Source organism: Desmodus rotundus, chromosome 4 (genome assembly GCF_022682495.2).
Source record: "Desmodus rotundus isolate HL8 chromosome 4, HLdesRot8A.1, whole genome shotgun sequence".
Taxonomy (NCBI): domain Eukaryota; kingdom Metazoa; phylum Chordata; class Mammalia; order Chiroptera; family Phyllostomidae; genus Desmodus; species Desmodus rotundus.
In genome coordinates, this window is record NC_071390.1 from 38,897,162 (window position 1) to 39,041,340 (window position 144,179).

The 144,179-nt window shown below is 37.5% G+C and overlaps 2 protein-coding genes across 2 annotated transcripts in view; one reads left to right on the forward strand and one right to left on the reverse strand.

Annotated features, from left to right (window-relative positions):
• Positions 1 to 9,274: 9,274 nt before the first annotated feature.
• Positions 9,275 to 77,243, reverse strand: RTKN2 (rhotekin 2). The gene is made up of 12 exons (XM_024561433.3): positions 76,973 to 77,243; positions 70,790 to 70,986; positions 57,786 to 57,844; positions 52,693 to 52,746; positions 51,137 to 51,254; positions 48,491 to 48,685; positions 38,162 to 38,256; positions 30,310 to 30,416; positions 29,248 to 29,379; positions 18,695 to 18,857; positions 13,759 to 13,866; positions 9,275 to 12,282 (listed from the first exon to the last, which is right to left on the reverse strand). The coding sequence occupies exons 1-12, from the start codon at positions 77,030 to 77,032 to the stop codon at positions 11,753 to 11,755; spliced, it is 1,818 nt and encodes a 605-aa protein (XP_024417201.2). The 5' UTR covers positions 77,033 to 77,243; the 3' UTR covers positions 9,275 to 11,752.
• A 56,391-nt stretch (positions 77,244 to 133,634) lies between these two features.
• Positions 133,635 to 144,179, forward strand: part of ZNF365 (zinc finger protein 365) — a 24,361-nt gene continuing 13,816 nt past the window's right edge. Inside the window, exons 1-2 of the mRNA XM_024561243.4 lie at positions 133,635 to 134,044; positions 135,943 to 136,698. Of these exons, the coding sequence (XP_024417011.1) occupies positions 135,956 to 136,698 (743 nt within the window). The 5' untranslated portion in view covers positions 133,635 to 134,044; positions 135,943 to 135,955. The remainder of the gene's footprint in view (positions 134,045 to 135,942; positions 136,699 to 144,179) is intronic.

The window sequence follows — 144,179 nt, forward strand, 5'->3', positions numbered from 1 at the left end:
TAAGTATCCTGATTACCAGTGTTTTGAACTGTGCATCTGATAGGTTGGCTAGCTCTTCATCACTTAGTTCTATTTTGTGAGCTTTGGTCTGCTCTTTCATTTGGGCCATATTTGTCTCAGTGCACCTGTTATGTTGTAAGAGACGGAGCCTCAGGTATTCGCCAGGGCGGGACAACCCATGTCACTGTGTTGTGGCACTGTATGTGAGGGAGGGGCAAGGAGGGAACAATGCTGCTTGCTCAGCTCGCAGCTGGCTTTCAGTCACTTCCCTTGCTTCCTACAAGCAAATTGGGCCCTTCTGGTGCTGATTACCAGGTAGGTGGGTTTGTGTACATTCTAGGACCCTGTGGGTCTCTCCAACAAACTCTCCTGTGAGGCTGGAAACTTCTCCCACCGGCATAACCCCCACAGATTTTTAGCAACAGAGGTTTTGAGGCTTTATTTCCCAGCGCTAGAACCCTAGGTTGGACAGTCTGTCTTGCTCCCTAGTTGTTCCTCCCAGTTTATCTGCACACAAATGTGGGACTACCCGGTCTGCCAGTCACTGCCTCTCCCACCTGGTTTTCCAGCAGCTACCTTGCCCCGGGCCCTCTCCACCTGGCTGCCTGTTTCTTCTTTAACTCCTCAGTTATTGGTCTTCCATACAGTTCTACTTTCTGGCAGTCCTGGTTGTTTTTTGTTTTTAAATTTGTTGTTGTCTTTCTTTTGGTTGTGCGAGGAAGCAAATTATCTACCTATTCCTCTATCTTGGCCAGACATCAATGTAGTTTGTCTCTTATTGAAAAATCTAGTCTCTCTAGTTCAATTGCATGTGTGTTTATGTGTGTGTCGGTGTGTGTGTGTTGTTAGACTGAGCATTGCTTAGTTTTGTTTACTGTGTAATCCAATACTAAGCAGTCAAAATGTAAGTTTCTAGAATGCCAATTAATTGCAAAAAGGAAAGAAAGTTAGTCGCAAGCCCATCAGCTTCCACACTGCATATCTAGCGATATTTTACTAAGACTCAAGCAATGTATTAGACCAGCACATTCCAAACTGTTCTGGGAAACCCTGAGGTCCTGCAGAGAAGGTTCTGGGACCACTAGGGAGTGGGATTGTTGAGGAAGCAGGACAGGGAGGCCAAGTGCTCCTGACTGCCTCCCTACTCTGGATACATCCGCTTTGATCAGTTTTTCATATTAAAAGGCCTACATACGATTTTGTTTGGAAACAGGACTTTGCTGCTAAAATGAAATGAAAGCATAGTATTGTACAATTGTCATTTCAATGTTAGTTACTGATCAGAAACTGACACTGGAACTGAATCCCATGAACCACACAACAAATCTATAAGCTTTGTGAGGACAGAGAATGGACTTCATCCTCATCTTCGTGTGCCCAGGCGGCGAGCAGATTCCTACATACGATGGGAACTAAGCAAAGTGTTGGCTGAAGGCATGTTTTTTTTCCCCTCCAGATATCACATTAAGAGGACAAATTATCGACTGCTTCCCAGGAAGTTCATGGCAGAAAATTAAACAACAGATTATTTTCGCTGGTGTTGATAAGACGTATGGCACATTTAGTTCAACACCCAGTTCTCCACTCCAAGCATTTTATTTTAGTAATTGATTTGGGTTGAAATCAATCTAAAGTGGAATCATATCTCAAAATTTTTATTGAATTTAATTTCTTGGAATGCTTTGCTGTGTGATACAGCAAAAGTGTTGAAGTATACCAGGCATGCTATTCTAATTTCCCAGGGAAACTTTGAGTGACTGATTTGGGGAGGATGGCAGCTTTGCTTTCATAATTGACTGTTTAAGAAACACTTTTGGTGCTACAAGTTACAAAACAAACAAACAAAAAATATCTGAACAAAAGAAATACGCAGTTGAATTTCCCAAAGCGGATCAGGGATCATCAATGAACTCCATTCAAAGCCTTTGGTGTGGATGCAGGTAAATGAGGTTTGCTCTGGGCCCCTGAGTGTTTCCTGCCTGCTATCTCTGTCCAACCCTCTGTACCACTCAGCCTTCACAGCCCTTCAGGCCCTTCCTGCCCTCTTGCCTACTGAAAACAGAATTTGATAAACTCAGTCGTGCCAGGATGGCACAGGTGGGAGCAATTTAATGTGTCACCCTCTCCTTGCAAAAAGCCTGGCAGGTAAGAAAAATCAAGTCGGTGGTATCACATTAGTGACCTGAATGCACGTGAGAGGCTTTTCCTCTGCTGAAACACCTGAACAATAAAATAAAATAAAGCCAGGGAGGCTTGATCCTCTCAGCATCTTCTTATTGACAAGGCATGACTGAAAAATGGCCCCTGCCCTCCATGAAGTTACTGTGTAGTTGTGGCATTTAGAGGCTACTTTTTTCCTTGTTCTAGAGACAACGGAATGATAAGCATGCTCCCCAGTACTACTTATAACTACTTCTGCCCTTACTACCCTAACAGAGAATAAGTCGGACGTGGCCTGGATGTATTAAGCCCATGTTGCAGATTTATTCATCTCCCAAATAAAAGGCAAACATTTAGCCTGACACTCAAGGCCTTCCATGATCTGAGTCCACCTGCCTAGTCAATCTTTTTTTTCACTGATCCCCTACCAAATGCAACTAAACTATTTCAAGCCCTCGCCATACCCAATATTTCATGCTATTAAGAGTTATCTGTTGCTGTGGAAACAAATTATCTCAAAATTTACTGATTAAAAGAATAAACATTGTCTTCTTATTTGTTTCTCTGGGTCAAGAATTTAGAAGGCCCTTACGTAGGTGCTTCTGGCTTGGAATTTATGAGGAGGTTGCCAGGACTGGAGGAGCTGCTTCAGAGGCGTCTTCTGCGCCCCTTGTTGGTGGGAAGTCTTGGTTCCTCTCCAGGTGAGTCTCTTCCAGGGCTGTTTGAACGTAGTTGCTGGCTTCTCTCAAAGTAAATGATCCAAGAGAGAGTGCTGAGGTGTAAGCTGTCCCTTTTATGAACTAGCCTCACGAGTCACATAGCATCACTTCTACCACGTGGTAGAAGTGTATCATTCAGTCCATACTCCAGGGGAGGGGAATTAGGCTTCACTTTTGAAGAGAGGTGTAAAATAATTTGTGGACATATTTGAAACCACCATAATGCTCCTGCCCCACCGCTCATTCTGTTCCCTCCGCACAGAATGCATTTCCCGTATCTGCAGAGCCCAGTCCGACGTGACTTTATATTTAGCAGCTTCCCTGGTCTCTTCCTACCCGATTCGATCGAGTAGCACCCCGAACTCCCAGGGGTGATAATCAAAAACGTCTCCAGACATTGTCAAGCATTCCACAGTGCACACAAATCAGCCCTGCTTTAGAGCCACAGTTCTAGATATTTAGTTCTGTGATTCATTTTGTAACCGTAATTTGAAATAGTTTTAATATGTTGACATTAACTACTCTAAAAGACTAGTCTAACAAGCTAAGAGAATAAGACTTTTATTTTTTCAATCTCTATGTTGCCAAGGACCCCGACTTACCCTGTCCAATTTTTCCTGGGCTTCTTTTACTCCATTGGGTGATTCCAATAGCCTCTCAATAAATTCTTCTGTTGTTGTTGTTATTATTATTATTATTATTATTATTTTGCTTGTTAGCTTCTGTTGCTTTCTAGAGAAATGTAATTAACAAAAACCAACTCATACTTCAAGCTGTAGCTCAAATACCATTTCTTCCAGTCCTCCCAGACATTCTTGGATGAAATTTATCTTTTCCTCTCCCTCATTTCTATTTTAATGCTTTCCGCAGCCGAGTAGTGGAGTCAGATTTACATATACCCTAGCCTTCCCTTCCAAAAGCCCCCAAGGGCCAGGAATTATACCTAGAATAATATATCCTGGATTTAATTGTAAATGAAATGGATTTTCATTTGGGGGCTTAATACCAAGGGAAATACCAAATAACCACATCACTAGGGAAAAAGAGTTTGGAGGCTAGTGTGTTTTCCATGCTTTTTTGCTTTTTCACATTTGTTCGAGGCTATTTCAGTATGATGAGGAGGTTTAGCACTCACTTTGGATCACGATTCAGTTCAGATTCTGTCTCACTCACTGGGAGACCTTGGACAAGTTGCTTAATTTTTCTGTACCTCAAATCACTCATCTGTAAGATGGTGATTGATATCATACTATCTGATGAGGTTAAAACATAAAACAGGCAAGTCAGAGCTGTTAGGGAATCAAGTCAGGAGCCTGGGGCTCTCCACTTTAGTTTGAGACAAACACCAACAGCCATTCTAGTGGTTTTACTGGTAAGGAAGTTGAACAAGTGAATAAATAGCTTTCCCATGGCACCATGGATACTTAATGGTAAAAGGGACTACAACCCAATTCCCCCAACTCATAAGCTGGGTGCTCTTTCCACTAACTCTCCCAACTCTAGTCCTGATGTCAGCTCTTTCTACTTAGTTTATCTTGGCCTGTTTTCTAAACTTGGCATTCCAGGTCCTGTGTGTCATCCAACTCATCCCACCTCTCTGCCATTGCCACATTTACCTCAGCCATGCCCGCCTCACCGTTTTACCATCACGGTTGCTGATTCTCACCTTCACAGCAGGCTCACTGCCCTTCCAAAACTTTTTCCTTTTATGACTCGTTCTCACGTCACTCCAAGAGATTCATAGTACACAATTTTGCACTGTTTAACTCATTATTTTAGTAGTACAAAGATAGAAGGCCTTTGGCACTTGTTGAAAAATTGTTTTATGAAAGTTCTCATAGCCTTCACTAATCTCTCGCATAGCCTAAATTAAATGCTTGTGTTACACTTTTATATTGCCCACTGTTGTTTTACATATTACTTAAACTTTTCAAGTAATTTCTTATGTTCATTGATGGTAGGTAAGGATTGTTTTAAACGTCTGTATACAGATATATTTGCTATATATATGAGGGGCAAGGTCAAGCAGTAATTTATTTCAATATTTTTGAATATGGTCGACCCCATAAACTAGAATGTGAACTTCTCAAGAATAAATATTCTTTTCAATTTTATAAGCTCCAATAGTGACTAATGTAAGAAGTATTTGGACACATTTTTGGATCTCTTAAATTGTTCTGCATTCTAATCCCAATATTTTAATATCAAGCATAAATGAAAATGTGGCAAGGGCTATGAGTTCTTTTAAATAAATATATATGCATATGTGTATATATATGTGTGTATATATACATATACATCACTTATATCTTCTCATTCCTCTTGTTTTACATTTGTTATATGCTCTCTGCTATTCTGTAGGAGCCGTGTAAGAACTCATGTGTCAGGCCCTGGACTATTGTTACATGCATTATCTAATTTAGTAATCACTGAGGTAAGTGCTATTTTTATCTTAAAGATTAAAAGAAACCCCCAAACTTAGATGGGGTTAAAAAAAACCCAGCTCCAAATGACACTGCTAGGTCATGGCAGAGCTAGAATTGAATCCAGGTCTAATCCCAGAATTCCTACTCTTCCCTACCACAGGGTGCGGAAGGGTATGAATAAACATCTGTTTAGCGGAGTAAATGGGAGGGCTATGGTAAGGGTTAAGTGAGCTAGTTCATGTTCTTAGCACGACACCCTACACACAATCCCTCATATCAATACACTATGACAGGGTTAAAAGGTCAAATAAGACGTGCTCCCTATCCTTGAAACATTTGTCTAACTTTTGGCAGGCGGAATTATATAGCAGCACTCCAAGATTTCCTGCCACTGGTATCATGCCCATGGTTATCTTATATGTAAAAGGAGTTTACACAGATGTAATTAAGGTTACTAATCAGTGGACTCCAAACTAACCAAAAGGGAAGTTACTCTGGTGTGCTGTATCTAATCCCACGGGCCCTTAGAGAGCACTTTTCTCCAGCTAGTAGTGAATGAAAAAGTCAGACCAGTGTGAATCAGATTCCAGTCCTGCATGAGGAGGATAAGATGTGCCAGATTTAATTCGCTGTTTCGAGCTCTGAAGATGCAAGGACTGGAGAGTAGGCTTCAGGGGAGGAGGGAGACCCCTGGCCAATACACAAGCATGAGGAACCAAATTCCAGTGGCAACCTGATAAGCCTGAAAATGGATTTTCCCAAGTCTCCAGATTAGAGCTCAGCCTGGCTGACCTGTTGATATCAGCCTTGTGAGATCCTAAATCAGAGAACCCATCGGAACCCATCTGGACTTGTGATATAAAGAAATGTAAGATAATGAATTGATGGCAAGTTTATAGTAATTTGTTACAGAAGGGACAGATTTACAAAACTACTGCATGGGGTAATGTAAACGTATGAACAAGGGCTTAAGCCACCCATAGAGGTGGAGACAGAAAGCCCAAGGACGGACCATAATTCTACCTGGGTGGAGAAGCTAAGAAGGGTATGAAGTCTTGGCAAATTTAGAGGTGCTACCATTTTGAAGAATGAATAAAACTTGCTGACTGTCAGTTGAGGGAGCTTGCATGAAGGAGGAGGAAATATATTTTCGGCAGAGAGTTCAGTAGGAAAATGATGAACGAGCAGAAACTGTAAATATTGTTGAAGCAATGTCCCACGGATGAGCAGCGAGGGAAAAGATCCAGGTACGGTATGGCGGGTTGCAGCTGGGTTATGACACTTTGGTACACGGGCGGAAGGGGTCCGTGGTTTCATTCTACTAGCACTGGCAGCACATTAAAAAAAAAAATCTTTTAAAACTAGTTGAAAATATTTAAAGACAGAGTATATGTATGTGTCTATAGTTTTATATTTTATATATACAACAGATGTTTTAATATTTGAGGTAAGTAGATGAATAACTCTTTTTAATAGTATTTCACCCTCTTAATATAAAATTGCTATAACTAATTAAGTTAAAATGTTTATTCAGAAGGCTATAAAGAAAAGGAAATCTTACCTTTTGCACCACTATGGAAGGACCTGGAGAGTATTATGTTAAGTGAAATAAGCCAGTCACAGAAAGACAAATACCATATGATTTCAGTTATATGTGGAATCTCATGAACAAAATAAACTAACACACAAAGCAGAGACAGACTCATAGATACAGAGAACAGACGGACAGCTGTTGGAAGGGAGGGAGGTTGGGAGGCTGGGTGAGAAGGGTGAAGGGGTTAAGAGGAAAACTTAGACACAAACAGTATGTTGATTACCACAGGGAGAGGAGGAGGCCCGTAGAAGAGGTCAAAGGGGTGATAAATGGTGACGGAAGGAGACAGGACTTGGGATGGTGAACACACAATACAATATATGGATAATATATTAAAGAATTGTATGCTTGAAACCTATTTAATTTTATTAACCAATGTCACCTCAATATTCAATTAAAGTTTTCTAAAAAGAGATTACCATCTTTCCCAAAGCAAACTGATGCAATTTAAAACATGATTTTCAGCACGATTTGGAATAGTTTTGCCTAGCTTTCTAACGATCAAACATCCCAGATTGGTATTTTTCTTATATTAAGACAAATAGAAATGTTTGTTAATATTTCTGTAATAGTTTAATTTGTTAATTGAACCTGAAGGTACTTTGTTTATTTGAGCACACTGATTATCAGGCTTCTCTTCTTAGAGAAAGAGAAGTTTTTTCTAAAAAGAAATGTTAAATATTTTTGGTCACAATACAGATTTAGAAATAAAACGCTGAAGTAACATAATTGAGGGAGCCTCCTTATGGCTGAGAGCACCTGAGTATCCTAGGTCCCCAATTTTTTATCAGAGTGACTTACACGCTGGGGACATCCTCCATCACTAACTTAAAACTAAGGTTACATCAACGGATTTTTAAAAGAGCATACTATAAGAAGAATTATATGCAAACAGTTTAATAAATGTTAGTTATACCAAAGATATTAAATATTGGTCTTACAATAATTAGCGCCAGCTACTGGGTACATCTTTGTCTGATTAAACCGACTTCACAATACATTTCACTTCTGTGGGTCTAACCCAGAGAGGAAAAAAGCTAGAAAATGTCTTCATGGATCAGAAATGTGTGTAAGTGTTAATCACATGACCTTGGCTTCCTTACCAATTTTTGGTGCTTTTAAAATTATGTAATCTGTGATATAATACTTTTTAACTCAGAAGCTTGACCCACATTTAATTAAAATTTAAAAATACAAACAATGCCCATTATACAAGCATGTCACAAAATAACACACCATATTTTCAAAAGAAATATTGTCTTTTAAAAACTCAAAGGTAATATCTTTTCTAGTAACTAAGAATATACACGATCTGATATAAACTGTTCTCATACAACTATTGTTAGCAATGAAGCAGTAACACATAAACATGTAAACATTTAAAAATTGTACTATGTTTGGAATCTAAGTACAAGTCAGCTCTATCTGCATTATAGTTTCAGATAAACACTGAAAACAACGACTAGGATACAAATGGTCATCGGTTAAAGTTTAATTACTGTTCAATAATTCCCTCTTTAAAAAAGTAATGGGTTTTTTTTAATTTTTTTAACAATTTTTATTGTTATTCAATTACAGTAATGGGTTTTGATAAATTCTGACCCACAGGAACAGACATCCTCCCGGCCAAAGCCCTTTTCCTCTCGCTCAGGGTGCTGCGCTCCACCTTCATCTGGGAAGGTTTTCCTCATTCACGGTAACACAGGTGATTACATTCAAATGGCATTTAACAGAAATTGGACCAAACTGCTCTATAATTTCATTTTGCAGTGAATTAATTAACTTCGTAGTAGGTGGCTGAGATGCTGAACATAAGCCTAAAGAAATATTTCACTCTTTAACCTCTGGTGCAGGAATTGCCTCTAAACAAGGCGGCTTCCGTTTTTAGTAAACAGTACCAGGTTAAACACATTTTGTAGGGTGCTAAAGAGTAAAGATACGACATTCATAATGAGTAGATCTAGTTTTTGATAGACATGCACATCCATTTAAAAAGCTGGGGCACTGCGGACAGTTGAGGAGGGTTAATGAAACTCACCGAGAGTTGGCATGCCCGATACTTTGAAAGACTGTTTACCTTAGAAGGTGTGCGTTTATAACAAAATGGCTTCTTTGTCCTTTGTTTAAAAGTTCCCACTTTGTAGCAATTAAAAATATCTTAATGCTGTTGTAATTTATATCCCAGAGCTTGAATTGTAAATGTAATTTTCTAAGTTACTGTTTTTTCAGATCATTAGAATTATATTCTGAAATACATATTCTATTATGTTTCTCCAATTATATTACCAAGATATGGCAGCTAAGTCTTTGTTTCAAGTTTATACCTTTCGTACACCAAGAAAAAAGATAAGACGCCAAACAAGGAATGTGAAAAGCCATCTCATAAAAAGCCGAAATGTCTTTTATTACATGGCATATTTTTCTCTGTCATAAACTTCCGGTTTAGGAAATGAGAAAAGAAATACTTCTTTTGATGAACTCCTTAACAAAGTATTTAACTCAGTATTTTTAGTTTTTCGGATTTTTTTTAATTGTGAAAGGAAGGGAGGGAGGGAAGAACACAGGGAGGGAAGGAAAGAAAAAGGGCAAGAGGGAGGCAGGAGGCCCAACTTCAACTTCGCATTATACCTTTTGGGGAGAACTGCACTAACGTTTAAGGAGCACCATTTCAAAGGAAGCGCAGCTGAAGACTTCAGCCCAATTTCAAAAGCTTTGTAACATACAGTGAAATGGGCCCCTAGAAACAGCCTGAATAATTTTGGTGGGGGAGGTAGTCCTTGGTCAGGTTTCACCTAAACGGTTCTAGCAGGAAGGGCCTCAGCCTGTGTCCAAAGCGTCCCACTGAGGAAACAACTGCTAGGTAATCTCTCTATGAATAAATTCTCTTTCCTGTACAACTTAAGCCCTTCTTGATATAATATGCATAAGGAGAAATGACAAGAATATCATTTGGAAGTTTTAACACTGGCTTGTTATAAGGAAGGCTTCAGCTTAAAAAAGAAAGAATGCTTACACACCAGTTTCAGAAACAATTTTGCCTACAGCATCTTCTAGCTCAATAATTCTGTGGCAACCATGGTCACAAAGGCTGTCAAAAACGGCAGTGAGATTTAAAAAATAAAAATTCAAATAATTACATCCTGTAGGTTTTTAATATGCCATTTACTAAATGGGCAATCACAACAGAAACTTACAAGAGCCTTCTAGTTACAAAAAAAAATAATAATCCTACCTTCTTAGGTTTTTATGCATGTGACTGTCTCTAAAGTCTATCAGGCGAGCATCTAGGGTTTCCTTCTCATCAAATGCTCTGTCTGTCCTGATGTCGCCAGTCACAAGAGACCTTTTGTATCGCTGCTCCCTGGAGCCCTAATTCTAACTAGAGTCCTGAGCAAACACAAAAGTAACCTGGCAGCTACATCATTCTATATAAATGAAAAAGACTTTGCTATCTAAAAATAACGAAAGGCTCCATTTAAATTAATGTTATTTTTGTCAAGTGTTCATTTTACTTTGTAATAATGCAGTTCTGATCCAAATAGAGTTCTTACAGGCTCTAAAAAGATCTCTGGAGATTACATGCAGGGCAGTAATTTAATTCCTATTTCTTGCAATGATATTTAAGGTTCACTGTGGTTCGGGATTTTTAGTGCTGTTGCTGACACCTTATGGAAACTGTTTTATTTGGAAATTCTGATTAGATTCTGTTCAGCTCTTGTTTACAAAAAGTAATATTATAAAAAATGAATGTTTTTGTTCTTGTGAGGTATTCAATCTCTTGCTATTTATTCCTTATTTGATTTCATAATTCTGTTTTGGTCACTATGATTAGTTGCTATGGAAATTACCTCCTACGGAAATAATTCTGATGTCATTATTGTAAGAATATGATTTTTAATGAGTAATATCAATAGCAGACATCAACCCTTGCTAAAAAAAGAAAATCTAATTAAAATTTTTAAAAGGGGGATTAATTCCAAAAGTTATTATCATGGGCCACTTTTCTGATATTTTTTAATTGACCACCTGCTTTTAAAATAAGTATTAAATAAATTTTAAAGTGTTAATCAGCTACTCACTTCCCTAAATTCCAAGGTAACAATGGAAACCAGCACTGTGCCTAGAAAAATGAAAGAACATTTCATCTATCTTTTCTATAAACTAGTAAATGTATGCTCCACTTATGCGAGTTAATGTCTACAGGATTTCAGGGCTCATCAAAGAGACAACTGTGAATAGCACATTACAAATTCCCTTTAAAGATGAAGAATTTAATATCCCAAATTTATCCCAGGAATTTAAAAGGTCAGTGAGTTAACTAAGTGGGCTAAACAATAGATGAGAGCCAGTGAATCATTAGATGAGAATTCCAGAATGCTAAGAAGAAATTTTCTTGGGTGAATTCTATAATTTGTGGTTTGAATAAAACTTTTGAAAAATTCCATTAGTGTTAAAATTCTCACAATGAGAATATGGCTCATATTTAACACATTCTAAATTACTAGACATCTCTCCCCAAAGAAATTTTAATGCTTTCTTCTGCCTAGTTCTTGTTCACTGCCTGGTACTAATTTAGGAATAAATTAACCCTTCCAACAATTAGGGTATTGTCTAGAGAGTGCCTCTTGCACTCTGCTGGGGAAATCACTTATATTATGAAAATCAGAAGTAAATGAGAAATTCATTTCTTCATTATAAAACATGTTTATACCTTATAACTTATTAATTATTGATTTAAATCACTATCTTATTTACCTACATAATTCCATATTACTACATCTACAGTGCTTCTGAATCAAGCCTCATAGTTACAGATTTTGTTAACATTTTATACAGTCAAGGGTTTTCTGTATTTATGCCTGCAACCATGATCGAGGGTCCAAAATGTCTTTGATCGATTTCTGCCTTGGAGCGGGCACTGGCTTGGCTTCAGAACTGGTTTTAGTGTCTGAGTGTTCACCATCAGTTAAACCGTTTTTCCTGGCAGGAAGGAGTTTTCGAGGAGCAGCCACTGGTTTCTGTAAGTGATGCATTAGGGTTGATAATTTGGTATCCAAAGAAGAGGTCTGAGATAAATCTGTTTTTTCCCAGTTGTCCTTAACCGATTGATCTGTGTTGCTCTGTGTCTTTAAGCTGAATGGAGCTTTATCAGAAGGAGGAAGGGGAGCTCGTCTCTTTTTCCTTTTCCCATCAGGTAACTGCTTGCTTGCAGAAGATAATATCTTTTTCTGGACGACCACTTCATGGTTCCCATCAAAGATTGTGGCCCATGGAGGTGGTGAGTATTCTTCATGCTGACCAGTAAGGAACTGTCCATTTGTCTCTTCAATTTTTTGTTGTATTATGTCAGTTAAACTTTCAAGTTTTATAGGTGAATCAATGCCTGTAATCATTTTAAGAAAAAGATACATGGGGAAAAAAATCAAAACAGTATATACTTTACCTGAGTTACTATTTTCCAAACCAATATGCCATCTATAATAGTCATCACAAACACACTAGGATAGCAAGTGGTTTTTTAAAAGTATTTACTTGTGAAAATAACCATACCCATAGAACCAAAAGATCAGATCGCATACTATGCACTGCACACACACACACACACGTATATGCATAAATATGTGTATTCCTAAGTACATGAGTCACGTCCACCTTACAAAGGAATAGTGGCATCCGAATTTTTTCAATTACTTTCCTGGATTTAAAATCTATTCCGACTTCTAAGAGTGGATTCCATTTTTATAAAAGCCTAGTAAGTAAACTGCAATGAACACAATGGATTTTTTCTTATAGACCAGCCAGGTCTCTCTAATAGGGTAAAAATTCAAAACCAAAAACCCAGAGAAATAGAGTGAAATCCTGATAGCAATTTGGCGATAATTCTGGGTGAAATTTTCATTGGTAAAAATAAAAGAACAGAGATAAATGTCTATTAAATGAATCACTGGTATTGTCAAATGTGTAAACCCAAATGTATCCTTTTAAATCTAACAGTTTAAAGTACATGTGAGTGCAGGGACATTGGGGGCAAAACAGACTAGAATCTAGTCGACTTGTGCTTGTTCACAACACATTTCACGGAGGCAATCCTACAAAGACAAATAAATGCCCAACAAATGCCCTTCAAAGTGAAGAAAATGAAATATTAATGAGTCTAATTTTTTTTTAATTTTCTGAAGTATTACATGTTACCAATTTTTTGACCTGACAGGTGTGGCTCATTTGGTTGGGTGTTGTCCAGCAAAGCAAGAGGTCACTGGTTCGATTCCCAGTCAGGACACATGCCTGGGTTGTGGGCCTGGTCCCCAGTCCATACGCATGCAAGAGGCAACTGATAGATGTTTCTCTCTCACACAGATGTTTCCCTCTCTTTCTCCCTCCCTTCCCCACTCTCTAAAAATAAATAAATAAAATCTTAAGAAAAAACTTTACCATTTTTTTGGCCTGAGATAAAAGCTTCCATTTATTAATATTCATTTATCAACACTACTTTAAAACAAATTTAATAAAATACCAAAAATTACTGGACATGATAATATTTTACAATCTGCAACTTTACATTTTCAGAATTTTCATCAGCTATTTAGCTAATATTTATTTTAGTGCACCCTTATTCATTCTGAAACCTTAACATTTTTGTTAGATCTTAAGCATTCAAACTACAAAAATGTGTATTCATTAATTTTGCATTAATTCATCTATTAAACATGAGTTCCTTAGTCTATAATCACAGTCTTTTTTTATTCATTTTCACTGTGCCCCAAAATTTTAGCATTTTAATGTCAATGAATAAGCTGCTTGATTATGGACAATGTTGTTTTTGTTACCCTGCAGCTTAGGAAAGACAAACCCCACTTACTCATATCGTGGTAGACTGAGGTCGCATCTTTTGTCAAGAACAAAGGTGGTTTCCGTGGTGACATAATCTCAATTTTCATAAGTTCTTCACAACAATGCTTCCATTGGCCTAAGAAAGACAGGAAAAGGCAGGCTAGTTTAAAACATAAATGTGAAGTAGTATATTTCATTTTCAATAGATGTCAACACATTTTTGCTTTGAAAAATAAAAGTGAATTTATAAAGCATTACCTTAAGAAAGCCACAAAAATATAGTACTACCCATCATCATTTTATGTCCAGGTCCAGGCATAAAAATAATCTACTTTAAAAATAAAGTTCTATGCATAGATGTTAAGCTAAGATCTCTAGGCTATTAAATACTGTACTACTTCACTAAATGGGCAATGATTAAAATTTCTATTAATGACAAAATTTATACAAGTTTTCTTCTCCCATATATTAAACAAAAGTGTCCAGTATTTGAGACAGCTGAAAGGTAAAACATCAGATGAAATACAGTTTACCCAGGAGGGAAAAAAGGAGTAGTAGTTCTCAAAAATAATTTCAACACTGAAAATTCTAAGTAAAAACTAAAGATTGGTTATCTAACAATTACATCTTCAAGATGATTATCATGCTTTTAAAAAAAATCATGCAACTCTAGAAAAACAATACATTTTCATTTAAATAAAAGGTATATAAAAGCCTATTATTGTAATGACAGAGCCATCAATATTCTAACAGAATCTCATTTATTTGAGGAAGAACACTTCAGATAAAGCCATTAGGCATTCAGAATAAACAAATACTCTTGAATAAGTTGTTTCACTTATTAAGTTACACTATAGAAGTGTGGACAATATTAATTTTTCTTTTAATTATGTTTTACTATTCTCATCTTAAAATAAAATTCTCGGATTATTTCTTCTGAATGGATATAAAAAAACTGAAGCTTTCCATATTTACTGTGCACCTGCATGCTGGATCACAACTGTGGGAGAAACTATGTGTCTATACATTCATATTACAAAAGTCTAAGTTATTGAGGTTCACCATTATTAAATTGTTGTATCAGTAGAAAAGTAAATGTAATGCACATGTGTCTTTTTAGACTGATTTTGATCCATATTTCTTTTCCTTTTATTATATTCTCAGTCTCCATATTCAATATCCAACTTAGTTATTTTCCAGGGCTTAAAAATTAAAGACGTTTCATGTTTAGTCAAATTAGCTATTCATTTTTGTTGTTTTAAGTCTGTCATAGTAATATGGTAATATATGCTAAATTTTAAATCCATAACCTTAACTGGTTAAGCAACATAAAAACCTTTCAGTATGTTTTATTATAATGCTAAATACAGAATATCATAACAATTTCAAAATAACCTACATAGCAACTCAAAAAGGGAATAAAATCTTGAGTTTGAGGCTTCAAAGGTTGCCCTGCAGAATTTAAATCTAGTGGGATCTGAGATCTGATAACTTATTCCTCCCCTCCACTTCCTTTTTAGATAAATATATAAAAGCCAGCTCTTCCTTCTCGGGGGCAGAAAAAAAGACCATATTTAATGGAAAAATAATGAAACACTTTAAACCAGCAAACATTTCTCTGTCAAATCTTACACAAATTATAAAGTGCAGTATTTTCTCTATATTGATAGATGAAAGCTTTTGATGGTTAGACTGGTAGCAGAACACCAATCATGCTGAAAATTGGAATATAAAGCCACATTATTCCATGTGTTACTGAAGTCTGAGGGACAAAAAGGTGGTATGTTCACTGGCCAAGACTTTACAGCTGAAACATTTACCAGTGACTAAATCAGTACGCACAGTTACGTATGCTACCAGTACGCGAGCGTAAAAACAAAGACTCAGTCTACAATATTCAATGAATGTATTCATTCATATAAAATCTGTACATTGAAGATGTTTCCCACAATATTTGTTAAACTATTCCCAGTCAAAATAATGTGATGCCAAGCTGCTTATGTAACTCAATATTTATGTTATTAAATATCCGGAAAAAATTACTTTTGACCCACCATTCCTAGCTCTACTCTTTTGATCAACCAAGACAAGTGGCATTTCCTCTTCTGCATGTTTGTTAGCTCTCAATTATTAAAAATTAACTATTACATATAATAACTACGTACGGCACCAGGGGGCACTACAAATATCAGGGGAAGCACTTGTGAAGTGTACTGTCATCTAATCACGATGCTGTACACCTGAAACTAATCCAAAGTACTGACTGGAAACTGTAATTTTAAAAAAGATTAAAGTAATTCTATGGTAAAAAATTAAAAGTTAACTACTGTATCCCCTTTGCCTCGCAACTTCCACTCCTCAGGCTGTTCTTCAACAGGATAAACAGGACCTGGTGCCATTAACGTTTTCCCAGGATTTCCAGTTATCTCACTCTTCTGATTTTCAACTCTTCGGCAGAATCTAATCATTGAAATCTGCTCTAAATGTTAAGTGACTCTTATTGTGCCCTGGCCATCTATCCTCTACTTTGTTGTGTTGTCATATTTCACCTGTGATTACAGGAGTCTACACTTATCACCAGGAAGGCAGAAACTTTAAAGTGCCAGTCAATCTGTAGGACAGTATAAACACTTGCTTCTTTGCTTACATACACAATGCATTCTAAAGTACAAAAGCAACAGAACTTATACTTTAAAAACTAGACACATCAGCTGATTTTATCCCCCAAACATTAAGTACTAAAGAAACAGCCACACCTGAGAACCTTGTTGTCACCACTTTCTCATTACTTCGACGGTACAAAAATGCAATGAGATTCCTCCGGCTCCCCTTTCTAGCATGATAAACTATTTTACATAACCTGGACAATGAAAATATAAGATCATGCAGTAGAAGTTGATATCCAGACAATAATATTCTGGCATTTTAACTTCCTTTTATCCTTCCTTCCTGCTCTTATGTACATAAAAATTATAAAATACCAGAATCATTTCTAAAAATAATAGTCTTTTGTAGACAGACTCTCTAAATCAAAGCATTTACGGAAGCAGTTAAAATTTTAGCTGTGATTAACAAATGAAAGGAAGCTGTCTTTTAGACAACACACCTATCATCAGCTGAAATTTTAAGAGAAAGAAATATAGTCCATGCTTATCAGCATGGAACAACTATGTAAACACTGAGTGCTTAGGTATAGTACTTAAGAAAAACCACCTCCTGAAGAATCCATAAAGGCCAAGGAAGGAGTCCTCTCTCTGGTTCCCTGGAGCAAACTCGAAACCTCTTCAGGACTCAATTTGCTCATGGTTAAAGCAGAGGGAAATAATTTCTACACCACTGGGACGTTATGAGGAATAAATGAAGCCATATGGTATGCGGAAGGTAATCAGACATGGTTCCCTTTTCTGCCTGCTCCCAGTCATCACTGTAATACTTGACCAGGCCACGGATCAGAGCAAGCTTATAAAACTTAATCTGAGGGCTGCAGATATTAACTCTTTTTATAGGGTTTCCCAAAATTGCTTTTAAGGAGTCCTAAAAAGTTACTAGGATTATTTCTAGGAGTTGCAGAAGTAACTACTATTGTTTGAAAGTGGCTTTACTTTGTAATTCTATAGAAAAGTATTCTAAACAATTAAGCTATTGGTTGAATCTACCACTAGGCTTAATTTGACAGAAATATTTTCCCATTGATAAAATCCCTCTTTAAATTGAGACGATTAGAGCCCCATATATTTTATACTAGAACTCTATTACATTACCTTCACATTGTCTTATAATCCATGCCACTGGACTATATTATTGAAACTGAGAATGGTATGTATGTTTAAAAAAATCTCTTTGGATGATATCCAAGATGATATTACAACAAATCTAAGTTAACAGAAGGTTACAAGAAAATGAATTTCTTTTCAAGCATTTCAGTATTTTAGGATCATTACCATCTAGAGAAGTGTTTAATTCCTCAAGTGGTTTCTTATCAAACAACATGGATGATCTTGAGAATATCATGCTAAGTGAAATAAGTCAGATGGAAGATTTAAGAACCATGTGATCTCACTCACATGTGGGATATAAAATTGAAAGCAACAAATGAACAAATAAGAAAAACAAACAAAAACTCACGGACATAGGCCCTGGCCAGGTGGCTCAGTTGGTTAGAGCATCATCCCAAAACACCAAAGGTATGATCCAGGTCAGGGTACATACAATAAGCAACCAATGAATGCATTAAAAAGTGGAACAACAAACTGATGTTTCTCTCCCTCTCTCAAATCAGTACAAATTAAAAACAAAACTTCATAGACACAGACAACAGTATGGTGGTTACCAGAGGGAAGAGGGGTGGGAGGGTAGTAAAGGGTAAAAGGGGTGAAATATATGGTGACGAAAAAAGATTTGACTTTGGGTGGTGAGCACACAATGCAATATACAGATGATGTATCATAGACCTGTACACTTGAAATCTATATAATTTTATTCATCAGTGTTACTCCAGTAAACTTAATTTAAAAAGAAAATGTATTTGCACAGAAGTATATCAATGAAAAATCTAGTTCTTTCTAAAGTATGAGTAAATTATCTCAACGTAAATAAAAATGTCATAGACTGTCTTCAATGCCTACTGTGACTTCATTCTTGAAGAAACTGCTTAAAATCATAGCTTGCAGTCATCAGGTTGATTTTTGAATATTTTAACAATTACAATGTCATAGACTTCAAAAAATAGTAAGAAGGAGATACAAGGAATTCAAAGGTACACTATACTATAGTCAGCAGGCAAAGGGAAGGGTGAGAGGAAAAGCATCAGTGCGTTGGAGATACAATACTACTTTATTCAAGAGCATTCACATTTCTCGATACAAACTATAAGATTATAACATGTATAATTTTACTATTTAGATTGCTGTGTGTATCCTTTCAGGATACATAAATATACTACTAGAAAATGCCAACTAACTTACTAAGATCAAAGAAATGCTGCCAAAAGGCTTCCATCCATTTCTGAAGATCTTCTCTACTGTCAGCTGCAAAAATTTGAGTTACAGCCTCTCCAGCAACGGGATTGATGACAGAGAAACTGTGGGTTTTCTTCGCATTCTTATCCATTGCTCGAATTCTGGTCTCCTAAAAATTAAAACAAAATTGGTGTGTTACAGGAGAATATTTCTGTAATGATCAAATAAATGTTTTATTGCTTAACTACTATATTTACACCGCTTGCAATTATAATCTTATTGCTGATCACTTGGAATTTAAAATATGTAATTTTGAGAATGTTCAATATTCAAACTCAAATCTAGAGGGTTTTTAAAAAATGCTTTATATTAAAGATACTGAGTAATATTTCAAAGGATGCTACAGATAGCAGTTATGTTAAATTACGTGAGATTAAAATACAACCTGCTTCGATCTCTCAGCTTATGCAGGAGTTTGCTGTCTTTTATATGCACCTTAAAATTTGCAGTGAAACAAGTATAGCATGTAATAAATGTAATGTGAGTTATGTTAACTATATTTCCAGCAGTAATAAAATAGGAGAATCAGTAAAGTATGTTTCTTATTCTAATATTCATGCATAATATACAGTGTTATCAGTTAAAGCAGTAAAATCATAACTTAGTGTTTACTGCAGGAAAACAGGTTTTCTTCATTAACATTTATTTCATATGTAACAATCATTTACCAAGCTCATAGCCAAAGATCCATAAAATAATACTGTATAATCCTCATAATGGTAAATAATATTTTTTCAAATATTGAATGCAAGACTGTAGACCAAAAGCAATGATTTCATTCACGTGGATGGTCTGGACCATTTTTCTAGTGGCACTAAGTATGACACTGTGGTGATGCTCATGGTGTCAACACGTAGAAAAGTCGGCTCCCAAGTCACACACAGGCACTGCCATGCCACAGCACGAGCCAGCTAGGACTTGGAGTCTCCAAGGAAGCTTAGGGACAAGAGTCTGTAGTAGAATCATCTGTTATGCAAAGATAGGGATTGGCCGCCAGAATAATGATTGATATTACATTATTCAGGAGCAGTGATGCCATTAGAAATATAACGTGAGCCACATATGTAATTTAAGATTTTCTAGTAATCCCACTTAATAAGGTAAAATGAAACTGGTGAACATAATTATGTATAATAACTATTACATTATTTTTAAATAATGTACTTTATGTAACCCAACATATCCAGAATACTAACATATAATGGATACAAATTTTTTGAAATATTTTACACTTTTTCATACTAAGTCTGCAAAATCTAGTCTGACGTACAGAACGTCTCAATTCGAGCAAGCCACATTGTAAGAGCCTAGCAGCCACTGATGGCTGTACTGGGTAGAGCGGGCCTAGAGGGGTCTGGTCAGGACTACAGGAGGGTGCAGAAGAGCGTCTGGCTGGCAGTTACAAGCGGTGAAGAATGGGGGGAACTCTTTACTCCATCGCGGATAGGGTGGAGAGACTGCACGATCACACACTAAAACCAATACGCCCATATAACAATGTCTATGTGGACAGGACCAAAGTAACAAAGAGTTACCGGGAAAAAATCCATCCACTCCCTGAAAAATGGGTATATACATGCAGGCGAACCCCATATACTACACAAGAAGTTCTTTTCTGAAGGAATTCTTATTGAAAAATCACATGAGAAAAATGTATGCTATATAAAATAGCAACGTAACTTTGAACCTTTGGAGTATCACAGAATATAAGGATAGGTCACCCTCTTAGACATGATCTATGCTGTCATTTTAAAAATGTAGGAATGTGACTTGAGAATGACACCTCTAAGGAAGAATCTTCGATACGCTTCTCTAGCAGATTAACTGAAGGCAGACTCAATGAAGGGTAAGGAGAGAACTCTTTCTTGCTGTTAGTATTTTAAAAAACTCCAAACAATAAAATATGAAGTATTCTTGTTGCTTCCCTCCACCCAAATCCATTTTAATGCAAATTTCTGACTACCTTTGGAATACAGGATTAAAATAGACTCAAATTTCAATAAAAGTGATTTTTTAATAAATGAATATATACATTTTTAATACTATCAAGGTATCATTTCAAATGAAAATAGCTACACAGCAAATCCGGTAAACTGAATCACTGATATCCCCCCCAAAGAATGTAGTGCAAGAATACATAAATACCGTACACACCCATTAACTCTGGTAACTACCACACCACTAAATTTTTATAAAAACAAGAGGGATTTTTAAAGGGTGCGAAAGAAACACAGAATAGATCATTTGAATTAGCTTCTATATTTTACCACCCAAAATAATTAAACTCATGGGAAAATTTTAAACCCAAAAGTTGAATGTCAAAGAAATGATTAGACAAAGTCTCTGGAAATGTCAGAAAGTTCGTGCAAGCTGTTTTTCAGCGTGGGCAAAGTATGACAGTGTTCAGGACTCCACTTCCCAATCAAGGAATAGATTAGCAAAGAGAAGGTGAATTTCAGGCCTGTTACCATTCGGGCCCATACGATGTACAGATGCAGAAAATACTCCTCTCATGGTACAAAAGGAAAGAAGTTGAGTATTTTTGCCTCCACTATTTCTACCACCTAAACTATTGCTCGATACAATCTAAGTGACTGAAAAATATTTAATGAATAAAAGAATGAGAAAGAGAAAGGACTCAGATAATGATAAAAAGTTTACATTGATAGACTCAGAGCCCAGAGATAATCTCTAATTCAATTCTTTAATTTATAGATGAGGAAACTTATGTTCTGAGATAAGTGGACAGAAATCCAAGATCCAAGTTTCTGGTCTTGCTTTTGATAATCCCCAAACTGGTAGATATTTGGGAGACGTTAGAGTCACCTGTTACTGATTTGAGGATAGAATTGAGATTATTCACTGTGAAATTTTAATCCTTGCTGGCTCGACTTTTGTCACCCAGCACATACTGAACTGCAACCTTCCACAGCCAACTCAAGTCAATAAAAATACAACATGAGAAACCAATTTTGTAACAGAATGTAATTAACTCTTACATCAAAGGAAAATTTCCTTTAGTTCATTTTGTTCATTAGTTTGAATTAAAAATGCATTTCAATCTCTCCATTTCTGTGGTAATGAAAAATTACCAGATCAAGACAGATTTATGAATTGTATCTCACCTTACTTTTGTCTATAGGATTTTAAGGAAATTTACTATGCACACAGATTATTGTCTCCAAATACTCTTTCTTACTAAAAAGAATCAAAGCTCTTTAGAGAAATGACTGATTCCTAGCCTGGGTCAGGAAGTGTATGGGATGATTCTGGAATATCTTGTCCTAAAAAAATCAAAGATTACTAGGGTTTTATCAAATGGACTTTTATCAACTTGAAGAGGCTTCCAGTAGCCAAAGATAGGACAATCTGAATATCAATAACAATGGAAATGAATTGATACTTGAAATGTCTTTAAATCCATAAATTCATAATGATATTTAAAAACTAACTCATTAATCACCCTTGAAGGATGCTAGGAAACCACTTCATTGTTTTGGTAAGTAGGATATAAATGCAAAAAAATCAAGTCATTATCTTGCCTTTCCTATAAAAATGGTACCTCAATTACATAGCTGATAAAGTAGTGGCATATCCATTAATAAATGAAGAAAGAAATTTAAAATGTCACAAGTTGCGATTACCAATGAAATAAAGGATCTAAGCAATGCTCAGCAGTGGGTGTTAATATGCATGGAAGGTCCATACTATATGCTTCCTGATAAAAGTACATAATATTTCCTAAGACATGTTCTTATTAACCAGTCGAAATGTGATGCAGAAAAAAGACAATATGAAGATGTAATTATGCAAAATTCTGTAGGATCAATGACCCAATTTCTTCACAAAAACATTGGGTGTGAGAGTGTGTGTGTGTGTGTGTGTGTGTGTGTGTGTGAGTGTGAGACAGAGAGAGACAGAAAGTGAATGAAAGCTAATAAAGAGACCTGATCAATCAACTATCACTATAATGTATGGCCCATATTTGGATCTTGATTCAAAAAACCATTAAAAAATTATAATTTAGGAAATTTGAACACTGTCTGAATTTTTAAAAATTTTGTGTATTGATTTTAGAGAAAGGGGGAAGAAAGAAGAGGAAGAGGGAAAGAGGGAGGGAGAGAGGGAGGGAAACACTGCTTTGTTATTCCACTCACTTATGCATTCATTGGTTGGTTCTTGTACCTGCCCTGATCAGGACCAAACCCAAAACCTTGGTACATCAGGACAATGCTCTCACCGACTGAATACCCAGCCAGGGGACTATCTGGATCTTTTACCATATATATAAATTTTCAGAAGTATGACCATTGTAATATTTACAAATAAAATAATAAAGTTTTCTTTAGGATTTCCTTCAAAATAATTCTATGGTGGTGGTAATGTGTGAGGGTACAAACGAGTTCATTTATATTATCTTCTTTATAGATTATCTTGAAATTTAAAAACTAACAATTCGAAAATAACATACAAGTACTAAAAACTAAGCATCCGCTTTCTTATCTATAATGCAGAGATAATATTATTTTACTGCTAGCTTCCTCACAAACATATGCAAAAGATAAATGAGTTCAATGGAGGGTGATTGTTCTAAAGTCTTGTTGATCAGAGATGAAGAAAACATGTCTCTAGCCAAAAACAAGTTTTAGGCCTTATGTATACTCTAATAACAAACAAAGTATACTTTGACAACATATGACAAGGAGTGTTTGAAATATGTAAAGTATAACCATAAATTAAACCAAGCATTAGGTATAATTAGTACTAGTGGGATATAATTATTTTCAATTTATGTCAATGAAATCAGACATAAACTCATACTAAAAGAAAGACTGTTTTAAAAACCATTTTTGTCGTATTTAACAAAGGTCAACATGAATGGTTGGCAGAGTTCAGACATTAAGAGGACTTAACGCAATCAGAAGAAAACCCCATGTGCTTCATAATAATTTTGCTTGCTAGGGTTCATGATAAAAGTAATGGTGAAAAGCAATTTCAAGACAATTTAACAAAGGTCTATCACCCCAACTAGTGTTATTGACTTGTTTAGTGCAAATTTTATTAGTCATTAAAATGAAGTGATGCATAATATTTAAATCAAGAAAAGACTATTGATCTCAAAGACCCATACTTCTTTTCCACTCTACTCCCCACCCCACTGGCAATGGATAAAACTTCGGCTAATAAAATGCTTTCTACAATGTGTCGGAGATTCAGTGGCTCCAGTTAAGTACCCCTATTGAGAATGTCTTACTCAAAAACATTCACAGGGAAGTTTTTTGAAGTTGAAGCAATCACTTTGAAGTAAATCATCCTTTCAAATTTAGATTGAAAAGAAGAGGGGAATAGCTTTTAGGCTTTTCTTTCCTTAATGTGACTATTTCCACAGATGGCTCCCTATGAAAATTAATGAACTGACTTAGCCTTACAGGAAATGCCATTTAGAAGGACAAGAATTATAGTTAGAGAAGAGAGCCTGTGATCAAAATAACAGAACTATTATTAATATACCTTAGTAACTGCAAAACGCATGTTTTCACATAATTTTTGAAGTAGCAAGCAAAATGATTTTCTAATTCATGACAGAAGACCACCAAAACAAGGGAACTCTGATTCGTACTTAATAGTTAAGATTATTAAACATAAAAGATCTTAGGGACTCAGCACTGGAAATATACTAAAAACTGAAAAACATTATCCTTAAAAGTTTTATGTGGTGCTTACCTGCTCTACATATCAGAAAATAACAAGTTGACATTTATCAAAGCTCCTGTGTAAGAATGCATGAACAGTGTGTGTCCCATTCCACAGTAAGCAAACTGTTAAAACATTGATTTTATATTTAAAAACCAAATAATTTAAAATACCGACTAAGTAAAACGCTGTAAGTTTGTTGTGTAATATTTCGGGCAGACCCAGAAACACAGCATTCACTTGCTACTTCCGGAGGAGTAATACCGCTCCAATACATGTTGTGAGTATTAATGCAATACCAATATGCAGTACCAATTAATTACTCTGAAAACTGGCAATTTAAACTTTAAACATTTTATCCGGCCTTTTCAGGAGGAACTGTAATTCATTCCTCCTTGATGAGAAAAATTCTCAAAAAGAATACAAAAGAATGCCAGCAAATATATGTCCACGGAAGGGCAGTCTAAGAAAAACATACGCAAGCTGCACGGTAGTAACTGATTCCGGAGCGGCACTCACAAAGCACTGTGTCGCCGCTTACACTACTTGTAACTGTGAAGAGGAAAGCTTAACTACACACTGGAAAAAGCTAGTGGTCCCCATGTCAACCCAGCATTGTCAATAATAAGACAACCTGATATCATGTGCCTTTGAACAGGATGCTCTACAAAGTATTTACCATTATCCATGAATTATTCTTGTAAAGAATACTTTAAAATCATCAATCAAGCCTCTGGACCTAATGTATGGGTTAGAAGAACAAACGATGCACAATACTTAAATATTCCTAGACTAAAAGCAAAAGCTAAAAGAACACTTTGAGGACAATGGGAAAATTTGAGCATGAACTGGATATAAGATGACATAAAAATTATTGCTCATTTGCCTAGCTGTGATAATAATAGTTTGTGTGTGTGTGTATATACATTTTTTTCAAATGGATCAGCAAAACATAGATAAGAGGCTTTATAAACTTTCAGCTATGAGTAAGGTCTTAGGATCTAATATAAAACATGGTGACTACTGCTGATAACACTATTGAATAACTGACACTTGCTGAGTAGAACTTCTCACCAAAAAAAGATTAAAAATAAAACAAAACAAAAAAACTGTAATGCAATGATTGTAGTATTGATGACACAATTTGTATTTGTCAAAATTGTCAAACTATATTTTTAAAATTGGTGCATTTTATGTGAACTCTACCACCTAATTAAAATTTAGATTAATGTAAAGTATTTAGCTCCATTTATAAAAATTTTAAAAAGATATAAAGCAAAAACGAGAAAATGTTAACTGTTAAATCTACATAGTACACAAGTGACCATTATAGTATTTTTTCAACTCTTCTGTAAATTTGAATAATTTTATAAGTTGAGAGAAAAATAAGTAAAAATTATTTTAATAGGAGGTAGAATTACATGTCATATTTTCCTAAGTTAAATAAATTTCTTGACCACAATGATATTTGACATATTTAAATAAATAGACTAGTGGAATTTACTGTTAAGAGTGAAGTTTTCGGGTGGTTAAAAGAGTCCAAAGAAACCTGAGGTGAAAGTAGGAATTGCAAAGAGAAAAGTTTCTAGAGAAAGGGCAGGAAAAGCTTCTAGAGAGAGCGCTGGGGAAAACTGGGGTGACAATATTGCAAAGCTAGAGAAGAAGACTTTCCCATCTGTTTAATCTTTGTGATTAGCAACTAAACTATATTAACTTTCCCAACCTTAACTCTTACCTCATACTTTAACCTTAAATTCCCTTTTGTACTTTAGACAAAAGTCACGCACAACGGGAGAAATATCTGGCATCGGTCCTCAGAGTCAAATATAACCAAGTCGAAGGCTGAGTCTATACCAATGACTAGATTCGTCACTTTCCTGTGAATTTGTAGTGGTCAGTGTTGACCCACCACTGGGATTTCTAAGTATGCTAATTTCAGTTATCTTAGTAACAGGAGTTGATTGACTACAGAATCCTATTAGTTGCTAGGTCATCAGCCTTTATTACCATAAGGAAAAATGAGTCCATTGAAATCAGGTCAATTCAGTCAGGCCATGCAAACACTGTCAACCACTTTTCAGGAATTAGACCCTTGTCATCAGACAAAAAACAAGACAAAACAAAACAAAAACAGGTATATTGCCTATAATAAAGAGTTGTTCCTTTTTAACTGTCCTCTAAAATTTAAATGGTAAAGGTTCAACCCATGCCCAAGCCATTGCGCCCAGAGGCAGATTGCAGCTTCAGGCTCAGAGCCTCATTTCAGAGCTACTTTTTACTTTCAAAACTGATTCCGAGTGGGTATGGAGACAGGAAAAAGTCTAATTTTGCCTTCCAAATCTAGTCCAGCAGTATGTCTACGAGGAAATGGAGAGTCCACACATTTTTATCTACTTTTTTCTACCCATTATGGAAAGAATGAACTATATAATCTTCCTTACTGGACTGACAAGTTCTAGCTCATCTCTGAGTCCATTTCTTCTCTTGTAAAACAGGAGTAATATATCTGTACAGCAGGGCTGACTTCCATCTGCTCTGCCTACCTTAAAAAGCTGAGATAAAGTAAAATGAGTACCTTGAAGACTGTTTTCAAATAAAACAAATGACTTTAAAAATATTTGTTTAGACCTGGCTGGTGTGGCTCAGTGGTTGAGTGCCGGCCTACAAACCAAAGGGCTGCTGGTTCAATTCCTGATCAGGGCACATGCCTGGATTGCAGGCCAGGTCTCCAGTGGGGGCCCACAAGAGGCAACCACACATTGATGTTTCTCTCCCACCCTTTCTCCTTCTCTTCCCCTCTCTCTAAAAATACATAAATAAAATCTTTAAAAAATATATTTGTTTAAATTGCATTTTAATTTGTTTTATGGTTATCCATATTCCACTACACAACATGTAAGAAAAAAATCATAGGATTCAATTTTTACTACCTACCTACCTAGTGAACAGGTTAGAAATCATCTATGTAGAACAGATGCCAAAAATATTTAACCTAAATAATCAGGCAAACACAGATTTGGGGACTGCCTGGACTTCTCGGAAATATAATGGGAGATTAAAAAACAAAAGGCAGCGAGTGAAGGGCACAATTTAGATGAAAACAAAACAAACAAAAGACATTGGTGATCAGATGCAATTTGTGATCCTTGATGGGGCCTTGGATCAAATAATAAATAAAAATTTAAAGAACTGTTTGGGGACAATTGAGGCAATTTGCTCTGTATATTAGATATTATCTTATCAACAGTAAATTTCTTGAGTGTGCTAATAAGATCATAGTTACGAAGGAAAAATCCTTGTTTTCAGAAGCATGCTAAAATAGTCTAGGAAAGAAATGTCACGCCTTTTACTACTTACACTGAAATGGTTCAGAAAACAATTTAAACCATGTAGAGAGAAAGCACATGCGACAAAATGTTAACAATAGATAAAGAATTTAAATGAAGTGTACACAGATGTTCATTATTCTGTTCTTCCAATTTTTCCATGCACTTGAAATTTTCAAAAGACTAAGGTGGAGAAAAGTTCTGCTTAAACCAAACAAAACAAAGAGTTGGCAAATAATTTAAAAACGTTAACAATTTTCCAATAAAATTGCATTTTTTAATAAACCTAGTTTTATAAACCAAAATAAATTCGCTATGTTGTAATAGTGAGGTATTATTTAAGAGCAACACAAATCTTTCTAATCCACAAAACAGATAAATTAAGTGGACTTAATTATATAATAAAAGGTCTCACTGAAGGATTTCCTTTAAGTAAAAAGCAGTGTAATTTCTAAAAGCAGGATAGAAACAAACCATATGTTATTATTGGAAAAGTTCATAGAAATTAACTCACATCCTTATTTATTAGCAAACCAGTATCTACAGGTTTTTAAAGACACACCACTTTACATTTTTCTTCAAAAGGAAATTTAAAGACAAATGAAACATGTATAGTTAACAGATGGGATTGCTCGTATTTTACCATACACTTCAATTCAACCACTGCAAAGGCAAGCAAATTAGAACAACTAGAAACATTAGGTTTAGTCTTTAGGAAGAAAAACGGATATTCTGCTCTAGAACTGCCATTAAAGTATTCCACAGCAGGAATGCTAAAAAGCGGGTGGGGGGCTCTAGTAAACCTGAAACTAGATGAAGATAAATTTAAGATCCTGGAATAAAAGAAAGTCTGGCTTAACATGAAAAATTTTCCTAAAGATTTGTGGCTGAAAATTCTGTCACTAAATTTTAATCATTTCCTTTGTGTCAAACCCGTGTGTGTGTGCATTTAATAGGTACTCTAGGTGGTATGGTCCTACTTTTTAAATGCAGTGTAGGCACTCCAGTATTCTAAATGAACCGTCAGGCTTTCCTCTTCCGACAGAAGGTTGGACCATTGCCCATCAATCCCATAAGAAATCAGAAAGGATGCTCAGAAGTGTCTTTTCATGGATTCATTTAAATGTTAGCTAGAAAGAACATCACTGTAACATGAGCTAACAATTTATGCTTATGTAATCTCTTAATTTAAAAATTCATGGAAAATTTAAATATCCTCTTAATGGAGAGTTAAATTCTCTGCTTTAAAGCCTATTATAGATTTCCAATTACTATGTTTTCTTAGGAAATATACAGTCTCTCCCTTACAGAACAAACTGTATAAAGGAAAGAAAAATAGGATTAATTATCTTTGTGAACAAACCTATTTTTAGCAGTACTTCCCTCTTCTTTTTAAGATGGCAACAGTGTAAATTGTACAGAAATGGACAAACATCATTAAATGTTATATTTTTATTTCCAAAATAGCATTTTATTTACCTTGTTAATGGACACTACCAAGGCTGGTTCCACTTTAGCTTCGATTTCTTCTGGAGTGTAAAAACAATAGAGTTTCCCTCCTTTCAAAACACAATACAGCCGTCTCCAACTAAGCCGACCCTCTAACATTTGCTGGAAAAATAAATCAAGAAACTATCAACCTTAAATCATTATTTATCATCTTAACTCTAAATTCAACAAAGTACCTAAATTATCAAAGTTTAATTAGTTTTTTTGAAATTGTTAAATGTGTTTGTAACCCATCAATTTACTATATAAGTCAACAGCACAGCCCAAAACCAAAGAGTAAGTTACTATTAGACAGTAAAGGCCTGGAGTCTCAAAACCATTAAACAAGCAAAATGGAGGTAATGATCATCATATAACTTTACATACAGAAAGTCATAAATCAGTGCAGTTTTAGAAAAGCTAGTCTATTAAAAATGAATACTTAGAATTCCACAGCAATTCATCTAATGACTCAGGGAAATTATAAAAATAGCTCAATATTCAAAATATAACTTTCCCTTACTGTTCTTAGAACACTGGAAAATGTTGACTGCCCTGTAAGAATGCAAATTTTCTTTCCTCTTAATGTAATCTTTTAGAAAAAGCTATTGATTCATTGGAGCCCATAATTAATTATTTACTGAATATAAATAACTATGGTTATAAATAAATCAGTAGGTGGCACAGAGGCAGCTTCGGAAACCCAGAGGCCTAAAGTGTGCCAAAAGCTGTGTGCCAGGAAGGCCTTCACGTGAGAGGCGCTGAGCAGCGCTCATAGGTTCCCACAAGGAGTCCTCTGTTGCTGCTGATCCTGTTACTGCAATTGAGGAAGCAGAGGAACCTAGAGAGGTAGCTCCCCAGCCATCCAAACTGCATTAGACCCCTCCCCGTCCCTGCTTCTCATCCCCACGTCTCCCCCTCTACCTCCCAATCTATGTCCAACACTGATAAAACTGTTATTTAAACGAAGACTCTAAAAAAATACTTCTCAGTACCAGGATTAAGATCTACGTTGGAGCTATAATTATTGTAGGATATTTAAGGTCCTCTAACCTGCTGATTAAGAAATCCTGCAATTGCATCCTCAGCCATACAAGCTGGCTGGGCGACTAATCGACAGCACATGTTGCCATACAAGGGAAGCCAAAACGAAGACTCTTCTATTTAAATGAGAGGAAAAAAATCAAATTACAAATATATTTTAAGGTCATTGCACATTTTTTCCTTTTTACAATTACTTTGGGCTTATATAAGAACATACATAGGTAAAGGTTCATCCTACTCAAACACCAGTACCGTGGTTAATGACAATCATATGAGATGATATTAAACAGATAGTTTACAGCACGCTATCACCTGGAATAGATGTGAAACTTTTAGTCTCTTGATCTCTTGTTTGATCTTAAAGTAATTAACCAATAGAAGTAGTTCAGGGCATATAAGTAAACTCATTTAATATAGAAAATTTCAATTTAGTGATTTTTGTATATCAAATTCTAATTTTGCTGAGTTTCACTATAATAATTAGCAAAGTGTTCCTCTTAATAAAACATTTCAGAGTACAAATTTAAGAAAATAATTTAATAAACTTTTTGACTTCCCTTCTTCTTCCCCTACCTAACTGAAGAATTTAGTTGTAAGTCATTAAGTAGAGTCCACCAAGCTAGGCATCTCTGCTGGGGCTAGGGTGAAGCCGTGGTGTGCTCCAGCTGGGTGAGAGAGGAAGAGGAGGGTGAGTAAGAGAGCTGCGTGGCACAAGGTATCAGAGCCAGAACAGCTAATTACATGGGGCACAGCCTAGAGCCCAAAGGAGATCTTTGCTCAGGGAATGGCCTGGCAGTGGGAGTCAGGGCATGAGAAGAGTGAGGGGGGCTGCCCCACATGAGGTATCAGAGCCCAAGGAGAGTAAGAGCAGCACATTTTGGAGGGGGCCCAGCCATGAAAGTCAGAGTCAGAGGGCAGCAAAGAAGCCATCCACACGTTCAATGACCCAGAACAGTGTGTCAGAGCCCAGAAAGAAGGGCATCCAAGCAGAGAACAGCTGGACACGGGGTGTCAGAGCACAGGCAGGCTGAGGAGGGTGTCCACCGTGGATGAGGGTGAGGCTAACCAGACCTGGGGAGGTAAACCCGAAAAAGGGAAAGGAGTGCCCACATATACGCATGTATGTACCTCTGTCCACTGAGGAGAGTCTAGGAAAAGCAACGTAATAGTGACACTCTAATAGCAATGAATATACATAGAGCCCAGATCATGTCTTCTAAATATTATTTCCATTAAAAAGAACCAGCATTCCTTGGAGAAATGGCTGATTCCAGGGCTGGGGCAGGGAAAGTACATGATGAGCCTGAAATAACTTGTTATGCCATAAAGCAAGGAAGTACTTAAAAACGATGAAGACCTGTCAAAAAAACACGGAAGCTATCTCGAACATGCTCCTATTGGCCAAATTGGAGACAACTTCAACCTCAAATGAAACATGATGTTTACAGATTATAATGCACAGAACAAAACAGAAAAACATGAATCCATATTGATATAAATACATAAATTAATAAATTGAAAGTCCAACAAGAAATAGTATGCATAGTTTCAATGTACCCCCCACAAAATATGCATTTATTATAAAGGGAAATGAAAGAGTAACTTCAGAATGGAGAAGTCTGGTAGATACTACCGTAATCGAGCGATCAAGTGAACATCACGAGTAACAGGACGAATCAAAATTGTATGTCACCTAATAGATGTATCAAATATATCAGTCTTCTGACATTTCTCCTAAGATGTATATCCAGAATCTTAAACCCCAAGAGCTCAGCAGACAAACCCAGACTGAAGGACCTTCCACAAAAGAACTGACTATGACGTGTAAAAGTGCCAAAGTAAAAAAGCCAAGGAAAGACTGAAGAAGTGGTCCAGACTGAAAGTAACTAAGAAAGTATGATAACTAAAGGCAATTCATGATTCTGTACTGGATCCTTTTGTCAGAAACATCATTGGGACAATTAACACCACCTGAATGGAGTCTGAGAAGGAAATGGTTATAATGTATTATTACACATTTCCTAACTTGGATGATTGCAGTGATGTAGCCAGATGTCCTATTAGTAAGAAATACATATTAACATATTTGTGGGTAATAGAGGAGCATCATGTAAGCAACTTGCTTTCATATATATATATGTATATATTTTTTATTTTTATATATATATTTTTTTACAGGGGAAAAAGATTTTGATGTTCAGATTATAAATTTTCTATAAGTATGCATATGTTTAAAAAAGCTCTTTCAAAAAACATTAAGATATTCCTTTTATGTGTACAGATTGGTATATAGCTTTCAAATCAATATGGAAGGAGAGCATTGCATAATTTATTCTGTTTATCAGGGTATGAGTAAAAATACAGCATAAGGTTCTTTGCCAAACAAAAATGATTTTTAAAGTTTTCACTGACCCCTGTTGGTAGTACCTATAAAATGGCTAGCCATTGGCTTTTACTCTTATTGCCCAAATGTCTTAGTAACTCTGGAAAATAAAACATTTTTTGGTAAAAATACAATTGTTTCATATATAGATACAATGTAGCCAAGGTTTCATAGATATGTTAAATGAAAAAGACAAGCCTACAATGATAAGTACAAAGTAAAACAAAATTTTTTTTATTAACTTACCTGCTCAACATTCTATTTTACATTAGTGCACAGCTAATTGTCGGGATTATTCAAATCTTTTTTTATTGATACCTTGTTAGAGATTCTATCTTTCAGAAATAAACAGTTTAACCTGGGAGGAAAAAATGCATAAATACAATACAGGAAATGATCCCAAAATGAAGACATAAGTAGATAAATAGATAAATGAGAATCTCCTTTCCCAAAATAGAAAGGAAATGAAATAAAAATTCTATAAAAGCACAATTTGAGTAACACCTGAAATCAACTTTGTGATTTATGAATTTAAAGTTTGAAAGCAAATTTCTTTATACAGTAATCCAAGATTTATTAATAACTAATATTCTAAATATCTGTAAGCTAGTTATTTTTAAGTCAGGATGTACTTCCTTAAAAAATAGAATCATAAACGATGATTAGTTTTCCATACCAGTTCATAAAGTTTGTTCAACCAGTAATGTACTGGAACCTAAATACCACTTGTAACAATGTGCTTCTCTAGTTAAAAAAGTACAGATTTCATAGCCCACCAAGAAAAATAATTCCTTCCTGACTGCAGTCCTTGAAACTGCAGTTTGGATGCAGAATTCCTTGCCACATACCCTGCAATCATCTGTTACTTCTAATCTAGGTTTCTCCACAGTTCAGGAGCATTGTTAAATAAAAACATAGTCACAGCTTCTTTCCACCTCAGACGAGAAATATGGCATCTCAGCTAGTCATTTAATCTCTCTCAGTATCAATTTCTCATTTAAAAAAATACTACCTATCTTAAGTAGGAGGGTTGTGAAAATCAAATAAGATAATGTGCATATGACATCTATCACTGTGTCTGGCACATAATAGATGCTCCTCGTAACTTCACATCCAAGGTAGCCTCACTCCCCAAACCCATTCCTTTTCCATTTTTCAGTGCTGTCTCTCAGTCCTTACGCAACACATTTCATCAAAATACTTAATTCTTCTTTTCTAGGCAAGGGAGGTATTAGGACAAGATAAAATGAAACAGGAAGTGAGAGCAGTTTGACTTTTCATTACTAACAGATTTTATCTAATTCATCTGTAGTTTCACACGGGGAACAAAATGGTTCTAAAAGTGACAGCAACAACAAAAACAATACACAGCAAGACAAAGAACACAGATAACATCTCAGTGCCGGGTGAGTCAATCTTCACAATGTGGTTTCAGTGTTTTATAAAAAGTATAAAAGCTTCTTGATGACAAATATAAACCTTAAGACATCATTTTGGCTTTTCCCCTCAACTAGTAAGAATAAAGTTGATTTATAAATTTCAAAAATCTTGTATTTCCCTTTGATTTTACAGTTTTTGGTAGACGTTAACAACTTTTTTTAGGAAACCCCCATTACATTAACATACTTATATTAAGGAAAAAATTAGAAGGTGGCCTTTTTTCTATATAAAAGTTTTCATTTTAATTATCAAATTTAATTACAAGTTTTAAATTTACACGCAGTTCTAGGAACATATCTGTTACATAAAGAGTTGGGCACATAGATTATTTTTTCTTAAATTATTTTCAGTGGAATCTACAAGTTCTAAAGTCAACAGTTTTGGGTATTACTGTTTTAAGCACAGGTCTTAGAGTCTTTAATATATTAATCTGTGTTGTGTTTCTCTGAGAAAGAGCTATAACCACACAGTTCCCATGCTTATTTGCCCGTAAGCATTTTTTTAAAGGAGAATCTAATAATATCTTGTAGAACACTGAAGACAACTGAGGAATTACTGCTAAAAGTGATGCTTCCTTTGTGGATTTTATTCCTTTCCACAACTTTTCAGATGATTTGGTTGAAAGAATGGGGCCTTTCATCAAGTCCCTTCACACACTGATAGTATTTTGAGTCTCTGGTGGCTTCCACGGTCATCACGCCTGACCAGAAAGCACAGCAGAAGAGCACAGCTTGGCCTGGATTATTTAAAGTGCAGCTCTACCACTTGCTAGCTGTACGATCCAGTATGCTACGTTCTCTAACTGTGTTTGACTCATCTGTAAACTGTAAATCATGATAAAATGAGGAACTTGTGAAGGTCACAGAGCTAGCCAGTGGTAGAAACAGAATATGGATCCAAGGCCAATGGCCACACTGTAAACCACTTCACTGTAATGTTTCCTCGTAACTACACCTCACGGTGACTAAGAATAAAAACTGCTTTAAAGGTATTTGTTTGCTTATTTATTTATTTCTCCTTTCTTGGGGTAAGAACACATAACAGGAACTATACCCTCTTAGATTTTGAAGTGCACAAGGCAGTGTTGTTAACAGCAGGCCCTATGTTGCACAGCAGGTCTCTAGAACTTACTCATCTTGTGTAACTGAAACTTTATACCTGTTGACTAGCAAGTCTCCATTCCCCCCTCCTCCAGCCCCTAGTAACTGCCCTGCCACTACCCCCTGCTTCTGTGAGTTTGACTCTTTTAGATACTGGCTATTTCAGTTAGCATTACGTCCTCACGGTTCATTCACGTGGTCATATATTGTATAATTCCCTTTCCTTGAAGGCTGAGTAGTGTACCATACAGTGCCTGGCACATAACAGGCACAAAAATATGGTAGGAATATTGATAATTCTGCAGAACTGGCATAAATGAAACAAATTACAACAAATTTCATTTACTAAATTTTCTGTGAAATTGATGATATTAATACTATCACAGACTTCAAGTTTTATGTGATAAAAGGCTACACTGTTCAGATCAGTCTTCCTGAAAACTACTGAAAATGTTGAATTAACTATATTTTAAATTTTTTCCCAGAGCAACAAAGATAGTAGAAAGATTATACCTTTCAAAGTCAAAAAAATCTTTTAAAGATTTATTTATTTTTAGAGAGATGGGAAGGGAGGGAGAAGGAGATGGAGAGAAACACTGATGTGTGAGAGATACGTTGACCGGTTGTCTCACGCACACCCGCAGCCAGGGACCTGGCCCGCAACCCAGGCATGTGCGCTGACTAGGAATTGAACCAGTGACCCTTTGGTTCATAGGCCGACACTCAATCCACTGAGCCACACCAGCCAAGGCCAGAGTCAAAATTTTTTAAACTGCCAAAGTTATGTATTCTGTAAAAAATACTTTCAAGTATGAATCAAAATAAACCCATCACACAAAACCAAAGGTTCAAGAAGTATGACACCAGAGCCCTGGCTGGTGGGGCTCACTGGACTGAGTGCCAACCTGCACACCAGCAGCGGTGTGCCACCAGCGGGACACACGACAAGGAACGCTACATTGTACTTCAAGCAGAAGGAAAATGATCCTTGGTGTCTGGAATAAGATATAGGTAGTCCTCAGGAACAGGTAGGTTAAACTAAATAAATATTCAGTGCATAAAACACAGGCGGGGTAAATGGTAATGAAAAAATATAATAAAAAAGAAAAAATCTTGTGAGCTTTAAAAATCATATAGGATTATAATGCACAACAGTAGCACATAGGTCAGGCAAATGGAGTTTAACTGGCTGGTCCCTGCATTGTCTGAGGAGAAGGTAAAACTATCTTTTAATTTTATACTTCAATATTTCTAGAGATAATTTCTAAAAGATGAGAAAAAGAATTAAAACTTTAACTAGAACTTTAACTAGAAGGAAAAGCTGAAATGCTGCAACTACCAATCCTTTAAAGGGTACGACAAAATAGAAAAACCGCTATGGAAAAGACAAATACAAAACACAGGATACGATGGTAGATTTAAACCCAAATATTTAATATCATATAATATGGATTATAAACTATTTGGTATTAAATGGAAAATGACTAAATATGCTAGTAAAAAAACCCCACAACTATTGTCAAATTGGATAAAAATTAAAATCTAATGTATAACCCTGTTGGAAGAAGCATATCAACAATATAAAAATAGGTACAGTTTGAGGTAAAAGAGTGAAAAAAATACTCAATTAAAAAGTGTGTGAATCAAATAGCAAAGGCGCAATTTATATAAAGCAAAAAGAGACATAACTATGAAAACTAAAAAAGTCCACAGCGATCAGAATGTGCCACACCTCTCACAATAATAGAGTGTATGTAAACTACAATAATTATTTCTATATATTGCTATGTTTCTTTTGCATAAACTACAACTACCAATATACCATCAACACAGAAAAGGATTAAGATTAATTTAGCCCCATGTTTTCTTATATCCTCTGCTACCAATAGAAGGGTTGGCTTCTTCAACTTTAAATTTAAAAATAAGATAGGTCTTTGACTGGCAATGTGAGAAGATGGTGAAGTCATCAATTTCAAGTCGAAGACAAGGAATCAGAATATACAAAATAGTTCTGTTCTCACTAAGCTAGCCTCACAAACAAATATCTGGCAAAAGCATGGAGAGAGGAAAATAAACTTCACTTTTGGGGAAAGGGATGGATATATTTGAAAAACCCACAGAATGACTCATGCCTATGTTATTTAAGCTAATATCCACTTCAGGGGTTCATATTAAAATTAAAAGTTATTACTCTTAGCACATATATGAGGTCTGTCTGGAAAGAGTCCAGCCATTGTTACTGTAACAGGAGTTATATTCTTTGTGTGACATCAGTGTAACCTGGCAGCCAAGGAGGGTGGCCTAGAATGTGCACGCACAAGCAATGACAACTTCACTGTACTGAAGTGGGGCAGTGGACACTGTTGAGTGAGCATGTGTACTGTGTGGCTGTCTCATTCAAAATGACTGTGCGAGTAGAGCAACTAATCTGCAGCAACCTTTGCATTAAGCCTGAACGTTCCACCATAGAAACTCTTCGGATGACTCAGAAGCCCACAGCTATGGGCAACTGGTGATTGACAGCTTCAAAATGACACTGTACCTGCTCATACATCGCCAAAAACTCTGCATCTGAGGAGTTTTTTGGCAAAACATCAAATTACCCAGGTGACTCAGCCCCACTACAGCCCAGATTTGGTGCCCTGCGACTTCTGGCTTTTCCCAAAACTAAAATCACCTTTGAAAGGGAAGAGATTTCAGACCATCGATGGGATTCAGGAAAATATGACAGGGCTGCTGATGGCAATTGGGAGAACTGTGTGAGGTCCTAACGTGCCTGCTTTGAAGGCAACTGAGGCATCATTGTCCTGTGTACAATGTTCTTGTATCTTCTTCAATAAATGTCTCTATTTTTCATATTCCATGGCGGCATACTTTCTGGACAGACCTCGTATATCAACATAACACATGTAATAAGTAAAATATAGACTGTACTTACCATTTCCATTAATAGACAGATTATGGGTCTTGAAACTGTCCTCAGCACTTTCCAAGGTCAGTGTAGTGTGAGCTAGCAAATTATACTTTACACCACTAAAAGTGAGAAAGAAGACATGTTTTAAGTACTCTTGTATATTTTCTATTACATACAATATTAGATGTTTAAATACAATAAAATAAACCTGATTAAAAAATGGGCGAATGACTTGAATGGACAGGACATTCCTCCAAATGAGATAAACAAATGGCCAATAAAAACATGAAAAGATGCTCAAGATCACCAGTGATTAGGAAAATACAAAGCAAAACCACAGTGAGATACCACTTCACAGCCATTAAGATGGCTATTATAAAAATAAAAAAAACATTAACAGCAACATCAACAACAAAGAAAAATAGAAAATAGCAAATGTTGGCCAGGTGTGGACAAATTGCTGATGGGGATATAAAATGGTGTTACCATTATGGAAACAGTATCGTGGTTCCTCAAAAAATGAGAAATAGAATTGCCATATAACTCAGCGATTCTACTTCAGGGAATATTCCCAAAAGAACTGAAAGTAGGGGCTCAGATCTATGTAAGCCCACGATAACAGCAGCACGGTTTACAATAGCCAAATAGGGAAAGTAGCCCAAGTCAAGGCTGAAAGGATTTAAAAAAATGTATATACATACAATGGAATATTATTCACCCTTAAAAAGGAAGAAAATTCTGACTCATGCTACAACATGGATGAATTGCAAAGACATTATGTTAAGTGAAATAAGTCAGTCACAAAGGACAAATACTATATGATTGATTCCACTTTTATGAGAAACCTAGAAAAGTCAAATTTACAGAAACAGAAAGTAAACTGAACGGAGAGGCTGAACGGAGAGGGAAACAGGGTGTTAGTGTTTAGTGGGTACAGAGTTTCAGTTTGGGAAGGTAAAAAAGTTCTGGAGATGTACGGTAGTGAGGGTCGTACAACATTGTGTACACGCGGAATGCCACTGAATCATATACTTAGGCAAATTTTTTGTTATGTATATTTCACCAAAATTTAAAAATGAAAAAAGAACACATTTAGGTGTTATAAATGACAGTTTAAAGTTAACACAAATGATTAATCAACCCCTCATTTCTTTATGCTATTTCATCTTAAGAAAATCTGAAAATTACTTGGTTTAACTTACAAATGTTTCTTTTGAAGGATCTCCATTCATTCAAAACTATAAACTTAACACCTTATATGTGCCAAGTCTTATACAAGGTGATGGGCATGAATGGTAAACAAGACTCAGTATTATATTCTGATGCAGGAGACAGGGGGAAAAAAGTAGAGGAATAAATCAAATACTGGTATTTCAAAGTTATAATGCAGCTTTTTCTATGAAAGAAACAAAGGGTATAAGAATACTGAGGACCTATGTTAGGAAGGGGAATTGGGAAAGGACCCTCTGAAGAACTAACAGTTTTGAATAAAAGGATGGAGCCAAGCAAAGGATTCAGAAAAACATTTTAAGCAGAAAGAACAACACGTGCAGAGAGGCTGAAAGAAGACAAGTGTGGCTGAGGCATAGCGAGCAAGTGGGGAACACGGTACAACACAGCGCTGGAAATACAGGCGGGGATTGAATCACCTAAGACTGTGAGCCTTGGAAGAAGGGTGATTTACATCCAGGTGTAATGGGAAGTCATTGGAGAAGGTAAATTAGAAGGAGAGTGATGGAATCTGGTTCATATTTATTTCCGGTAGGTAGGAATAAATCTCCTTCTTCTGGTTTATCAACTTTAAAGATTTGTGATTTTTGTCTATAGTATGGGGAAATGGGAGGATTTCATTCCTACTCCCATTTTTTTTCATTAAGCTACCTAAGTTAAAATAGCACATTACCAAAGTATCTAAAAATTGTGATGATAAATTTCATATCCTGACTTTCTGTGGTGATAAAAGGTGAAAATTTTTGTTCAATAATTGTATGTCCTGTGCTAGTAATCTCAACTTTATTTCAAGACTTTTCTTGTTTTTTAAATTTTCCAAAATAATAAAATCTTAACGCTAAAAACATTAAAGAACATGTTTAAAAAAGGAGGAGACAGAGAGATGGACAGACAGAAGCACAGACAAACTTAGGAGAAAAAAGAAGAAGTCTGACGGGGATCTTTGTTAATTATGCCAGGTTATGTTTCATAAACCTTATCTCACTCAATCTTTAATAAAATCTGTATTACAAAGAAAAAATAGGCATACATGTACTAAGTATGCAGAGCACGCATTCGCTTCTTTAGTAAATAATACCACACCCTACAGAATATCGTCCCCTGGGAGAACACCTCTTGTTCTTTGCTTTCCAGTTACATTGAGAAATAATTGACATGCATCACTGTGTAAGTTTAAGGCGTACGGCAGGATGGTTTGATTTATCTTGGTTTTAACATGCAACTATCATAGACCAGACGTATCTTTCAATAATCCATGTTTTTTGCCAGTGTTTATATGGAAAAATTTACGTTTCTGTCTCCCAAACATTTTTTTAACAAAAAACAATGCATGAGTAAGTTTCAAGTTACATTCTGAATACAGCTAGTATAATTCAGACTCACAGGTAAAGTTTTGGAAAAATTCACTACGTATTAACAAGTCTCCACTGTTGCTAGAGCTACGAGGCACCAGCCTCATAGTCAGTGCAGTGATTCTCTGCTACTATTCACTTATCCTGAATCAGTGTCTCATTTTTCCCTGTGTCACACAATGAGTACCCCCACACACCAAAAAGAGTTGAGGAAGTATTACAAAACACCTGTGGAGAAAGAACCAGAGCAATTGAGAGCAGCAATTATAATGGGAGCGTAAACATTACCACACACGAACTGCCTGTTAACAATCACAAGCTGTTCTAATATTTTAAGTATTAGTTCAACATGATAATTTGTCATTGACATATAGTTTTATGGAACTACATTATCATTTTTCCCACTTAATGATAGGGAATAGACTCCCGTTAGCATGTTAACGCAGGGTGTTATTTTCGGGAAGAGGTTCTGGGCAGTGAGTGGACCACTGCCGCAGGAGAGTGACACTTGCTGTGGGTGACGGCGGGCGGGTGTGGCTGGAGGGGGTGCAGGAGAGGGAGGGGAGATGCTCGACGGTAAGGAGGGGCAGACACTGTACATCACTGTGCTGTGCAGGGCATGAGGAGGCACTGGATTTTATTCTGAGTGAAATGGGGAGCAAATGGTAGGTTTTGAGCTACGTGCTGCGATCTCACTTATATTTTTGATCCCTCTGGTTTCTGTACGGAGAACAGAGCTCAGAGGCCGAGTGAAAATGGAGACACCAAGCAGAAAGCTACTGCAATTGACCAGTCAAGAGCTGAGGCAGGCCTGGAATAGGCTGGTGGCTGGTGGGGTGGCGAGAAGAGGTAACATTCTTGATATAGTCTTAGACTTGATCCTGCAGACATTGGACAGGCGGACGTTCTAGAAATAATCAAAGACAACTCCCAGGCTTTTGGCCTGAACAACTAGAAAGATGGAATTGTTATTAACTACAATGAGTCTGACTAAGAGAAGAATAGATATGGGAAGTAAGAATTTAGTTTGGATAAGTTAAGTTTGAGATATTTTTAGGTATCTAGACGGTATCTTTACAGGCAGCCAGGTAGATGAATCTGGAGTTAGGAGAGGAAAATTGTTGAAGAATTAAATTTGCAAGCTACCAGTACCTGGATAAAATTTAATGAAAGTTAGAAAGTTAAACGAAGTTCAAGGACTGAATACTGGGGCACAGGCACTCTGTCACTGCAGACTAAGCTGAGGAGCCGTGAACAGAGGAGACGTGAGGAACAGTCACGAAGGCAGAAGAAAAATCCCGGATGTGGTATCCCAGAAGGCAAGTTAAAAAAACTGTTTCAAGGCGAGTGGTCAACTGTGTTAAGTAATGCCAAAAGGTCCGGGAAAAGGGGTACTGACAACTGACCCCAGGCTCTGGGAGCATGTAGACCACTGTTGGCCTTGACGGAGCAATTTCTGTAGGGTGGGATGGAGGCAACATGATGAAAGCTGACTGAAACTTTCTAAGAAAGAATGGGAGCAGAAAAAGTGGAGACAGGGAATATAAAAAACTCTTATCTATAAAGAATAGCTATGAAATAGGCAGTAGAAATGAGAGGTATTTCAGTATGTTTGTATTTGTGGAAAGATGCAGGAGAAAAATTCATGACGTCACGGAGATGGGAGGGGTACCTGTGCAGGAGCCTACTCGAGCAGTTGAGAAGATGCGATCTAGTGTACAAGTAGATGAGGCAAAGGCAGTTCACAGAGGAAAGCAGCACATACAGATCCAAATGCTGGTAGATTTTATAGAGGGAGGGTATGCAAGTTCTTTTCAGATTACTTCATCAGTGAAACAATCAGCAGCTTTGAGGAAGGAGTGGAGAGGATGGGGTGCTGGCGGTTTCAGGAGAGAGAATTACATGATGTAAATTTCTTACCGTAAAGAGAGGTAGCGTGGAAGCCTAAGACAACTCAGGATCGCTCAGTCATACTGAAAACTCACTTAAGGTCAGAGATCATGTGTCTAACGTGAACCAGTCAATAAGACTCTTTTTCTCCAGCTTCCTCATCTATTCCTCATGAGTACGAATGCAGAGGAGTCAAAAGTAAAATTTAACCAAGGTTCAAGTTTTTCGAAGGTTACTATGACAAAAGGAGAAAAATGCTTCTAGGAAAGAATTAAATGGCAAATCATGGAGTCTAAGCTAAGGCGGAGGCAGAGCACTGAAGGGAGCAAGCTGGGAACGTGGGAAACGGGAGACGGAGTGGAATGCCTACTATCAAGATTTTAGAGGGGGTGCAATTACTAGTAATGACAAGACCTAGAATACAATCATGGGGTGGCTGGCCGAAAAGGGTGAAGGACAAGATCACTGGAGGCAAGGGGGTCATGAAACTGAGAGGTCAAGGTATTAAATGGATAGTTCGCAAGTATTTTAAGTCCATCAAGGAAGTAAAGAACAAACTGACAGTGACCAGAGGGGAGGGGGAAGGGAATTACTGGGGAAAGAAAGGGAAGGGGCAAGCCAAGGAAGACCAATAGAAGACTCATGCAGAGGGGACTGACTGTGGGAGCAGGGGAGAATAGGGCAAGGGAGAGCGATGGGGAAAAAGGCAGGACCACTGTAACTGAACAACAACAAAAATTTTATAAAGAAAAATACAGGAAGCAGCTATGCTATATAGCCTGTTGCGCATTTGCACTGAGGGAACTGGACAGGTGGCATGTTGAGGAAGCAATCTCTGTGGGAGAATGGGCTACGATTATGTGATGGCAAAATAAATGTATATTTTTTCCCTCAAGCCTTAGGAAATGATTGTGACTAAAACATCTTTCCCTCAACTACTGTAAGGTAAACATGTAACACGTTTGCCTCTATTTCCAATGAATGACACATAATGAAAATAACAATACAAAAAAGTTACTAATAATCTCCTCTAAGAATGGTTAAAGAAACTATGATAGAACCAGCTGACAGATAATGTGGTCATCAAAATGATTTTGTGAAGACTGCAATAACGGTAAAAACAAAAAGCTGAAGGCACAGTAAAATTGTGAATACCTAAATCTCCCCTAAAGCTAGTTATTTAAAAACCTGGAAGAAAAATATTAGTTCAAAATTATAAAAAGTATTTGATTTAGAGTGGTTGAACCATGAATAACTTGTCTAGATTCTATTTCTCAAGTTTATATTACTTTTGCAATGAAGTAATAAATGTGGTGAAATGGTAGTAGGATGGAAACTTCCCCTAAAAATCAGAGACATGCAAAACATGATGATACTCCATCTACCAATGTGCAGCTGAAGGCACTTTGACAGGCAATATCTTCTTAAAGGCTTATAATAACTGCTTGAGGTAGGCAGGGCAGGGATTTGCAGATGGGGAAATTCAAGTTCACGGGATGTAATTAACTTGCTTGCAGCTAGCAAGTGGTATATGAAAAGAGAAGCCTACTATACTATACTTAGTACCTTTAGACTTTATTAAGAAATTGTTCAAAATTAATGTACTTCTTCTGTTAAAACAGATACATAGTGACCACATTTTACTACAAGAATTTAAATGCATGGAACATGACTTACTAACCTTGACTCCAATGGACTGCATGATATAACTACTGGATAATCATTCCTAAGATCTTTAAATAAATGAATAAATTATATTCAGTAGCTGAGTAATTCCTTACTTATGTTTGAACACTGCGTAATTTTTCATACTACCAAACCATTAACACCCTTATTCCTCAAAACATAAATAACCCATTTATCCTGGACAAGTGTTAGGTATATTAGTTTTATAACTTCAATCTAATTTAAAATGTAGTATAGTAGCTTTTTAAACTGAATACACCTTTTCATCAAGTAAATAATCATTGTCAATTTTACCAGTTTTCATAAGATGAGTGTTTAAAATGATGTATATTTATTTGCACAATGAAAAATAATGTACTAAATACTTCCTAAGGAGCATAAGGTAGTTAATTCAGCTATCAGAGGCACTGGGAAAATCTAGCTAAATTCCACAAATAAAATCACACGAGGGAGCATGCTAAAATTACCAAAAATGTTCACTGTCCTCTTTCAGATCAAACAATACTTTATGATGATATTTCATGTTCCTTCATTTTTAAACCATGACTAATTACAATGGCAAGGCTTCCAAAACCAACAGTGATCTCACTTTTAAAACATTCTTGTCAGGATAACATTTTCTTACTAAAACATTACACTCATTCCTTTTAGCCAACCCTAATATTGAGTTCTCAAAAGTTTAATCAGCTACATTTTTTAAATTAAAAAGGCCAATTGTTATAAGATTGGGTGGGGTATATCAAAAAATGTTGTGAAAAAAATAAATTACTACTTTAAATGGTGGTCTAAAAAAAGCACACACTTTTGTCAGGAAGAACAGCTATATTTGATCACATACCATATTACTAGGGAAGATATATACTGCCCAAATTTGATATTTAGTGCCCATTTTGGCTACAAATTTAAAATTGTATTAGGAACTTTGCACTGATCTTGAACTAGATCACTGTTAAATAAATAAAATTAATCCCCTAAACACTCTTTTTGCTAATGTTCAAACTCTTACCATGGTGCTGACGTGGTCAGTTAAGGAAGTACCAGGTAAGAGTAGTCCTGGCTGTGAGCTTGATCTCATATACTCTGGATTCACACCAGAAGTGCGATAGGATGCTGACATTAGGAGAACATGATCTGGTGAAATGTTGTGAAAGGTTTTATTCCATCTTTTGACCTACTTTAATGCTATAAACAAATGACATGCAAGTTTCATCGGAAATGTTCATAAGGAAAATTATTGTTTGGATTCACATATAAACCAAGTAGAATGACAAATCTAAATAGAAGAAACACTTCGAAACAAATAGGTCAACCCTTACTAAAAAAAAACCTTAATACCAAATAATTTTGTTTGCAAAAATTCCTCTAGGCTTCAAAGAGGAATTTAGGTTAAATACAAGTTCTAACATTATTTAGATTATGTTCTATGACATAATAAACAATCATTTTAAATTTTAAAATATGTCTACATTTTATAATCCTGTGTCAACTTTCTAAACTGCAATGCTTCAGCATGAGTTTGAAAAAAAAGTTCAGAAAAAGCACTGGTCTCAGAACAGTAAAAATAGGAACAATAATGGTAAGAACTACATTAATTTATTAAATGCTTACCACATATAAAGTTCAGGAATTATCTTTTGGAATCTCATAATGATACTACGGAGTTAGATATAATTACATTATCAGCATTGTTCCCATTTCACACAGGGAAAAACGAAAACACAGAGGGTGAACTGATCTGCCCTGGGTCACACAAATAAACGACAGGATAAAAAACGGAAACATTCGCTGCCGAACAGTGAAGTCGTCAACTGTCTGAGAGGTTCACTCATTGTCTTTATATGCATTAAAGGTGTATAAAACCCCACAAATGTCTCTGAGGAGCCTTCTAAGAAGACATGATTTTGTCTAACCACCCTTACTCTCCACGTGAGAAAGCAGAGGACCTGGGAATGCTGTAACTGGTCCAGATGCTGTAACTACTGGTCCTGTCGTTTTTAAATAAGAAACTTTGCTGCTTAAGTAAGTTTTAAAGCTACTGAATTTGGTGATTACCTCTAAGGTCTCTTTCAGTTCTAAAATCTATGTTTCGACCTAGAAATATAATTGCTCATTTAATCATCAAAAAGAAGTAGTTCCACGACCTTATGGTTCAATTAAAGCACCTTTCAGCAAAAACTTGACATAATCTTATAGAAAACTTAAAAAATGGCCTTAACTCTAAAGGATGAAAACCTAGGGGTTCTTTTCCTCCTTTGTAACGACATTTATGTTAAAAAAGACATTTTCTATGACAGTTTTTTAGTGGAAGGGACCAATTCATGGATCACAAAATCAATTTAATAATTTGTAAACAGCATTTTTAAAGACTGAGAATAACTAGAAATTTAAAATTCTGATAATTATATTATAAATTGCAAGCGCTAATTATTGCTTCATGAAATCTGTTTATGTAGCTGTGTACTCCGTCATAACATAGAGTTTATTTCTTACCACGGGTCTCAATCAAACAAACTGAACGCCACAGTGCTAGATAGGGTCCCAAGGCATTTTTCATATGAAGTATATCTGACATGAAAAGAATTATTTAATTACATTCTGATGATTAATATTTCCAGGATCTATACCTAAAATATTTTGTTTTTTGTAATTATAGTAAAATTATTGGCATGCTGACGAGCCAACTCTACTAAGACTTGCAAAGAAATTCTAGGAATGTAGCCCAACCAACAGTTTTCCCAAGAAACAGAAACATAAAACAATTTTTGAAGCAACAAACACAATGTTTAAAGAAAGAATCTGAAAGAAACCAGGGCTCCTCGAAGAAACGATAATTCCGAGCCTGGGCAGAAAAAGACAAGATGAAAGTGGAACATCTTGTGTCATAAAGCAAAGCAGCTATCAGAGATTAGGTTGTGTCCAAACGACACAGAAGTCAGCTTAAAAGCTTCCCATAGATCAAATAGGAGGCAATTTGGCTTCAGAAAGAGTAATACCTATAAAAGATTGAGACACAAATGTATAAAAATTCAGTAGTTCAAATAAAAGATAATGCTGATCACCTCCATGATTGCTAGGATATCAATTAATATTCTAAAATTGGGTAAATAAAATATTTTCCCTGCGTTTCCTCCATCAGTTATTTTTTGCATTTATAGTTCATGAAGGAAAGTTCTTCTTTGAGAGAATTCCAGGTTTAAAAAAAATGCAGGACAAATTTATAAAGTCCCAAAATTAAAATCCCTAATGAAACAATGAATGCTCAGTAATGGCTGCTAAAGCCATTAGGTAAAAGATTGATAGGCAATTTTACAATAGATGAATCAGGCTGGCAACATTTGAATCCACTGATCAATTTTAACATGACTAGAAGTGGGACAAGGCTTCCTAATGGGAGATAGTCAGAAGTATATGGAATCAATATGAAGTATTATTGCCCTAAAAGAAAACCCGAACCTAATCAGTTCTCTAGATCTACTCCCTACCAGTTGTAGGACATGTAGGGATAGAAAAAGATGTTAAAAAGAAAAGCCACGAATATGCAATTAGCTAAACTCAAAATATGGGAAATTCTGTAAAGATCTGGTTTCTTCCATAAATAACAGCAAGAAAAAAAGTAGACAGGAAATTGTTAAGGATTAAAAGAAACTTAAAAGACTCACTATAATGCAACATTGTAGACCTTGTTTGGATCCTGACTTACACAAACAAATCATAAAAGGACTTTTTCAGAATTGAGGCAATTTTAATACAGACTAGGTAGATAGATATCAGATGATACTAAGGACTTTTTATTTTGTTAGGTGTGATAATAGCAAAAATGTGGTTTTGTGATAAAGGTAAAATATTTGTTTAAATCTGTAAGAATAAAGGATGTCATATAGAAATTAAATATAGCGAGCTGATATGTAACAAATACTTTTACATATAGATAGTCCCTTTTCAAGAAAAACATTTCATCTTTCTGGTAGATACTGGAATTCCAAATCACTAAAAACACATTCTCACCCAAATTCCTATTTTCAGAGTAAGGTATTAAGGCTCCTTCAGCGGGGTAAATGTCAGACAGCCAAGTTTTGTTCCTGCTGCAGGATGTTTGTTCCATTTAAAATGTAAACATACACTCCACATACAGTACTTTAAAATGTCACAAACATATAATTACACTGTCACTATAAATATTGTATTAGAAACTTACGAAATAGCACAACTGAAGGACAAACACGTTTCATGATCTTCTTGAAGCACTGAATTTATTTTCTTCCCTGTAGCTTTACTTATAGATGTCTTCAGTTTCTTAGCTAATTTTTTTGGTGTATTGGTTATAGAAGAGTCTTCTGTACAGCAACTATATACTTCCACCTTTATCTGAAAGTCTGGCTTTGCTTCATTACTAAAAACAAGGGTATTCATGTTAGGAATTTAACTCAGTAGAAAATAAAATTATAACATCCTTTGATGTTTTCATACATTTAAAATCAGCATTTGAAATGGGTTTATGTTAATAGATGTTAATGAGACAGACTCTCCCAGTATTTATTTAGTATCTAAATGACCTGAGTCATTGCAGCTTCCAGAGCTACCAGCTTCTAAAAAGTAGGTCAATCCTAACTCAATTTAACCAATACATACAGGCACATTACTTAAAGAAAAAGAATAAAATGTTTTCATCATTTTGTTGCCAGTGCTATTTCTCCTTGTTATCCCTTTAACACAGCTATTTTTAAGGTATTTACATTATACATGTAATTTCCTGAAATGACTATTCTTCCAGAAGAAAAAAAAAGTTTGGCAAAAAAGAAAAGGAGAAACAAAAGTTTCTTCTGCTAAAACCTTTAGTTTTCATTTCTTTTTCATCGTCACTTACAGTCCACTCACCACTTGCTGCTAACCCATCCCATCAACCAGTTCTACCTTTCTGCCTAACAACTCTAAAACAACATTTCAATATTCAGTTACATAGGGGAAAGCAAACAAAGAAAGAAACAAACAAACAAAAATGATACAAAGAGATATGCTCAAGACATGAACTTCCTGAGGGCAAGTGCTGTCTTAATCTTTGTACTCTTCATCTAGCATAAAAGGTATTCAATGAATATTTATTAAACCAACATGCAGGAATTCTGCAATTTTAGCAAACACTAGGATTGGCTTTGTCCTTTGTCAGACACAAGGAACTGCCTCTCCCATAAAGGACTGTGGTGGTGTCACCAACAATAAAATACACTCAACGCTGCGGAGCAGTCCGTCAGGAGATGTTGCCTGTACAATCCATCCGCCTCAGAGATTTTAAAACCGCAGCACAGACTTTTTAAGATTTAAATGGCCAATCCAAAGTTTGCCTAAATCCCAGGAATAATTTCCAGATATTTTTATAGTTTATTATCTGGCAAATTTTAAACATACAGTATTCCTGGTAATGACTAACAAATGTCAATATTTAGAGGAAAACCAGAGGTTCATAAATATTGAACAGTTATTAAAAACAACCATAACAAAAAGCACATTTTTAAACAACATTTAGAACATTTGACTGCAGTTATTTTTAGAACAATTTAAAATATTTACAGAATTTTTTAAAAATTATAAATCATGTGTTGTTTTCCTAAGTAACTTGCATTGTTCTTTCCTTGAAAAAATTACGATTTTTGTCTTTGTGGTAAAACAAATAAGAGCAAAGTCATGTGAAGAAAAGAGCCCATTACCAGGTTGACCTTGACAGAAAAATAATGCACTAGCAATAGTGATAATGGAAATAAATGTATTGATGTAACTGAGAAAAATTATTTCTTAGTCTCAATTATGCAAGCATGTGGCAATATTTTGGGGATCCTAAATATATTTGGTTCAAAAGAGTTTGTAAGAAGGCCTGCACTCCTGCTAATAACCCAGAACAATGCATTTTATTTTTCCATGCTACACAATACTTAGGGGATACTAAACAGAAGCCACAAAACATGGTTTGCAAAAGTTTTTTTTTTTTAATGTTATGTTGAGTGGCAAAGAATATAACATTACTTTAAAATTGCAACTATATAGCTCCATAGCTGAAAATGGAAAAAACCATGCATACTGATTTTATTTTCATAGTTAAATAGCTATTAATATTTACATATTAAGATAGTATCTTTGAAACCCTGAAAGAAATACAATTCACACACTGATTTAGGCCAATAGAATCTTTTAAAGGGGCCAGGAAAAGCCTGTGTTAGTTAAAAATGCTTTCTATGGGTACCTAAGGAGTTCTTTCTGGTGCTGTATTATGACCACAATAAAATGAGCCTCTAAAAGAGCAGGAGCAATAAAAACGGCCCTGAGGATCACCCAATTTTTTATTGTTTTGGAGTACATGAAAGAAGTCCACCACAAGAAAAAGAATATCTAAAATTTTACTAAAGTGCTTTTCCTATTGTACATACTTCAGGACCATCTTATAAATAAAGTTGTAATACTATTTTAGTATTTCTGTAACTAAGCCTCCTATCTGAGACATAAGAACCTGTTTTACGCCCAAATTCTCTCCATATAAAGTATTGTTATAATGAGATTCCTTTGTACTCATAGCTTAGTTAATAAACTATAAAATTTTGTAAAACTTAATAAAAATCTATAATATCCAAGTAAAATATTTACTATTAATATAACATAATTTCCATTTTACTTTAAATTGGAAAATTTCAAATGCAGAAATGGGACTCTTTTGAATAAAGTAATTTTTAAAATAAATTTAAACATTTAAAGATCTAATGCTTCAAAAATAACCCAAAGACCCAATAATTATGCCTCCTTTCAAAAGACATAATTTTATATTATTTTCATTCTCTAAAGATAAAAAAGTACTTACAATATAGTTACATTTTCAAAACATATATCTGTGATTGTTTTATCAACAATTACCATGTCAGTATCAAAAACTTCAGCTCCCAATTTAAATAAACAAAAAATGGCATAATGCTGTGATCCTAGAGAAAAAAAAAAAACATTTTAAGCCATGATCCAGGTGACAAATGATGCCTAATTATATTAAAAATCTACTTGAAAATGAAAAATATTAGCTTAAATATTTGTTAATAGATTCTTATTTCTGTTTATTGTAATCCTTAACTTTTTATAGTGACTGTTCTGTCAGTATATATTAAGACTTTACCCAACTAAAACAATTAAACTAGGAAATATCAAAAATAAAGTTAAAAATATAGGCCTCTTAGCAGCCTAAAATAATCACCAAGCTCATAAATTTTATCCCTAAAAGACCCTTTAAGCTTTAATTAATAGCAAATTTATTATATCTATATATATTATTACCTGTGTCATTTTGGTTTCCAAGTCTATTTAAGAAAAAATGTTTTCTATTATAAGAGGTTAACAGCAGGCTCGTTAACAACAGCAAAACATTTTCCACCAAACTAAAAGCAAGGGAGGAAACCACAAAAACAATAAAAGTAGACATGCGAACACAAAGAAACATAGCTGCTGGGCCTTTCAATTTGGTGATGTTTTTTAAAAAGTATTAGGTGATTAAAGGGCTAAATCCTCATCATTGAGAAAATGTAGCTCTTCAGAAAAACCTGTTCTCTACAGTAATCAAAAAGATGTATTAATTCCCACATGTATTCTTTTGTAAAGTAAGTGATATTTCTTAATTGAATAACAGATATACTAACCTGATTTTGGATTCCTCACATTAAACTAATTATGCTCAATAAGATTCCGTTTTTAAAATATGAGTAACAAAGCTATCACAATAGACAAGAAAGATAAAGGATTATCTTATCTTTTCTGCTTTGCCTCTAACAGCTAGAAATCATTAGAGGTTAATTTCCATGACCTCAGCATTACATGGATTTGTGAAGACTATATAAAGCTGTAAAATGCTGAAGGAGAAAAAATCAGATCAAGCTGGAGTGGGGTGAAGGGATGGGGGAAAAGGCATACAACTGTAATTAAATAACAATAAATAAATTAAAAAAAAAAAAAAAAAAAAAAAAAAAGCTAAAAATCTTTCTCTCTTACGTCCTGTTAACTAATCTGAAGAAACAAAACAAGGCGGAAAAGATCTCCCAGATTCTGGGCACATGGAAGAAATGTCGCCTTTACCTTCACCCCTTAAACATTTTCTTTGTTTCACACTTCTCTTCCCTTGGAACTTGTTTCATACTGTCCTTGCATAGTTTCCTATCAACCACTAGAAGTATATTAGATATGCATTATCTTAATTAGTATCAAGCAATTACAGCACATTTATACTAAAAATCCAAAAAGAAAAACCACAGTTCAGCAAAATTTTGCTTTATTCTGTCAAATTCTACACTATTACAGCATGGAAGCAGCTCTTCCCCAATAACACAAATTTATTATACACTAGAATAAACTTCAATTACAAATTAAAATTATACATACGTTCTTTATTGCTGAAGTGATCAGAGTCTTTCCACATTAGTGGTATTCGAATATCTATAATGAGAGGAAAAAGAAATGACAGGTAATAATTTTGGTAAATCTCATTTCTTAGAGTGAAATGCACCTCTAAATTTCAGAATGGGTTCTGACCATTAAAGCCACTAAAATTTACTATTTAAATATTCTAACACAGGTAATATTTTCTTTAAGAATAGCTTAGACTAGAAATATAAAATCTGTTACATTTATTTACATAATTTACTTAAAAAACCCACAAACTGTAACTCAAGAAATTAACATATTAAGTGAGGTCTGTAATAAGCTTATGCCATAACATTCTCATTTGAGATTTATGTTTTTGAAGTAAGTGAATTATGGGAAACCTTAGTGTTGAATTTCCATTTGGGCTGAGTGGTAGCAGCAAAGGTGGTTAGATATGGTCAAACGATAGAGAATAGTAGAGGCAGAAAAAACTTGAGACTTTTATTCACTATGCAAAGTTGAAAGATGAAGAAAATTCAATAACTTGTCTAAGATCACTGGATTTTTTGGGAGAGATGTAGCTTTTGACTAACAGATCAAAACTATTTCCATTAAGAAGATTAACTTGTCTCCAAAAGAATTTGCAGATCTTTGTATATTCATGTTACAAACTGCAGCATTTCCCCTAAGAAATAAAGCTAAAAAGAGGAATGCATTACTTCTCTCAGTCCAAAAAAAGTTTTATGTTCTAAAAATGATCTAAACATACTTTCTCTCATTTGCAGATTCTTCAAACTGGAAAGTAATTGTATTAATGATCTTCATTCCAGAATTTAATCTAGAGCTATGATATAGTCAAAATTTTTCCCGCCTTGCTTCCTCCATCCTTTACTTTTAATACTAGATTAGCAGCAGTAACAATTTCTCTGACATTCCTAAGCTCTTTATGTATTTTCAAAGTTAGAGTATCAAGGTTCTACCACACAGACTAAGATGTGAGCACTACCGTGTTACAGAGCACAGCAGAGGTCTCAATGACATGGTTTTAGTTACTCAGAGAGTACCAAAACCATATAAATACCTCAAACCTTTGTGGAAAACTTAAGACACTTCCTTATTATATTTAGGAAGTTTATGTGCATATTTTTGATACCTATTAATCATGCTACTTTCAAATTAATTACAAATCTTAATGAAGTAAGCTGTTTGGCTACATTTAGGTTATGCTTCACTTGTAGATCCTAAGATCTTTTGTCTATATTTTTATTTGCATAGAATTCAATTTTTAAGGTTCTTAATGCCTATTTTTAATTTCCTTTCTATAAAAGCTTTATATTACTCCTTCATCCCTAACCTATGCACCCAGGTAGGTGTGCGCGAGTGCCCTACCCCTGCTGCCTCAGCAGTTCTCACAAAAATACTACCTGCTGAGCTCTCTCCGTGTGCCAAGCTCAACACTCTACGTACACGTCATCAAACAATGATTTTTAAATGTGTTTACCAATGCAATAGTCAAGTAACATGATTTAATTGTTTAGATTTGCATTTTCTTGCTTAACAAGAAAAATGTTATTAGCTTGTTGGCTTGCTCAGTGACTCTGTTTGTGTCCATGGCCCATTTCTCTCTCTATTTAACATTATTTACCATTTGTACTTTTAAAAGTTAATTATTTAATCTATGTGAGAATTTGAGTTTGTGAAGCAAAATATAAAAATAATTATTCTTATAAAAACAATTGTTACAGCTCCATTTATTTATACCTAATAGATATTCTTTGCTTTATTGGTTTAAAATATGCCATCTTTATCATATATGTCATTCTAAGTGTTGGTTCCTTGGCTGTATAGGCTAATACTTCATGGATCTAACTGAATCATTTATTAATGACTATCTACCCTAATATCAGTACCATACTGTTATAATCATTGAACTTTATAATATATTATTAGAATACATCCTTCCAGCAACATGTTACTCTTACTTGCTAATTTCTTTATGTGAATTTCAGAATATTTTGCCCAAATTCCTGCTCTAAAATGTTTTGTTATAATTCTGTTATCCAAATTCGGGAACTGATAATGTTATAATATTGTCTTTACACACAGTAGCACAATAAAGTTACCCTTACATTTTTATTAAGGTTATTCTTGGTGGTAGTTAATGTTTTTTGTTGTTATTGTTGTATTTATTGCAAAGGAGATCTTCTTTTGCCATCATATCTCATAATAGTTATTGCTGATTTTGAGAGCAGCTACCACTTTTTGTATATTTATCCTGAGTCTAGCCATTTTTACTGAATTCTTTATTAATTCAAATAGTTCAGTAAATTTCCTTAAATTTTCTAGTTCTGCAATCTATTATCTTCAAATAGTACTGAATTTCTCTGTTTCTTTTCAGTAGTTTCAGATTTCATTCTTACTATTTTAGCTAGGATTTCTAAAACTGTGTTAAATTATGGGGATACAATAGACATTATTTTGTTCTTGCTTTTAAAGGGTTGCCTTTATTGTTTTATAATTATGACTTGGCTGATGTCCTGTCAAAGAGCCTGCGTCTTAACTTGACCACAATTGCTGACTCACTCCATTTCACAATTGTTCTTGTTCACAGATGTTCTTGTTCTAGTAGGGTGGTATTAACTATTTACACTGTCTTAAGAGGAACATGGACCCTGACTTCCTTTGCTGGTTACCACAGGCTGTGGGTCCATCTTGCCCTCGCCCATGCCTAGTTATGTTAGATCCGCAAGAGAAGGTAGGCTCATCTGTTTCCCAGGTGGTCAAGTACTGTCAGATGACAAAAAATGTTCACCTATGATGAACCACAAACTATGTTTCTTAATACAGGTTCAAATAGTAGAAATTCCTTTCTGATCCTGGCAAATGGTTGACTCAGTTTTAGCTTACAGTGCTCTGACCTTTGTCTTTTTTTTATGTTTTCATTGACATTTTAATGGAAAACTGAAAGAGTCTATTAATAGGATGGCTAACTTGATGCTATCAGGCCCTACAAGTCTATCGACCATATTTTCAAAAATAAAAACTGAGGCACTTGTGAACTGATCTGGCTTTAGTCACTGAATTGGTAGTCAGTGAATAAGCTCAGGCAACTTTAACACAATGCAATTATTGGATGCTTACCAGATAATCACAATAAACCTCAATTATTCTTTTTACTTTTATAAAGATGTGCCCCCTGAATGGTGAAGCTAGAAATGAAAACCCGGCTATCTCCTGATAGTTGATGTAATCTCAGAAACATTATTTTTAAAAAAGATGAATTCATTTTCAATTTTTATATTTTACAAATATACAGATGAGATATAATTGTCTAAGCAAAGATTATATATGCATCCCATTTTCAGATACTTTCAGTTCCTTAATTTCATTTAAACTCGCCTTTTGGAAAAAAGGAACACATGAAGAAATAAGTTTAATTTCTATACTTGAGTATCTGTGGTCAAGAAAATAGTGTTTCCTCTTAATTTAAATGCTTTTACTTGAGCACTCTTCTAACTGTACGGTTAACACCAATTTCATGAATTGCTGCAGTCAGTAAACTATTATCAAATGACAACAGATGTTAACGCTGGTATGTCATTTGAGTGTTCAATAGCAATTTAACATATCTCAATTGTGTACTGAGTAGTACTACGCTGGAAGCAAGAAATAAAGGATTATGTTAAGTATTTTTAGAAAATTTTCTTTAAAGATCTATAATATTTTATCTATCACATTAAAATACTTTAAATATAGTGACCAACTAGTATGTAAAAGTACTATGTTTGTCATCAAAAGGATACAAGAGGCATAAAAATTTTATTCCAGTCTTATAATTGGAAAGATGAAAACATAAATATAAATAAATATAAAACAAGCAACAGATCTTTATATAGCTCAGTTCTTTTTCTGATGAATTTTTTGCTGAGGGCAATTCCTCTGATTCAGGACAATTATATCCTATGTAAAATTCAGGTCTATCCTTCCTCTATGAGAATCTGTGTTTATCCGTAAGGACGTTTCTAAAAAAAAACAATTCCTTGAGTGAGAGGACCTGAAATGCAGCTGCAGGGTCCCTGGAGCTAAGAAAACAAGGCTTTCGGCCAATGACACAACCCAGGTATTACTGAAGGACCCATGGAGGCCTGTTGTTTCCAGTATTTGTACAAGGTACATTATCTAACTAGCGTACACACAAGGCAGCCATGTATTCACTTCCATCTATGGCATCTGCAAGCCATTGTCTTTAGCTTTCTTAACACTTTGGAGAAACTGAGACAACACAGCATAAGTGCCATCTAGTGGTAAAGAGTCTCTTAACCGTATTAGGAATTCAGAGGAGAAACATCATTTCTAGCTGAAATAACAGGGAGGACTTTATAGATGAGCTAACAGATCCTGAAGACAACAGAGTTATTTCAAGAGCTAACAGGGTGTCAAGAAGCATGGGGTGTGCAGGCGGAACAGGGAGAGAAATGTCTTGCTAAAGCAGACAGCTTATGTGTAGAAATAGTAGAAAATATAGCTAGAAAAATAGTTGGATCAGACTAGAAAACTCTGGGGGGAAATGTTTGGTCTTTATCCTACAGGCATGAAGAAGTCATCCATCCAATCAATACTCACTGAGCAATTACTATGTGCAAGCACTGCGTTACTTCTGGGTATATAGTGGTGAACAAAACAAACATAGTTCCAACCCTCATGGAACTTCTAGCCTAGATAAACATTAAAAACATTGAAACTTTTGAGCAGACAAGGAGTGGAGAGTCAAAAGACTCTAGTCTGCAGCCCAACTCAAACACTTACAGGAAGTCATTTAACCTTTGAGTTTATAAAAAAAGAGAACTACCCTACATATTTCATAACAGCGCACTGAGAAGAAAACTGCATAATATATGTAATATATATGAAATGGGTTTCTCAAATTGTTAGTAAAATTCTATTGATATGTAGAGCATAATGATAAGTATTTTAAAACAAATATTTTGATAGAGGTATGCAAAATTAAATGAAGAGAATGGGCACAGACAATTTTAAAAACCATACCAACTCTAGAACATTACTTAATAGAATTTATTCAGCAACATAAAAAGGATCGATCTATAGCATACCTGATATGGCAATCTTTCCTTTACATGCTGTTCGTTCTTTACTTTCGAAATTCACATCACTGTCAAAAGGAAAAAACCTAATGAAAAAAAGATCTTTTGTAATAAGCAATTGTTTGAACAATCTTTCACAAAATGTCTAAATATTAAAAGCAAACACGTATCCATGAATAATAATGATTTCTAGTTAATATGAACTAGAAATTGACTCAAATTTTAAGATGTTTAGTCAACAGCTAACTGGTTTTAGAGGAAATATATAGAGCTATTCTCTTTGATTTTTCATAAAAGCTTTACCTTCCCTGGTAACTATATACTGGTTTACTCTACAGTGAAAGCCTTTTGTGATTCCTTATATTTATAAACAATATTTACAACATTTGTCCATGTCCCAGGAAGTGTAATACCTTGAATCACCCTTTCATAAAATATATCTCTAGCTTGCCCAGAAAAGTTAATGAATGTTCCAATCATAAATTTCTTGCCCAGGACTATCTTATCCTTACAAAACATAACAAATACCAAAATAACTCTGTTCTATATTTATATGCAGTAGGATAATAATTCATTTCCTTGAAATTGCAACAAACTAAAATTAACTAAGGTAGAAAAGGAGGGGATGGCTCTGTAAAGAAGACAATAAAATGTGGAGAGGAAAATATCATCGTGACAACAGAAAACAGTTTCAGAGGAAATTCTTGGGATATAAAACATATCCAGGTCTGACTTTAGAATTTACTATTATAAAAAATAAAATAAAATAAATATACTATTACCGTTTTTAAAATCTTTTAAAATAGTTATCTACTACTGAACTAAATCAATCCCACCCTTTCACATTCCTCCAATATCCTACTTCCTAATATCCTGCATTTAGAGATTAACATTCCATTTTTAGAGCAGTATTTCCAAGAGTATTCTTCTTAGCACTTTTGGGGGGGTCTTTATTTAAATTGGTTAGCTAATTAACACTTAGCTAATTGAGTAAGGTACTTCAAGTACAGTATAAGATATAAACTTTTCATTTGACTACTGTTTGATTTTCTTAGAGGCTTTTAGAGAAAGATTGGGTAGGAGTTTGAAGTGCATCTAACCAATTTGCAAAAGAGTATGACACCATCTCATTGCGTGTCATTCAGGAGGTTTATTAAAAATGTTGTATATATTCATTTTCATGTGTCCAAATTTGAAAATAAAATATATCAACCTACTATTTCTTTTTTTATTCTCTTACTGGGTTAAGCACATAAGTATTATTATAGGTGAAGTATATTTCAAATGGGCTAAAATACTGGGTTGGCCAACAATTTCATTTATTTTTTTCTATAACATGGCTCTACTAGCACTTGTTGTCTTCAACTTCATTTGAAACAATTTTGTTATTGTATTGTATTTGTCATATCAGCGTGCGTTAAGAAAAACTTACCAAAATTGGTGAATTTTTATATAGCCATTTTAATATTGAAGATGAAAGAAAATGCATAACATTTTTGGCATATTATGTTTTATTATTTCAAGAAAGGTAAAAGAGTAAATGAAATGTGAAAAAAGGTTTGTGCAGTGTATGGAGAAGGTGCTGTGACTGATTGAACAAATCAAAAGCCGTTGGGGAAGTTTCATGCTGGAGATTTCTCGCTGGAAGATGCTCCATGGTCAGGTAGACCAATCGTTGACAGCGATCAAATAGAGACATTAATTCAGAACATCAACGTTATACTACACATCACATATTCAAAATATCCAAATCAATGAAGTTATTGGTGAAAATGAAAAATGTGTCATATATTTTACAGAAAAAAAACCATATGGACCTTTTGGCCAACCCAATAATTTACTAATGTATTTAAAGTGGTAAGCTTACAGGGAACATTTACATGGTATTCACAGACTCGCATACTAGGTATAACTAGAGTAATGTAGTAGACTTAAAGACATACATTTGCAGAATCCTATCTAATTACTTTGTGAACACAGCAGTATTTATATTAAAATAAGGAATTCACTCAGTGAAATAAAGAAGTCCTGACTGATTATTCCACAATAATGTTTTATTGAATCAGAAATTTAAGACAGAGTCAAGTTCAACATTCTATAATTAAGTTTAGTTTGTCATGTTGAAGAACATTAACTTGTTTATTAGTTCATCACAGAGTGGAAAATTCAATTGAATAGTCTGCTATGCTTTGGTGAAAATAGTACACTGACAGGCCCCTAGAAATCAAACACAAATCTCAATTTTCTCAAATTGGAACAAGGAATACAGATAGAAATATAGTTGGTTGGCATTTGTAACTAATATTTCTGAAAACACCTTCTATATGAGCAACGCATAATGTAAATTCTTAAAATACTTATTTCAATGAAAAAGTATAAGGAAGCTCTAATATGGTAAGTAACTTGAGTGTTAGGGAATAGGTCATAGATTATGCTCAAGTTGAGATTCATTAGCTATTATTAAATTGGATCAAATTTGAGGCTTTGGCAGACAAGTAATACTCTGAAATACTAGAGCGACCAAAAGTAGACTTGTTGAATATTTTCCAAAAAAAATTTTCCCTTCCCAACTATTCAAACACCTGGCAAAGTACAGCTTTCTTCCCTATAATTATAAATTACTTGTATTGGCATTTCTAGGACCAATCAACAAAATTATTACATACAAACACTATCAAACTATAACATAAATCCAATTAACTATATAATCTTACAGAATAATTAAATCTGTTGTTAAAAAAATTAGAGAGGAACTGAAGTAATTTAGCCTCATTTTTCTGAAGCTTGAATTATTTTCAATTCAAATAACTCCTCAAATTGTTATTTAGGGTGCTAAAATGTGATATTTTCTAATTAATCCAAATTGACAATAAAATTGTTAAACATTATCTGTTTAATAATGTGCTACTGTAGATAATAGTTTCCTACAGTTAAGTACTTGTTTGAAAATCTGCAATGTTAATGCCAATTCTAAATGCTATAATTAGAGAGCCAGCCTGAGGAAAAAGCAAATAACCACAAAATTATTCAAATAAAAGCACAGCTAAATAATAGTGTACCTTATTCTTAGAAACCCAATTTAGAGTATTATTTTGCTGAGACTTGTAATGCTAATTTAAAAGGCAGAGAAAAATATAAAAGACAAACTTTCATCTTTGTTTTATTATATTACTGCATGTAGGTAAATAAAATGACCAACAGAGGGTGCCAATCAGCTACTTTGTTGCTCAAAAATCTGTACTAAAATTGACCTAGTAACTACAGATTACTCTATTTTATATTGTTCCACGTGGGAATGTAAAATAGCATTTCTTTGCCAAAATTAACAAGCTATAATGAGAAATAACACAATGATAAAAAGTATTTTATATTTTCTTAATGAAGTAGTAAAAGAATTCTAAATGGGATTCTATTATTTGAAAGCAGGTTATAAAATTCTTCACCTCCAATGCAAATGAGTGAAAAACTATAACACTCAGAAATGCTTACCATGGAATTTTAAACCATTCTAACACCATGTGGTATAAAATTAATACCTTCAAAGTATCTTAAATTGAGAGGATGAGTTTTCTATTCCAAACCTTGACATAAATGCTTTTCAAAAGACACTAAATAATGTAAAGTTTACAAAATAAAATCAATAATGTCTTTAATATATGCTGTGTTTTACTGTAGAAATACCAGCAGTGTGCAATTTTCTCTTGCAACCTACACTTTTTCTTTTTTTTTATTACAGTATATAAGCAACTACAGTTTAAGAAATTAGTTATTGTGGCATTATTAAAATCACAATACTGTTAAATGATACGTATATTTAGGTTCTATATGTGACTTTGACTAGTATTATTTTTACAAAGCCAAATAGAGCATTTCAAAAGTTAAAACAAAGTTAGATTGGAGAGTAGGGGCAAGGGGAGAATATCACTGCTGCAAGCTTTGTAAGAATGGGGCTTTCTGATCACCAACTTACGCCATACACAAAAATAAACTCAAGATGGATAAAAGACTTAAATATAAATCATAACACCATGAAAGTCCTAGAGGAAAACATTGGCAGGAAAATCTCAGACATTCCACGCAGCAACATCCTCACAGACATGTCCCCTAAAGCAAGGGACATAAAGGAAAGAATAAACAAATGGGACCTCATCAAAATAAAAAGCTTCTGCATGGCTAAAGAAAACAGCACCAAGTTACAAAGAGAACCAACAGTATGGGAAAACATATTGGCCAATGATACCATAGACAAGGGCCTGATCTCCAAAATATATAAAGAACTCACATGACTCCACTCCAGGAAGACAAAGAACCCAATTAAAAAATGGGCAAAGGACTTGAACAGACACTTCTCCAAGGAAGACATACAGAGGGCCCAGAGTCATATGAAAAGATGCTTAGCATCACTAGCCATCAGAGAGATGTAAATTAAAACCACAATGAGGTACCATCTCACACTAGTCAGAGTGGCCAACATAAACAAATCCACAAACAAATGTTGGAGAGGATGCGGAGAAAAGGGAACCCTAGTGCACTGTTGGTGGGAATGCAGACTGGTGCGGCCACTGTGGAAAACAGTATGGACTTTCCTCAGAAAACTAAAAATGGAACTGCCCTTTGACCCAGCAATTCCACTGCTGGGATTATACCCTAAGAACTCTGAAACACCAATCCAAAAGAACCTGTGCACCCCAATGTTCATAGCAGCACAATTTACAATAGCCAAGTACTGGAAGCAACCTAAGTGCCCATCAGCAAACGAGTGGATCCAAAAACTATGGTATATTTACACAAAGGAATTCTACGCAGCAGAGAGAAAGAAGGAGCTTATACCCTTTGCAACAGCATGGATGGAACTGGAGAGCATTATGCTAAGTGAAATAAGCCAGACGGTGAGGGACAAATACCATATGATCTCACCTTTAACTGGAACATAATAAATAGAAGAAAAAAGGGAACAAAATATAACCAGAGACATTGAAGTTAAGAACAATCTAACAATGGACAGGGGGGAGTGGGGAGGGGACAGTGAGGAGAGGGGATTACAGGAACTACTATAAAGGACACATGGACAAAATCAAGGGGGGGGGGGGTGGGAGTGGGGGAGGGAGGGGCATTCAGCTGGGGTGGGGTGGAGGGATGGGGAGAAAAGGCACACAACTGTAATTGAATAACAATAAAAAATTAAAAAAAAAAAAGAATGGGGCTTTCTTCTGGTCTGTTTTGTTCACTGCTGAATCACCAGTGCTTAATATATACAATACATTCTAAGACACTCCATAAGTGTTTAGAAAATACTGAATGAGGTGAAATAAGACACAATCATTTTGATGGAGCAGGCAGTAGATTTAGACAATAAAGTCTCAGGGTTGAATGTTACCCATCAGTAACTAGTTCTGTTAATGAGTTGCTGCTAACCTCTCAGCCTCAGCATCCTCATCCGTAAAATAGAGGAAACAATTACCTACCTCAAAGCTACTGAATGAAATAATATTTTATATGTATTCTATATCATTCTTGAAAATGTTACACAAATACAAAGATTACTTTGTATTTATATTTTTGGCTTCAGTATTTAACTCGGAGCTTAAGTGAAAGAGCTACTAAGACATTCGTTAGTGGTAAGAGTATGACTTCCCAGTTCCTGTAAGATAATGGTAGCCACTGAGACCACAATCTCTTCAGGCATCCTACAAAAGCTGTCAGACCCACAAGGAAAGCAAACAAAATCTCCTGTCGTCCACATCTATAGCATAACCAGAGAACATAGACTTCTAAGGGAAAATTAACAACTGAAACCATCAAACCCACCTCCTGGAGGCCTTACCCAAGTAAAGAGTCAGGTGCACATTGCAAAACGCAGTATCAACTTGTCATCTCCCCTAAAAGGAAAGAGAATGGACAGAAGACCTGGCACATACAACAGCACTGGTCCCAGAGAGTTGAAAGGAAGCTGCTCCAAAAGATTCTGGTTCAGAAGCCATGACAAAAAGTGGAGACATAGCAAATGAAGTTAAATACCCCAAGAAACAAAATACAGTCATATCCTGGGACTCGTTGCCTTCAGAACTCGTCAAACCCCATACCTGTCGCATTTTGACAAGAAAAAAAGTGTTTCAGCACTCAACGTTTGCTCGATACTCCTCAGTTTCCACCCTGGTCATGAGTTCTAGAACAGTTAATGGTGAGTACTGAGGTAACACTGTACCATCAAAGAATCAGAAACCCAACTTACCACCCAACCACCCCACTTCCCAAAGGGCACCATTTATTAAAGAAATTGCTCTTCACAGTTCCAAAAATAGATAATACTCTTGAACTAAGAAACCAAGTAAGCCCTTCTACACCGCTGCCCTCCCCACCCCAGTCATGTGACTCGGCCCTGGGAAACCCTGCATCCTACATATTTCACGAATATTAGGGACAAAAAAAGGTATCCAGACATCCATAGAAAGCTCCTATAAAATGAAAGTAGAAAGAAGCACAATGCTTCAGCTGACAGAAATATTCTACTACCCATTCCTCAAAAAAATAAGGAACAAAACTGTAACATGATATTCCAAAATAAATTAGTTACCATATTTTTCAGACTATAAGACGCACCAGACCATAACATGCACCTAGGTTTTAGAAGAGGAAAATAGGGAAAAAACCCCACTCCACCACCGCCAGCCCCCCAGACGAGCCAGGTAAGCTACATTCAGACTATAAGATGCACCCCCCCTTTCCTTCCAAATTTGGGGGTGGGGAGTGCATCTTATAGTCTGAAAAATACAGTAAATAAGCTACTCAACTATGAAAAAAAACCAGGAATCTCAAGTTTAAAATTAAGACTAATAAAGTAAATGTAATATAAAAAGAAGAAGAAAAAATGACGGGCCAAGAAAGAAGTGGAAAAAAATCATTTCTGAAATAAAAATACAAAATGCCTAAGGACATAGAGATAAAACTGAAAGTACACAAATGAGTGTACAAATGAAAGTACATGGTGAATGAGAAATTTTTAAAAAATGAAATAAAAAGTTCAAAACCATTAAAGAGAAAGTGATAGACATAAAAGACAAGCAAAGAAAATCCAAATTTTGTGCACTTGGAGTCCTTAAATAAGAAAAGCAAAATAATGAGATAAAATTGATGCTTTATTCTGGAGGTTTTAACTTGAGAAAAACTTTCTGAAAATAAAATAATTGAACTACACATTGAAACGATCCTAAGTAAACCAAAATGCTAAGCCTTAGACATTTTCCAGTAAAATTATCAGACTTTAGATAAAGAAATCTATTTTCAGCCTCTGGAAAGAAAGAAGGAAAGGAAGGAAGGAAGGCAGGCTGTCATTTATAAAGGAAGAAAATCAGTCATTTACAGAGGAAAAATAATTAGACATTTGTTGATAACAAGACAACGATGGAGCAAGGATTTCAAGAAACTCAAGGAAAGGTGTTTGCCAAGGATCTGCATCCAGCCACGCTGCCCTTTAAGTACCAAAACTAAAGAAAAGTAAACATGAAAGAAGGAAAAGAAAAATGTACACATGTGGAGGAATACACTAGCTGGCTCCTGAGCTTCCTCCAAACAAGAGACGATTTGGGGAAGCACAACAAAAAGATGGATAGCAAACGTTATACATGTTTAATTGTAGATCAAAGGCTAAAACGAAGGTGGAGATACAAGTAGAAAGTTAGTATATAAATATTATCCACTCCGCCAGAGGAGAAATAAGAAACAATCATTTTCTAAACAGAATCACCAAAGTATGGCACTAGGACATTTGACCAGTTACTGATATTCTCAGCTATGTAGTTCTAAAGAAAAAGAATAAATGGTACGACTATATAACTGATTTGTCAATGGGGGGTTCCTCATCTAAACTAAAGAATGACCATTTCCTCACTTTTCCCAAGAATGACACAAGATTAGCACCATTCTAGATACACAGAAATGAAGTCACTGAATGCAACACATGACTCGGGGCATTAAGGCTTACTTCCTGGAATCTTGATTTTAAAAGGCTGTAAAATGAAGTAAAAATATTTGCTTATTTTAATAAATCAAGAGAACTCTGAGAGAAGATTTATTAGAAAAACACAAAACTCACACACTAGTTTTGATCTCCTGAATTCTCTCATCAAAAGTTACTATTTGATCACTTCCATGTGTGCCTTATTCTCAAATACATTTCCTAAAAATTGGTTATTTCAATTATTTTGCTTCACCATCCTTTTCAATACTCTATTACAAGATAACCCTCCCAAACATCCATTTTATGATGTCTCTTTCTTGCAGAAAATAAAAAAAATAAAGGATAAAGAATGAAATAAATGTGAAGTCCTATAGGAACTCACTAGGGCAACTTGGGGTAGGACAAAGTACATGGGCTTCTTCTTGGCAGGTGAGGGGTGCTCAGGCTTCACTCATCTGGGTTCACATCCTGGCCAGAGTCACTCTGTGCCCTTTGAAGCAGTTATCTAATATTTCTGAGTCCTAGTTCATGAATATTTATTTAGCAAATAGGCTTATACCTCTCTCGGTTCATAATGTGGCATTTGTGAACATCTTAGCTCAAAGTCTGGCACCTAGAAAGGCCGTCAGTACCAATCAACTTCCTAGCGTTCCAAATGTTCTTGAATCTCCCTATCACGCTTCCCCTTCCTTGTCAACTTTGGCTTGATCTTTAGCCTCAACCAAACATAACTTTTCACTGCTCTTCAATAATTCATGCTCATCTTCCACCCTCAGCTCTTATTTTGTTATCTTCCTTTTTTGGAATGCTTCTTTCCCCTACTCACCTAAGCAAACTCTGTCCACCTTCCATGATCTGGAAGATTCAGATGCAACTCTCCCATTAGGCCTCTCTTAATTATACCGTTTCTTACTGGTCTGATTCTCTTTGAAAACGTCAAGATGTGTTATTTGTATTTTTATTTTTACACTTGATCATACCAGTTTAGAGAAGATAGAGTAGTGTTAGCAGACTCATTAAAATGCTATTTTAACTCTGGTAGCAATATAAAAACAGAGCACTTTTCTACCTTGAAGACTATTAAAACCAAGCTAAGGAACAAACTGCTAACTAAGTCTTTAAAGGAAAAATATTTGACTGTTGAATATTCATATATCCCCATATTTTGACAAATCCTGTTTTTTTAATTTGGATATACTAGCAGAGTACTTAGTCAGTGTTCTATAAGTAGTAGGTATTGGTAAAGAGTTGATTGACTAATCAAATGGCATGATTTACATAATTTTCTTCAAGGAACAGAAACCCTACTATTAGACTCTCATTAATCTTTAGATCATTTTTATGTAATAAGAAGGCAAGAACTATACTTTCCAGTTGCATTTGGTCAGTGAACTCAGGTTAAATCCGCACATGATAAAATGAAATTGTAAACAAAAGAATTAATATACAATACCCAGATTTTCTAAAAAGCAGAAATAATTCAATAACTAAGTGAGACAATATTTTTATATGAATGATGAAAAAATACAAATGTGTATAGCATCAAAGCTATTTTCATCTATCAAAGATAACCAGTAAAGGAGCTAAAAATCATACACATCTTCATTTGAGAGTTCAAAATATTTTTCTATCTTTGTTATATAAATCCAACAGGGATTCAACTTATTTAATGTTTTTTTTTTAATTTTTTATTTATTGATTTACTTTGTAGAGAGAGAGAGGTAGAGGGAGAGAGAGAAACATCCGTTTGTTGGCCCACTTGTTAACGCATTCACTGGCTGCTTCTTGCGTGTGCCCTGGCCAGAGACGAACCCGCAATGCTGGCGAATAGAACAACGCTCTAACTGACTGGGCTCCCCGGCCAGGGCCTTACTCACCATTTTTATAAATCAGTAACTTCAGAAAAATCATCCAGCCAAATTAAGAAAATGACCGACTCACAATTCATTTTACAGTCGTTTCCTCTTATCCACAGTTTGCTTCCCACAATTTGTTATCCACAGTCAATTGCAGTCTAAAAATATTAAATGAAAAATTCTAGAATAAATGATTCATAAGTTTTAAACTGCACACATTTCTGAGAGGCGTGATGAAATCCGACACCATCCTGCTCTGTCCCGCCTGGGATATCAATCATTCCTCATCCAGCAATCCACGCTGTTATACCCTACCTGCCCGTTAGTCACTTAGTAGTCACCTAGGCAATCAGGTCAACTGTCATGGTGTCACCATGCTTGTGTTCAAGTAACCTTTATTTTACTTAATGGCCCCAGTGCACAACAGTAGTGGTCTGGCAATTTGGATATGCCAAAGCAAAGGGAGAAGTTCTCAACTTAATAGGCAAGAAAAAAATTGTATGCTGAAGTTACCAAGAACTGTGGTAAGAACATCTCTATACATAAACTTTTGAAGAAGGAAAAGGAAATTTGTGCTAGTTCTGCAGTCGTACCTCAAACTGCAAAAGTTACAGTCACAACCCTGGCCAGGTGGCTCAGTTGGTCGGCGTGTTGTCCTGTATACCAAAAGGTTGTGGGTTCGATCCCTGGTCAGGGCACATACCTAGGAGTGGGTTTGATAACTGGTAGGGGCATGTACAGGAGGAGGCAACCGATGGATGTTTCTCTCTCACATTGATGTTTCTCTTTCTCCCCCTTCACCTCTCTAAAATCAATAAACATATCCTCAGCTGAGGATTAAAAAAATTTTTTTCAGCCACAGCACAGCACAGGTAAGTGTTTAGTTAAGATGAACAAGGCATTAAATTTGTGGGTAGAAAGAAGAACAGAAAACCTATTCCAACTGAGGGCAATGTATTATACCAGAGAGCATCGAGCCTGTATGAGGACTTCAGCAAGGGACCCTTTGACACAAGTGACACAAAACCATTTACTGCAAAAACAGGGAATGGTTATATAGGTTCAGGGACAGTTGTGGGCTGAAAAATATAAAATTACTGGGAAGGCTGTGTCTGAGGATGAAAAAGCTGTGGCCACATTTCCAACAGAGTTACAGAAACTGAATAGGGTTTGGTACTACCCGCAGTTTCAGGCATTACACGGGGAGGGGGGGGTTTGGAATACATCTCCCGTAGAATACCATAAATACTTAAAGAACATAAATTTGGAGGACAGATATGGTTCCCAGATGAATATTCTATGTAACTATGAGAGATGATATAATAGTCAGTCTCACACTGTACTTAAACCAGTGCTTCTTAAACTTTTCCACTGAAATATATTCCCTTGATAAAATACCCTTACAAAGCCTGGGAAAAGGAACATATACCCATCCCCATGAGGAGAAAAACCCCAAACTATGCCACAATTCTAAAGTTCTCATGCTTCACCCTAAAAATTCATGCTGTAAGAAGGTGTGCCATATTTATTCTATGGCTTTGCATTTCTCCTGACATACATTCCTGTGCCCTCAGTGATAGATGTGACCTAGTTCGAGAAGTGCTGACTTAAACCAGGGTATGCCATGTCTGTTTGAACACTATTTCCCTTGTCTATGGCCATACCACCCTGAACGCGCCTGATCTTGTCTGAAAATTATTTTCCTGTATTATGATAGAGGGATAATCTCATTTTATAATGCCAGGCATAAGTAATAATAAAAATCATTTGACATTTGTCAAGTACTAATTATGTAAAAGGCATTAAAATAGGTTTTTATATACAATCTTAATTTTTAAATGTAAATATTACCACGCCAACTGTAATGCAGGAAACGAAGCACAAAGATTCAATAGCTATCCTCAGGAAATACAGACAACGAATGCTAGCTACTTTATCCACAAGGCTTTGTTGTATCACAATCTCATCAACATACATTATTTTTACAAAAACCTCTTTCTCCGATCTCTATTATACCTTACTTTTTAAAAATTTAAAATGGCACTGTAAACAGCCCACAGGCCACTAATGTCTAAAAAGAAATTTTTACCCATGCTGGAGCTTTAAGTCTGATCAGCAATGAGTAATGTAAGACTATTTATATTAAAAAAGAAATCAACATCGAGCCACTAAGTTGAGTCAATTCTTAGGTCCAAGTAAGACCTGGCATTGCAGATAGGATATGATGTAAAGTTCATACACAAATCCAAGACCTGACCCAAAAGTGTGGCCTGAAGGACAGAGAACAAAAACCAGAAGTTACTTAGCAACCCTAACTACCCTCTCATTAGCTTCTGCCACTTGCTAGTTACACGTCTTAGTAAGTTACGTGCCTAAGGCTTCTATTCACCAAATGAAGAGAACATGCTAGCAGATTTTTAAGTTCCCTTCCATTTATAAGATTTTATATCATTTTAATTTTGCTGTCCACTGATTTCAATTTATATACCTAATTTTCCATTACTCTTAGCTAGTACCTTCTTTGTTAGCATACTTTTAAGCCATTAGTTTTTCCTTTAACTTACATTTCTTTATACTCAACTATTTTTCTTGGTCCTTCTTAAAATATTCTGTCAGTTCTTGCTTTTTGTGTGTGTGTGTGTGTTTGTTATTTTTGCTTTGAGATTGAATTTTCAGATACCTGCAGGCAATTTGAAAAATATGACTGATTTTCCAGAGCCATACTTTTTATAAAACAGAGATGCCATCTGTTATCTCCCAAACATATTTTGTCTTTCGACATCACCTGGAATTTAGAGAAGACAAACTCGTGTAGCTACTTGGGCTGAGAAAAGAGAACAGAATTTGATCTTGGAAACACATAAAAATGGTGCTGTTGACTTTTGCCTCAGTCACTACCAAAGGACGGGGTTGAGTTGGAACAGGTATTTGCTGAGCAGGAAGGAAGGCTGAGAGGACAGGTTTTTTAACCACTTAATTTTACAATCTGGAACTACTGAGCACAACAAAACTGCCCTGTGAAAAATGCATACTTAATAGTAAGTTTACTCTGAGCTCTCCTGTCAAAATGTTTATGGTATCAGAGACTACTTCAGGATACTTATTTTTTAAAGGCTTTGCTGATTTGACATTCGACCTTAAGTTATATTATGTTTTTAATTCAAATGTTTAAGGCACCGTAAGTAAACTATGTCACTAACCCTCCTCCACCTTGATTTGCAATCCGCTCTTCCAGTTTCTGCAGCTCCGATGTGTAAGCCACGATCCGAGCATTGCACACCATGAGATTCTTCACTGCATGTAAAACCTGGGCTCTCTGGGTGCTCAGAGAGAGGAGTTTCCATATTCCTTGTCGCATCCGAATTTCTAAATCTATTTTTTCTTGAATGCTGCCGTCCTTTAAAAAAAGAGAGAAAAGCGTTCTTTAAATAGCAAAAATACAAAATTATAACATTTCTTTTTACCCCAATACATGGAAAATGTACTAGATATCATTATAATTTTATACCACATTGGGTAAGTAACAAAGTCATGTATTTCAGTATAAAAAATAGAGCTATTTTAAAAAGCTCCTTGCAAAACCTTAATTACTTGCTTTTTTTGGAAGTCTTTACAACCTATTGGATAAAAAGAACAGAAACGAAGGCAAGAAACATGATATATTCTTATCATAACTACACAAGGTTAAGTAGTGTCTCCCAAATAGAATGTCCTTTGGAACCTCAGAATGTGCCCTTATTTGGTAATAGAGTTTTACGGATGTAATTAGTTAAGACAAGGTCATAATGAATTAGTGTGGGCCCTAAGTTCAATGACTGGTACTCTTACAGGAATGATGTGTGAGGACACAGAAAAACACACAGAGAAAATTTCACGGGAACATGGAGGCAGAGAGTGGAACAGTGAGACCAAGCCAAGGATCACCAAGGATTGCCAGCAACCACCAGCAGCTGGAAAAGGAAAGGAAGGGTTCTTTCTCCTCCAGAGCTTTCAGCAGAGGGTGGCCCTGCAGATCCCTGGATTTCAGGCTTCTGGCCTCCAGAAGAACTACAAGAGAATCAATTTCTGTTGTTAAGCCACCCAGTTCAGGTAATTTATGATGGTAGCTTCAGGAAACTAACATAGTAATATAATAACTAATGTGAACAATACAGCACATGTACATCTCATATAAGCTGTGTCGTGGAACAGCAACTTGTGGCTGATGACACTGAATTAACAAGGGAAAAGCTTTCTAAAATAGACGCTGAACAAAGAAACTATGGCTTAGCATCAGGGAGGAACGGGCTACTTGCCATGGTAAGCAATGTAAATAAAATCTCAGAAGCAGTGGAGTGAAAGCACTGTGCTCAGAAAATGTCATAAGTTTTAGTTACCTGGGACAGAGATTTAGAGTATAGTTTTGGATATATATTAGTTTTAAGAGTCACCATAAAACTACTAAATAATTTTAGTTCTGAAGTCTTTTATTCCATACAATGATCTTGTTATGGCCCGACTTTATATACTAGTTTCATACATAACATTAAAATTCTGAGAACTGACATGTACTTTTCCGATTTAATTCACAGCGGCTTTTTAAAAATTATAAATCATCACATACTATACTACAAACATGTAATAATGCTCTAATACGTCTATTTTTAAAATAAAATGACCATCCTGGTTTATGTGGTGAAAAAAATGAAGCCTATAATTCACCTTTTATTTGGCTTGAAATCTAAATTTTAAAAAGCGAATGGAATCTAATAATGGAAGTTCCAAATGTTGCCATGGCCGGTGTGGCTCAGTCGGTTGGAGCCTCTTCCCGCAACCAAAAGGCCGCAGGTTCAATTACCAGTCAGGGCACCTGCCTACATTGCTGGTTTGGACCCTGGTCTGGGTGCATATAGGAGTCAACTGATGTTCCTCTCCCTCTCTCTGTCCCTCCATTCCCCTCTGTGTAAAAAAAATCAATAAGCATGTCCTTGGGCAAGGATTAAAAAAAAAACATTAAAAAACTTCCAGATGTTAAAAAGACAATCTTTTCAAAAAGAAAAGCTAGTTAGGAAAGCAATAGCCTATGAAGATGATCCAAAGAGAAATTGAACTAGATGACTATTCAAATCAGTCAATATACTAGTCACTTGCAGAAAACAGATCTGTTTAATTATCTCCTGTAATTACATTGCATATAAAAACCTTCTCTTGTAGTATCACTCAAAACTGGTACACTACACAAACGCAGGCATTTGATGGTTTTCCTTCTTTACACGTGACTGAACTTCAACAACTCCATTTTGTCTTTTTATGACTTGTCAGGCCCCCAGTAAATTCTTCTTTAATGTAATTAGTAACTAATTATAAGACTACCTATGTGACCCCATGTGTCTATAGAAATATGAGTGAACTCTGGCAGGCTGGTTAGAATTGGAGAATACACATAGGGGGCAACTCGAAGCCGAACCTTGTAGATGAACAAATACCATCTGATGCCATTAAATTCAATTTTGCTTTTTTAAATGCTACAGTGAGGCGGCCAGTTGAACTAGCACAGTGGTTCTTAAAGCTGGCTGTACATTAGAATTACCTCAGGCAGACAGGAAAGCCTCATAAGCTTATGATCTACCCCAAAACAGTCAGGATCTCTGAGGGTGGAGCCTGAGCATTTTCCCCGCAAGTTCCTCTGGTGATTCAATATGCAGCCAGAGCAGAGAACGACTGCGGGACTTGAAATTCCACAGCCATCTGGAAAGCTGCAACCACCCTAAGGAGCCAGTAGATGGCCACAGCCACATGAAAGAATCGGTTAGGGTTTCCAGGGTTTCCATCTTGTAAATGAAGACTGTCTTCTCTTCATCATTTATTGATAAGGACTTTATTAAACTATAGAGGCTTGAGGAATAGAGGAGGAAAAAAGTAAAATCAGATTTTTTTTAAAAACCCTTATTTGTAAGATTAAATTTTTATTAAGGAAATGAAATACATCTAGCAAATATTAATATTGGAAGTCTACCCTTCCGAGCAGGGGTCAGCGAACTGCAGCCCAGCCAGGGCCTGTGTTTGTAATTAAAGTTGTGTTGGAGCGCAGTCACACCCATTTGTAGTGTCTGTGGTTTCCAAGCTGCAAGGGCAGAGCTGAGTAACTTCAACAGACCGTCTGGCCCACGAAGCTGGAAATATTTACTATCTGTCCTTTTACAGACATAATTTGCTGGTCCCTAACCCAGCCAAATTAGCATACTTAATACACTGTGACTCTGCCTCCCCTGCTCTATGATGATTGGATATAAACCTGGGAGGGCTGTTGTATTAGCCAGTTTTGTATTCTCCATTCAGCTTCTTTCAATACCTATACCTTTCTGTTCAAGCTATGGGACTCTAGCCAATAGAGACTTTATGGAGTCGAAGGACCTGCCTTCAGTTAATAAGGGATGCAAGGTGCTCCTGGGGTAAGAGCTGATGTCTAGTGCTATCCACAGTGAAAACAGTGATCATGTATTGAGGGCACCCATTGGCCATTCAATGGTGATGCTTACTGACCTCAAAAAGGAAGAGTAAGAAGCTAAAAATAACACTGCTCCTTCCTGGACCATATTGCTGTCAAGACTGATTAAGACCCGCGGCATAAGCTCATTTCCCTGTATCCATCCCTCTTATAACTGTCTGATGCACGTTTCCAGGAAGAAAAGAAAATTGGGGAGAGAGCTGGGTGGAGAGGAGAGCCATCCTTTTGCCACTTCTTCTTCAATTTTCTGAATAAGGGCTTGCTTGTAGTCAAGTCAACAGAAGCCTATGAAACTGTCTTGCTCTTGTATGTATTAAAGTCAGGCTGATAAAAATAAATGGGCAAGGCTAAAAATGAAATAGGGAGATGACTGAAGAGTAAAAATCTAGATTATGTAAGAAACAGAAACTCACTAGGATTTAAGAGCTAGACCAAGCACAAAGGAAGTGCGAAGAAAATGGCCTAAGCGTTGGAATTAAGCAGTGACTTTAAAAAAAAACCATGAAGTCAGGCTGTTGGTAAGACAACTGTGCTAACCCAGGTAGAAACCATCAGCCACCTGATGGATATAGTTAAACCATGTTAGCTAAGAAACCAAGATGAAAAAAGATTGCAGAAGAATGTATACATTATGCATTCTTCTAAAAGAAATTGTAAGAATTGTTTATATACAAAATAAAATCTGGAAATTGTAAGTAATAATCATTCTGGGGAATGGAATTGGAGAAAGAATTCTTAAATTCATGTTTCTGTATACATTCACTTTTCTGCAATGTGATTGTATTACCTCTCAAAATTTATTAAAATTTTAAAAGCTTAAACATTTGTATGAAAAGGTAGGTGACAGCCCCAATAGCTCATATAAATAGGACAAAAAATAATAACAAAAATAGTCATCTCTCAAACACATCCTGAGCGGAAGGTACTATGCTAAGTATTGTATTTTAAAGAGGTCCTCAAATTCCAGCAACTTTCTGGGACTGGCATATTACCCATTCCACAACTATGGAAACTGGGCCTTGGAAAAGACAGTAACTTACTCAAGGTTGCACAACAAGTAGACTTGGTTTTTACTTTAATCTAACTCAAGAAGTCAATATTCTATGCCAGTAATTTTCAACTGATGTTCCACAAGAACTTTTAAAACATGCAATACCTGACTATTTATAGTCAGGGGAACTGACCTATTTTCCCTTAGTTGTCTAATAAAAAAAAATGACAACAGCCAACATAACAATAGCTGTGCAGTGTGAATGAATCAAAATTATACAAAAAATAGTTTTTCTGGTATGCCGCAAAATTTTAGTAATATTTTCTGTGTCATGAGAAGAAAAAGGTTGACAATTGCTGTTCTATCCTGTGAGTAGTCGCAGATGACTCCAAGGTTTGAGGAGAGGTGCATCACTAGAGGGCCAAAGTCTTTGTGCCTGTCCCTCCTGCTTAGACGGCAAGTTCATTAATATCAAAGGAAGTACACCACATAAAAATTCAGTGTTAGTCAAGTATAAAATGCTCTTCTCGACCCTCAATATTCCTGTCAGGTGGAAACCTATTATTATTTTGCAATTTTTCTCTAAGATTCAGCAGAAGGAATGTTAAGTATGGTAACCCAGCGCTTACATATTTAAATATTTATTTTCATTTCATGTAGCTAAATTTCTTTCCTGACCATATCCTCTCTTCTATTTTGTATCATTCCTAAATGTTACTGCTGCACACAGCTCAATAAATATACTTTAACCGCTACGCCAACCACTATGAGATGGGTGCAAGAGGTGCCATAAACCGCAATTCACTAGAAATCAACATTTTTTGTTAACAATCAGGACAAAGTACACAACAAGATAGGGCAGAAAAGAAGTATTTTACATCAAAATGTTTGAAATATTTGAAAATGCTGGCATAAAACAGCATAAATTACTGACAAAAGCACTGGACTTTTTGCATAATGATTATTGTTTTGCTTAATTTTTCACAATGCTATTGAAGACTTCCTAACGATTTTGTATCTGCTAAGGTTTTTAAGATTCTGGAAAAGATAACAGGTTTCTAAGCAAAGATAATATGTTGGATCATATGAAGTTGCTAATATTCTGCCAATTTTGACCTACAAAACTGGCTATTTCATATGGCTTAACCTACTTCAGAAGTAGGTAAAAGAAAGTGGAGATTAAATGGAAGTGAAGATCCACCTTTATTAAAGATATCAAAGTTTTCTTCTAAGACCCTAAAGTTATAGTTAAGAGTGGAAAGGATATTATTTAAATGACTGTTACCAGGAAATCATGTTGATCTATATGAAGTAAAAAGGTTTCTAACACATTTACAAGGCTAAATAAAATCACCAAACTTCTAACCAATTCAAAAAGAATCCACTCTCAAACCAAGAGTTCAGAGGTTGCATTGAAGTTTGCTTCTCCACCCCACCCCTGCAAATTTATGTTGTGTGCAGACCTTGCTCCAGTAATTACACTTTCCATCAAATCCAGTAAAATAAGCAAACTGTCCTCTATTGGCCTTGGGTAGGCTTCTAGGAAGTCCCGAGGATCCCATTCCCCTTACGTCACCTACACTTGCAAAGAGACCAGTGTCCCAGACTTGGGTGAGGAGGGACAGCGGACAGGTGCTCCTGGAAACGCGCGGCGGGGCTCTGGCATCGCTTCCCCATTCTGGGCCTGTTTCTTCCCCATTCTGGGCCTGTTTCCTCCCCAAGAAACCGGGGACGGGAGTGTGTGCAGATTCCCAAGCTCCATCAGACCCTCCAAAGGACAGTCTCCTAGCGCGGCCCTTTGTTTCTGGCCACAGTTGAATACGAGGACACGCGGAGTGGGCGCTTCCCCGACGACGAGACCCAGCGACGGCGTGCAGGCTCGAAGCCGGGCCCCTCCTCACTCACCTGCCGAGCAGGAAGCCCCGCCAGGCCGAGCTCGGAACCCCTCTGGGTCACCCCCTCCATCTCCAGAGCCACAACCCAGGCAGCTGCCAGTCCGCCAAAGATTTGAAAAGCCCGCCTCTGGCTGGAGCCGCAGAGGACACCAACCGCCCGGTCGTACCAAGTCCCGGCCGCAGGGGGACGGGGCGCTGGGACCTCCGAGCTGGCGCGCGCACGCGCAGTGGGTGCGCCCAGCGCCCCTCGCCTCCCTCCGGGGAGTTTTCAGAGACCCAAGTTCTGGGTACCGGCTGGGATGTGGGGAGCGGCTGGCCCATTTAAGGCGCTGATTGGGTTGTAGGCGGGCCTGAGAAATGATTGGGTGGGGCTGTTGGGAAAGTGTCCGCCCCTGAGCGCACCTGACCTAACCCCGAGTTTTAGGCTGGTGGTTTTCGAGGCAATCCCTTTGCATGCGGAGCCTTCTGCCTGCACCCCACCAAGGGCCGTTCAAAGCACTCGGGGAGGGCGGACTCAAAACTGCAGTCGCTGAGCTCCTACAGACAGCTCGGGGACACACGGTGTCATTAGGAGACCCTGGTCTCGCCCCCAAAGAACCAAGTGGCAAGCGATGCTGCTCTTCGCACTTTGCTCTTTGCACTGCCTCACACACGGGGTCACTCAGATCGTGGCCCTGTTGATCAGGCTGGTGAGACACCGTGTCAGGCATTTCACAATGGCTGTTCTTTTTGCCTCCACGTTTCTCTATAATTCCAGACTCCCCTCACCCCAGAAGTCTGTTCTTTCTTGCAGAAAACCTCTTCCTTACTCTTTCCCCACCGACATCCAAGGTGACAGACAGCAAAATGGGGATTTTCCCAGAGCCCATTTCTTGCTGTCCCTAAAGACCAACACAAAGACTTTTTAATTAAAGAGTTGTTATTAATCATAATTGGAAAGCGTGGAATCTTTAAAAAACCAAAATTGTAGAGCCAATGATTTCAGGCCCTTGTTAGGTTCTCAAAACCCATTGTCTCTAGCCTAACCTGACTTGCCCTTAAAAAGGCATCAGGAAGCTTCTTCCCCTGGTCATTTTTTACACTGAAAAGAATCTACCAAATCAGCCCTCCCACCCTCTACTCATAGAAGGCCTTGGGTGCTTTTCCTTCCATAAACAGTGCAACCATATTTTTCATATGCATGAGATAGTCCCTGTTTGGATATATTGTCTCGATGTCCTACGGATTTAATATCTACTTGTCCTGAAGTAGATATTAAATTATATGGCCATATGATCCACAAGACCCGTTAAAAAGCAGTTGCTTTGGAGACATACTTGTAAAAAATTGGGTGACTTTCCTCTCAAATGGGCAATTTGCCTCTTTGAGGCCCTTTGGTCTTGGCAGTCCTAGAAACTGCCCAGCTAGGAATGACCTTCTCCTTACATTAGAAATCTATGGGCTATTAAAAATGACCCATGTACTTACACACCAGTTTGATTCCTGGTCAGGGCACATGCTCTGGATTGTGGGTCCAATCCCCGGTTGCCGTGTGTTCAAGAGGTCCCTGAAAGGGGCACGTCTGAAAGGCAACCTATTGATGTTTCTCTCACATTGATGTTTCTCTGCCTCTCTCTCTCCCTTCCCCTCTCTCTGAAAGCAATAAGTATGTCCTCCAGTGAGGATTAAAAAAAAATCACCAATGCAGAGTTTACCTCATTCTTTCCAAACACAGATCTGAATTTCAGAGTCATTAAGTAGCCTTCTCCCAGTGCACACCTCTCATGCTTACCACTCTGTGCTGTAATTATCCCCAAATCAAAGTGAGCTTCAGGAGACTAGCACAGTACCTGACTCATAAAAGAAATACACACAGGAAGCTCATCATCAGATGTATATTATTTCTCACATAACACACACAGCCCTCAGGTTCAGATCAAAATACTAAATGAAACCATCATTTCATGGAAATAGGGGCAAACCAACCATTTTTAAATTGGACATTGATGTAGAAATATTTGATGAGTAAATACTAGGTATATAACTGAAGATCATTTATTTAAAATACCCAAAGAAAGAGATTCAAGAAAGATCATGTTTAGTTATTATCTGTAGAATAGAAGTTGCTATTAAAGACCTTTCTCTTTGGAGAAGATAAGATGTGGTCCTATCTCTTTATATTCCTCAAGGGATGGACCCAGGAAGTGCTTAAGATATAACTATTATACAGTGATTAAAATACCTCAGAGTAGGAATGCTGTTTCTTTATTTATCCACAGGTCCTTTCTTGCTCCTGCTAGTTTCATCAAACATAGTTTTCTCTGGTGTATGAAATGTACTTATAAATAGAATGATCCCTGGAAACTACCAAAAGGTTACAAATTTCACATGCAGTAGTTTGATAAGCTTGAGAATGAAGGAATGAATGAATTAATTAGTTAATTAATGAAACAACTCTCAGAAAGTGAGAAGTACAGTACTATCTTTGACTATCTCACATTTTTGAGAGATAACATATGGGCATCTCTCATTTGAGAAAAAACATCGCACCCGCCTCGGGCTCCCACTGTAGGTGGATGCCCATCCAACTGTCCAGGTGCAGAAGCTTCAGCTGGAGGTTGATTGAAGAAATTACTGTCCTGCCAATAATGACTTCCCATTATAAGTTCAATATTTATTGTTATTAGTAATATAAGTATTAGTTATATATAATATAATGAATAGATAATGTTTAATAATTAACTAAATAGAAAATCAGTATTTGACATAGGTAGGACAGCCAGTTTAGATAATACTAATAAATGTTAAAGTATATTTTCCTTTTCTTGCCCTGACCGGTGTGGCTTAGTTGGTTGGTTGTGAACATGCAAGGTGAAAAGTCGTGGGTTAGATTCCCAGTCAGGGCACATGCCGGGTTGCTGGCTTGGCCCCCTGTGGAGGTGAGAACCAGAGGCAACCCATCAACGATCAAGATCAACGCTTCTCGCTGGCATTGATGTTTCTCTCCCTTTCTTTCTCCCTCCCTTCCTCACTTTTTAAAAATAAATAAATAAAGTCTTTTTTTAAAAGTATATTTTTCTTTGCCTTATTTCCTGTATTCCTCTTTTTAACTCTGTAAATGGCCAAAAGAAAACAAAATTATGAATTTGAAATCAGCTGTCTTACATAATAGATGCATTATTTTTTTTAAATGTGATTTGCCCCAGAACAGGTAACTGTTAGGATTTCTAATCTCCTCTGAGGCTCTCCTAAATATATATATATTCTATTAAAAATTCTCTTGGTGCTTCCTTTACTCATGTGTTATCTTGCAGGTAATGAGTTTACAATGAATTTATAGACTAGAACTATACTTTGAATTATACACAAACAAAAGAAGGAATTCAAGTGAGGATGCTCAGCAGAGGTGCAGTATTTTCTTAAAAGAATAGGCCATAATCTAGAAAGAGCTGAAGCATCATATAATCATAAGAAGGATATGGAATACAGAGTCTGAAGACTTATTAGCCCTATGACCTTGGGCAAGCCACTCATTCTCCTTATCTGTAAAACAAGTATAATAATACCCACCTTGTTTTTGTTTAAAGTTGTTGGGAGGGTCAAATGAGATAAGAGTTATGGGAGTGCTTCGTAAACTGGTTATCGCACATAAACATGAGGCATTCCTACTGAAGGCAGAAAGCATCAGTACTTATGGGCAAATCTACAAGACCCATGCTGAGAAATGAATAAGACAAACGTGAAAAAGGATATATTCAAGATATATTATCTACCACTGAAAGATAATTAATACCTAGATTACATGTAAGGAACTCCTGTAAGTCAATAAAAATCCAACTGGAAAATGGTCAAAGGTAGTGACAGGCATTTTGTAGGAGTGAACACAAATGGCAAATAAAACGTGAAATTTTCAATTTACAGATTAAGACCTCAAGGAGATAATATTTTGTAATCACTAGGTGGGTAAATATTAAGAAGTTTGATAATACCAAGGGTTGGCGAAGACAGAAACTGAAAAGATATTTGTATACACTGGTAGAGGGGATGTCAAATTGATACAGGTAGGCTGGCCAGACGCTGGGCAGAGGAGAGGGGCCATAGGAGGAGTTTGCCCAAGGTAACAGTAAAAGCACGTGACATATGAAGACAGACTTTGCTGCCGTCATAACAGAAATGTGATAGGAGGGGCCCTGCAGGGAGTCTGAGAGAAGCTGGCAAGAGTCATTGATGAACAGCCCTCCTACTCCCTTCAGGAACATGGTGGCTTAGGGAGATGCAGACCTGCCAGCCTAGCCTGGGAAAAGGAGCAAATGGCTGGGGAGCTGAACCCTTCCAGGTGACAGAGAAGCTTGGGCCAGGAGATTTAAATGGAGGGAAGGCAGAGACTCCACCCTTCTATTGCTCTGTGATCCACTCATGGGTGTGAGGCCCCCCAGATGGAGCCCCTGCATGGCCAGCTGCAGTAGTTGGCAGTGGTCCCAGGCCTGGAGCAGGAAGCTGTTGCATGGCAATGGAGGTACAGGCTGGGTGAGCAGACTCCAGGGAACCTGAAGCTGGAAAGCCGTCTGCCTAGTAACCTTGTGCTCTGAAGGACATAAAAGAATGGCGTGGGATTTCTGGGCATGATTTTGGGTTTCAGTCTTTTGAGGAGCAGAGGGTTTTTTCTGTGTTTTGTGGAAGAGAAGAGCCTGGAGCCAGGAAGCATCCCATTTCCCCAAGCTGTGCAACATCTTAACAAAACCCTTCTTCCTTCCCTACCAACCTTAGTCTTCAAAATATGCCTGTGTTCAATGGTGGGCAGCCAAACCCCACTTCCGCTTGGTAACAAATTTGGTCAATCATATTTTTAAAATTCAGAATGACCTTGTAAAGTTTAAAATGTGGAGACCAAGCTTATATATAGATATAGATATATAGATATGGTCTGTTCAGAAAGTATCCAGCCATGTACTATGAAAACTAGATACATTTGGTGAAGAAGATACAAGAAACTTTGTGCATAGGCCAATGGCACCTCAGTCCCCTTCAAAGTAGGCACCATAGGATCTTTGTTGATTGCAGCCTCTACACATTCAACCTTCTCAGGGGTTCTGCTTGTTGCAGGCCTTCCAGAATGTTGATCTCTTTCAACAGATTCTTGGCCATCCTTGAAGCATTTGTGCCACATTTTCATCTGTGCTACATTCATTGCATTGTCCTCAAAAGACTTCTGAATCATCTGAATAGTTTCCACAGAAGAATGCTCAAGCTTAATGCAAAATTTGATACAGATTTGTTGCTCCACTCACTCAGTCATTTTGAATGTGATGACCACACAGTACCCATGTTCCCTCAATGGTGTCTACCGCCCTCACTGACTAGTACAGTGAAATCATCACTGTTCATGCATGCACATTCCAGTCGACTCTCCTTGGCTTCCCGGTTACATCAATATCACGCAAACTGTTCTCTCTCTCTCTCTCTCTCTCTCTCTCTCTCTCTCTCTCTCTCTATATATATATATATATATATATATATATATAACAATCTAGATATTCATTTCAGGAGAATGAATACAGAAATTATGGTGATTTACCCAGTGGAATATTCTATATCTGTAATAACAAATAAACCATGCATACATGTAACATCACGGCTGAATCTTAGAAATATTGAATGAAGAAAGCAAGTTGCATGGGAGTACATAGAATATATAATTTTTATAAAGCTGAATAATATGAGAAACTAAACAATATGTTGTTTAGGAATACATACATGTGATAAACATTTATATTTTAAAAAGAAAGATAGTGCTAAAAACAAAACTCAAGATAGTGACTATCTCTGGGAGAACAATAGAAAATGGGATAGAGACACAGCAAGAAAATATAAAGCTTCTGGTAATGTTTTAGTTCTTAATTTGGGTAATGGGTTCACAAGTGTTCATTTTAATGTTTACTTGATATGTGTATAGACATATATATATGTTTCTTTTGTATACCTCAAACATTTCATAATAAGAAATAATTCTAAAATATTTAAAGTATTCTTGGCCCTGGCTGGGTGGCCCACTTGGTTGGAGCACTGTCCAGTACACCAAAAAGCACCGAGTTGGATTTCCAGTCAGGGCACATACCTAGGTTTTGGATTCGATCCCTAGTTGAGGCACATTTGAGAAGCAACTCTCTCTCTCGATTCAGTAAAATATATCCACGGGTGAGGATAAAAAAATAAAATATTCTTGTATGAGTTAAACAAAGGCATTTTAAAAGATACTCACTTCGCAACATAATAATACATGTTTTGGCTTACAAAATTGGACTTATACGTGATTGGTTCCCAATAAATCTTACCATGTGAGAGTGTGGAAAGCACAGCTGTAATGCAATGATACAGTAGCTATGTCCGGTGAGAGATGACGTTTGGCCATGTGGATTTATCTGTGAACACTTCAGAGCCATTGATTGGGAGCTTGGGTTGGGGATTGGGTGGGTGGAATTTGCAAAAGATGAGAGGTTTTGTCAGTTGGTGGGGATGAAATTAAGTGCAACATGAGTTATTACTATTAATGTGACCTGCATATTACTCACAGGCATAAGGGTATTCGAATGACATTAAAATCAGAGGGCTCCTTACTGAGCAAGCAAATCAGCCAGAGAAATTAGTTACATGACTTGAATAAATGATTCCCAAACTGTGGCACACAAAGACTTGCCAAGGTTTACACAGGCTTGGGTAGTGTAAAAGGAATCATTGTCAAGATCTTCAACTTACGGTTCCCATCCTAAAATTCTATCTAACAACTTGTCTGCTGCACATTCATCTCTCTTTAACGATTTCCTTTTCCCACTGGACAAAGAAAGGCGTCACATCTACCCATTCTTACTGCATTGCCCCAGGGTATAAAATCCATCTGGGGCCCTAGGGACAATTCAGTTTATTGGTGTTGATGTTGCTGTAAGTGATGAACCAGAGGCTCAGCGCTTACATTTATAAAAATGAAAACCAGATGTGGACTTGATGTTGAAACCTGTGTCATTTTAGCATTATATAATACCCATGTATACATAAAATAATTGGAGGGGGAAAAGGATTTATCTTATTAAGAGTCATTTCCAGGAAAAATTTACATTTGATGTGTAATATTGGTCCATTTTAGAATTTGTTATATACTTATTTTGTTCTTATCAATTGTGTACTACCAATAATTGAAATAATGCAGTCCAAAAGAAAACTCTTAAATTAAATCTTACAGTCACATGAAAAGTAAAAAATACATAAAATTCCAATTTATATGCATATGTTTGTTGCAGAGAAACATGATAGGATGAACAATAAAGACCTCTCAAGCATAAAAATATTTCATATGGGCATAATATTCTGTGGAGGAAGTGGAATAAAAAATACAAGTTCAAATAGAAAAAGGAACAATGTAAAATTCCCAACTTACAAATGAAGTTGCTCATACATGTTTTTAAATGAATGATGATGTCTGAATATTAAATCTTTAACACTTTGGATTCCTTGGATACACTTAATAAATAATAATGTTTTAAATTTTAATTATTTTTAGCACACCAGCAATTATATCTTATGTAACTATTTAGACATAGCCTAAAACATAACAGATGCCACCTTAAATATGCATAAAGGAGAAAAAGTTATTTAAAATTCTTTTAGGTATTTGCAAAAAGTATTTTGAAAATTGCTGACTCGTATCAGATCGCATCACTACAACACCCGGAGACGTCCTTGTCGAACAGCACTCCTGCAGACTCACTGCCTCAACTTTATTTCCGATTCTGTTTCTTCCACTTCCCATCACCCTCACAGTCTCTCATATGCACCTCTAGTTTCCCGGGGAGACTCAGCTCCTTCTCTACGTAATTTTTCCTTTAGGTGTATTAATGCCATCAGTTAAGCCAAGAACAAATTCTTCTCTCCCTCTTTTGGCTCTGTAAATGTTCCCTATAGATATTCACCCACGTTTTCTCAATCTCAATAATATCTTGACTATTCTTCAGCCTTTGCTCTCTCACATAAAAGTTGGCATTAGCTTCTCAAGTTCTACAGAAACAAAAAAAGAAGGCTGGTGGAATTTTTATGGGGATTGCATTGAATTTAGAAGGAAATGATATACTTAGGTTATTGGCATCCTTATCCATGAACATCACATGTTGCAAATTTACATCTTCTTTAATTTCTTTCAATAAAGTTTTATAGTTTTTTTCCACATAAGCATTGCATGTCTTTTATTCCATATACAGGGTGGGGCAAAAATAGGTTTGCAGTTGTTTGTATGGAAAATAATATCATAATTAATAAGTAATAATACTAGAATAAATTCTGTGTTTCATATACTCACATTTCCTTTTGTCCCACCCTGTATTTTTAGATTCCTTTTATCTCTTTTTGCTTTTTTAAATAATTCTTTAAAAACATGTCTTTTGTTTGTGGTTCATATATAGAAGTAAAACTGACTTTTGTCTGTTGTCCATATACCTTACTAAATTCTTTTAATATTTATAATAAACTCTCTGTTGGCTTTTGGGAGTATTCTATGTAGACAACTAAGTGTGGATAATAATTCTGGCTTTAAGGGAAACTCACCATATTATCTTTGTTTTTCTCCTGCAAATGTAGCCACAGGAAAAACTTGCTCAGAGTCTCAACAAGGTCGTATTCCCTAATATTTACATTGAAGGTGTACAAAGAGGAAAATGAAAAAGACAGGTAGAACAAAGAGCCATGGGAGATAAGCTGACTGGAAAGCCCCTTCCAGGCCTGATCAGGGAACATCTCTCTCCCTCGGGGGAGCATTTGCCCAATGGGCTGTCACATTTGCTACAGACCAGTATCTGTCTCCCATTCTTCTTCTGAGTGGGAGTAGTTATTGAGGTTACCTGAACATGTTTCACCAGTGTATATTGGATGTTTGGGGAGCAGATGACTTGCCCTTTTAGTTCATAGGTTTTTGGTTCAAGCACAACGATACCCAGACATGAAGCACATTTCTCCCTGATGTAGGGACTACAGTACATCACTCATAGCTCCTGTTCTTTGAGCTTGATGTCCTCACTAAATGACACTTTTGTCTTTTCTCCTTCAGGAAGGGATGAGTATATATTGCCTATGGGAATGAGAGTAGATTGAATGTTTAGTGCCTAGAAAAACTGACTATTGTAATCAGTGATATTCATCAAATATTTCTGGTTCGGCTCACTGCCTCAGAGGTTTGCCCATTTGTAGTTAGCCATGTCTGTGAAGTATGATTTGGCTGATGAACTATGAAAAGGAGTGTTTCTGTATCAGATTTAAGAGCAAGTGTGTGATTTGCTATAATTTTCTTTTTCTCTGTCCCAGTGATAGGCAACTTTTCACATAGTGAGTTGTACAATATCCTGGGTTTCAGAAAGAGAGAACTAAAGAAAGCCCCCAGACATCTTGTGATGGGCATGTATTAAGAGCAAGAAATGTATCGTTGTTGTTTTGAGCCCCTGGATCTGGGGATTGTTTGTCGCTGCAGCATTACCTAGCCCATCCTAATTGATACAAGTATTAAACTGAGAACAGGATTTAAAGTGTAATATTAGCCTTGACTTCTCTAAATCCAAGTTTCTTTACCTGGGATGTAAAACTAATAATTCTTGCCCTGTCTGCTTCACAGTCTTGTCTTTGGTATCCAGTGTTTGCAAACATGTTTGAAAAATGTAAAGCATGTGCAAAAATATGCAAGTAGTATCTTAACAAGATTGAATTGCCTTATTCCTATCTATATAATGTCAACCCCAAGAAGAGAACATAGCAGAGTTATGAAAACTCAAGATTTAAATCAGATAACAGTGGAATGAATGACTTGATAATTTCAACTTAAGGTAGTGATTGTTCCACCTAACATATCCAAAAAAACGTGCAAACTTTCTGTTATGACCATAAGCTCCTTTAAAGAGTTTTCAATGCTTTCGGAGTTTTATTGTAAGTTAAAAAGTTGTGACTAACAAAAATAAAACCAAAGATAATTTTAGAAGAAAAAAGTTTATTTTGGCCTTAGAAAATTTTATATTTTTTCTCCAGAGAACAATTTACATTCAGATTGAAATCACCTGATAAAACCATCCAACTTACTGGAGCAGAAATTTGTTTTCTTTTAAATCATATTCTTCTGGTTTACAAAGTAGAGCCCAATGCAAAGACTAGAGAGGAAATCACAGTTAAACCTAAACCACTCTTTGACTAGAAAGGAGGGAACAAGACACAAACAGAAACAAAGAACAAATTAAAAGGTGTAAGAGCTGTAGAAAAAAATAAATCAAGAAAGGCTACTAGAACCTGAGGCAGGAGAGGTTCATAGTTTCCCCTGTTTGTGGAAGGCCTCACTGAGCAGGTGACATTTGAGAAAAGATTTGAAAGAAATTAGGAAGTTAGTCCTTCATATTGGGGGGTAGTATTCCAAGCAGAGGGAACAGCAAGATAACATTTTCCCCCTTTTTCTCCTCCTATTTTCTGGACATAGCACACAAAAGTCTTTAATGACGGATGTTCAGAAAATTGTCTCCATTTTTTACTTCTGTATATATGTGTGAAATAGCCAGAAGGGGCTGCATACTTTAAAGCAATTATTAACTTTTGTGATCATATGTAAATATCTCTTTTGGCTATACAAGAATGAGTATGCTTAAATTAGTTAACTGTCTGAAAATATATGTTCTAATAAATTTAACTCTGTGCTTGTTCTTCTTTGAGTTTGTACATGTAGGTGAGCAGTTAAAACCCAAGCAGGGGCACTGAGTGGTTAACAGCAGTGAAAATGTTATATATTTATTTTATGTGATGTCAAGGTAAACATTTGCTTACCGCAAATTCCAGTGTCAAGCTTATTTAAACTGCATTGTTTTCAAATTCCATCTGCCCCAAATTCCAAGTTCCCAGGAGTTGACCCTTGTCTTCCATTGAGATCACCATATCAGAAAGAATAAATGAGAGATTTTTGTAAGAAATGCAATTCCTATTATTTTCTGAAAACCCAGAGGCAGGAGAACATCCTGTGACCACTTTCCACAGTGTGTGAGTTAATTTAGAAGTTCTGCATTGCTTTACAAAGACCAGAAATAGATCACTTAAGCTCTCCGTGGGAAGGAACTCTGGGTCCCACGGAATTGTTTGTGGCTTGCCATTTGCTGTGTTGTGAATGTCCAGGCCAGTTGAGCAGGGCTCCTATCACGGTAATGACGGTGATATGTGATGAATAATTATATATGAAACGCTTAGCTCCTTCTCTTTATATAAGATACCTGAAATGGATTACTTATCTCTGTCTTTTCTGGTTTCACATTGGCAAATCTAAAATTTTGGAATTCATTTTGAGCTGTATAAGTTTTGCTGATTACTTGTGCTCAAATTAGGTGTAAAATGCTCAGTGAAAGCTTACTTTTTGATGACCACTGTTCCAATTTCTATCTATTAACTCTGCCATGAATATAATTTCATTTCTTCAAGAAAGAAAGAAAATCATTCATTTGTAAAACATGCACTAAATTCTTTCGTCGGAATAAGTAAATTGTAAAATAGTGTATAGTATCAACAAGAAACATTTTGTCACTTGTAATTCAAATAATGTGGCTCTGATTCCTTGGAAAGATAGTTGTGCGTGCTAATGAATGTGCTCATCAGATATACATCTTTATTTTTTATGCCCTGACAATATCTTCATCTTTGGGAGTTTTATTTCTTTATGGGTGTTGGCATAACAATGTCACTCTTTCTGTCTAGCAGAGTATAAATAAAATCTGATATTTTACCTGCAGATTTAATATCATATACTTTCTTCATATTTGAAAAGTGTCTAACCAAAATTTTCTTTTAAAATATTGCTATGCTGAGAAAAAAGAAACTCATATTAAATAGAAAATACCAGATAATGTCACTGCTGGGAGAATTTTTTTTCCTGATGCCTAATATCTTATTTCTCTGTCTAGTTTTTATTTAATTTAATTCTGCTTTGTTTCTTTGCTTAATAGTTTCTTATGTTCAAGCTAATTATGGAAATTACATACAAATAATATGTATTTTATTTTCTAAAGTGAAATTAGTTTCTGCTTTTGGACATTATTTACTGAAAGTAAATTTACCTCTATTAACTATGTTTAAAATTCATAATACTCATAAAATAAAAAGAATTATTAAAGAAATCAGGATTACCATAAGTTACTTTTTTAACATAATGCAGTTTTAACAAAAAAATGAGTTTTACAACTTTTGAAAATGGCTGTAGAAAATTTTAGAATTCTTAAAAGCCCTTAATATATCTTACTGATTTTTTTCTATATCTTAACTCCTTAATAGAGGAAACAACTAATTATTGATTATGCATGCTAATTACCTTTCATTTTTTAAAAATATTTCCCCCTCAAAAAATTTAGGCTAGTTCAGAGAATTAATTTTAGTAGACCAACTGGTTAGATATGTTAAATAAATAGATTTTATCATACGTATTTTGAACATGAAAATGATTTGGTAATTATCACCAAATGTACAAGGTAGGTGCTTAAAAGGTACAGAATAAAATTTATTGTGTACCAGTGTTAGTAATAAAAGATCTAGGTTGATGTAAATCCTTTTTTTCAGTATATTTTATTCATTATGCTATGACAGTTGTCCCATTTTTCTGCCTTTGCCCCCCTCCACCCAGTACCCCCATTCTTTCCAGCCCCTTAGTTCATGTCCATGGGTTGTAATCAGGTCAGAATTTTTGTGACTTGGAAAAATGTATTAGAGGACTGTAAAAGCAAAGAAGATTCAATCATAGAATTTTATAAATTAGAACAAGCCTTAGAGAGTATCCGTCTACTTCTATTCCATAGTTTTATAGAAGAGGGAAAAAACTAGGTAGTCATTATAAAATATTATAAAATAAAAGAATTTATTACTTATTAAGTGCCTTTAATATGCTATTGGTGCATATTGGCAATCTCTTCCTAAAGATCTTTAGTGATATGATAAATTGCTAGCTTTCATTTATGATGTTTTCATATAAACATTAATATATACTGTATGTCATCTTGGGGTACAAATCCTATATCTGACAAAAGAACAGTTTACGAAATGATTTTCTGATGTGGCCTTTTGGATGACAACATTTACTGAGATGTGAATTGGTTATAAATGGTGGCTACCACAATATTTTCCATCATTTAAAAGTGACTGATTATAGTATTGGCAAAGGTTTCACCCAGATAGCAATACATGATTTTTCCAAGGACTATCTTCTTATGTTTATCTCTCAACTATAATAGCAACATATGAAAGGCTGTTGCTAAGATTTGTCTCTCCAGCTGTGAGTCTAAAAGTTGTAAGTGCTATTGGACATGTGGACAGTTAAATGGAAAGGAAAGAAAGAGCGAGAAAGAAAAGATGCCCATTACTAAAGATCCTGCTGTGCTCCTTGTTTTCCTGCCTTCTATAGCCAATTGTCATAGTTTATACAAGATTCATTAATTACCCAGGAGCTCAGGGGTCTTGACAGTGGCAATGCTTCTTAAATAAAATGCTTCTTTGACTGCGCTGTGGTACAGCTGCTCCCACCATAGAACAAACACATTCATTCATCCACTGAGAAAGTCACTTTTCTTTCTTACAGTAGCAGAAATTTTTCTCTTCAAAAATAAAGCAAAATCTAACTTTTAAGATAGAACAGTTGAACAATAGTCACATCTCTCTCTCTCTAAAGCCAAAAGAATTTATTGTCAGGTTTTATTAGAGAAAGGTTACCATTAGCAATATAACCACACATAGCATTTCATCTGCTGAATTTTAAGTCTTTAATTTTCAGAGGAAAAGTATTTTAAAAAAAGACTTGTCACCTCTACCCCCAGGCTCAATACACCTATATGCTTTGTAAAATTCTGTATGTTGAATCAAATAATTTCTCTGAATCATTATTATTTATTTCTGTGGCTACATTTCAAACCCCAGATTAACAAGATTAATATCAAAAGGTTACACACTAGGTAAAATGTCAGTCTGATGCCATAGTAATCAACTTAACAAATGAGACCACAAATTATTATGAACATCATATTTATGATTGTATGAATAAAGTTATTCATACCAGAATGTGAACAAGATGTCTTTCATGTATCATTAAAATAACTTATGTCAAGTGGTTGGCTAAATTATTGAAGTACTTTCTATATTAATTATTTCATACAAATGTCTAGCATGAATAGCCAGTCAAAATTAATTAATGATCAGTTAGGATAGATTATTCCTCTTGGCTCTCATTTGCTTTCCTAATAATCAACTCGCTTTTTTTTCTAAAATAGGTCAATATAAAATGAGTCCTAGTCATTTACACTTCTGTTTTTTAATAAATCAAAACTGTTTTAAAGAAATGAGTGATTCTCTTATAAGTTATTAATCCTTAGAATATTACAAATCATGTTTTCATCCTTTAAATTTGACATGCTCATTTTCTCTTTAATTATTGTGCACTAATCTGATAATACTGCAGTAATTTTATTAGTTCTACTTCTAATACATTTTGTAAAAATTGATTTGTTCTAAAATTAATCATATTTGACTTCATACTGTAAACATTCCTCTCATTATTACACTGTTGGTTAGGGGAAACTTATTTTCAAGATACTTAGCTAAAAGTATAAAAGGGAATACTATAAAGTAAAATGTCTTTAATTTTTAAATTATTTTGTTCTCTGCTTTGGATTTTTGAGACTCATTGCTGGTACACAAATGTCTCACTAATTTAGGCTGGAATCCAAACGATTCAGAATCAAGCCCAGACTTTTTTTTTTTTAGCAGAGGAAACAGTATTAACAAAATCATATTATCCAGTTAGCTTCAGTTAAGAATACAGATCTGAAATGCCAAGGGGATTAACCCTTTGAATCTTAGTCCTGTTAAAGAGATGCAGGGAGTCTGACAAAGGGTTAGGCTCTGCCACGGTTACTATAGGGGGTGGGGGAAAGTAGGTTTACCGTTGTGACTACAGGAAACCGAGTTTATTCTTGTATTATTATTTATTAATTATTATGTTATTCTCCACATGAACAACTGTAAACCTACTTTTGCCCCAGCGTGTATTTGAGAAAGGTTGTTCCCTTTAAGTATTTGTAGAATTTATCATTTCATTTAGTACTTTTTCTAATTTACACATGAATATTAAAATGGGAAAAAATTGTGAAAATAACTGCAGAATAAAGACACGCAGAATATCTTGGAAACACATTTTTAAAAGATTTTATTTACTTATTTTTAGAGAGAGGGGAATGGAGGTAGACAGAGAGGGGAAGAAACACTAATGTGTGAGAGAAACATCGATTGGTTGCCTCTCACTCACCCCCAAGGGGGACCAGTCCTGCAGCCCTGACTGGGATTCGAACTGGAGACCTTTTGGTCTGCAGGACAACTCTCAACCCACTGAATCACACCAATCAGGGGTTGAAAACACATTTTTAAAAAATTTTACCAGCCAATTATTCTTAATGTTAAGCTTATCATTTAACTTAGTTGGGGTCAATTTCCTTCTACATTACTGAACAGTGGTATATGTTTGCCTAATGACTTCGATTTTACAGTTCATGCGCCTACTCTTACGTCACTTCTGTGCTAAATAAATGGTGTGCTTAGAAAAGCAGCCACTTGTCTAAGTGTTTTCTACGTCTTCTAAATAGTCTCCCCATGTGAAAATGGACTTGGAGCCTGTTCACTTAGATAATAACTTAATCTTTTCAGTAGCCTTATGATATAAAGTATGAATTAGAGACTTTGCATGTAATAACAGCAGCAGCAGCAGCTAATATTTACTTGTATCTTTGTGTTGCAGTCTTGATGCTTGGTGCTTTATATTTTCTATCTTATTTAATCCTCACAACCCGAGGCAGGTGAACACAAAAGAGAAAAGGAAGAAGGCTCACAAGCTAAGTAACTTGTTTAATTCACGTAGCTAACGAGTGTACAACCTGGCTAGGATTTAAACCAGATCTGCTTGATTCTAGAGCTTACCTACTATACTATCTTTCCAATTGCAATGGAATGGAATAGTATAGATTACAATGGAATCAATACAATAAATACAATACAATACATTACAATACAATACAATACAAGAGGCTGTGTCTGATAGGGTTTAGAACCGTATGTTTAATGCTATTAAGAAAGAAAGTCTCAACTCTGATCTCTACCAAAGAAAGATTTAGAGAGATGTTTTGTAAACTCCAGAAAGCATCCCCATAACCACTCCCAAACCTGATAAAATTCAACTGGTATTAATAAGAGTAGTGAAAAGTGTGAGGGGGAACTCAAAGAGTTTAGAAACTGTGTCCCCGGAAAAGGGGTGTTGACAGAAACCCAAGGCAAGTTGGGGATCTGAAATCACCAGGGCCTGGGCCTCACTCCTGGATAGAGATTGGAAAAGTGGTATGGCCACCGAAAAGAACTACCTGTGAGGGGTTTAGATAAGCAGATGCCCTGGAGACAGGTTCGGCAGTTTCCCTTGTCTCTCTGCAGGAACAGACTGAAGGCACAGAGGGAAAGGTCCGTGAGCGTGCGCCCAGAGCCCAGCACAGCTCCTGAGCGGCATGCAGGTCCCAGGGCACCTGGAGAGTGGCACTGAAGTGGCAGGGAGAGCGCCGGACCTGAAGGGATCTTGCAGGTGGGCCTGGAGGGATACTCCCAGCAACCTGTGAGGACCTGCAACTAAGGAACAAGCAAGATAGCAGCCATCTCAGAAGATGTCACTGAAGGTAGACGTTGCTGCAGCCAGAGACCCCTCCCAGAGGCAATGACACTGTATGAGACTGCCACCCCAGGAGAGAGAAAAACTGATCACCACAAAATGAAATCTTAAAACTTACTAGACATACATAGACCCTGTTCACATATATAGAATCTTTAAGTAGATGCTAAAATGAGGATTGTTTTATCTTCCTGGGGGTCACCCAGTGTTCCCACCCTACATTAATGATTTACTCGATTTTGTTCTTTTATTATTTAATTGGTGATATCATTGGCCTGGGGATTTTAAATATTCTTTTGTCAATTTTGTCGGGGAGGGAGACAGTTTCCAATTATTCTGTTTGCCCACCCCCGTCATCCAGTCACTGTCTTTGCCCTGCTCTGTGCTTTGGAGGCTGAGCCTTGTGACCTGAATCTCTCAGCTTCCTTTTCCACTGGCTTCTGGTTGTTTCAACCAGTGGGAGTCACAGGCCCTAGTTGGAGGATTGGGCAGGGGTGGGGTGGGGGCGGGCAGAAGTGCCAGTGTTTCTTCCTCATTCCCTCCTGCTTGAGTAGTGGCTGTACCCCTCCCCAGGCTCAGCTTCTACTCTGCGGTTCCAACTGCCATTGGCCTTCAGGAATATTATTTCCTCTCTTTGCCCTCAGGTGTAAGGGCCCCACATAACCACTCCCACTTCCCCCTGCTGCTAGACCCTGGTTACCGCATCCTGCCTCGTTGTTCCCCTCACTGGGCTTGCAGCTCAGGGAAGAGACTCTGTTAGAGTCTCTTCAATCTTTTGAGTTGGATTCTCCTTCCTGCAGGTATCCCAACTGATACAGTTATTTATTATTTTTATTTTTAAAAATTTGAATTCAGAGTGTCTTGGTGAGAGCTAAAAGATGCCACTCCTTGGTAATGGTCTGGGCATACAATTGTGAATAAACCAGACATGATTCCTGACCTCATAGGGCTTCTGACTAAAGTGAAATCTCTAACATGTGAGACCTCATTTCTTGAGGTGTGTTCCTGCTACAGACGCTCCTTTCATGTTTGTTCAAAGCCGATGCCCAGGCTTCACCAGGCCTCCTCATTTTCTTTCCGCATGGACATCGATGCTCAAACTTCTTACTGTAGCAAAACCATTTTTTTCAAATGTATAAAGTAAACAATTCATCATTTGATTAGTGTAAAATGATTTAAGTACTTCAAAAAACATTTCTGTTGTATTCCATTGATTTACAATAACAATAAACAAAAAATTAATATTTGGATATTATGAGTGAAGTTATAGTCATAAAGTACTTTAAACCTTCACATTTTGGGGGATTTACAAAATGAGAACATTTAGATTCACACAAACTAGCAATGGTAATTGTGCTACTTTTCAACCACTCACCTTGTAATCTCAGGGTGTTCCGTATTCAATTAAACAGTGATGGCAGGATTTCACTTGCAGTCTTAAGTGAGCTGAGTTAACTTCTATTTGTGGTAATGGGTAGGTAAGCCTCCAAGTAGGGTTTTTTAAATGACAGTTATTTTTAATTCAGTTATTTTTAAAAATACCTGAAAAAATATTTAAAAAGTGAAATCTGAATCAAATATTTCTGAAAGTACTTCTGTGGAACCCCAGGGTTGGTGAGGGGCCCTACCTGAAGTTGACTATACAGACAACTGTGATAGATTTTGCTCTGTCTACTTAATATAAGAAACTGATTTAGCAATACTTTTGTTAAGTTGATCAATAGAGCCAGTAAATTTAAGTTAAAGCAAATGTGTTGTGTTTTTCTCTGCGTAATTAACTTAGTAATTAATAACTTAAATCACTCAGAAAAAAAATAAGCTGTTAACATAGGGATAGTGTATAAGGCTAAAATCATTAAAAAAGACATGTCTAAATATTTTTAAATCTCTTTATTATGGCAAATATTAGACATAATCTACAGTAAAGAGAATAATTTAATGAATTCTCATGAACCCATCACCGAACTTCAACACTACCAAATCTTATTTTATCTACCTTGTCCCCTTCCTTCCAGCCCCAGGCCTGGGTCAATTTGAAACAAATCTCAAACAGCATATCATTTCTTGTAAAAGAATTTCAGTAGGCTCTGTAAAAAATGAAATCTTTCTTTAGACACATAACCACAATCCCATAGTTCCAATAATTGTTAACATCAAATATCTAGTCAGTGTGTTCCTAGTTCTCTTACTGTTGCACAGTATTTTCATACCTTGTTTTTATGAATCAGGTCAAATATGTTCCATACATTACATTGGTCGATATACCTCTTAAATCTCTTTTAATATCTTTTTCTCTCTTTCTTGCAACTATTGTAGAGAAAAACCAAGTCATTTGCAGACTTTCTCAGGGCTGGGATTTTATTGATTGCACTCCCTGTCCTCTGAATTTCTTGTAAATGGGCAGTGGGATCTAGAGTAGTGGCTCTCATTGCAGGGTTGGGAGTAGTAATAATTTTGCACCCCAGTGGACATTTGTCAAGGCCTGGAGACGGTTGTGGATGTAACAGTGGAGAAGGGTGCTTACTGGAAAAAGGCCCAGGACTGTTAAAAACCCTGCAATACAGGAGACAACCCCTCTCCCCCAGCACAGAATTATCTAGCTCAGTGTCAGTAATGTCAAGGTTGGAAAACTCTAGAGGCAGGGGCAGAGTCAAGTTCAATTTTCCCCCAACTTTTCCCAGTTTGTCTAAATATTTTTATCATCTTTACATTTTAAACATTGTTTGAATTACATAAAATTTAATTATTTTTAACACATGATTTGAAATATGCCATAGGTTAAAAAAATATCTAAATGATTTAAAGAGAGCTAAAAACTGCAGTTAGGATTAGCATTTACCTTGGTTTCCTGGTCAGATTATATTTTTATTCACTAAAATATAATTATACCCAGGAGAGTTTGATATCTCAAATAATTGTGCTTGGGATACAAAGCTCATTTTTCTATGTTACTCATTCCAAATTAGTCCAGCTGCCTGCTGATATCTATTTTCTGAACCTATTATGAAAGCTGAGAAAATTTAGTGTTTATAAAATTGTCTTCAAAATTTGGAAAAAATTTATGCAAAAGGCAGTAACAAGTTTGCTTTTCATATGTACAGCTATAATTAAATTGTAAAATAAAAAAGCCATCTGTCCTGGCTTTTGAAAAAATAAAGCAACATCATTTAGAAAAAATTGGAAAGAGTATCTAATTTACAAATGGTTCAGTCTTTAAAAATGACTGAAAATACACTAAAAAATACATTTTTTTTTTACTGAAGTAGCCTACTTTTTTTCTGAAGTGAAGAAAACTTCTGAGTCCCAATTCTGCCAGTCAACTGAGTACAGCTTATATGTCTTTATGCTCTATTCTTTTTTTCTGTAGAAAAAAAATACTTTAAACAGTGAGCAATGAAATGATATATATGCATTTGTAGAATGTGTGGTGAATCAAAGAGCACATTAATCTTAAATTCTAAAAGTATTTTTACCTCAAAGATTAACAGCAAGATAAAGATGAAGCCTATTAAATAAAGCTAGTTTTATGTTTATATTGTACCAAAGCCCTGTTTCTGAGATAATACTTCATTTATCTTCTCAGCATACTTAATATAGATGAATGTTGAGGTGAATCTATATGAAAATGTGGACAGAAAATTGATTTATAAACATGAATAACCTTTATAAGTTTTATTTATTTGGTAACAGTATACTAATTTATAAAAGATCTCTGAAATATTAAAAAACGTATAATAAAAAGATAAATTTTTAAATGAGACATCTTATTGTGCATGACTGGTTATAAAAGACAGAAAGTGACTCAAAGTAGTTCAAATAAATGAACTGTTTTTCCTCAAATACCTGAAAAATCCACAGAAACCAGTGTAGTAGACCCAGCCAGTGGTCAACCTCCCCATACTACCTTTCCCCCCTTGCTGGAAGAACCCGTCTCTCACTGTGGGGGTGAAAAGTGACAGATCTGCACTTACTCGGTCTCCCTTACAGCTAGGGAGTGGGCATGTGACCAATCCTGGCCAATGAGACATAAGGAGAACTCAACCTGGGGCCCTTGGGAAAGACTTTCATCCCTGATGAAAAGAGCAAGGAAAATCCACTTCTGGTTTTTTCTGCTTATGGTCATGGTTGTGTGCGGATAGGATCCTCCAGTGGTTGGACAAGAGGTGTGGGCCAAGAGCCCTGATTTGGTCTACTGAATCGGTGCTAGAACTCTTTGTTATATGACAAAAAGAAAGGCCCGCTCTTAATGGAATGTATTACTATTTGTGGCCAAAGGCATCCTACTTGATATTGCTGATTTCAGGCACAGTTATGTTCAGCAGCTTAAAGGATATAATGAAGTCTTTATCTCTTTTTCTCAATATTGGCTTCATGGTCAGGCCTCAGGTAGTGGCCCCAAGCAGGTTCAAACTAACACCAAATTTACTGATATCAGTTTTAGCCTAAGGAGAACCTCCAAAGAGTATAGAGCCAGTCTCGGGATTTAGTCAGATTCCTCTGACTTGAGTTCCCTGACCTTCCCTGGAAAAAATGTCTCCAGCCGAGGACATGAAGTATAGTGATCAGGTCTCCTGAGCACCCCTGAGGCTAGCTAGGGGTAGGTGTTATCTGATCCAAACTATCCAAGGAGTTGAATGATTCCCAGTGTCGTTAACTGAAAAATGGAGGTGGATGCTCTACAGACAATCAATACAAATAAGCAACAACAACGAAAACGGCCAGGTGTTCAGTGAAATAATAAAAATAAATAAATGTTTATATTTCATAAATATAGAATGTATAGTGAAAAATGTAGTCTTGAAAATAGGAACGCTTTGATTCTAATGATTGAATCTTTTAAAGACACAAATCATTAAGCTTCAAATATATTCCAGGTATTACGTACTTACTGAAGATACAGAAATTCAGACTCACAATACCTGTCCTCCAGTCTAAAGAGAGAGTGAAAAGGAGTTAGACGGAAATCGGTAATTACAACAAAGCAGATAAATGCCAGGTGCCCTGCGTTGTGGTTTTGCAAAGGAAAGGCAGAGGAGGGGCATCTAACTCAGTCTAGGAGTGAGGCGAAAGTTTTTCCCAAACTTTCCAAGGTGTGTAAGATGACAATTGAGTTTTAGAAGGTTGAGGTGGTGAGAACACCATGAGCAAAATCAAGAGGCAGGTGAGCTCTTGGGGCATTTGGCTAATTCTAGGCTACTTCCAATTCTCCCGGTGGCCTTGGACAAGTTTACTAGCTTCTCTCTTTTTCATCATTGAACAAACAATAGGCTGGGAAGTAGGGAAAGGGTGGGTAAGGTAGGACCCTTCCAATATTCTTTAGGAATTTAAGATCTGAGTATTCTATTATAACTTCTTGTTATAATATCTCTAATCGACATGACAAAGCCTAAAGGCAGAGAGTTTTTAATTTTGGTCAGCCATGAAATTGACAACTGATCCAGTTTTCTAACTATTGCCAGGAAAAAAAAACTTTAACACTGAATAAAAATGTCACCATGTTTGGGAAATATTCCCCTAAATAGAGTTACCAACCCATTTTCTAAGGATACATTTTACTATTTTGGTCTCAATGAGTTCACCAAGAAGCTGCGTTGTTAAACTTAAGTCTATTTGGTGCCTTCCAGAGTTGTCTTCTTTTGATAATACAACTTTATAAGGCTAAAATTTTCTTGGCCTTCTTTTGAGTCTTCAAGTACCCATTCACACTCATTTACCCATATTCTGGAACATGTTTACTACAATTATTGTGAAAACATGAGTTCCTAAGCCCTATTGCACCGCCACTGAATAGTACTGAAAAGTTCAAACTTGTACAAAAAGTTCAGAAAGTGAAGGGGAGAAAGTAAGGGAACAGAAATTACCTAGGGGGATTTAAAGGACAAAAGAAAAGTCTTCTGTCAGGGGTCCTATGAAGAGAGGTTAAGAACACCCGAGTCTTATTACTGGTCATGCTGAACTTGGCACCTGTTTGTTCTAAAAAACAAAGTCAAATCACTTTATCTCTTAGTATCTCCTGTCTAATTTATTCTTCTTGACTCTGCCCACGTTCTCAAAGGAATTTTGCAAATTAATTCCCCCTTAAACTTATATTATTCTAAAATGTGTCCTAATGTTCATATTAACCTGGAAGAGACCTATATTTATAGACATCTTGAACTTCATCTGTGAAAACATCTTCCTCTGTAGAAATGTAGAATTTTCTCATTTCTTTTCCACTCTCTTTTCACTACTTTAACAATCAACAGCAATAGAAAATTATAAATTCTATTAAAGTCAACATCTGAACATGAGGGAGAAGCTAATATTTTATTGGACAGATAGTGAAAAATTTCAGTTTTAAGGCTTAGCATTTTTAGTGCTCTGTTTTTTTATTAGATTCAAGAAATTATATTCAAGAGAGGAGGCATTCATTGTGCTTCTGTTATTCTTTCAGAAATTAGAATGATATGAATAGAAACGAGCTTTAAAAATATTTGAAACCGTATAGATCTATTCTACTACCGTGAGCCTGTTTATTTGAAAGTTTGACAGCAAACTTACAAGAAAACAACAACGTCATACATATTAACTGTGCGATACATTAATTCGAGAATATTCATTATGACAAGTACTGAGAGGCACAGAATACTCTCTTTGTTGAAGTGATCAGGAAACTCATTTGGAGGAATAATGGGCTTTCTCTGCGAATCTGACACAGGAAACTATGAGCAGGCAAACACAGCTTATTTAAAGTGTGTCTTTGTATTGGATTTCATTGGAAAGTTTTTTTGTAGATGAATCCAGGTAATTATTTTGTAAGACGGAGTGTTCTTCTGTTGTGCCAAGCTAACTGAATATTCAACCTGCTGCAGTCAGTGAAGTGGGACACCCAGGGCAGGAAAAAGAGAAATTCTACAATTTAACATATATTGGGATAAGAGCTCACCTTAATTTACCTCTCTGAACAAAAGGGATCTCCCTTCCTCTGAATCCCACTTTAGTAAGGGAAGTTCTGTTAAGATTTGTCACACCATAAACCCCAGACGGTATTGTTCCCACCCATTCTTCCCTCACCACCTCAGCAGCTGCTACTTCACATGCTAAGGCTGCGCTTGAAGGGTGAGACTTTTAGGGAGACCACTTCAGGTCACAGGAGGCCCCCTTTAGTGAACCCTGCAGCCAGCACCACAGGCATCCCTGGCACCACGATGCCCTGAGGCTCTCGGGGGGGTTGCATAGTCACTGTGTCAGCCAGTCTTTGGCAGCACCACCAGCATCAAAATTCTCTCTCAGATTAAAAATTTTGCTCTGTGAAGGATACAGTTAGGAGGAGGAAGAAACAAGTTATAGACGAAGATAACATTTTCAATTCACAGACCACAAAAAAAGACTCGTATTCAGTATACATGAATAATTTTTAAAACAGCAATAAGAAAATAAACTCCCCAAATCAAAAAAGGAGCAAAAGCACTTTGCCAAAGAGTCTATGGCCAATATAGTGTTACCTTGGTACTCGTCATTAATTCGTTCCAGAACTCTTGACAAGTACCGAACGACAAAGTACTTTCTCTTTCAGGACAGCATGGTGACTCATTCAAGTTCTAGCAAGTGCTACGCATCCTGAGCAAGCACGGAGCGCTGAAAGATGTTTTTCTTGTCAAAATGCGACGAGTACAGGGTTTGATGAGTTCTGAAGCCGACGGGGGCGGAGGCATCACTTTGAACTATTAGAATGGCTTCAAAAATAGACAGTATCACGTACCCCTGCCACTGTAACTCTCAAACATTGCTGATGGAAAAACAAAAGTGCTGATGGTACAGCCACTCTGGAAGACAATCTGGCCGTTCCTTATAAAGTTTCCATACACTTACTACCAGGCCATCCCCCTTGTAGGTAGCAGTTTCCTGATTCATATGAAAACCTATGTTCTCACAAAAACCCATACACAAATGTTTATAGTAGCTTTCTTCACAAAACTGGAAACAATCCAAAAGTCCTCCAAAGTGTGAATATGCAAACAAATTTAGATACATCTGCACAGTAGAATTCTTTCTACTCAGTAATAAAAAGGAACAAACTATTGAGCCACTCAACAACTTGGAAGAATATCAAAGACATTGTGCTAAGTGAAAGAAGCCAATTTCAAAAGGTTACATACTGTATGATTCCATTTATGTAACCTTTTACGGAAAAACTCTTAACAATAGATAACAGATTGGTAATTGTGAAAGGTTGGGGATAGCATGAGAAAGTTTGGGGGCCATGGGACTCTCTACACTCTGACTTGGGGGGTGGTTATAAGAATCTATAATTGCATTAACATTCATAAAACTATACCCATCAAAAAAGTCAATATTAAGTTATGTTTATTTACAAAATAAAATTAAAAGCAAATGGGAAACCCTTTAGCAACCCTATCCCCCTAAAAATGAATAAAAGAATAGCCGAGACAATTTTGAAAAAGAACTCGGTAGAAGGGCTTACTCTACTAGACTTATTATGAAGTTACATTAATTGAAACAACATGCTGTTGGCCTAAGAATAGATAGGCCAATGGGATTCTAAAACCCAGGGAACAGAGCAAGGGGATGAAGAGAGGACCACCACCTTTATTTATTGTCTTAAGGCCAAATAAATAAAGAACACTTTTAGGTCTATTTTGAAATCCAACATTGAAATGGTGATGAGATAATTTAATCTTATACAAAATTTCAAAAGTGAAGTCCCACTTGCCAAGAGAAAATTATTTGTTTTTACAGAGCATAGTATTTCTTTTGAACATTAACTACTCAATTCTACCTCAGAAGTTGGTTTAGCATGCTGTGCTGTGTCTGATTTTTCCATTTAATATGAAGGAACAGATGTTTCAGGCATGCCAGGAACTGGGTGATCTGTCCTCCTTTCCCTGTCTCCCACCCACAACCCCACTGACTGTTCTCCACATCGTGGGCACAGTCGCTCCCCAAATTGTGCAACACGGGGTCACACAGAACGCTGCTAATTTCCTAACGTTTGATCTTTATTTTGCTAAAAAACAATTTTAGGCTAATAATAGAGCAGAACTCCTCATACATTTGTAACGACCCAGGGAGAAATGGAGGCTGAGGGATAAAGTTTAGAGGCAGAAAACAATTTGTGAGAGTTAAAAGACCGATTTAGAATGTGTTATTTATAATCTAATTACATTTCCAATGGTGATGGAAGACCAAGAACTGAAATCTTGATTCCAATTAGTAGTAGAGTGAGAATTTATACTTTATGAGTTCTACTTAAATACTTATGAAATTATTTCATTACCAAACATTTATGCATGTGCCCTTTAATATATTTTTAGTTTCCACAGATGTAGTCATTAGGATTTATTGATGACTTGCTTCTTAGGAATTTACATTTAAGACATATAGAAGATTGTTTTATATGTTTGAGTACCATTTTCCATAACAGAGGGGACTGGGATATGGAGAAGGAGCAGCCCACAGGGTAGCCCTGGGAAGTGGAGGCTGTCAGGGCCAACACGGGAGGGCAGACAGCTAGAAGTGACGGCGCACCTGGGAGGCCAGTCCAACTCAGAAGGGGAGAGGACCAAGGTCATTAGCCCTGTCGAAGGGGCAGGGCAAAGCTGAAAAGGCAGGGAGGTAAAAACGTTGGTGGTCAAAGAGGTTTCTAAATACTATAATTTTGGCTTTTTTTTTTTAATTAGTTGGAACCAACAGAGAGTTTTCAATTTTTCAGTTTCCCAGGTAAGAACTTTGTAGCAAACACTGCCTATTACCTACTGAGCAGCCTTTCCCACCCCACTAGGAGTCAGACGTGTTCAATAGACTGGGCAGGTCCCTTGCTCTTAGGAGAGACAGGCCTCCGTTTCAGGCCTCAGGGTGAAGCATGGGACCCTAGACCAGTGTGGTCATTCCTTCCTTCATTCATTCAGTGTTAATCCAGCAGCTTCCATGAGCCAGGCACAGTTCTAAGCATTAAGGACACAGCAGTGAACAAAACAGACAAAGCTCCTGCCTTCAAGGAACTTGCAGTCTGATTGGAGGAGACAAACAATAACTAAATACAAAAGCAAATAGAGCTGCAGATGGTGGGCTAGGGAGAAAAATTCAGCACGATGAGACAGGGAGAGCTGGTTTGAGCAGGGGGATGGTTGTCACTTCACTTTGCATTGAGATGGCCTCCGTGAAGGGGTGAGACAAACTGCTATCTGGAGGCAGAGCCCAGTGGGAGCACAGAGGCCTCAAGGAGCAGGCATGCTGGATGTGCTCAAAGAACAGCAAAGGGGCGGGTGTTTGAGACGGGATGAGTGAGGGACACGGCAGGGAGGTCACATGGTGTGGGGCTGAGTACACTGTGGTTTTTACCCTGAGCACAGCGGGGAAACCACTGGAAGTGTGAACAGAGGCATGACATAATCTGGAATTTGTTTTAAAAAACAAAAAGCTCCCTCGCTGTCTTTATCAGGGCAGTTACTGTTCTATATGTTGTTACGCAGTCCCATTCATTCTACTAAAATGTAAAAGGACATCTACTAGGAAGAGCTTTTTTGACCCAACTTTCAATAAGAAACTAAGCATTATGGATAGAAGGCCTTTGGCCCCTTTGCCTTTCTACTGGAACTTGAATGTGATGCCTGGAATTTCAGCAGCTGTCTTGATGCCACGAAGTGAAGGGGTGTTGTGCTAAGAGTATTGGAGCTTGGGTCTTCAGTGATATCGCTGAACATTTATAACAGCTCTTGACTACCTACTTCCAAACTTTTTGTTAGGTCAATTTTAGTGGGTTATTGTTCCTTGTAATTGAATTTGAAACTTCGACTGATTCTGAGAAGTAAAAAAGGAAAACAATGGTCATTACACACTTGAAATGACATTTAATTGCCAAAACAGGGTGGGAAGGGCATAACTTCAGAATATAATATCATTTTTAAAAATTGGATCAGGTTAGCTTTATAAAAATCCCATAATTGAGTATTAATTATTCTTATTTCTCCGGGACCAGTAAAAGCTTCATCACAGACAAAGTTCTAAAGCATAAAGATGGAGTAACTGGACAGTTCACCAAACTAGGTCCTTAACAGTGGCCATGAACTCAATGCACCCTACGAGGGAGCTTGGGCAACACTTTGTGGTTGGGTGACCATATAGGAATAATTATTAATATACCTTCTTTCCCCTTCAGAAGTGCCTTGGTTTGGATAATAAATTACATCACACATGTCCCCATACACAGGAGTAAAGGAATAAAACTTCCCTGAAAAGATATGTAAAGAAATGAAATAAGGTTTTCTTTGGAAATGGGACTAAGTTTGGGGAAGAATTATATTTTATTTGTTTGAATTTTCTATCAAGTGTATGTTTTACTTTCAAAATTTAAAAAAGTTTAAAACAATTAAAGGAAGCACCTACCAAGTAATAAGAAGGATTCTAAACTTTATTTTTCCTGTGGAGGAAGTCAATCATGGATGAAAATGTCAGGTTCTACTGCAAACATCAAATGAGACAAAAAGCTAATATTTGAAAGTAAATGTCAGTTACTTGGCTCTGAGACTGTGGTCAAAACACGACGGCGGGATCCTGGGTACCTGGTTCCAGTGCTGTTTGCTCACTGTCGCCTGCCCCTGAGTCAGCGTGCTGACGAACACTGTGCAAGCTCAAGGACTGAAGACAGAAGGAAACATTTTCTGTAACTTTCACTGAATAGGCAACACACGTTTTCTGAATGCCTACTATGCACAAGGCACTGCACTGGGCTCTGGGTAATAAAACTGACCTGCCCTCTCCCCTGTGGGACTTACAGTCTCCTTGGGGAGACAGACAACAAGCAAACAAATAATCAAATACGTAAGGAATTATAATAAGTATTGTGAAGCAAGTGAAAAAGACACAGTGCCAGAGAGTAAATGAATGAATGACCTAACTCACTATAACACACATTTATTCTGACAGAATAAGCACACAAAAAAGTGGAAGCTTTTATTCCTTCCTCCTGTGATGGGAGGTAGGGTCCAGGAGTGGAAAGGAGGCGGGATTTGGTCATAAAGCCCGGGTCTGGTTCCGCCACACGACAATCCTACGTCTGTAAAAGTGACAAACATTCTAAGCCTTATTTTTGTAGTCGACCGTCTTCAGTCGTAATGTTGTTGGGAAAAACAAATAAAAATTAATCAGTGTAAGTGAAATGCGATAAAGTGCTATTTATTATCTGTTCTCTCAACAAACATTGATTGCGTGCTGCCTTTGAGCTGGGCTTCTGTGCTAGGAGATGGGCATTGCAAAGCTTCGAGACACAGGCTGCAGTCACAAAGAGTTCACCTCCGATCTAGGGAGAGAGAGAAAATCTGTGCACCTGTTACGTATGTAGCACACTGTTACATACATGTAGCATACTGCTCCATGAGGGCAGGGCCAGATAAATGAACTTTTTCTGTTAATAAACAACACTTTGGGGGTTAAATTATGGACCCCGCCAAGTAAAGGATTTGTGCATGAGTTTAAGATGGTTTTTGCCAAAATTTGAGTCTTTCAAAGAAGAGAGTGAATTGGAGAGATTATTGCTACAGCTAGCCTTTCTCAAGTGTTCGAGCAGAGCCTTTACATATTTAAATTTCAATTAAAATAGAAAGTTTAACATATCTTTTGCACCTTTAGAAATGAATATTCCACAGAACTAACCCAGTCATTAAGAGTTATTTGGTCCACAAGTTCTACAGTTGGTTTTGCCTGGAGAGATGGAGGGGTTTTTGACTGGACTGATAAGATATTTTGGTTTGTTATCTCGATACCTGTAGACACTCAGAAGTCACTCATGTCAACATACCCTCTCAAGTGGCCTATTTCTTTTTCAAAACTATCTCACATTCCTACCTGTGTTGAGTTTGATCTTGATAAAGCATGTTATATGAGTGCCACCTGAAACGTGCAGTACTTAAAAAAATTCTTGGAATAATTAATGCAATGTTTCTCCAACAAAACTAAACAAACAACATGAAGAAGTGGGTAAAACCTTAAATATTCATTTGGGTAATTTTATGACAATTTAACAAGTCTATATTGCCTTGTACTCTTATCTGCATGGCCTGACTCTGCTTAAGTGAGACCTAATTATTCCTGTTTCTGGTTATTATAGTTCCCTGCTACCTTCCTTTTCCCATTACAATATAACATTTGTCCTCCACAAGATTCTGAATGATATGACTTTTAATGTTTTCTCTGTTAATAGTTCTTGTTATGAATAAGATGGAAACAGAAGCCATTTGTAGAAAGGGATCTCGTGGATTACTGGTTGATAATTATTTCTAGTGGTAGCTCTGAAGAGAGCAATGGCCACGCGCGTCATGTTCACCACCACATCGCCGGGACCCGGACCTGCTATGGGAACTGGTACCTGACGGGTGTTCCGTAGATAGTGACTGCGTAAATTAACTCCTCTCAGTCTTGGCTCTTGCTGATAGTGCATAACACAGGCTAATTGTATAAACATCGTAAAACTGCTGAAATAGAAATCATGGCATTTGATTGGCCAATAACTAGGCATAATGCTGAGCAAGATGCTTTGTTCCTCAGGACACAGCTTTTTAACTTTAAAATGAGGACTTCGGACAAGAGTAACTCCCAAAGAATCGGTGATTAAAATAGCATTTCATGATTTTGTGGGCCTGTTAGGTCAGAGTTGCACAAGAAACCAGGTGGATGCAGCGAGCTAAGGAGCAGGGTTTATAAGCGGGGAATAAGAGAAAGTGGAGCCAACCTAGGGAGGTTGGGACTTGCAGGGGAAGTGGAGAAAGTGGGGCCAACCGAGGGAGGTTGGGGGGCCAACCAAGGGAGGTTAAGACTCACTCGGTTGTTCTTAGGGCAGGGTTTTTAAGCGCAAAAATCCGCGAAGGGTAACTGGTTGGGGAGTCAGTCTGATTGGCTAGAGCTGGTTGCTGGATGCCATTTCTGCTGACCATTGTTCTTGACACATCTTGTCAGGCTCAAGTTAAAGCTGCATCCTGTTATGCCGGATAGGCCCACCCCAGACCCCAGTCTTAGCGGGGCATCTGTCTGTCCTGGGTAGGGTCGACAGGCAGTTTCCCAGGCAGGCATTTTCCCAGGCAGGCATTTTCCCAGGCTACAGTTTCCCACAGCACAGTTTTCCTGCCTGGTGATTTTCCATTCCTGCTAGGCCTACCTAGGTCTGTCAGGGCCAAGATCAGGTGGAGTTTACTTGGGGGATTGCTCTCTTTGCTTGACGGTATTTAGCTGGAAAATGGGCTAATCTGGAGGATCCAAGGCGATGTCATTCACGAATCTGTCTCCTTGGCAGGAGTGGATGTCTGGAAGCCTCGACTCAGCTGGGACTGTGGACTGGGGTGCCTATCCCAGGCCTGTCCAGCAGAGCAGACTTCAGGAGGTCAGATTCTTAAATGGTGGCTCAAGGCTTTAAGAAGTGCGCTCCAGCGAACAAGACAGAAGCTACGTGGCCCTGAAAATCACATAGTATCCCTTCTGCCATACTCTATTAGTGGAAGCTGTCACAAGCTTGTCAAGATTCAAGGGGAGGACCTAACACCCGACCTCTCAACAGAAGGAGTATCAAAGAATTTGCAGCCATGTTTTATTTATGCATTTATATTATTTTTTATTTTTCAATTACAGTTGACATCCAATATTATATCAATTTAAGGTGTACAACATAGCGCTTAGACATTTATATAACTTACAAGGTGATCTCCTGGTAAGTCTAGTATCCACTTTGTACCTGTTTTAAAACAGCCACTTCAGGATCTGGTTTAATTATTGCAGAAGTCAAGGAAAATTGTTAAGAGCTCATAGTACATTCTGTCCACTGTCACAGGAGGCGAGTATTGCAAGCAATTTTCACACTTTCTTAAAAATGTTATGTTGGGATTAAATGTACCAAGTCAAAGAAATGAGTACTGAGGTTCTTGAGTTCCGTGCTTTAGGCAAGCCTCACACCTGTGCTGCAGACTATTTTTGGCCGAATTCGTTGCTATCAGTATCATTCAGTATATACAAGGCTTCTCAAGTCAGGACGTGCTAACCCACCCAAGCATTGCTTGGGCAGTGGAAACAGGGCTGCCCGTTCGCAGAGCTGCTTTTGGAATTGTGACTCCAAGAGTTCCTGGCATATAGGTTTTGTTACGCAACTACAACCATTTGGATATTTTTCCTGCCTTCCAGTAATACTAGACTAGCAATAAATGTGTTGAAACTATAGAAGGTATGTTGTGTAGAGAAACATATTGAATGGGGTTTTGGACACGGCTCTTTTTGAAAAATGTTTTACAAGGTGGAACAAGAATGTGAAAGTGTTTAGGAGGCTAAATTACTTATTGTTCTTGATAATGACAAATGGACTTGGCTGGGCTTTTTCTGCACAAATGAAAGGTAACAGGGAGTCTTATTCTACCACCAAAAATGATTTGCTTTTTACCCCTGTTAATCCCACATGTTGCCTGGAAAATTTCTCTCCTACGTAGAATATATAACTCAGACTTTTGAAAGACATGTAAGGGAAAATAATTTCAGAAATCAAATTACTTTGGTGGAGAATTGCCACAGAGTTTTTTTTACAAAACTAAATATGAGACTTTTTTTAGTGTCTTGCACAAGACCACTTCATACTAAATGGGTCTGCAGTCAGTAAGGACAAAACCACCAAAACGTCTCTTTTAATTATCACAGCAGCCTCTCAAACTACCAGAACAGGTTAAGCCCTTTGTCTAATTAAGGTAATGGATCAACTAGAGTTCTTGCTACCCCTCAGAGAGGAAATAATTAAAATTTACCAGTAAGTGCTGTAGGACTCAGATTATTACCTAGGGACATGCCATCACTGAAGGAAAGGGGGAGACCTGCTTTGAGAGCTTGTGGCACAAGAGAGGCAGGAAGAGGTGGTGTTCTCCTGAGGGCATTTTTGCCTTGAAGAAAATCTGCGATTACTAATACAGAAGGTCAGTATTCTCTTAACCAAAGAGTATAGACATCAAAGATGGAATTTTGAAACCTAAAAAAAAAAATAGTTGTGGAAAAACTATATAAGTTATCTCTGAATCTGAGATCTGAATCTGAATCTCTGGATCTGAATAGACAGATAAACTTTGATCCGAGACAATTATCTATCTGGATAGTGGGGGGAAAGAAATGGCTGAGGTTGTGGGAAGGGGGACTTTACCGGTCTCTGGACTAAAACCAAGTGTGTAAGAAAAGTTGTGTGTGTGTGTGTGTGTGTGTGTGTGTGTGTATGGGGGTGGGGAGGTTGATGCTAAGAGTAGGGGATTTTGCCCAGATTCACATCTAGGTCTCTGGCAAAGATAGCCTTATAAGTCTCCCATATACCAACCTGGGATTTGGCCACATCAGTGTAAACTTGAAAGTTCTCTCCATGATACGCATATGGAGGACTGAAGTTTAGCTTTCCGGAGCTCTTCTAATTCCTGTGTGCCATGGATCACACCAATTGGTGCTTGAAACCAGCAGTGGGGAATGGGGTAAAGAAAAGGGACCAAATCAGAAAATTACTCCATAGAAGTCAGTAGGCCTGGGTAGGATGGTCTTATAGCAGAAGCTGTGGGATCAAACCGAAAGCAGAGCCAGATGGAGGATATGGGAAAGACCCGGGAGATCTTGAGCATCAGCAAGCACTAAGGTAAGACCAAGAGCACTATTTTGGTAGCACTATTTTGCCTGACCACGTTAAGAAAGACCAGATAGTAAAAAAGACACCAGTTACTAACTTCAGCCACAGATGCCAGCAGGGAAAGCATGACTAGGAAGAACAGAGAGATCACCAACACGAATCCTAGTTCTCCTTACTCCACCTCCGTGAGATGATCTAATCAACCCCCAACTGGATTCTATGTAGTGAGAATTAAGGGACATTTGATGGACCAATATTTGACCCAGAGGCACACAAAAGATACTACATAAATCACTCTCATAGGTGGTTAATGTTACTACATTTAGAAAAATATGCTTCATTTTTATGGTAATACAGTCACATGGTCCACAAATTGAAACAACATAGAAAGATTTACAGGAAAAAATCTTGCTTTCTATCCACCCCATTCCTAGTGGCACAACAGCACTCCCCTCAAAAAGTACCATGTAAAACTGACCTCCCTGTGCACGTTTTCAGTTTCTTGACACTATTGTTAGCAAATGTGAACACATACTGCCAACCATCCTTTTCCTTTTCTTAAGTCAAAGGTAACATAACTATTTTTGACCCTTGTTTTCCCATTGAAAATATATCACTGGGATTTTCATAGCAATAAGTATATAATGTACTCATTTTGTTTGTTTGTTTGTTTTTTGGAGAGCATTTCATTGTAAGAATGTTTTATAACTTACTTAAGTTATAAACTCCTTGTTGATGTAAATAGATAAAGTTGTGCTGTTACAAACATATAGCTCAATGAATGGCCTTATAAATATGTCATTTTGTCTACATGCAGATGTATCTTTAACAAAAACCTAGGGGGCTGAACTTTAAATGAAGGTGTAAACTGGATGGAGACATTTATGCCAACGAAGACTGGAACATTGCCAAGTCTAACTGTCCCAGGCACCCGGTGAGAAGTATCTTTTAAGCTATCAGATCGATTAATAGACAAATAAAGAAGCCACGTGATATTGGTACATCTAAGAATATTTTCAGCAAGTTTGTGACTACTTTATATACATAAATACATGTAATCACACATTAAAAATATAAAATTGGACTCATAGTCTGCACACTCTTGAAACAGTTGCAAGATAGAGACCCACTAAGGTCTGTCCCCATAAAGGGAGTACTGAAAGGATTTACAAAGAATGACAAGAAAAATTTTGGGGGAATCTCAGAGCAGGGGCTGAGTTAAGTCGGGCCCCTTGAGGACGGTGCTGGAGTGTGGGTCTGGGTCCCAGGCAGCTGCCAAGACCCGGGCATCAGGTTGGGTGGGGCTGTTTTCTTTACCACCGTGGAGTCCTCACTGCAGAGCGGTGCTGACTCTGTGGCTGGTTGCCCTCCATCTGTCTTTGTGCCCTGCTTCCAGGCACTTTTTCTACTGATTCTTAGTTGCTGCCCTCCCCAGTTTTCAGTTTACTATTTCTTACAGCACCTTCTCTAGCTTTAACTCTACCTATGAACTTTTAACTGAGTTTCACCCTTCCTGTACCATACTTTCTAGGTTTTTATTTCTAACTTCAAACTTTGGCCTGCTCATTTTCCACCAAGCCCACGCAGAAAATAGGTTGCTGGCAAGTCCACTGATTGGTTACTCTTGGATCTGTTATTCACTTCTGAGCCAACCAGCAATTGTGGAGGGAGGAGCTATGTGGTAGTACAAGGTTTAACCAATTCCCTGTCATAGGAAGGTTGGGTGGGGTTGTTTTCTTTACTACCATGACTGTTTAGGGCAGGCACATTAACTGTTCCGACTTACCAAATCATGATAACATCTTTCCATATTTAATATCCCCATGTAATTATAAATAACTGTGTAGTTGTCTATCATATGGGAATTCTGCATTTATATTATAAATTCCTACTGTTAGACATTTATATTTTCTTAAATTATTTTGATAATCTTATTAAAATAAAATAAAATAAAATAAAATGGAAAGCAGGCTTGAAAACTCCCCAAGCAGAAACAGCAATTCAAACCGTGTAAGCAAAAGTACATTTAGATTACTTTATGAACATAAGTGAAACTTAGGTTGTTTCTTGTCAATACCTCTCATAATCATAAACAAAAGTCATCTTTCTAAAATGGTAGAAGATAATCACTTTTAACCAATTCCCTGCTGCCTGGAAACCCCTATTATAATATCCAGTCATTATGAATCAGGCTAAACAACTTCCTCATTTTCACTTTAAAGGCTGTCCTGTAATGTCAGGCCTTGAACTTCACACTAGTTTTGGATTTGAAATCTCCCTGCTCTCCAACAGCTTGTTTCTCACTCTAAAAATACTCATACCATGAAAAGCTATTTGAATTTCCTTTTGACTACAGAAGCAACACAAAAAAATCAAGGAAAGAGATTGTCTAAGGCTTAGGAACAGGGCCAGCTTCATGAGTGAGACCTGCACAACCGCCCTGGGCCGCTGTGTTCAGACCAGCCCTGAGCCTGATTTAATGTAGCCTTCTTGAAATTAATAATAACTTTTGAACAAGGGGGCTGGCATTTTTATTTTATGCTGGGTCCCTCAAATTGTGTAGCTGACCCTGGTTAGAGAATTTATGCAACAAGGAGAAAGGGATGAAACGGTGATGAATGTCGAAGGGAGGTCAAGAAATTGACCAGAACCTGATCGATGTTTCCCCTGTATTCATGTGTAGGAAAGATGATATTGATATATTAATGGATGTGTTTTTTCTCCTGTCTTCATTTGTCTCTTGTGACTCTCCTCACCTCCACTGAGGCAGCTTCTGGGAAGAGATGACACAAGAGGAAGGAAGAACAAGTAGACAATTCTTCATGCTCAAGTTTTAATACAGGCCTTTGGAATCACAGCAGAAACAATTGTCTTGCTTTGAGTTTCAAGAGCCTGGATTCTGAAAGCTTAAGGAGAGAATAATGGTTTTGAAAGAAAATGTTCTCAGTTCAAGACAGTTTACCCACCCTCTCAATTATAGTATCAATAAGAAGAATCAGAGGACACAGGCATTGCCGTTGTGTAGGGGGGACCCTGTACCTTAGTCCTCACTGCTGGGTCTAGTCCTGGAGAAAGCTTTCAGCATGGAGCTAAGAGAGGCAGTTAGCTTCATGGGCCCCCTCTTGGCAGCATGGTGGGGAAGCAATAGAGTAGGTATGATGGAAGGGTGTCTGCCTAGAGGAGCCTGATGTCCCCTCACATGCTCCTCCTTTCCCAAGAGACCAAATGATGGGCAAATGGGGTTGATGGAGAGCTGGACCTACAAGACTTTTCAGTTGGGAGTAAACAGGGTCCTTATGTATCGCTGACCTGAGGCTAGGCAGGAAAGAGGGTGTTTCAGAGGATGCCACTGAGGACAGATGAGGACCAGGGATCAGAGTTTTCTTCCTTGATGTCTTGGAATTGCCTAAATCCCTGGATTAGACATAGCCATGGGAGGAGGCAGAGTACTTTACATATCAGGGGAATAGGATGTAAAAACAGAAATTAAGTCAGTTGCAGAACAATGAAATACATTTTAAAAACACACACTTGTGGCCTGAGATTCTTACCTACTACACATATTTTTCACAGGCGCAAATATTTGAGCTCAGATCCCTTAGAGCTCATCAAACCTGAGAAAAATGTGACTTAAGAATAAGCACTCCCTTATTCTTTTAAGTGTTTTTATGTTTCATTAATTGTTGAACTCATGTATGGCTCCTCAGGTACTTTGCTAACATCTCAGAAATGGGCACATGATGTTCACATCCCAGAGAAGTGATTTTTCAGACTTGCCATACCTCAACAGTAGAACCCTTCCTCCAAACTAAATACCAGGGGGACAAAAGTCGGTTTATAGTTGTCCGTACGAGGAAAGATATGCAGGTTATGATTATTATAATAGCTTGATTAACTCAAAAGAATGTCACAGTGGCACAGAGCACTTAGGTATAACCTCTTCGGTGCTCAAATTGCCGGCCTTCATTACTTACACACTCTCACAGCCTACTTGCTATACTCAAGCATAGTTTGGCAGAGTTCTTTCACCGACCTTTGTCCACTCCTGTATGAAGAACCTCAATATACAAATAGCTAGGAGAGGGGTGCTCTGGCGGGAGATCAGACTCCCCCTCCTCCACCTTTCCCTTTCACCCCTGATGTGGCCCTGGAAACAATGCTTGTAACTCTGACTCATGTACAAGCTGGAAAATCACCTCTGGTTCAGACTGCACCAGTCTTCACAGACTCATAAATAAGAAACAAAGTGGCAACATTGTCCTTAGCCACTGGTCCTCAATCTGCATGTCTGTGAAGTGAGCAGGATGAACCAGTTCAATGCTGTACTAGTCATTAGACTCTCCTAAGTGGCTTTAAAGGTATCTATGTCTCCTCCCCTCCCTGGCTGAGAGTAGTCTGGAGTGGGGCCCAGGTCTCTGTATTTATAGCAACCCCCTTTCACTCCCCATAATCCTAATTTGCAGCCACCATGAGAACCATGGAGGAAAATGACTGTTGAGGACTGCTATCAACAATAAAATTTCATGAATAAGATTTTGGGAGAAGAGACATCACATTTTAACCACATCTTTAAGTGATTGGACTAATTTGCTGGTTTACCTCAATTTGACAATCCATTCCAAGCAAACTCTAGAGGGTAGGAGAGTCCTTTGAGGACTCATAGGAAGTAGAAATAATACATTTTCAATTTCATTGGTGTTAAATCAGACAGTGAAGCAGAACAAATTCTATTCTCATAAGAAAGCAAGAATTTCTCTCTAGCAAAAAGTCCTTGAAATAATTATTTGCCCTTGGCTCCTCAGAAAAGCATGGCTCATTGCCAGGTGGGTGTAGAAGAAAGATGATTCTATTCGTGGAATGTCAATATTGCCTTCAGGAGGTAGGAAAATTAAAAACAGTGTCCGAAAATTTTAGGGGGTTGTTACCATATAATTAAATTAAATCTCAGCTATAGTCTTGCCTTCTCTGAGAAGAGAGTATTATTCCAATTTTGTTAAATATTTAAAAATTAACCTATAAGGAAATGAAAATGATCATTTTAATATTACCTCATATTTGTTTAATAATCTCAAATAATTACCTTTCTAATTAAGGGAATGGAATTGATTTTGGAAAGTTATCATGTAGTATTCATGGTTGAAATGTTCAATATTTCATTATGACATTTAGTTTAGTTTAATAAAAATTCTTCTGCAGTTTCTAAAAGAGTATTCCCAAAGTATATCCTATTGCTGTTACAAGAGGTTAATAGAGATCACACACACACACACACACACAAAAACCCCCTCATTTCTATATTGGAAGAAGTTTAAAAAACACAGTATACCTATATATAAGTCTGGGTTTAAATTTTAATGCCCTAATTAAAGTTATTAGAAATTTCCTCCAAAATAGGTATTTTTTTTAAACTCAAGACTATTGATTGACATAGAAAGAAAGGCAAAGACAGATTTCTTTTAAAGCCCCATCTCTATTTACTCAAAGACCACAACGCAGGGAAACCCACTTATTCTGATGCTTGGCTTTCCAAAGGGAGCTGTTGACAGATATATGGTCATTCTAAGGACCTTTCTGGGACTCAGTCAGATCAAGGGCTGAGTAATGAGGTTCCTCTCAGAATTCTGAGGAAGAAGCAGACAAAAAGACACAGTTTTGGGGTGAGTTACTTGATTTTTATCCCTTCACCAGGGTGAAGTCCTACATGTGATGTTGAAGGTACACTGTCTCATATGGTACTCAGTAGCCACATGGGGCTATTTAAATTAAATTAATTAAAATGAAATAAGATCTAAATTTCAGCTCCACAGACGCACAGGTCACATTTCAAGTGCTCAACAGCCACAAAGGAACATTTCCATCACTGCAGAAAGCGCTATTGGAAACTCAAGTCTAGAAGGTTGGTCCAGCCATTGACCCTAACTCCCCACCACTCCCCATTAGTGGGGGGGCCTTCCCTATCCGTCGACACTGAGCTTCCCTGTCATGACAATTGCTTTTTGTTTTATATTTCACATGATTTTCTTTCTAGGTCCTATTTAGTTCCTACCTTAGTGTTCAATTATCTATTTTATTTTCATGATTCTGCAGGTTAGCTGGTCTCCATTGGTTCTTCCTCTTCACATGGTATTGACTAGGATTCTTCATGTGACTGCAACCGCTGGGAGCTTCACGTGACCTGGAACACCTGAGACGGCTTCACCTACATTCTGGGCACCTCAGCTGGGTGACTGGAATGGCTGGGAGTTAGCTGGATCTCTCACCATCCTATAGTTCAGCTCTTATTCTGCCCTATAAACAAGTGAACGTGGAAGCTGCCATACCTCTCAAAGGATGGGCCTAGAACGTACCCAAGATGGCTTCCATCCCAGTCTATAGATTACACAAGTCACAAGAACAGCCGGGGTCAAGGGGAGGGGAAACAGTCTCCACTGCTTGCTGGGAGGGAGAGTTATCTTTGCAGACAATTTATTATACTATCTAATTTTCTTTTTGGTCATCATATAAGATAGTTCTTAAGGATAGGTTTGTAGCATAACTATATAATGAAAAACAAATAAACTTTATAGATTTTACATATAGTAATATACACTAATAAATTATATTTCCACAGCAATCTAGCAACCAGAAGTGGAGTCATTATAAACTGAGATGCTTAAAAGAAATTCTTAGCTGGGCAATTCATAAATAAGTGAAGTAACTGTGTGATGCTAAAACTCATTTATAATTTAAAAATGCAATCGAAAAGCAAGCTATCATATTCTCCAAATTCTATTTTCCATAACCAGAATGTTAGTAACTTACAGGATGAGGATGTGTGTGGAGAGGGTTGAGGTTCAAGAAAACAAAACTTGTAGGAATATGCACTTAAACAACTTTTTAGAAGGCATTTTGATAATATTTATCGAAATTTAAAAGGCATATCATTTACGTCAGTGTTTCTACTTATATAGGAATTTACCCTCATTCCAGTAAATCCTTACTAGAGGCTTTTTTAAAACACACTCCATATATTGAATGATCTTTTTGTCTCTTGAAGAAAAAGGGAAATATCAAATTGTGACACAACAATTGTTCACGTCTACATCACATCAGGGTCAGCATGCTCCTTTCTTAGAGAGAAGAGCTTCACATTATTGTCACAAAAAGAACATGTGATGATCATAGATTACGGAATGTTTTTGTTAAAGAAACTGACTGGGCAGGCTGTTTATTATTATCTAACAAATTAGCACGAGACATTTGGGATTCCCCAATGATTTTGCCCTTAAAGAAGGTAATTTAAAAAATCAGAACCTCCCTGCCACTTGAAGATGTCACTCACCTGTAGGCAAAACCGTCCATGATCATCCTGATAAAACATGATGACTTTCTCCCAGAAACACCTTCACAGATGCACTCAGAACTGTTTTCCCAGCTATCGGCATCCCTTTGCCCAGTCAAGTTAACCACCAGAGATGTAACCATCACATGGGTTTTCTGATTTCACTCTTAAAATATTCCCATCCACCCACAACTGTACATACTGGATTATTTTTTCCCAAAATTGTGTTGGCTCATGTATAGAAATAGAAAAAAATGTTTTTGTCTATGTTTGACTAAGGCTTTCAGAAAATAACAGGCCAGTTGCTATGTGAAGTCAAGTAACTTAATTTATTTATCATGTCTATCTTTTTGAGTGGGACGAGGTATTTAGTATAAAAATCTTAAAGGAAATAGATTTCTCAGTATTCTCAATTTTACTCTGAGCAAGTTCTATAAAATGTTAAAAAATTTTGCTCATAGACTCTTGTCTGTATCTCTGGTAAATGTCACCACATCCAACAAATTTAGCAATGACTCCTTAATATCACCTAACACAAAGCCTATGTTCAAACGTTCCTCGTGTCTTAAAAAAAATTTATATATATGTATATATACTTATATATGTATATATATTTAAAGATTTTACTCATTTACTTTTATTTTTTAGAATATTTTATTTATTTACTTTTAGAGAGAGGGGAAGGGAGAGAAAAGAGAGGGAGAGAAACATCAGTGTGTGAGAGATATCAGTTGCTTCTCACAAGGCCCCCAACCAGTGACCAGGCTTTCAACCCAGACATGTGCCCTGACTGGGAATTGAACCAACAAACTTTCAGTTCACAGGCCAGCACTCAATCCACTAAGCCACACCAGCCAGGGCTTAAAATATATTTTTGATTCAGAGTCCAAACAAGATCTGCATATTCTATTTGGATATAAAAGGTCTATCTGGAAAAAGTCCAGCCATTGTTAATATAACAAGAATGGTTTGCATGACATCATGTAACCTGGCAGCCAAGGACAGTGGACTGGAATGCACATGTGTGAACAATGATGCCTTCACTGGACTAGTCAGTGGGGGTGGTAGACACCACTGAGTGAGCATGTGTACTGTGTGGCCAGCGCATTCAAAATGACTGGGTGAATTCAGCAACGAATCTACATCAGATTTTGTGTTAAGTTTGAACATTCCTCTGCAGAAACTATTTGCTGATTCAGAAGGCCACAGCTATGGGCAACTGGTGGTTGGCAGCTTCACCATGACAAAAGCTTCCGCTCATGCATCATGTCTCATGCAGGGTTTTTTCATGAAACATCAAATCACCCAGATGACTCAGCTCCCTGGCAGCCCAGATTTGGTGCCCTGTGACTTCTAACATTTCTCAAAACTAAAATCACCTTTGAAAGGGAAGAGATTTCAGGCTGTCAGTGAGATTCAGGAAAATACAACAGGACAGATGACAGTGACTGGGAGAACTGTGTGAAGTATCATCGTGTCTACTTTGAAGGGGACTGAGGCGTCATTGTCCTGTGTACAATGTTTCTTGTAACTTGTTTCTTCAATAAATGTCTCTTTTTCAGAGTACATAGCTGGATACTTTCTGGACAGAGCTCACATGTCTTAAATATATAAATAAAACTTACAGACCTAAGGAACGTGTAAGTCCACAAGGACAGAGGAAGAATTTACATGCTTCCTTCACTAAGTGATAAAGCGGGCAGTAAAAATGTATCCATGTATACTTTTGGTCGGAATGTAAATTGATACAACCATTATGGAAAAGAGTTCCTCAAAAAATTAAAAATAAAACTATCATATCATCCAGCAACCCCATTCCTGGGTATATATCCAAAAGAAACAAAATTAGTAAGAAAAAGATATTGGCCCTCCAGTGTTCGTTGCAGTGTTATTCACAATAACAAGACATGGAAACAAAGCAAGGTCTGTAAATGGATGAGTGGCTAAAGACATTGTGGTGTATATGTTACCAAACGCAGGTCTGGCTGCCTGCTGCATTGAGAGCCAGACTCCTGAGACAGGTGCTGGTGAGAAGGAAAAAGGGTTATTCGAGTGCCAGCCACCAAGGAAGATGGGGGACTCTTGTCCAAAGGCCCATCTCCCCACCGTGGTATAGGCAGAGTTTTTATAAGCAGGGAGAGAGAAAACGGAACAAATAGATCAAGGGGAGAGGGTTAGAGTTCTCTGTCGAGGGAACTACATGCAGACCAGCACAGTCTATTCTGATGAGGACCTTGAAACTGGCCAAGTGATGGTCCGGTGTGCATCCTCCTGGTTTTAGTGTGAAGGTCAGCAAATCTTCTGGAGCTGGGATGCCTGAAGGTCAGAGTCTGTGTCTTTTGAAGTTAGTTCCTAGGATTCCTGTACAAACATGCTGTTTATCTACAAGCTACATCTTAGTCAGAGTCAGCACTTACAGAAACAATATCATAAGAATGGTGGAGTGGGTTATAGTTCCCCACTGTTACATATATACAATGGAATATTATTTGGCCATGACAAAGAAGAAAATCTTACCATTTGTGACAACATGGATAAACCTGGAGGGTATTATGTTAAATAAAATGAGTCAAATAGAGAAAGACAAATACACCTAGTATCACTTATATGTAAAATCTCAAAAAGTTGAACTCATAGAAACTGAGTAGAATGGTGGTTGCTAGGGGCTAGGATGGGGGAAATGTAGAGATATCGGTCCAAGGTTCAAACTTGGAACCTTGTTTACAGTTACAAAATAAAGAAGGCCTGAGAATCTAATGTACAGCATGGCGACTATAGTTAACAGTCCTGTACTGTGTGCTTGAGTTTGCCAAGAAAGTAAGAAAAGAGGAAAAGATCATTAAAGGTAAAGAAGATTTGAATAATAGGGTTAACGGACTTGACATAATTGACATATGCAGAACACTCCACCTGGCAGTGACAGAATCCCTTATTTTCAAGTGCACATGGAACAAGTCTTAACGGACCACTTGTTAGGCCACAAAACAATCTTACAAACTTGACAGGATGGACAACAAACAGAATATACTCTTCGATAAAACATACAGAATATACTTTTTGGTAGGATGAAACTAGAAATCAATAATAAAATCTAGAAAATGCCCCCAAATTTTTGGAGATTGAGAAAATATATTTACATAATTTATGATTCAAAGAAGTCATAATGGAAGCATCTGAAATACAGTAACATGGGGGAACTACTTTAATAGACTTGGGGGAGATTTCATGAACTGGAAACAAAAAGCATGAATGTTTTCAATGTTATGACAGAAACATTGAAAAATGGAACCACATTAAAATTAGAAGTTAAAAGACTAGTTTCTTTGAGGAGGAGGGTGGAGTTAGTAACTTGAAAGGAATACAAATGAAACTTCTGGTGGGGGACTGGTAATGTTCTATTTCTTGATTTGGTTACTTCCATAAGTTTATTCACTTTCTGTTAATTCATCAACCATACATTTATGATTTGTGGTCTTTTCTGTCTGCATATGGCATTTTACAAAAATTTTTGTAAAATATGTATCTATAAATAAATCTGACAAAAATATGCAACTTTTTAAATAGAAAAAATTAAAACTAAATGAAAGATATAAAGAAGACATAGAGCCCGACACTATGCTAATAGACTGGCAGATTCAATAATGTGATGTGAAGGACTCTGTTAGGCTCATCTAAAATTTTGTATGGAGAAGCAATGACCTAAAATGAGCCCAGACACCCTTTTGTCACTTATTTTTTACTGTGGGAAAGTACACATTTTAACCATTTTAAAGTGTACAGTTCGGTGGCATTTAGTCCATTCACATTCCGTAACCATCACCACCATCTCCTCCAGGACATTTTTGTCACCCCCAAAAGAAATCCGAAACCTATTGAGTAGTTAACCCTCATTCTCCTTTCTCCTAGTTCCTGAAAACCAGTAATCTGCTTTATGTTTCTGTGAATTTGGAGAGTGTGGATGTGTCACAGAAATGGAATCGTACTGTATCTTATCATTTGTGTCTGGCTGATTTCAGTTAGCATAACGTTCTAAGCCTCCTTCATGCTGTTGCGTACATCTTAACTTCACAATTTCTTATGGCTCCACGATATTCTGTTGCATGAATATGCCCCATCTGTCTGTCTGTTAATCAGTTGCTGGGTTGTTTCCACCTTTTGGCTATTGTCAATAGTGCTGCTATGTACATTTTTGTACAACTTTTCATTTGAATACTTGTTTTCAATTCTTTTGGGTTATATACCTAGGAGAGGAGTCATATGGTAACTGCTGAGTCATATGGTAATTCTATGGTTAACTTATTAAAAAACCACCACACTATTTTCCAGAGTGGCTACACCATTTTACATTTCCATGGCAATGTATGCCTCCAGTCTCTATATATCCTCACCAACATTTATTTTTGTTTTTAAATTATAGCTATCCCAGTAGGTATGAAGTGATATCTCACAGTTTTGATTTACATTTCCCTAATGACTAGTGATCTCAAGCATCTTTTTATGTGCTTGTTGATTATTTGTATATATTGTTTGGAGAAATGTCTTTTTAAGTTCTTTGCCCATTTTTAATTGGGTTGTTTGCCTTTTTATTGTTGACTTATAAGATGTGATTTTCAAATATTTTCTCTTACTCTATAAATTGGATTTTCTTTCTTTTGATAGGGTCCTTTGAGGCACAAAAGTTTTTAATTTTGATGAAGCCTAATTTATTTTTTTCTTGTGTTGCTTGTGCTTTCCGTGTCATCTCTAAGAAACCATTGCAAGTCACAGGTTATAAAGACCTTTTTCTAGTTTCCTATGGCTGCCACAGCAGAGTGACAAAAACTGGGCAACTTAAAACAATAGAAATTTTATCGTTTCCAGGTTCCAGAGGGTAGAAGTGCTAAGGTGGTAACAGAGCCATAGTCTCTCTGACCACTCTGGGGGGAAACCCTTCCTTTTCTTTTGCAGTTTCTGGTGTTTGCTGACAATCACTGACATTCTTTGGCGTGTAGATGCATCATATAGCTGACTTCTCTCTGGGCATCTTCATATTATTTTCCCTCTCTTTGTTCTTTGTTTCTGTTTTTTGTTTTTATAAAAATGTACTTACCTTTTTTTCTTTTTTTTTAAATTGTTGTTCAAGTACAGTTGGCTCCATTTTCCCGCCGCCACTTTCCCCCATCCCACCCACTCCCACCTCCCTCTGTCCATTTGAGTCTACATTTTCTCCTTTTTTAAGGACATCAGTCATATTGGATTAAGGCCTCCCTCATGACTTCATTGTAACTTGATCAGCTCTATAACGATTTGATTTCCAAATAAGATCATATTCTGAGATACTGGGGCTTAGGATTTCAAAATACTTTCAGGGGATGCACACAATTCAACTCATAACAACCTCTTGGAGTGATGATTGTTTATCTCAACTGATATCCTAGTCCAAGGTGGCAGAAAGTAATTCCCCTGCCTGTAAAAATTTTTGAAAAAATCCCTCAAGGTAGCAGCTTCTTTAACCTGAGAGATTTCCTGCAAGCTCTTTGCATTAGTCCTTCAGGGAGTGAGCAGACAGGCCAAAGGCAACCACAATTCTTTGAGAACAAGGTTAGCTCTGCTCCCCCAAAAGGCTGCTATCTTCCAGACCACCACTGAGCTGCGGAGGGTGGAATGGGGCAAGGGTGCGTTAAAATGCCACAAAGAATCCCTGCCAGGTTTTAGTTACCCCTTTCTTGATTAAATGTTTGCCTGGTTGCTGGAAAAAAAAAATTTTTTTTGACTGTTTTCCACAGTTCTGGTAAAGGTGATTCTGGCGGTTTTTGTGTTTCTGTTGAGGCTTTCAGAGTTCCTTACTGTGTCTTTTTCCCTGACATTCCTCAAACACTTTTTAAGAAATAGAATAGCATATGGGCCTGCCATAACAGTTATTAAGAGTTGTGATTATAAAGCCAGAGTAATGAGACAGTGAACTTTTCTTTTGGGTTATTCAAATGATCAATTGAAAAGAAGAGAGAGCACAAGGTAGTGATGTTGTCAGTGTTTCATTTTTTAGTTTGATTGATGGGTACCGATTCTTACATATAGTTTTCTGAATGTATCAAATATTACATAATGAAACGTGTTTACAAACTAAGTACTCGAACAATGAGAAATACACTGCTAGGTAACTACTGCATTAAGGATGAATTCAAAACAAATTCTGAACTACCAAGAGGAATACAAGATCACTACACAGCAAAACCTGAGATGTCTGCAAAAGCTGTACCAAGGAGTGAACGTGTTAGCCTTAAATGTTTTCATTATTAAAGAATAAAAAAAGGAGTGGGTTCATAATTTATATCTTAAGAACATTGAAAAAGACTGACAATACAAACCAAAAGATGAAATTTTAAGATAAGGAAAAAATTAATGAATATAAAGCTAAAAAAGTCTAAAGATAAATAATGCTTACAAAATGGAAAAGGCCGATAAAATTGAACTCTTCTTGATCCTGATGAAGAAAATATAGGATAGATAATACAGATTTTGCTCAATCTAAGAGGAAAGCAAACAGAATTCTGTGATGAAAAAATAACTCAGAGGCACTAATAAAGATAGCAGGTGGGGAGAAGTTTTCTTGATCTAAGGATGAGAAGGACCCAGGTCTAGAACATTTGGGGGTGGTTATGAGAAGATATCTGGGATATAGTTGAGGTCAGAAAGGGTGTGGTGTGTTTAAAAAAAATTCAGTTTCCATGTCTGGGGCTCAGCATACACGATCACATGGGGTAAAGCCATGCCTGAGTGGCTGAATGATGTCAGAAGCTGTCTTTGCAAATAGCCACAAGTTGGCAACAAGAAATATATCTTAATACTAAGCTATGCACTTTTAAAATATATTATATACAGATGCAAACTGGATAATCAAGCCCTGGACAATGCCTGAACACAATTCCAAAGGGAGAATTTTCCCCCTACTTTGTCGTGTGAGTCTTCAACTCAGGGAATTCTACTTGCTTTGCTTGTTTCATCGTGCATCCTCACACATGTGTTAGTCACTTCCTGTGTGGCCAATCTACTATGTGGATAAATTGGATGCCCAGGAACCAGGAAGTATGTGAATAATTTCTGTGAAGCTTTTACTCATTGTGCATTAGTGATTTGAATACTAATTAGTATTTGTGAAGTAGGAGGAGAAACAGGAGTGAGATGGTTGATTTTGATTACCTGATGTAATGAGCATATCACAATATTATTGTAAAGAGTAACATCCTATGTCCTTTCATCTTGCCAATGTAGAGAAACGAGTCTTTAACTCGCTGTACATGGAAAAATTTGGAACTGATAAGGACAATTAATAAAATACAGTTTCAAAAGAAATAACAATAATGAAACCTATACTTCCATTTCTAGTATCTTTCCTAATCATCAGACCACCATATATTGTACGAGGACTTATTCAAAAGATTCACTTGGATATTTTCAAATTTGAAAAAATTAAAGCCACTCACAGTGTGTTCTTTCCACAGTAGAATCAAGGTAGAAAAAAATATGTGACTAAAATATGTCAACTGCTTAATAATGAAATGCTTTAACACCAATTCATTTGACAATTTAGGTGAAATAGATAAATTCCTAGAAAAATACAACTTTTTAAAACTGTCAGAAGTAGAAATTCTGAATAGCTCAATATTTATTAAAAAATATTTCATTTTTTTATAGTAAAATCTTCCCCAAAGGAAACTCAAGGCTCATATGGTCGCACTGGTCAATTCTTGCAAAAAATGTAAGCGTGGGGAAAAAACCCATGAATCTTGCACAAACTCTCCCAGAATACAGACAAGACAGCTCTTTTTCTAATGCAACTTTTATGAGACCCGTATAACCACAATTCCAAAACCTGACAAGGACATTACAAGAAAGAGAATTACAGACCAATATTTTGTAAAACATAGATGTACACATCTTTTACAAAATAGTAGACAATTGAAGCTAGTGACAAGTAAATTGAGCTTATTCTAGGAATGCAACATTGGCTTAACATTTAAAAATTAACCCAACCATATTAATATAAAAAAGGAAAAAGGTTATATGAATATCTTGATAGATGCAGAGAAACAATTTCACAAAGTTTATTTCTCCCTCATTTATTATATATTAAAAGAACTCTTTGCAAGCTGAGAATAAAAGGCAACTTTCTTAAACAAATAAAATAAAAACATTACATACCCGCTGGTGAAATATCAAAAATTTTCCTCCTAAATTTGGAAATGAGACAAGAATGCCAGCCAGCTACTTCTCCTTAATATTTTACTGGAGGTCTTCACCATTGCAATGTACTTTTTAAAAAGATACTAGGACTTGAAAGGAAGGAAAAAAGCTGTCTATTATTTGTAGACAGCATGATTATATTTCAATAAAATTCAAAAGACGCTATAAACTATTTGAACTAAAGATTAAATATACACTGTTGCTAGGTACAGGTCATTATTTAAGTATCATCTATATTTCTATGAATCATTCACAAACAAGTAAAAAATTATATTTTAAAGCATATTTATAATGGTATCAAAATATAAACTATGTAGGAATAATTCTAACAAAAGATTTGCAGTGCCCTAACATTGAAAACTATAATCATCCTTGACAGAAATTATCTAAATAAACTTAGAAATAAAACTTTTAATATTTAGAAAACTCAATATTGTAAAGGTGTCAATTCTTCCCAAATTATCTATAAGTTAACAAAATCCTACTCAAAATTCTAGCAAGATTTTTTTGAGGAAATTGACAAGCTGACTCTGAAATTCACATGGAATTTCAAAGGGCCAGGGCTATCTAAGGCAGCCGAAACACAAAAGCAAAGCTGGAAGATACATTCTACCCGAGACCAACACCCATGATAAGCTATAGCAATGAGAACGTGCGGGATTCATACCAACTTATTCAAAGTAACCAATGAACCAGAGTAGAGAGCCTGCATGGGAATGGTCGCCCGGTTCATGACAGAGGCAACAACGCAATGGGTAAGAGAACGGTTTTTCCAAAAGATGTTGCTGGATTAATTGGATATGTGAAAAAAATATCTGGACCCCTACCTACACTCAAAAATTTAACTCCAGATGGATCACCCATCTAAATGTGAAAATAAAACAATAACGCTTCTAGAGGAGACTGTAGGAAGACATCTTCATGACCTTGGAGTTGGTAGAGACTTCTCAAACAAGACATAAAAGGCCTTAACTGTAGAGAAAAAATCCCCATATGTATATCTGATAAGAGATTCATATCTAACATACGTACAAACTTTTACTAATCAATAAGAATTAGACAACTCAAGAGAAAAATGGCAAAAAGATTTGAACAAACATTTCACCAGGGCATATGCACATATCCAGAACACATGAAAATGTGCTTCAATCTCCTTAGCCATTAGGAACTCTTAAATTAAACCAGAATGGAATCAGTATTACCAGATTGGCTAAATTAAAGTCAGAAAATTCCAAGATTTGGAGAGCAAGTGTAGCATTTGGAATTCTTATATCAATACATTGCTGGTATTTTAGTAAAGTGGTGTAACATTTTGGAATACCATGAGGCAGTAGCTACCAAAACCAAAAAGGGTATATGCAACAGGATTTCATTTCCAGGAAGCACACAGAGGCGGGCCTAATCCACAGTGTTGGAAGTCGGGAGGATGGTTGCCGCAGAGGAGGAGGGGTCAAGGCGATGGGAATATGAATGAGCGTTCTGGGAAGTAGAGAAATGCTGTTTCTCCATCTGGATGCTGGTCATATAAGGATATCTGGGTGTGAAAATTCATTAGGATTTGCATTGATGACATGAAATGAAACTAGAAGGTAGAGACTGAAGAATACTACTTATTTTTGTTATAAAAATAATGTTCCAAAGAAGGTATCTTTTTATCTCACCTTGTGATCTTAGCCATCAGCCACCTAGTAAAATACACATCTTAGCAGAGCCTAGAAAATGCCTTCTGTACTGCTGCAGGGGGCTAGAGCTGGGAAGGAATCCTTCTTTTTTTCCCAATCAGAAGAATTATTTCCTTAGCCTATATTTTACTTCCAAGTTCAGTTCTCTCCTGCCTACAGTTGTAAGTTTTCTCCTTTTTATCTCTGCCTCTAAAAACAAATATAGTTTTCACCTAAAATAGTAGAATAAAATTGCCTATGTATTCTAGGTCCTAGAAAACAGACCCTATTTTGACAGAACATCAGTTCCATAATTTATTCTTCACATAATTACATAATTCAAACTCATTATCTAACAATCCCCCTACTTAACTGCATCTTTCTCTGTATATTTGTTCCATGGCAACATGCTTTCTAGCTCTCCCACAACCATTTCACTTAGGAGAGATGTCTCAAAGGTTTCTCTTCTCATTATAAACTACCGAGGAAGAAAAGGGCTTGAAGCTTTGTGAATATTAGACATTTGGAACCTTCTAACATAGTGGTCATTCATTGCACATTCAACAATTTGTTTCTGAGGGCCCTTAGGGTGCTAGGCAATGATCTAAATCTAGACACTAGAGTTACAATGGAATAATGGTCAAGCATGTAGGCTCTGAATTTAGGTACCTGGGTTCAATTCCTAGGTATATCACTGACTCTGTCTCTAAAAATGGTCTGTCTATGCCCTGATCAGTACAGCTCAGTGGCTTGGGCATCTTCCCACAAAGCAAAAGGTCACAGTTTCAATTCCTAGTCAGGGCACATGCCTGGGTTACAGGTTCTATACCTAGTCAGGGCATGTATGAGAAGCAACAACACATCAATGTTTCTCTCTCACATCGATGTTTCTCTCCCTCTTTACTCACTCCCTTCCCCTCCTTATAAAAATAATTAAAAAAAATAATACAACCTTAAAAAATAAAAATGGTCTGTTTACCCCTCTGACTCAGTTTACTCATTTATGAAATAGCAGTACTAGTAATGCCTTTCTCCTAACATTGTTAGGAAGGTTAAATGGCATATTACATGAAAATCACTGAGAACATCCTTGGCACATAGTACATGTCAGCTGTTATTCCTAGAAGAGATGATCACAATATTTGCTAAACTGCCTATTGACAAACTTCACCACCACTGGGACTGCCTCTCATGTCCTCTGCCCTAGCTACCCATCCATGCTAGCGAGGAATGACAAACTCATTAACGGAACTAGCAGCTAGTTGTCTCACTGCAAAGTCCTTGGTTTAGGGCATCCCAGATCATGCCTTTTCCAAATGAGGACACAGAAGCCCTGATACATTGCCCAGCTCGAACTGAATCTCACAGAGATAAACTAGGGGGTGAAGCTGGGATTAGAGCTTGGGTCTCCCCATTCCTAGTTCAGGCCCTTGGCTGGAAAAACCTGCAAACTGGAAGACTGGCCCATTCTCTCTTCTGGCTCACATTTGACACCACCAAGGGGAGCAACTCAGTCACACTCCTCCTAATTGGTGGGGGTGGGATATGGGGGGCACCTTGCTGTATGTTGTCTATTTTTAGCCTCCGTATGCGGCCTGCTCCCTGCAGACTCACTGGGGCTAACAGACTGCTGTGGGATTTAAGACACTCTCCATGTTGCTTGGTAGTTGCCATGCCAACAAAATTTAACGGAAATTGGGTTTTCTAGTAGATTATTTTAGTGGCGGCTTTAAAGCCAGATTACAGTTGCAACTCTGAAGCTTAAATGATGCAAGTGATTAGTACTGGTATATAGTAGGTGCACCATAATACTTGCTGAAAAACAGGATGAATACATGAATGCAACTAATTGCATTAGGGAGCTGAAGATGGAGCAGCAGAGAACTGAACTGCTACTTAAAGTCAGTATTTAGAGTCAGTCTGGAGCAAGTTCACTCATATCCTTCCTGAATTTACCTGACACTGTGTGTGAACTGATTTGTCTGACTCCAAAAGACTGCCTGTGATCTTCAGGCCATTTATGAGCTCTGCAACCCAGGGGGCCCCGGCTGCACACAGCTGCATGTTGCAGACATGGAAAAGGTAGCAGGAGTCTGACCAGGGAAACTCCTTGCAGGTCTCTAACCGGGGCAGGGAACTTGTGCACATCTGAGAGGGTCAGTGCTCAGTCCTTCTAAGGATGCATTTTTGCAAATGTAATCACCATATTTAATGAACGCATTTGTTTAAATAGCCTCTCTGTTTCAAGCAACCTGTGTTTGAAAGGCCATCCTCTGGCCACAATGAGTGAGCATTATCAGATAAGCAGACAGTCAGGGGAACTCATAAAGCTCTGTTCAGTTCCCACGTCTCTCAGCGGGTATTCTCTGAAAACCCCGCCTGACAAGTTCTTTCTCTTCTCAATAAAATCTATTTTCTCTCTTAATCATTTGGCCTTCCTATTTCTGCCCTTGTCTTCTTCCTTTCCTGCCTGTTCATCCATTCTACTTTCCATTTTGTTTTCCTTTCTCCCTCCCTCCTTCCTTCCAGTGACAGTGAAAAGAGCAGTCTTTTGGAGTCAAAATTAGACTCAAATCCTTACAGTTGCTGATGCCTACTTGTGGTGTGACGTTCAGCGACTTTCATACATCTCGAGCAGGATTTCTTCTCGTGCACAAGGCACTACCCATGTCTGTCTTGGATGGTTATGGCAACGGTGGAGTGTTTCTCAAACTTTTAGTGGGCATGAGTCCCCTAGGGAGATAGGCAAAAATTCGGATTCTCAAGATCCACACCCATAGACTCTAATCCATTAGGTCAAAGTCCCAGGTATCTGCATTTTAACAAGGTTCTGAAACCTGAAAACTCAGCATTCAGGCTGCCTGTCACTACCAGAACCAGGAAGTAGAGATAAGGATTGAATCCTTCTGGGCACTTTATTCAGATGCCGGTGATCTGGGAAAATGATGGGTTATGTACCCTAAAGAAAAGCATCTTAACATTTCATTTGAAGCCGACCTTTTTTATAGGAAGAAGGAAATGGTAAGTAATGGTTGAAAAAAGGTTAATAAAAGTTGCAGATAAGAGTTGCAGTCCAGTGGCAATTTCCCTAGCATTTCTTTATCTGCTGATCGGCAATTCTGTATCTGTGTCAAGGACATCCCCTCCTTGGAACACAATGGCTCAGACACCATCTCCATCACTTGCAGACCCCCTGGGGTACAAAGGTTGAATTGCTAGTTGACCACCTAGAGTCCAGTAGGTCATGTACTCCTTGAATAACAGCTTTCCACATGCATTACTCACTGAAGCCTATCAGCTATGACTGAAGGTAAAATCTTTAACTGTTGAGTTCCCCTATCAGTTCCAGGCTTCAAGGGTCTTCCTTTAAGAAGCACTGTATATGCATGTAAATGCTTAGTAGGATGAGATTTGCTGAAAATATTCAAAAGGTGGAAGCCAAGATCATTATTAATTCAGGAAACATTTATTGAACATCTACCATGTATCAGGCATGATACCAGGCTCTATGGTTATGTCCCACTTAATTTCTTTTACTAGGAATTAATTCATCTTCTATGTATGCCTTGCCCCATCCCACTATGTGACACATTATACCGGTTCATCCTAAAGGGCAGTATGGAGCAGTATAATGTGTCAGAGAACATAAACGTTAGAAGACATGAATTCTATTTACTATTTATATGACTTTAGACAAATCATTGTATCGTTCAGAACTTTATTTTCTTCATCAAAAATTGGAAAGGCAATGAGTGTAGTGGTTAAAAGTCTAAAAGTTTGGAGTCCTGACCCTAATGCTTTTTAAGTGTGTGATCTCAGGAAAGTAACTTAACTTCTTTGAGCCTCAGCTTCCTTGTACATGGAAAGGGGATTCATTTGTTCAACATTCAGTAAATACTTATTGAGCACTTTCTATGTGACCAACACTGTGCTTGGCCCTAAGAACACATCAGAGAGTGAGACAGATATGGTCTCTGACTCACATAGCTTACAGTTTAATAGTGGACACAAATATTAAATAGGCAACTACACAAATAACTAATTCCATTGTGGTAAATTCTGTTGTGGTATATTTAACTAGTAGGACCTAACCTAGTTGGGGGGAATCAGGGAGGATCTCCTGGGATAGGGAATATTGAGCCCTGAGGGATGAGTAGGCATTTCCCAGAAAAAGAAGGACCTGAGACGGGAAGAAGCTGGGCTCTTTTGAAGAAGTAAAAGGATACCCATGTGCCTAAAACTGAGTGCACAAGGACCCCCTCGCACCTCACATTGTGGAGAGAATTGAGATAATAAAGTGCTTAGCACGATGCCCAGCACAGAGAAACATAATAATCATGGAGATAACACATCTTCTGGTTTGTTGTAGACAATGCATGAAGAAGTACTTGTAGGTTCTCAAATTATATCATTCATCAGAATCACCTGGAGGGCTTTTGAAACCACAGATTGCTTAGTCCCACCTCCACAGTTTCTGATTCAGTAGGTCTGGCTTGAGGTAGATAATCCGCAACTCTAATCTAACAAATTGCTAGATTATGCTCATGCTCCTGGTGTGTATGTGGAGAGGGGAAGACAAGGGGATTTGGGATCTGAGAACAACTAGTGTAAATTGTGAGGTCCTAAATACCTGTCAGTCAAAGTTGAATCTCCCACAATGCTCAGCTCTAGACCCTGTACAGAACAACCTCTCCATAATTACTTGATAACACATATTCTTTATATTTTCGGGGTGAGAAAAGGCCTTCAAAAATCCACACCCTTTCATTTATACAGGAGAGGAACTCAAGGACAAGAGAAGGTGAGGATGCCACCTAAGAAATAGGAACAGCCTGAGCTCAAGAGCTTTTCCTCCCGAGAGTGCACTTTTGGTGCACTTTGCCGCAAGGGAGCCCCTGAGAGTGGCTTACCACGCATGCTCCCTACATGAGTTAATGACCAAGATGACCTGGCCCTCCATGACATGTGCCTTGCACATGCAACATTTTCTTACTGAATAAAGTGATTTTGGGACTGAACATATTTTTGGGCGTCATGAGATAAATTCAATGAAATATAAACTTTTCAAAGAGAATATATCTCATCACAACTGCCTATCACACTTTATGTGGAAATGAATATATATATTAGCTTGTCTTGTCTTTTCTGGTTTTTTAAATGTGTGTAGTACCCTCTGCTGTAGTAATAATATTAATAATAAAACTGAAATGAAAATGAAAATGATAGCCTAACTTATCAGGGTACGTCTGGGTCAGAGAGTGCTTTACCCCATCACCTCCTTGGATCCTCACCACTGTATTAAGAGGTTGCGTCCTGATTATCTCCACTTCACAGATTCTTCATCCAGGCCACAGAAAACTCGTGATTTGATGCAGGTCCTAGAGCCAGGATTTGAATCCTAGAACCAGGACTTAAATCAAAGCTGACTCCAGAGCTTGGGCTCTTAATTATAATGATGTGATGATTCATTTGTCCAAAAAAAAAATCCGTGGTGAAATGTGATAGTAAGCTCTGAGATCAGAAACGCCCTGAGGAATCAAGATACATTTAAATAACTGTCTACACAGGAACAACCTCTCCTTGTGACAAGAAAGTCCAACAGTACCGTTTGTACTGGTTTCATGTTTCAAGAGTTAGAATAGGACTATACCAAACCAGATTTTTTATAAAAAGCTGAGTCATTAGGATCCTTCAGAAGGAAAGAAATCTTTTAGGATAAATCTAGTTTCTGTGGGAGGGAAGGAGGGAGGGGTCGTGTCCCTCAGATATAGGGGTGAGGCTGAGGGTCTTCTTGCTTTATTTATTCATAACCCATATACTTCACTAGATTTATGTCTGCCGGTTAACTAACTTAGCGCCAGGGCACTCGGCTAGGAAGGCAAGAGTAGCCTCTCTAGGTTAGTTATTTTGGGACATCCTCTCCCTGTGGCTTGGCATGAAGAAGTCCTAATATAATACCTGGACCTTTCTGCCGGCAGACTTCCGAAGAGGATACCTGGCCATGCTACATCCTCATCCACACTCCCATTCTCCCCAATAACTGTAAAGTGCCAAAAAGCTTGCCAGGGCCTGCAGAAAGCACAGCGCCTCCGAGGCTGGTACGCATTTCTTCTTCCCTCCTACCGGGAACGATCTCAGCATCTCTCCCCGTGTGTCAGTGGAATACTGAGCCCGAGCCCGACCCCAAGCCCGAGCCAGAGCCAGAGCCACGGCGCGGGGAGGGAAGACGGTGTGCCAGACGCCTGGGCAGAGCGCGTGTGTGTCACCCCGCAACCACCGCCCGGCAACCGCCGCACTCCGAAACCCTCCGGTGCGCTCGCTCTCCGGGCACGCGGGGTGCCACGCAGCCGCGCGCACCGCCCCCGCAGGCCCGCTCCACGCTCCGCCCTGAACGCTGCTCGTCCCGGCGCAGGGGTGCGCGCGGGTGGGAGCGGGCCCGGCTCATCGTGATTTACGGCTCTGCTGAAAACCGCTTCGCTGCCACAGCAGTAGCACCGGCCGCAGCGGCAGCAGCAGCAGCGGCTGCAGGTGCAGCAACAAGTCGGGTAAGTGGCGGCCGCGGGGCGTCTGCGGCTGTGACCTAGCCCGGTGGGTGCAGTGGATGGGGGCCGGCCGGGGCTGGAAAGGAGGTCCTGTTTCCGTACCGCAGCGGGGAGTTGGGCTTCTCGGCCCGCACCTGCATGAACTCCGGTGCGCACGGATCCACTTTGGTACCCGCGGGCTGGCAGGCTACAAGGCGGGGGCGGGGAGAGCCGGGACACCGGAGTAAGGGTCCTTGCCTGCCCTGCCCAGGCAGAGGAAATTAGGGCTTTTCTGCTAACCCTGTATTCTGGGGTTTCCGCTGGGCCCTTGAAAGCTTGCATACTCCCGGACTGTGAGATTACCCATTTCCTCCTCCAGAATGCCCCCTTTTCCCATTGCCGCTTAGAATCCTGACTTCCCCTTCCTTCACCTCTCACCTGCGTTTTAGGCCAGGGTTTGCATATCATCCCAGAAAACTGGTGCTTAAACAGTCCAATGTAGTACAGGAAGAGGTTCTCCTTTCTGGGGGCCAGGGGCTTAGTAACCTGGAAGCTTTGCCTAGCTGTCTGGGGACCATTTGCACCTCTGCTTTTGAAGAAGTTGGGGGCCCAGGAACAATACTTTTCAGCCTAGACCCTTAGCTGAGCTCCCTCTTTTGGGAGCCCAATGCTTCTTACGTTTAAGTAGAAATCATTTCTGGAGGAAACAGATATTGCGTGCTGCTTGCAGAATTGGGTTGCTAGCAGTCATCTGTTGCTACGGCTAAGACAAGAAATTCCTACAATGAAATAATAACTTCCTGTTATTAAAAGAGTTATGCTGATGCCTACCCGGTTCAAACATTGGCCATCTCTAGAGGTTGTCTTTAATGTCTAGAGGTAGATCCTTAAAATAAGATCAGAGACAAGATAAATGCACCCAGAACACCCTATTTTAATAAAGCCTTAGCCATGGCCCCACTTAGATTAAATAATATTTGTCACATTGGGTTCCTAAATTTTAGTAAGTCGAGTATGGAGGCCATTGTTCTTATAACACTTTGATTTATATCATCACATCAATAATTAAAGGACAAAATTAAGGGCAAAAATCTCAGACTAAAAAATGTTCAGCTCTGTGCTTAATGCCACACATGGAGTTTCAGTAACATCTTTTGCATCCTTTAGAAAAGGTCACGAAGCTTGCTCTCTTAGGACCTGTTCTGACAATTCATGCTGAGTTTTCCTTTTTTTTTACTTTCCGTGTTTATGCTTATCGGGGTGTTAGTAAAATAAGGCATGGTTTTGCAGTGAGTATACTAAATGCAGAAGGACAGGCAACTTGAATCCACGTCTGGATCTGACATTTTCCATCTAACCTTGAACTAATTACATTACCTCCTTGCTCCAGTTTTCTTATGTGGAAAAAGGGGATATTGCCCACCCTTTTTATCCTCGCCAGGGGTTAGAAACTTTTTTCTGTAAAGTCCAAGTAGTAAGTATTTTTGGCTCTGCAGGTCATTATCAGTTCAGGGCAAAAGCAACAGTAGACAATATGGAAATTGGTGGATGTGGCTGGATTTGGCACAAGGATTGTAGGTTTTAATTTAATTTAATTATTTTTAATCCTCACCCAAGGACATTTTTTCATTGCTCTTACAGAGAGAGAAAGGGAGAGAGAAACATCGATGTGAGAGAGAGATATCAATTGGCTGCCTTTGAACCTGTAACCTGGGTCTATGCCCCGAGACCTTTGGGTTTACAGGCTGATGCTCCAACTAACTGAGCTACACCAACCAGGGCAGGTTCTAATTTTATATTATATGCAAAAGTCATTTGAAACCAAAAACCCTCTGCCCGTATGGAGATGAACAACAATAGTCATTTCAGTAGGATTTTTAAAACAGATGTGTAAACTACCTGTTTTATGTTCCCCTGCCCAGGACTTTTAGAGTAATGCAACAGAAGGCTTTTGAAGACAGCAGATACCCCTGGCAGGAGTCCTTTGAGAATGTTGCTGTGTGCCTGCCATTCCGCTGCCCGAGGTGCGGAGACCACACCAGATTTAGAAGCCTGTCGTCGTTGAGGGCCCATCTGGAATTCAGTCACAGCTACCAGGAAAGAACCCTATTGACAAAATGCAGCCTCTTTCCATCCCTCAAAGACACAGACCTAGTCACTTCCTCAGAACCCCTGAAGCAAGGAAAATTGCAGAACTGTGGCAATGTGGTGAAGCAGAAACCCAGCTATGTTAACTTGTATAGCATTTCGCACGAACATTCCAAGGACAGGAAGCCATTCGAGGTGGTGGCAGAGAGGCCTGTGTCCTACGTGCAGACCTACACTGCAGTGGACCTGCGTGCTGACTCTCTGGATGAGCTGCGGTCTAGTCCAGGACTTCCCACTTCAGATGCCAAAGCTGCTTTCGAGGCCCATATCCGAGAAAAATTCAATCGGATGGTCGAGGCGGTGGACAGGACCATCGAGAAGAGAATCGATAAACTCACCAAAGAGCTGGCCCAGAAAACTGCAGAACTGCTGGAAGTCCGGGCAGCTTTTGTCCAGCTGACTCAGAAAAAGCAGGAGGTTCAGAGACGAGAGCGGGCCCTGAATAGACAGGTGGATGTGGCCGTGGAGATGATCGCTGGGCTGAGGCAACGCCTGACAGAATCTGAGGAGGAGCTTCTCAGGAAAGAAGAGTAAGTGGTGCTGAAACAGGATGCTAACCCCTTTGCTTTAGGCCGCTTCCCGTCCTGCCCTGCCCAAGTGACAAGCAAATGTTAAGCAAAGTTTGGTTTTTATGAGTTGCAGGTACCTTGGCTGCATTTCTCATTGATGTAGTTGAATATGGGAGGCACAATACTTTAAGTGTTATTTGCCTTCCCTATGTATGGTCTGCAACCCAGCAACCTGAAAGTCAAAATATCTAATTCCTTCTCACCTTGGAAACTGTAAAGTACAGGTAATGTTTTTAAAAAGAGGAGTGGTGCCTTGTTTCTGTGGTGGGAGCCATTCCCAGCACCCACTGGTGTGCAGGGGGGGGGCGGGGGGGGCGTTGAATGGGAGGGCAGAAAGTACGTGCTGGGGAGCCTGCCTTCTGGACAGTCTCCACGTAATAAAGTCAAGAACTTGAGTTGTTGTCATTCGAGTAAAAAAGTATGCTTTATATACAAATAAATTTGGCCTCTTTGCTCTTTTGGATTATCTGTCCACTATAATTAAATGTCAGTTGCTGAGGATCCATTCAATTATACTTTTTATTTGGAGGTAACAGGCATTAAGAAACCCAGAGGAAATTTTCTGATATTGCTGTGCTTCTGTGAATTAAGTTTGAAAATTTTCGTTTTGTAAAATGTTATGTCATACTAGAGTAAGCCGTGCCTGCTTGCAAAGAGTTGACACTGGTTTTCACAAGTTATAGTTGGTCAGATAAGCTAATACTTCAAAACTCATACTTGGAAAAGCATTTCCTTATCAGTAATTATGGAAATGTTTTTCTATTACTAACCAAACTAAAAAAGTATATGTAACAATGCGTTTATGTATTTCCCAAATGCAGAATATTGGGTTTAATTTTAAATGGAGGCTCAGAATACATAGGACGAGAGGACATAAAAATTGATAAACTAAGACATCTTAGAAGGAAGGTTTACTAATAATTTGAGTTCCGTTATAGAGATTAACTTCATTTCATACTTTCCTGCCCTCTGGCACTCTTGTTTATGTGTTTTCTCTTAATATGGAGTACTTGAAGTTCCTGCACTTGGTAAGAGGCTGAGAAGCCCTGTATAGTAAAGAGATCATCACTCACTGTCACTAAACGCTTCCATTCTACCCAGAGGGAAAGCCTGCCTCTGCTCCACTAGACATTTTTCAAGTTACATAGTAAGGGCGGAATTGATTCAGCCACTGATTTGCTTTGATCTTGGGGAAATGATATCTAATGAAAAATGTTTTTCCCTTGGCTTGTGGTGTTTCCTGGTGGGAAGTTAGTGCCTTGACTCCTCGTGGCTCCAGGGTGACTAACATTGCACCACTGGGAAAATGGCAGAAGGCGTTCCCCTGTGTGCAGAGAAAAGCTTAGAATTAAATTTTGTGGTATTTCTGTTTGATGAAAGAGCAGTGAATTTAAAAGGTAATCAAAGTAATTGTATTAATTTGTTGTATTCTACTTATTGTATCTGTAAGTAATAATCGAGGCAGGATTTGAGGTGGTGGTTGCCTGGAGTACAGGAAGACACTGTGATGGCAGGGAGGGTCATCCGGTTAGGTCAAGGTTATGGTCAAGGATCTAGCTTTATTGTGGGTGGTGGGTTCAAGGATGTTTAATTATTCAAAAGAACTGGTTAACAATCTTAAGTAAAAGTGGGCCAGGCATGGATTGATAATGATAGTGTGTTTTGGTTAATCCAGTGCTGTTAGCTGAGGACTAATTGAATACTGATAAACTAATACGTACTTGTAAAAAAAGTTAACAGGTAGAATTGTATGTGTTAAAAGTCCTCCCTCCTCTCCAGGCATTCCCCAGCCTATCCTCCAGAGATAGCCACCGTTTAGTTCAGTGGTGTGCTTCCAGCCCTTTCTTGTATGCATATAATCACGTGTATTTTATACACACAGAATGGAATCATGACACATGCTATTCTGCCACTTGTGTGTGGCATTTGTTTTTGTTTCGACATAGTATGTTGTAGGCCTTTCATGAAGCAAACATAGAATTCTGTCATTCCTTTTGGCTGCTGGGTGGTATTCCAGGGTGGGGATGCATCATGACCTATTTAATCAGCTTGCTATTGATGAATACACGGTTTTGTTCCATTTTCCTAGTATTAAAAATAGGGCCTCTGTTAATGTCCTTGTACATGTATCTTTGTTCACATTTTTGAGGGGTATATCTTGGGGTAAAGTATGAGCTGATTTTTAGTATGACATTTTTTTGAACTACCAGAAAAAAAGTAATGTCATTAAAAAAAACATTTAAAATGAAAATTGTGAAACTGCCTTAAATGTTTAAACGTAAAATAAACAAAGTCTTCATTTTGTAAGCCTTCAGTTAGCCTGTTCCATCAGTTTCTGTCTTCAAGTCTCAAATAATCATTCTTTTTGTACATAATATAGGACTGAAAGAGTCTTGTTTGCAGGAAGGACAGTGGAGCTCTTGGTTTGATAGAGCATCTGTGGCCCTTGCCCTCATTGTCTGCAGTGTCCAGCCTCCCTGCCACCTCCACCCCAGCCCCCTGAAATGGGGATGCAGGGTGAGCCAGCGGTCCACCTGCCATACCATTGAAACCAGGCTGATTTGACTAGATCTGCCTGGCTGGGCTATGCCCCTTCCCTCCTTACCACCTCCTCATCCTTACCACCTCCTCACAGGACTAAGCCTTCTACCAAAGAGATGACCTTTAAGATATGGGAAATTGCTCTTTTTTTTTTTTCTAATAGATTTATTTATTTTTGGATTGAGGGCAAGGGAGGGAGAAAGGCGGGGAGAGAAATATCAATGTGTGGTTGCCTCGTGCACGCCTCCTACCAGGGACCTTGGCCTGCAGCCCAGGCATGTACCCTGACTGGGAATCAAACTGGCGACCCTTTGGTTTGCAGGCTGTTGCTCAATCCACTGAGCCACACCAGCCAGGGCGGAAGCTGCTCTTTGACCAAGGAACCTACCAAGAGCTGTGCTTCCCCGTGAAATCCTTCCAAATGAGCTCTCATGGCCCATTTGTGGGAAAAAGTAGGTTGTTATAATACCATTTGAAATTGACTGAAACTTTGGAGAGGCAAACATCAAGTATTTAATGTTCACATGAGTTTCTCTTGCCTATGGGTTTTCCCCTCCACTTTAAAATTCTTTCTTTCAAACCGACATAAAGTATGACATAAAGTACTCTGAGGGCCAGTTCTGCGCTGAGGCCCTCTGTAGACTTGAGTCACCTTGGCCTGTAGACGTCTATGAGTATTTATGCTTTGTAACAGAGGAGATTGTTTGAACTGGCAATATTTTAAACCTCTGTGCTGGTGAGTCTCATTGTACCTTTGTAGAGAGGTAGCTGTATGTTTCAGGAGAGTGAATCCAAAAAGAAATTTCTCTTTGTCTTTACAAAGTGCATGCAATTTTAAGTGTCCTATGAAAACAGTTGTTTACTTATTGAAGATTATTCAGGGCTGTGGGGTAGCACTGCCGGTAATCAGGTAAATCAGTCCCAGCCTACCCTGCGGAAAGGTATCCCTTAACAAGAAAGGATGGCTGTGAGCGGTAGCTGATTCCAGGCCCGGGTGGCCCCCTGGGGTTTGGAGCGCATCAGTGTAATAACAGTAATCCTAAATTTACTTGCACGCTCTCTTCTGCTGGCCAGGTTGGAAAGTGCTGCCTGAGCTCCCAGGAGGCGCCTAGCGCTGTGCTAGGTGTGTGTGGGGAACATGCAATTCTTGGTATTTTTCCCTAATGAGCTTACACTCTACGTAGAAAAATCAACACACCCACGAACAGGCCCCTGTTCAAACCCAGGGCTATGAACAAGTGCTTAAATACAAGCCATGGTTTCAAGTAAAACATTAGAGAGCAGGTTTTTCTATTTAAGAGGCCACAGTGAGAAAGGGAGGACAAGGGGCAAGAATTTCCACTGGCAATCAGAGGGTGGGGACATCGGAGGACAGCAGGGAGGTTAGAGACGACCCTGGAGGGGACTGTGTGATCTTTGCTCTGGAAGGTACCCCCTTTCTCCTTCAGGATAACACCCTCATTCTACACATGTGGAAAGTAAGGCCCAGAGCAGTGGAATGACTCACCTAAGGACAAAAATTTAGGATCAAAGCTGAAACTGGAACCCATACTCCCTGTCTCTCTGCTGAGTGTTTTTTCTATTAATTCGCTGTGTCTCAGCCAGACTTTTGAAAATGTGATATTTGCCCAAAGTGCCAAGACCTAAGTAGTACTGACTCTGGCCCATTTTGGAATGGACTTGCTCCTTTGCCATTTTGAGAGGGCTGCCAGAATGACATCATTTATTTTTCTGATGTGATTAAAGAAAATGTCGGCTGGCATCATAGGTGTTGGGAAACGGAAAATGGTGGTGTCATTAAGTATGGTTCTGATATTAAGCTTCCAGAACAAGAGCCCAGGGCTTTTAACTTCCCATAAGGGCTTTTAAACTGGACGCTCTGCATGGCCACGCCCAGCGAGGGTGGAGCACCGCCCCCAGCCCTGGACTGCTGCAAGGGGCTTCTTTGTAATTCCATCTGCAGTACCCAGCCTGCTCCCTTGTGAGCTCTGATATAATCTTTTCTTTTTTTCTTTCATCATTTGCCCCGTTCTCCAGATTGGAGTCCACAGAAGACAATCATTATTGAGTGTGTGCTGAGTGCCAGGTACTGTTCTAGGGTCTGGTCAAACAAGTGGTAAACCAGTGAGTCCAGGTCCTGCTTGCACACAGGACTAGACCAGAAGGTAAAATAGACTTTGAACAGATCATCAGGGGTATGGTAAAGAGACGTACAGGGGTGGCCTGACCCAGGTAATATCCATTGGGTTTCTACCCAAAGCTGGCTGTGGTGCACTGGCCTTTGAAAGGCAAGTTTGATTTGGTAACTGGCTTAGTACAACTAAACCCTCTTGCCGCTTAATTATGTCTTTCCCGCTTTTGATGAGCTAAAGCAGTGAATAAACAACTTGGTCTCCAGACTGCTCCAGAGCTAAGAAAAATCCTGTTAGATGTACAGTTCAGTGGGACAGGAAGGGGGTGGTTTGCTTCACATTTTAATGCATTTATTTGAAGGAGGGGTCCTCTCTTCCCAGGCTATGTTCCATGCAGACTTACAAACTACTGAAGGAAAAACCGATGTCAGGCACGCCCTCTGAGGGATGTTCTGTGATAAAAGTTGGAGACAAGAACATTTTCTGTTTTTCTGTCTCTCTCTCACTCGCTCCCTCCTCTCCTCCGACCCCACCCCACCTCACAGATTTTTGGCCCGAGGGGCTTGGAATGTAAGTGTTGATCTACTTAGAACCAATAAGAAAAATTTGACTTTCTCATTATTTTTTAAATCCTTAATGAGATATATGTATTTCTTGGTTTATTCAAAGAAGCCAGAAAAGAAAGGTAAGGCGCAGGGCTAACAAAAGTAGAAATGTTAGGGCCCCAGATGTGCGGCAGGTGCAGATTCCACCCCATGGGGCCCTTGGCGTGCACAGGAGCCCACCCGAGCTCTGAGTTTGCAGCCAGGCTCCTGGGGCTCGGAGGTGGTTGAGGCTGACTTTAGGATTTGCCTTGGGGCTGACATTACCGTCTGTCTGAAATGCTCTGTGATCAATAGCTAGACTATTTTTAGCCAGAGGTATTTTTACCATTTCATACACCTCTGAAGAGGTTCATAAATCAGTAATGTAAAATGAAATTTAAATAACTTGGTAGAGCTTTGCCTTTGGGAGGAGAAGCTGATATTAAAATGTTGTTTAAGAATAGAAGAAAGGCATCAATTTTAGATCCCACCCTCATTCCTGTAAGAGGTGCCTGGATTGTAGGTTACCTGTTGGTTTTAGGCCCCAGTATTTGTCTGGAAAAAGATAAAAAGAAACATAAGGATCTTTTCATCAGTGAAAGATTGTCAGCTAGAGATGTAGTTGCACATTTCATGCATTCAGCAGAAATTTGTTAAGGCCCTGCTATGTGCTGGGCCCATCTTAGGTGCTGGGAGTATCACAGTGAAGGAGCTGGCAGGGTCCCTGATTTTACTAGCTGACTTTCCAATGATATGGGGTAGATGGCACTAGTCCTCTGCAGTGTGTGCTGTGATGGGGTGCAAGGTTCTGAGGGAGGACACAGCAGGTCACCTAACCCACGCCTAGCCACGTGTCTGGGAAAGCCTCCCAGCAGGAGAGTCCTGAGGTTGGAGGGATCAATAAAGATGGGAGCTTGGGAAGGGTAGGTGGAGGGACCCTGGTGGAGGAACAGCATGTGTAACAGTAAGAATCTGGCTGAATGGAGTTCACTGGTGCTGGAGCAGAGAGCTGTGTGATGTACATTACTAATGAGGCCCCCACACATAGGGCTACGGGGCCGCCATGAAAGCTGGAAACATAGGGGACTAGACATACTAGGTTGCTTATTTAGAGTAGGTTACAATATGTGATACGATGGGTGTGTTGGCCCTCATTAACAATGCATAGTACAATGCCTGTGTAAAGTCAAAATTACTGTGCACTTCCCTCTATCTCTACACCTGCTTCTAGAGTATGTTGTTCGCCTGATAATGTCTTTGGTTTTTCTTAATGAACCTGTCTTTAACCAACCTCAGAATAAGTAATTGAGGGGTTGAAATGAAATAATATTTATGTTTCAGATCTTTTGGCCATCTGGTAAATGAATGAGTGCATGAGTGAACAAATATTTTTTCTAAATAAAGCTTTGATTATACTGAAAGGGTTTTTTTTCACTCAGTGCTTCCTTATACTGTGCGTGTTTCTGAATGTCTGTAAATCTCAGGATACTGACAGATTTTGAGGTCTGCAAGTCATTTGGCAAAATAATGAACTTCAGCACAGTTTCTTATACTATACTGGTGTTTTTTCCTTTAATGTCAAAACCTTGCTTTAAATTAGCATGTTTCCCACTGAAGCTTAAAACTTGAAACCCTGGGTTTAATCATATTTACCATTTTTATAAAAAGAAATAAGAAGTCCCAGATGGGGCTGGAGGTAGCCTAGAATGAGTTAGTTCCCCAGAGCTGGTCTATACACACACCCTGATTGAATCACTCTCCAGTTTGCCCTTATCTTTTCTTCTGGCCTTCCAGCTTTCACACTATATCCTGAATCACAGGGTTGAGAACCTAAAATAAAACCACACAAGTCTTTCTGCTCTTCTGGCTGATAGCATCATATTATTATTTTTCTTAGTCACATTCCACAATTACATATTTATTTTAGTATTTGTTGCTTTAAGGTCTGCTTCTCTCAGTGTATCAGGGCCCAGCACACGACCAGCCACATCCAACCTGCTACATGTTTTTGTGGAGCCCATCAGCTAAAAACGGTTTTTACATTTGTAAATGATTGAAAAAAATCAGAAGAAAAATAATAATTCATGACATAAGAAAATTATAGGAAATTCAAATTTCAGAGTCCATAAAGAAAAATAAATAAGAAAATAAAGTTTTCTTACATGGCCATGCTCATTCGTTTTCA

What these genes read in the sequence shown, in the direction of transcription:
- RTKN2 (XM_024561433.3), bottom strand. Translation starts at nt 77,032, where the DNA reads ATGGAGGGGGTGACCCAGAGGGGTTCCGAGCTCGGCCTGGCGGGGCTT. An exon ending in AGGAAAGATTGCCATATCAG is followed by an intron (nt 52,747 to 57,785) that starts GTATGCTATAGA and finishes CTCTCATTATAG; the next exon opens with ATATTCGAATACCACTAATG. An exon ending in TCTGTCTATTAATGGAAATG is followed by an intron (nt 30,417 to 38,161) that starts GTAAGTACAGTC and finishes TCATTTAAATAG; the next exon opens with AAGAGTCTTCGTTTTGGCTT.